Source organism: Erithacus rubecula (genome assembly GCF_903797595.1).
Source record: "Erithacus rubecula genome assembly, chromosome: 3".
Taxonomy (NCBI): Eukaryota; Metazoa; Chordata; class Aves; order Passeriformes; family Muscicapidae; genus Erithacus; species Erithacus rubecula.
This window is the reverse complement of record NC_136689.1, coordinates 69,396,951-69,541,129: the sequence shown is the minus strand read 5'-3', so window position 1 is coordinate 69,541,129 and position 144,179 is coordinate 69,396,951. Positions and strand designations below refer to the sequence as shown.

At 39.5% G+C, this 144,179-nt stretch overlaps 1 protein-coding gene across 3 annotated transcripts; it reads left to right on the top strand.

Moving 5' to 3' along the window:
* Positions 1 to 29,902: 29,902 nt before the first annotated feature.
* On the top strand, positions 29,903 to 132,194 carry CDH6 (cadherin 6). Of its 3 annotated transcripts, XR_013773591.1 has the most exons (13): positions 29,903 to 30,095; positions 81,295 to 81,650; positions 102,853 to 103,147; positions 104,461 to 104,580; positions 106,534 to 106,701; positions 108,228 to 108,415; positions 109,850 to 110,103; positions 115,812 to 115,948; positions 120,357 to 120,478; positions 121,274 to 121,391; positions 121,479 to 121,730; positions 125,035 to 127,831; positions 128,073 to 132,194. XR_013773591.1 is itself a non-coding variant. In XM_079300318.1 (12 exons), exons 2-12 carry the CDS (start codon positions 81,423 to 81,425, stop codon positions 125,523 to 125,525), a joined length of 2,373 nt encoding a protein of 790 aa, XP_079156444.1. In that variant the 5' UTR covers positions 29,903 to 30,095; positions 81,295 to 81,422; the 3' UTR covers positions 125,526 to 132,194. The 3 variants fall into 3 exon arrangements, 2 of the variants coding, with proteins under 2 accessions (XP_079156444.1, XP_079156445.1); XM_079300318.1 differs by having other exon boundaries at positions 125,035 to 132,194; XM_079300319.1 differs by lacking the exons at positions 121,274 to 121,391; positions 125,035 to 127,831; positions 128,073 to 132,194 and having other exon boundaries at positions 121,479 to 121,680.
* Positions 132,195 to 144,179: the final 11,985 nt, after the last annotated feature.

Here is a 144,179-nt window from a genome sequence, read left to right as displayed (position 1 = left end):
AGCAAGAAAGGAGTTTAATGTCCTGCCATAAAGATGATGATGTCATGCCTGACACAATGGCTAAAATATCCTGAGGGAATTTCAGAGCTCGGAAACTTTGAGCATCCTAAAACTGCTTTAGCACAGTCTAAACAAAAGGTTTCTAGCAAGTTCCTTTCTCCAAAAGAGTATCTTCAAAGCCATTTCAATGCTACAAAAATTTGTCCTCTTGTTAAAAGACAATAAATAGAAATCATTGCAATGTTCAGTCACTGTTGCTAAATGACAGACATGGGACAGGGTTGGTCAACCCTAAAATCAGCTAATGTCATCAAACACACACTCACTAAAAGCAACTGCAAATAGAGTTGTAGTGTGTAAGATAAACTGTACTGAAGTCAATATGAAAAACATTCAGCTAGTCTTTCAATTTAAATGCCCTTTGAATTTCCTAGGTCAAGGAGCTTGAAGCCCAGACATTTATGTATGGCTAATCCATTCAGTGAACTGCAATAGTTATTTACTTGGTGTGATTCATGTAATTCATATAATTTAGCTGACCAGTCATCATTTAGCATCATCATAAAGCTGCAAATAGCTGTATATTAAAAACATCAACAACAACAAAACAAACAAAAAAAAACCTCCTTCCATTCAAGGGCTGGATGTAGAACTGCAGCTGGAAAATTATAATCCTGCAACAAAAAAATCTTTTCACATAAGAAGAAAAAAAATCACTAAAAATGCAATTTCTTACAAATGAGCCACTCAGATCCATTATTAATTGGACTAACTTTGGCTATTTAGTGGTTTTGATTGCTTTTGATATTGTTTATTTTATGATGTTTTAATTATTGTTGTTTATTTATTACAGTAATTGCATTTTAATTGTCTTTGGAGCAGCACCCTGACTGTCTTGGCAGGGAGTCACTAAATAAATAAAAGCATTTTTATTATAAACATAATTGATGGTAATAGTTTTTCACTGTTATTGTTAGCAATGCATAAAGAAAAAAAAAATATATATAGCCTGTAAGAGAGAAACCATAATCAGAACCTCAAGGTTATATATCCAACTCTGCCACTGATTATATCTGTGACTTTGAAAAGTCACTTAGACTCCCTCTTATCTCAATTTATTCATCTGTGAAAGGATTATCATAACACTGTCGAATCTCCCAGGATTAGCGTAAGAATTAGCTAATGTCTTTAAAGGATTTTGATCTCCTCAAATGAAAAGTGAAAAAAAGCTTTAATCTTTAGATTATTAATGGTAGAACAGAAAAACTGGTATAATCTACTAAACTGGAAAGTTACTCTAGTATTAATATTTTTAATCTATAATTGGTGCATTTATATTTTCCATACATTTTTAAATAAATCATTCTACTACTAGTTACTGCTAACAAAGGCAAGAACACATTCCAGGAAGGAAAAAAAATGGCTTCCAAATTTTCCAAGCTGAGAAAAAAAGATGGAAGCAGTGCTTTGTGGTACATAGAATGTTTTCTCCTCCATGTTTCTACATCCAGACCCTTTCCATAAAATGTATTAAAAAATAAAAAACAGAAAAAAAACCCCCAAAAAACCAGCAATCCAAACCAAAGTACAGAATACTATTTTTCTTAGGATACCCAAAGACAAAAGTGGTGTTTATGTGGAGTAAGAAGCAGAATGGGGAAAAATAATAAGAAGACAAAAAGAGGACAAATGTTGCACACTGTAGTTCAGAGAACAAATCCAAGCATCAAAATCAGAATCACTTAGAAACTTACAGAAAAGAAAACTTTGAACAAGTCACACAGAAGAGGGAGATTTAAAGATATTATTGAATTTTTTAAAGTTTCAAATATTTGTATTTAATTTAAACTAAGTAACATTGTTCTAGGCTCTGAATCATTATGCTGGGCTTTCACTGAATTAACTGGCTTGGTTGTTTTTTATTCAAGTAGATTGTCAAAAAATGCTGGAATTAGTGAAAGTAGCAGAAATGTACATTTGACTACAATAGCTTATCCCCCCTTTACTGGGTCTCTCGCCTGTGGTGACTAATCTACTCCTCTTTCTCCATAGTCCCACCTAAATTCTCATATGCCTTCTTACTGTTGTAGTTAACAGAGGGTTCTGCAGAAATTCAGTAAAATCTCAAAACAAAATGTATTCACTTTTGCTGTGAAAAGGTTCACTTGACCTCACCAAGATTCATTTCTTTCTCACTGTGGAGGGCTATACCCTAACATGTGATTTGTCCATGAGGGGTTTTTTGGTCCAGAAAATGCTGTCCTGTCTCTCACAGATGCATGGTTCGTGTTATCCTCCCCACAACAATCTTTGCCTTGCTATGCTTCACTCACACACATCAATACTGATGCCTGTTGACAGTCAAATCCCTGTTCATACTCCTATTAATTAAAAATTTATACAGCTGATAATTTGTTAACATTGAGAATATTGCAGATATTATTAATGATATTTGGCTTGCCATCCTTTTCTCCCTCCAGTGCTATTTGCAGTGATATTGATGACTGCAACAGGACATCATTGAAACTCTTACCAAATGAAATTCTGTTTCCTAGTATGCTGTCTTACTTGTGGCAAAAAATTACCTAAAATTTGTAAGGAATAAATTCATGCTTAGACTGTGAATAAGAAATTAATACTTGACATGTATAGTAACTCCAATGCAAGGATTTAATGCTATTTATGTTTCATGTTGGGGAACCTGTGTTTGGCAGATATCACAATCACAATTGATTTTGTACAGAGAGTTTAGTCACTGTAAGATCATGACAGAATTTTTAGAGAAGGCTCAGAATACAACAGGTGAGCCAGATAAGCCTCATATGTCAGAAGTGCCAAGCCCTAGGTATCAGTCAGGGTCAATCAAAACTGCAGTACCAAAGCACCTGTGAAAGTCAGACCCCAGATTATTTGAGCTGGGTATTCTAAAACCCAGGGACCCAGAATTGATGACAGTTTTCAGCAACTTGCCTGAGGTAATGGAGCAAAATCCTGGCAGAGCTAGGAATGAATCTCAGTTCCCTGCTGCTCGAATTGCTGCTGCAGCTACTGTGGCATCTTCTCTCCTAATAAAAGCCATGCTTAATGTCTCAAGCTTGTCCACCAAACCCAGGGTCAGAACACACAGGCAGAGGGATCTTACCTCACCTGATCCTTGCATTTGACTACTACTAATTTTCAACAACAGCTTAAGTGTGTTAGAATTCAGGGCCAGCCCAGCTGCCCTGAGTCCAGTGATCATTTTGGTTTCTATCTGTCAGAATCCTTTCTGAATAGTATCCATGGACCCCTGGTTAACCTCTCATTGAAAGATGAATTGAATAACTCAGTTCTCCATGATCCTACAGCATCCACATCAGTTTTCTTAATGCTTTCATGATGAGAGTACATTTATTTTCCAGTTACTAGACAGTCTATAACCACATTTTGATATCTATAAGCTACTGAAACTTCACACCCTCAAAAAATGGGCCTCCCCATCACATAAGCAATCCCTTGACCAAACCCTCCTTCCATCCCAGCTGCTTACCTAAGTCTGCCCAGGTCTCTTCTCAGTCCACAGACACCTAAAGAGTTTTGCAGGGCAAGTTAAAGTATAAATTAACAGTACATTGACCTTCTTTCTCCACATTCTTAAACTTACGACTAATGCATTGTGTTTTATACTTTCTCTTCTTTCACAGGAGGATGAAATACCTCAAGTTACTTTACAATTACCATGGCACAAGTGTATACATGCAAAAATGTTACCATGGAGCTGCTGAAACACTGCAAATTCACAGCTTCACTTCCTCTTTAGAAACTTATTTGGGTGTCCCTACCCACAGCTTATTTGCACAAGTTCTCAGAGAGACCTGAGTCTGGCACTGAGAGAATCAAACCTCCCTGCTTATTATGGTGAATGGGAGTTGCATATGTTGGAGTCTGTGGGGCTCTTCTTGTCTGTGAATAGCTGCCATTAACATTTATGGGGGGTATGCATATTGAGGAAAAAAGAGAATGGGCACCCACTGAGAAGAGAGCAGACTCCAGCAATTCTATTCTTATCACATTGTGTGCTTTAGTCTTCACTAATCTCAGCAAAGTATCCTCATGCAAGTCTTCTGAAATGTTTTTTTTTTCTTTTTATCTCCATGGAAATTGTATTTTTTTAATAAGAAAGGTGACGAAGGGTTAGCTTATGCTCCAGTAAATCCACAGAGTGAAATTATCTCATTTAAATATCTATTCAACTCTCAAAACAAATATCAAAGTTCAGACTTTGCACATTCATTCTTTGCCAGAATAAGTAGCAAACTCTCCTTTATACCTGTTCAGGCTACTTCAGGGTCTGCTTATTCCCTCATAGATACACCTGTGTTCTCTTGTAAACATTTTAACCTGTCAAAAGAAGGTCTCTTCCTTTGTCACAGGGCCAAGAGACTTTCAGAATATGAGCTGTTTCTCGAAAACCTCTGCAGCAGTACAGCCAACAGCAGAGTTTCACCACAGGGAGGATAAGCACAGGCTAGGCAGTGACAGGATTTTTACTCTTGCCTGCTCTGAGCAAGATTAAAATGCCAGCAGCTAGTCCCAGTTAGCCCCTCTGACTGTTGTTATCACCAAGAGAGGTGAATCAGTGCTGTGCAAACGCTGGGAAATCTAATGAAAAATGTTAGTGCCAGCAGAAGCACAGAGACTTAACTGAAGTGCTGATAGAGAATACTTTGGACAGCAAGAACTGATAGCTGCGTACAGAGAGAAAAAGCCTTCAGAGCTTGTCTTTTCTTCTTCAAAAGCATGCAGGAAATTTTTCATTTAGCTAAGATTTAAATTAAGGTTTTGATTTTTAAAAGTTTTACTGTTCTTTCTAGTCTGCAACCAAGGAACGCTGGTGTGACTACATCAATATCAAATGAAAAAGCAAATAGTTTCTTCTGTCTACTTCACACTCACAAATGATGAAAAAAAGCCTGCCTGGACTAGAACAGACATTCTCCCCTTTAATTCAGAAATCCCATGTTCCTTCCCTATAATACCAACTATCAAATGGAAAAACATTTAGTGTCTCCTCAGATTTAGCTGACATTTGAATTCTTACAAACTTGGGAAACAAGTAAATGTGCAAGATTACTGTCTGCTAAAAATCATTCAGCTTCCTATGAGGTTACACCAGAAAGTCTCAGCACCACAGACTATATAGTGATTGACAAAGGACGAGCTTGGACTTCAGCCACTCTTCTTGTATGATTTTCCCCCAAAACTAGGAACTGAAAATGAGGTCCAGGGGCTTACGGAAAGGGACAGAGATCCAACCTGGCAGGACAGTATCACTTTCTCATTTGTCTGGCCCCTTGGAAGAAGCCTTCAGGAGAAGAGGCAGGAGAGCATTCCCTGCCAAAGAACAGCCCCATTGAGATAATTGTGGGCAATGAATTGCAACTCACACACAATTTGGTTAGGTGGCTTATTTAATGAGAAGACATCCAAGCACAGAGAAGTGCTTGTGATGATGCAGGTGCTGCAAGGTATTGAGGATTAAGTTAACTACACTTGTGCTATTGGGTCATTAAATCTTATTCATTCTTCAGAGATCTTTCCTGTTCCTGTTGGTGCTATGGAAATGAGAATAAAAAGCTCTTATGGCACAGCACTACCCTACTAGGTAGAACAGGTGATGATGCCTACAGCTATGACTGAGCAAAACAGAACTAAGTTTTGGAAGGAACATTTGATACAGTCTTCTCATTAGGAATATTTAGTCTCTTGAAAGAGTTGAGTGAAAAAAACTGTTTTCCTTTATTTTAGAGTGTTAATTGTATCACAAACCACAGAACTTTAGTGGTCCAGGTAAAAATTCACAACTACTAGTTCCCTGATGTGCTGTACCCTCTAGATGAGGAAAAGCCTAAAATGGGTCTTTGCATCCTGGTAATAGGAATATTGCAACCAATTAGGGATATAAAAAACTTGATCAAGCCACTTGCTCCAGCCTGTGATAAAAAAAATATTTTCTGTCACAATATGTGTTTTCTATTGTCCAGGCTCTATTGCCTGTTTCTCTTTTTATGAGTGCTGTCAATGGCTACTGCAGTCTTGCAAATCAACCAGGTGCCTATGCCAAATGACACCAATTTTCTTCCATGTGTCTCGTTTCCCTTCAAAATACAGCTTTCTCCCCAACCTACCACTGTCCTGATAGGTGGAGCTTTTCTTTATGGAGTTTCCATAGGGTTGTAGGTTACTGCATCTTCTTATTTCTGTACCATGCAGTTTAGCACACAGAGCAGTGCAAAACTGGCATGTCACTGTAACTGAGAACAGCTCCAGGACCTTTTTCTCTGCAACCAAGGCCTTAACCAGTAAGTGGCAAATAGAAGGTGCCATGCAGAAGGAACTGTAATTAGACCCAAACCAGACTGGTAACACCGACAGAGACAAATGACCTTGAGATGGATAGGTGATCAATAGATAGATAGTGTGATTCTCTTGTTTTTAAATCATTATTGATAGTACATCTAAAATTAATCCATCATTCTGTAAATCTTCAACTCTTTTAGAACAAAAGCATTCTGGAAGTTTAATTTATCTTTTTTTTTTTTTTTTTAACTAGCACATACTCTAAGCAGCAACTGAAAGGCAGGAAAAATCAAGTCCAGAGCAAACTAGTTGTACTCAAACGTTTGTAATTAAGCATGATAGCCAATTACAGAAATACCTGGAATAGCTCCTGATTCACTCTCATATCAGAGGTTTCCTAATCAATTTGAAATAACTAGACACTGCTACAGAAAATAAACAAGATCACAGCATTTGCTAATGAGTCTCAAAAACAGATTTCACTGCATGAAAATCTTCATTGTTAGGAGAAAGCCTGTGTTCCGTAAATCTTTAGGGTCATTTCCATTTGCATTTAACTGGAGAAAAGTCCTTTGTTCTTTTCTTCCTTCTCACATCCTCTACAACTCCATACTTTTTCCCCTCTTTTCCTCTGTGTATTGGTGTTTTGTACCAATGTGCTACACTAGCTGCTAAAAATATATCCTTTGTGCTGAAGTAGCTTAAATCCACTTCAATTTTTACCTAATTTCTCTATGTTGCTCTGATTACCATGAATATAAATTTGAAGATGTGTGATTTCTGTAAAATTATATGGCAGAAGATGCAACAGCGTAAGTATGAAGCACACACCATGGTAGTGTATTATGTTATGAATAATACCACTTAAATGTTTTTAAAACGTAAAGCTTTTCTGAGCTCTTCTCCTTCCTCTGAGACTTGAACTCTTGTTGAACAAGCCGTTCAAAGCTCATCACTCTGATAAAATCCTACCCCAACAAAAGAGTGACAGTGACTGTTTATTCATTATTTTTATTCTTAAATCACTGTTTCATGTTGCCAGTTGCTTGGTCTTCCTGCAACAAAAAAAAAAAACCCAACAGGTCTCCATTTGACCTACTTGTCCCTAACCCAACAATGTTTGGAGCAAGATGAAATCTGATGATAACGAACTTTTCTTGAAAAAGGAATTGCAAACTATGTCCCAGACCCTGCAATCAATTATTCATGTGAGCAACTTTGAACTCAGCAGGAGCACCCACAGGCATAAACCTTCTTACAGGGGAACAGTTGGCAGGATCAAGACCCACCTCAGGAGGAAGACACAACACAACATTTGAACCCTCTGTGACTCTTTTTATTTTATTATTTTTTCCCCTTTTTGTCCTTGTTCTTGTTCAATTTTATTTTCTAGTATATTTCCCACTTCCAGCTGCGAGTAGAAGTGAAAATGCCAAAATAAAAAGACAAAAGCTGCTGTTTTGCTCAGCTGGAAGATAAAGTCCTAGAAATCTCTCAAAAAAAATTAAAAATAGGCATAGAGATGTTCAGACTAATTTTTAACTCCCCAAGAGCACCATGATAGTTCAAAGAAATTTTGTAAAATTTGTAATGGAAAGCAAAGGAAGAAAGGCAAATTACTTGTGTGTTGCAATTCCCTCACCATACTCTTCCTCCATCAAGATGCTAACAGCCCATACCCAGATGATGCTGCAGAGCCCCCTAGATGCAGAAAGACCCAGGTCCACATGCTATGTGATCCTCAGGCCTACAACAACAAGAGAAAATATATCCCTTATGATCTTCCTCCCAAAGAAGAGGGGCTCAAACACCCCTGGGCAGAGAAGATTTCACCCTCTGAAAAACTGTCTGCTTTAAAGCAACAAGCACTTCCTTGTCTTTGAGCTCAACAAATTCAGGGAGTGAATGAAATGACTGGCTGTTGATAAAGCTTAAATGCATAAAAGCCATTTTTGTGCACCCAAATCTCTTATTCCCAAATGCAGGAACTTGGACTTAAAGAATAAATTACTTTACTTTAACGGACTTAAATAATAAATTAGTCAGAATAATTAATGTCTCAGGTTAAAGTTGGTAAAAGGAAAATTCCAAAGAAATGAAAACTTTTTAGGGCAAGGTTATTAAACAAATGAAGAGCAGGTAATGTTAGGATTGTTGGTGTTCCTGAGGAGTAGCAAGCATAAGACATCTCAAGCTTGAAGCTGTTGAAGTACACATTGCACTTAATGTCACAGAGGGGGAAACAGAAACGCACCTTGTACAAGGTGATTAATCTAGGATAAATCTTAGTAACATACTTAAGTGCATGACTGTACAAGAATTGCTCAGAAGAGCTGGAATATGTGGTAAACTAGAAAGGGAAGACATATTCCTGTACAGAGGTGTTTCAAGAGTGTTGGAAAACAAATACACACTATTCATGGCACTAGCCACACGTTTTTACAAGCCATGAAATGCCTCATGAAACACGTAAGTACTCTATTCAAGCTGTGTGATAGCCACTAACAGGTTCCACTATTCAGCTCTGTCAAAATCCTCTGCTAAACAAAATCCATTATTCATGCTGCTGTTGGGTAAATAAACAAGAGGATCCCAGCTGAGATTAATGTATAAGATATAGGTGTTTTGCATGGTGTGAGACCTGCTCAAATATCCACACTACAGGTGGATGACACTAAATTGACAAAGGCTATAAGAAGAGCTGCTTGGATGTTTGTATTCACTGAAACACATACCCCATAGTGACATGTCATAGCCTTATGACAAGGGGATACAGGTATGATTTGATCAAAAGCAGGGGAGAACTATATGAGTTCTCTTTATAAATGCCTCTTCATTATCTAAACTTAGCAAACAAAAACAGAAGTCAAAGTCTTAAAGTCTGAACTAGACAAAATTGAAGCTAGCCATAAGGCAGACTTTTTTAACAGCAAGAGTGTTAGAAATATTATAGAGTGGAATCTCCATCACTGGAAGCGTTTCAGAGCAAGGGGGGGATGTCTTTTTTTTTTCTGACAAGCTTAGATGATAAGTCAATTAGGAAATTCCTGTGGCCTGCATGATTACTGAGGTCAGAAGAAGAACACTGACAGTGTTTCTTCCGGCTGTGCATTTTGCATGCTGAATGCAAGAGAAAACTCCTTCTGCAAAAGTCCACAGTGTATGGCTGAATGCCATCTGCAACTCTGGGTTTGTTTTCCTTTCATCCATTGTTTTCCTTTCATCTGCTGAGCATGTCCTAAAGACTGCCAGTGCTTAGGCTTTATATGGTGCTTAACAGCAGTATTCCCACCATGTCCTAATTATCAGAGCTTTAGAAAATATGAAGGAGATCAGTCATTCCCACCAGCATACAGAACTTTTGAAAAGAAAAGTACGCATAACTGTACATTGTTCTCATTCTAGCTCTTATGCTGGATGAAAGTAAAAAGAAACACTCCACATCACTCTGCATCTTTGGTGCTGTGGTATCAACAGGTGTCTTTGGGATCACAAATTGTTCCTTCATCAGGGAGAAATTGACTCAAAAATTAGCTATAACTTTTATGAGTCTATACGAGCCAAATAGAACCATAGCCACTTCTGACAAGCAAAGCCTGTAGACACAAGGAGGCTTACACATTCCATAGCAGCAGGAAAACCTTTTCATTTGGGGGGCTAATTTCATCCTCTCAGAAGAGATTATCTTCTAACATATCACTAGTTACCTGAAATTGCAAACAATGCACCAATGAAGATAATTTCAAAACCAGACTGAGAACAATACTGTGACTATCTCTTATTTGGGAGATGTCTCTCAGGCAGTCAGGGAAGCTAAGAACCTGATGGTTGTGACCTTTGTGACTTTCAGCATTGATGGAGGGACTAAAGAAATAAATAGTTTTGCATCCCTGACAACTGTTGTATTCTAAGATATTGCAAATGCTTATATGACAGAAATATAGCATACTCTCCCGTAGCAGAAAAAAAAATCTTCATAAAGGCTAGTAAAAAGTTGGCATCTGTATGTGAAACATTTAAATTTATACCAAGATCATGCCAAAACAGTATGAAGAGAAAACCCTGAATCAAATTAAGTAATATCTTAGAAGAATAATAAATTTCTTTTCATTTTGCTTTGACCAAAAATTATAGAAAGCACAGAAAAGGAGATATATAAACTCTTAGTATATAGACTAAAACAAAAAAGACTTATGTACAGCTTTGGTTAAGTCCTTCATGGCTATCCATATAAAAAGCCTGGAAAGAACACCTGAGAGCATGACTACATTTCACAGAAATAGACCTAACTGTGAGAAAAATGGTAAGTCCCAAAGCAGCAATGGCTTTCCAGTGGAGTTTTATTTAAACTCTAACTAAATAACCCCCAGGCTCTCAGATGAGCTCAATGAGGCCAAAAGAGCAGTATCTCACCTCTGACCGAGCAAGAAGTAACAATATGTGTTTCTCAGGCTGGGGAAGAGATCCTGCTGACTCTGCATGCTGGAAGCCCATTTCATTGATAAATTATGACGTGATCATTCTTGCCAGAGCCTTAGTCGTCAGTTGGAAGAAGTTACGACTCCAATTATTCACGTAAATCAGGTCAGATTCATTTTATGTCAGGTTTGGACAGACCACCCCAGGCCATTCATTGAAACAAGTGCAGTTTCACAGCACTCACAAGAGCCTTTGGGAGCATTTTTTTCACATCCTTTTCTTAGATTTGGCTGGGATGTTCCCATAATTTCTTAATGGCATACAGTTTGGTGACCAGTGTTGATTAGAGTGGATTAGGCTGCTTCACACCCACTCCTCCTGCCTGTGTGCTTCCTTGCCTAGTTACAAAGGCAGGACCACTTCACCCCAACTGTCTGAGTCAGCACTGGTACCACTAAAATGAGAAGCTGTGGGGATTGGAAAGTGCAATGTAGAGGTAAAACTGGCCATATAAAATGACAGCAGCAACAGACTACTTATTTGGACCCAGCACAGACTCAATTCTTGAGCTCAGAAAGCTTAGTGCTCAAACTGTTGAACAGTTTGGCTTCTTTCCTGGATATGGGATTAAAAACAAGAAGACATTTGTAGGATTTCCAATAGCTGTTTGGACTGCCAGGTGAATTTATATATCTAGGAATTACGATTTCTGGAAATTTAAAACAAATGCTTCAGTTATCATACCAATCACAGATAAATGAGCTCTATCTCCATAAAATTTCATAAAATCCTGTTTAGTGAAATTGTTGCCCAGACAGATCACATGTTCAAGCAACTCCATTACTATGCTCCACAAACCACACAAACCAAAGCAGCTTTTTCTATTATCGCATGGTATTATTTTCAAATCTGTTTTCCAAAGTGCCACTGCTGTTTTTGTGGATATTCATCTCTCCAAGAGCTTATTCTTATCATGACTTTTGAACTCATTGGCCACATTTAGACAAGCTGAACAAAAGGGCAGAGGCTGTAATAGTCTTAAATTCCTGTGAGTTTGATGAAAAGAGTTGACAGGGTAAGAAGATCTTACTACTGAATGGATCACTGCAAGGCTGTGATCTATCCATAAAATACAATTCTCCAACCTCGAATCATCCACTTCAAAGAAAGAAGCTTTGCCTCCAGTGCTCATAGGCTACATTCTTTCTAGAGGGAAATGTCCATGTATCTGTTTTAAAGAGACTGTACCTGCCAACTGAGAATTGGTAGCTAAGGCTCCCAGATGTAAGGTAGCATTATGGTTCCTTTGTAACTGGTTCAAAACATAGCCTTCTGAATTACTCTTAATTAAACAAAAAATCCTAGAAAGCAAAAGCTTTGGAATTTTGTAGATGCCAAACATTATGGTGAGTGTTGGGCTCTGACAAGTACTTGTTCCACTGAAGTCCTTCCCATTGGCATTAGCAGATCTCCAGGCATGGCTTGACATTGTAGCTTTACCCATGGCTTCAGCACAGTATGGAGATACTTAACCAAGTTTCCACCCAATTAGTGTGAGTACCTGGCAAATTAAACTTAACACAACAACATGGAGGTCAGCGTGGGTTATTAATTCATCCACACTGAATTGACTCCAATCCACACTAATCCTTTCATGATAATTTTTCAGATGTAGTCAGTGCAGCAGAACCAGAAGACTACAAGTCCTGAATGAAGTCAGAATATAAATTCACATGCTTCTATTCTCTCTCTCTGTCATCCATTATCTCTAATCCCAGAGTTTGGCAATAGTGAGATGCAGTGCATGTAGCCCTGCCTGGGCCAACCTGCACATAATGAGCTAGCATAACCTAGAAACGCTTCAGCAAAGCATGCTTCCCACCTGTCTGGGATTGGAATACTCAGTTTATCTCAGGTGGCAACACTCTGTATTAAACATACCTGGAAACACTTAAAATATGCCCACCTGTAGCAGCATTGCAGAACACCAATGGTGCAGTGTCACTGTCAGACTGTCCACTGCATCCTTCTATCTCTGCCACCTGTCCTTTCTCCCTTTCAAATGCTAACTGCTTCTGTATTTGAAATCACTGGGAGCAATGAGAATCCAAGCACTGTATGAATACATTTTCTCTTTCTCCTTTCTAATGCATAATACTTTTGTACACAAAACATGCTTATTTTGCAGTACTTAACACAAGGAGAAAGCACAAAAGCAGAAAGGAAATTTCTCCTTAGCTGAAAGTCCAACAGTTTGTGAATCACTGCAAACTGACAGACGTATTGAAGTATCACAGTTTGCATGGAATAATTTCACAGAACCACATGAGTCAAGGTGGAAGGGACAGTGAGGTCATCTGGTCCAACCTCTCTGTTCAAGCAGGGTCATCCTAGACCACATGGCACAGAATTGTGTTATGAGGTTTCTTGAATATCTCCAGTAAGGGAGACACCAAAACCTCTTCGGGCAATCTGTTCAGTGCACGGTCACTGCACAGCAAAGAAGTTCTGCCTCATGTTGAGGTGAAACTTTCTGTGCGTCACTTTCTGCCCACTGACTCTTTGCCTTTTGCTTGGCACCACCGAGAAGAACCTGGACACCTTCCCTTACATAATGCTAGACATTGGTGAGATTTCCTCTCAGTTGTGTCTTCTCAGGACTGAACAGACTCAGCTCTCTCAGCCTTCCCTTGTAAGAGAGAGGATCCAGTCCCTAAACCACCTTGTTGCCCTCCTCTGGACCCAGACCCAGAGCTCCCTGTCTCTCTTGTGCTGAGGAGCCCAGAATTGGACACAACACCCCAAATGTGACCTCACCAAGACTGAGAAGAGAGGTAGGATCACCTCCCTCTACCTGCTAGCAACAATGCTCTTCCTAATGCAGGATACCTTTGTTTTTCTTGGCCCCAAGGACACACTGCTGGCTCACAGACAGCTCACTGTCCACCAGAACCCCCAGGTCCTTCTCTGCAGAGCTGCTCCCCAGCAGGTCAGATCACGCTGCTCCATGGGGTCATTCTCCTCCAGGGGCAGGACCCTGTCTTTGCTGAATTTCAGAAGGCTCCACTCTGTCCATCTCTCCAACATATTTAGGTCCTTCTAAAGGCCTGCACAGCTGTCTGGGGTATTGCCCACTCTTCCCAGATTTGTGTCATCAGTGAACTTGCTTATCCAGAAGCAGTTTCTCTCATTAGAGGAGGGCTCGTAAACTTGTACTGCACCTATGCAATTTCCTTCAATTTTTTTTCTTTTCTTCTGATTTTGTCCATACTACTCTAGTTCATGGAAGAGTTTGTTTTAAATATTTCTAGCCCGAAAAAATAGGAGGGAATCCATATGAGCAAGACATTCCAGGGTGCTCTACCTACCTCTTTAACTGAAGAATCCCTCTAAAATAAAAACACTCTGTAAACTTTGAACTTAATTTTGATTAGAACATAAATTAAGACAAATAACTTTCTAACATACTCATGTAAATTTGAACCTGTCAAGGGGCAGTTACCAAAATAAATAGTTCCATGGCAGAAGTGTTGCACACCTTCATTGAGCAGCACTTCAGAGCAGAACATGAACTTTTCTGATGAAGTTATAGTGAACTGAGAAAATTCATAATACCTCTAAAGTGCTCCAATATTATGATATTACCCATGCAAATAATTAAATAGATAGATTAATTTTCTTTTTCGCAATTGAGATCCCTGTTTAGTTCACAATTCTTTTTACTTCATTCAATAACTTTTAAACCATTTCAATTTTAGTAGTCTCTTATTCTTAAAATTTCCAATTAAATTTATGGTTGGAAATTATAGAACTGTATTTAAAAAAAAGAAATAAAAGAAAAAAAAGATTGTACTGTTCAGCTCACTCTATAGCATAATTCAACTGGAAGCCTACAGCCTGATTCTCCTGGACAGGAGAACAGGGGAAGTGTTTCTCTACTTTCTGTGAATAGGTAAAAGCAGAAAGGTAATGGCATCTGCTGGAGTACTGCACTCTTTGGGCAGATGTCACTCCTGCCACAGAGGCATTACTCATTCATTTTCCTACTGTGGAGCAGCACTGTCAGCTGGAAAGGGACCTGAGTAGCCACTCCACTGCTCAGCAGGAATATGTAAAACTGCATATTCTCGACAATAACTATTGCTGTTTAAATGTGCAACTTCACCCTTTGTTCATACACCTTGACTACTGCTAATGGTCTGAACTGGAACTAGTAAAGGCCCATGGAAGTGAAGAAGTCTTGACATTCATTTAAACCTTGTTGCACAGAAATGTCCTTGATATGAATGCAGTGGCAGGGCAGGAATGAAAAAGAGTTGTCCTGGCAAATGATGGAAACCTTTCTTGGGTATCTTTCAGGAACAATGTTTTGGAATAGGTTATTTTGCATAATTACAGATTGCTCATGCCTGGTCAAATAGGAGAATAACAAAATCAGAGAATGACAGAATGATAGAGTGGTTGAGGCCGGAAGGGACCTCTGGAGGTTATCTGCTCTATGTCTCCTGCTTAAGCAGGATCACTGGACACAGTTGTCCAGGGCCACATCCACAGTATTCATGGTGTGGCCTCACAAGTACTGAATAAAGGGAAAGGATCACATTCCTCTAAACACTGGCAATACTTTGCTGAATATAGCCCACGATATCATTAGCCTTCTTAGCTACTAGGGCATGTTGCTGGATCATGCTCAACTTGGTCTTCAGCAGAACCTTATTTTTCTGAAAAGCTGCCTGCCAGCTGGGTGGCACACAGTGTATATTGGTGCACGGGGTTGTCTCTCCCCAGCTCCAGGATTTTAAACTTCCCCTTGTTGAACTTTCTAAGATTTCTGTCAGCCCATTTCTCCAGCCTGTCAAGGTCCCTCTGGCTGGCAGCATGACCCCCTGACCTACCAGTCACTCTCACACTCAGTCATACCAATATCACAAAAACTTTGGCACACTTGAACTTTCTTCTAATTCATAGGTGGAAATGAAAAAAAGCAAAGCAAAATACTGTACAGATAGACTCTCATGAGATTAGAGTAGAGTCAAAGATAGGATTTGTAATAACTGATGCAAGTGATAATCTTTCAAACTATAATAAAAATTGCTAATAAAGGAAGTAGGGTGAGTATTTTACAAAGCAAGGTAGGGTTTGAGTTATGTTTTCTAGTTTGAATTTTTTTTTTTCTTTTAAAGATATCTATATAATATCAGTTGGAATTAATGGATACATAGCAGGGAGATGGATTTGCACCTTATTAGTGAGTCTGTTCCAGAGAATGGACATTATTTCTTCAAACAGCATGTGGTGAGGTAATATGGAAGGACAGACAGAAAAGCATTTTGTTCTTCACTACTAAGTAGTCACGACAAGCTTTTGTTTTCTGTGATTATAAAGGAGTAATAATAATGTGCCTTGCAGCCCAAGAACACCTTGGTGACAGCAATAGATCATGGGCATGGATAGGCAGCAATGTATCTACCACACACATAGTAACAGGGGACAAAGCTCTGAAAAGGAGAGATACAGAAAGTTTGTCTATTTCCCAACTTTCTAATCATCCAAATAAACAAGTAGAAAACATCACATTTGTGTTATTCAGCTTTTGTCTGCTCCACACCATATCTTTCATCCCACTTCTTGGATAACTCGGTGTTTGAAAATGAAGTCTAAAAACTCAATGAGTTTCTCCTGATTAAAGGACCATGAAGATCCAACTTCAAAGCTTCATGCAAACAAAATAAAAGGAGCCACTGTGTGAGGCAACTGCCACCATGCTGGGCTTATGATCCTGTCAGCTACTTTCAATATTAAGGAGCAGGAAACAGGATGACAGAGGCCTTTCTCTACATACCAGACAGATACTTCAAGCCTTTTGTTAACATTCAGAAGAGTTTCTCTGTGGTCTCAGAGGAGAGAACAAACAAGCATAGTATCATTTCTGTAGCAACTACATCACTTGATGATGATGACAGGGAAACAGGAAAGGAAGAGTGACCTTACCTCCTCTGCCTTCTGCTCATCAGAAGTACAAAGCTCTAGAAAGGCAGAGGGAAGTATAACATGAGAAATTCACATAATTACAGTCAGATATAAAGGAAAAAAAAGATGTCGTTTTAGTCTGTGACCCATCAGGCAAACTTTTATTAAGTACTATTCATATGCACTGTATCTGAATTGCAGTCTGCTAAAACACATCAGTAAGTATGAGTACATTTATTATTCCAATTAGTTTCTGTGGCTCCCCTGGAAGATATTAATTTGAGATCTAATGAAAAAATGGGATAAACAATTCTTTTGTTGAAAGGACAATGGTACAAAGTTGATTAAAATATGTAGAAATCACTGCTTTTTAATCTGGGATTTTGGCTAATTCAGTGGGACACTGAACACCCATTTAACAATCTTTTTAGCCCCAAGCAGGAGACATGAGAGACAAAATCCCCAGCAGGGGGTAATGTAATGTGACCTCATTGGGACATTCCTACAGAGATGATAACAGAAGGTTTTGATCATGAGAGGGCACCCTGCAAATGTACTGCTTAGCTAGGATTTGGCAAAAATTTCATGTGGGTGGCTTTTTTTGTTACAGAAGTGCCAATATTTTATGGAGTTGTTATTGCAATACTAGTGGGAGAATCATATATTTACTTGATCTCTATAATAAAAGAACCATTCACAAAATAGAAAGGGAAAAAAACCTGCCTGGAATCCTGTAATTAATTTTAAAGGAAGAAATAAGAATTTACCACCCAAATACCACTTAAAAATACAAGCAGTTGGGCATCTGAGCCTTAATGTTGGCTAAATCTTAGGCTAAATGTTTACATGCTCTTTTAATTGAAGAGAAACTGGAAGAGTCATAGATGAGCCTGAATCACAAATTAAATACCACAGGGATAATTTGCTCCATCTAGAGCTTTTGTTTTAGTGTAAACAAACATCTTTTAGCCTGCTCTATTTTAAGATGAAGGCTGCACAGTGAGAAGTGGCTATTCCTAAGACACTCATACCTCTGGGACCAGTGCAAAATATACACCATATTCTTCAACTCTGACACGGAGGGACTGCCAGAGAGCTCAGAGTGGTTGGTCAGCACAGTCACTGCTCTGTCTCTCACTTCTCACTGCAGCCTTACCCTTCCTGATGAGCCACAGCAACTGCTTATCTGACTGCTCTGTAAACCAGATCACTCAGATGCTTAGGGTTAAAAGTAACCCCGAGAAGTTACAGTGAAATAACTTCAGTGACCTAGCTCACTGGTTCAGCTCTCACCGAGCTGTGTCAGCAGAGATGGAGGAGCTGGGATGGTGAACTGCAATGCAGCCTTCAGCATTTCCCAAACATCCTTCCCAAGTGTAACATGTAATTACACCCTCCTCAGCCTCTGCAGCCCTAGGAGCTGGATGCCTCTTACCAAAAATCCCTAAAATAAGGCTGTGCTTTAGCAATACAGTACATTTGGCTTCAGAGTGCATCACAGATCGTGGATGCAATGTATTAATTCACTCTGCCAGTGGTGACAGGTGAATTTTTACCAGCTGGCTGTACCAGCAGTTGCCTGTTGCCCTATATCCAGCATGCAGCCCCTGTACCAACACATCATCATTCATTACCGTGAATCTATGCTCTGTTCAACGACCAAGGAAAAAGCAACTGTGAGTCAGTTCTTGATCCAGGCCAGATGCCTGTTTAGCCCACAGATCCACTGCTTGGGAGTGCAGAATTACAGCTGGGCAAGGCTGGAGTGAAGGCAGCCTCACTCCCAGCCTGTGCCTCACGCCTGGCTTGCTCCAGCTCCGTGCCAGCAGGATGTGCCCACGCAAGGAAGCCCAGCAGCTTTCACCTGATGCCACTTCAGCTCGGCCACAGGGGCTCTCAGTACTGCTGTGGCAACAGACAAACTGTCGTGCAAGCTTGGGAAATTATTTTCATCCAGCTCTAGCAGCTTTAAAGATTTGCCTGCTGTGCGAGGGAGTGAAGGCAGTGATGGATTGCTTTCCACCTGGCAGCTGGCTCAGTCAGTGAAGGCCAACTGGAAAGGCCTTCTTGAGGAGGGAGAGCTGTGGTGCCATTCCAAAAGTCCTGCTGGAAGGGGAGCTTTTCCATAAAAGGGAATGCTGCAGCTCGAAGATTTTGCAGGGAGATGTTGCAATGTGTCTGGGGCAGCTCCTGCGACAATCAGTGCCCGGTTCCAAACCTACCCTGGTAACAAGCACTGCTCGAGTTCAGATGACTGGTTCAGAAGTAACAGGACAACAAACCATCTCCTAAGCCCTTTGGTCATCTTGTGACACAAGCTGCACTTTGGTGAGATTAATTTGTGTTTTCAGAAGCAGTATTCACCTCCTCCACGGATATGGAGCCTTCGTACGTGTCACTTTTCATTTCAAGATTTTGGATTCCTGAATAAAGCTCACCTGTCCTTTCTCTATAATATTTCTTTTATTTGTTTTTGTTTTTGTTGACGATGCCCTTACTCCTTGCAGATTTCAGAGGCCCAGGTTTTCTTTTTCAAACTACACAAGAAAGGAAATGGAAGAATCTTGTAAATCCCAAACCAAGTTAGCATAAGCTAGTGAGTGCAAGGGACAGGAAGAACCATAATATTCTGGAGATGAAATGCAAGGGTAAGAAAGGATTCTCTGTGTGATTTTGCCTCCTTACATGCATTAGAGGCTCATTGCAGCCTTTAATTTCCAGTGCAGTTGGACAAAATAGAAGGGCTGAAGAAGAGAGCCAAGGAAAAAATAATGGAATCCTGACCAGTGACAGGAGCTGATTACTGTTGGCAGACTGTACAGGTTTCAAATTCATGCTGTGGCTTAGGAAATAAGTCCTGGTTGGGATGCATTTTTCTGGAATATCCCTAAGGAATATCTATCAGTGATTCATCTGAGCAGCCACTGGATATCATTACCACTCTACCAAAAATGAGGATAAAATAACAATCTGGAAGAAATGAAAGAAACAAGTGCCCCAGATTTTCTCTTCAGCTGTAGTAAAGAGATCACAAGGGTGGGCAAAGAAAGGAGGGGGAATGAGAAAAGGACTGAACTTTTCATCTGCATGTCCTCAGTTTGCCTTTAAGCTGTGCACATCTAGCTTACTCTTGTCAGAAGCCACCACCACCATACTTTGTAGCTCCCAAAGAAAGAGATAATTGCCTCTTTTCCCAGTCACATGCTTACTAATACAGAACTGTATTTCTTTTTCCCCAACTCTACACAGTAGGCCCTCCATCACTCAAAATAGCATAAGCTTTGCTAGAGATGTTAATGCACCATCCAGAGCAAATACAATGCACAGGCTTTGACAGGTTCACATTTTGAAGTCCCTTTTGAACTCACAGTTTCTCTCTTTTTTGTCAGATGAACAGTGGCCAATTATAAATTAATGCTCTTTCCTAAAGCCCCCATCCCAACAGCTCCTATGAGTTATGTTCCTACTGGGTGTGTGTTCTATGTCTCCAGACAGTTGTTGGGCCTTTTCCCTGCTGTGGTGGTTAGCTAATATATAACTAATCATATGGGAGAAAATAGAAGGCAAAATTAATTCTATTAAGACTATAAACTTACAAACTTTTTTTTTTTTTTTGGTCAAGAAAATGCCAGGAAACTTATTTTTATCCATAGCATCAGATACTCAGCTGGACCTTGAACAACAGTTCACTAATTTACATCAGATACTCCATAGGGTCTATTTGATTTGCAAGAGTAAGTAGAAGACTGTTATTGAAATCAGTGTTCTTATATATAAATATATATCTGATCCAAAGAGAATGTGAATATCTACCACAAACCAAATTCACCCTAGATTCTCTGAACCTTGCAGGAATTAACTGCAAGAATTACCCTTTGGAGCTTTTAAAACAAGAGATAATTGCCTCTTTTTTCTGTCATGGGTTTACTAATAGAGAACTCTAGATTTTCCCAAACCTCCACAGTGGGACTTCCATAAGTCAAAGTAATGTAAACTGTGTGAGAGATGCTAATGTTAAGCACTACAAAAATATTCAAATAGGCTATACAGTATTTCAAGTGTGAAACAAAGCCTGTGGGTTCAGGAAATATTTCCTCACTCAGTTCAAGGAGAGCTTGTAAACAGGAGTTTTTAACTCTTCACAGTCTGCAGTGGAGCTTTACTGTAGTGCTAATTCCCACAGTACTTTGAGCTCTTATTCAACAAAGATGTAAGGTGAACACTCCAGATTAGGGTGGACTACTCTGGTGCCCAAAGTTTAGTCTGTTTCCATTAAATTGCAGAGCTACAATCTAGGTCAATAAATTAGGATTTCCAATCAGAATCCCAAAGCAGCTACTGTCTTCCCCTACATTGTCATGGGTCATTTTTAGTAGACTTATTTTCATTCAACTACGAGATGGTCTTCTCCTACAAGACTCCACCTGCAACACTCTAATTCTTCCTAAATTTTTTCCTACCCTAACAGAAGGCCAGCATAATAAAATGTTAGAAGGAGGATCTAATAGAGGATGATCAGGTTTTTCCTTTTCAGTATAGTACCTATTAACAGGATCTAGGTGTATCCCACAGCGTTGCAGTTCCTGAAATAGCTACAGGAATAGGAGACAGTGAAATGCAGAAGGCAGTGCATTAATTCTCTTGTGAAATACTATCACAGAGTTTGGTACTAATTGAGAAAGTAAATAAAAAAGGTCCTGACAATATGTTCTTTCCTAGTGGGGACTATTCTCAATAAATGCAAAATAAAAGGCTGCTTCTTCTCTTTCTGACTGGAAATCTTTAACAGAGGCAAGAATACTTCTCTTCATTTAAGGAAAAATGACCCAAAATTATATTAATACCAGGCTGAGTAGCCAGCTGCATTATGCAGTTTCAATATTTCCTTTGCATTTCATAGCAACCATTAGTGAGCTGCCTCATCCTTAGGGACTTTACTTCTAATGTCACACATAGGGCAGTTGTGCAACTCCATTTGAAGGGACTCATTAAAAATTCTGCCAAGAGTTTGGCTCCTGGTTTCTACAAGTTTCTTCAAAGTGCCAGGGCTTGAGGATCCAGGATCCCGGATGACTGGGCAATCATGTAAGAAACCCTGGGAGATTAGGATGATGGGCTACAAGTTACCAGCATGGAAACAAATGAGGTGGAAATCTTTTAAATTTTGCAGCCTTCTAAGAAAAATATATGAATTTACAGATTCTGCATGGACATTTGTACATTTTCAGATGCAATCACACCTTCATTTGAAATTCAGATATCTACTTAAATTCAATATACCCCTGCCTTTTTACCATACTGAGATTAATGTCACTCTCTGACAGTAACAAGTGTCACAGTCACAAAACATAGGGGCAAAAGTTATGAAAATATCCTGGTCACTGCACTTCACAAACCGGAATCACAAAGTTTGTCTGGTGGCTTCAAGGAAAGGCATAAGGACCTGCAATTTCCACTCTTCAGATGAAGGCTCTTGTGACAAAGCAGATGAGAGGAATTCCAAAAAGAAGAAGAAGGAGAGAAAAAAGACCTTTAGTAGGGAAAAATAAAATAGCCCATGTGATATGTCATTTAAAAAAATTCACTAGGCTCCTGCCTTCAATCAAACATCAGGAACAGCAAATTATGTTCTTAGGTAAAGCAGATAGCATACAAAGAACCCACAAAGATGTGGTGCAAAGGGTGTTTGTTTCTTCTGGGATGACAATATCAGTTGTCAAGTAGAAAGGCATCAGCAGATTCTCCGATTAGCTCAAGTAAATGCTAATACAAAACTCTAGATCACTCCAAATTCTGTATATGGCTAGAGAATAATCTTTCACAAGTGTCCTGGGGATTTTTCATCATTTTTATTACTGTGCTACTATGCAACTTCTCCTGAAAAGGGAATGTATCTCTTAATATGTAGTATGACACTACATTTTTTCCAGTGCCACAGTCATTTAAGAAATTTCCCCCACCACCACTCTCCTGCACATACATAGAGGTGCAGTAGTTCATGATCCACTCAGATTTACCACTGCAATAGGCAATTCAAGTGGTCCAAAATACAAAACCAACTTTGTCAAGGATCATTTGTAACCATATTGATTTCTGTGACCAGGTTACAGAACATCCCATTGATGGTTTTGATGACAAATCTGGAGAGGTGAGTGGGGGCAGAGGCAGGAATGATGAGTCCACAGGTAGAGGAAGCAGAAGTTACTTAAACTGCTTTGTCAAGAAAAATGCAATGTGCATTTGCACCCTTAGTGTAAGAGGGGTTTGTGGGGGTGTGGGTGTATTGCAGGATTCAGTGCTGATGTAACTCCACAGGTCACTGCAGCCACACAAGGTACATACTTGGGACTATACGAATCAAAAAGTGGAGGAGATGGGGGAGAGTTCTTTTTAGAACACTACTCAAAAATTATCTACCATTCATTATGCAAATGACCTAGACTGACAGACAGAAAAGTGTGTGTATCAACATTGTCATCAGGAAAGATGAAGATTTGGACTAAATCCTAAACCTGAGAAGGAGGAACTGATCAGCCTGGGAGGAAAGAGTGACCTGTGGTTCTCAGCAATACTTATGTGAGAAATGAGAAAGATAGATGTGGATTGAAACCATTGGTAGGAACCAGCCATGACAGGCACTCTGAATAAAAGGATAAAATACTGGTTTGTGCAAGAGCAGAGTAGCAGCCAGGTTTGATTTTTATCCCCAGATCCAAACTGACCCACTGCATGAATCTTAACTCTCTTCATCTCTTTGTTTTCCTTTTTAGCATTTGCCTTTCATCTCTATTTAGGTGACAAATCCTTTGGGTCAAGAAATCTGCAAATGGATGTGTACATGTGTGCACTACTGACAAATACACTGTGATTTTGATGTATTAATTATTTGCATGACTGTTTTAGTGCTTTTTCTCCCATTGTACTAGGTACTGTGCAACCTGAGTTGAAAAGACAGTTATTTCTCCAGAAGTCATTAAAATACCAAGTATGTTCATGTCAGACTCACAAGCAAGTTATTACTGCACAGTGAGTAGCCTACATCAGATGAGGCACAGTACCTGCTCATAGAGGCACTCTTAGCCAGGAATAAATGGAAGATAATTCTTTTTGGCCAAGTCCACAGTGAAAAGGGATTGACAAAATCAAATTATATGGTGTTCTCTACCATCTGTGGGTACATACAGACAGTCACTGTGGCTCAGGCAGTGAGAAGTAACTGGTTAAACCATGGTAAATTACACAGAAACTCTGAGCCCTTAGAGAAGAGAGAATTGATGGGTACAAGCAGACAGGGGACAGGTAAGAATGTTAGTTTCACATATCAATAATGGGTTTCATGGCCAAAGTGGGACTTTGTGACAATAAATGCAATCATGTAGAAGAGTTCTGCAGGTTACACAATAAATTAAAGGGTATTTTCTACAGAAAATTAAGTATTTCTTGTAAAATGTTTATATGTATCTTGTAAAATATTCCCAAAGCATCCAAAACTTTAGCCAATATGAAAAGATGCATTACCTTCTAATTTTGCTACAATAACACTGCATGTGGAAAAGGATAGTACCTCCAGATTCTGACTAGGGCTATGACTAACAGCTCCTGCAACAGTGGCATCAGATTATCACTGATACCCTCTTGTATCAGTTCCAGGGAAGCTATCAAGATTCTGACAGCAGCTGGATTACGTAGAGGGGAATTTGGTCATGAACTGATTCTATTGCATAATGATTATTCAGCTAGAGGGATAGAATCTGATTTTTCATTTGCTGCCATCCCATGCATGCAGATGTGTGCTGGCTTCTCATTTATCCTAATGACGTAAGATTTCATTATTAAAGACCATACTGGCTTAGTTTAGTTGATCTCTATGGTGTTTTGCACGGAAGAAGTCTGTCCTTTCAGGCCTTTTCTATGGCAAGTTGAGGTTCTGGCTGCTTGTAGGAGTGCTGATTAGTGCAATTATAACTTCATGTACCTGTTGAGGCAATGAAACTCCCCAGGCATTAGCTGCTATTTACCCATCTTATTTGTTGCGCTGACATTTTTATGCTTCTGTCAGGAATGATCAATCTGACATATTGGGAATGCAAAAGGTGAAGGATGCTGTTACATTATTTTTAACAGCAGTTTCTTGGTTGGTTGCCATGAGTGAGGGTGAACCCTGAAATACAAAGGTGTGTTTCAGCTGAACCTGTTGAAACTACCTGTGTGTGAAACTTACCTGCCACCCTTCAGCTTGTTACTTTCACAACACAATTCTGTAATTACTGACTCCACAAGCAACATAACAACAGCTGTTCTTGTGATATTTTAATACCACTGGAATTAGGAGAGCTAAGAAATTCAGAGGTATATGACAGTTTTGAAAATATCTGTTTCAGAATGAGTTTAATCCAAAATGAAATTGTTTTTGCCATCCCTAGGCAAAAAAGGCATGGATTAAACACTGAAGGAAAAACTAGTGAGGGATCATAATGGTGAGGTTTATTCAACTCAGAAGTAAAGGTATATGCTAAAGAAAATCTGTGTTTGAAACAGTTTACATGTACCCAGAGAAGCAGAGGAATAGCTACCATGGTAGCTGACTGGAAAATCCAATTTCTAGAATAGTAATGAAAATAAATTTTCACCTTCAACCTAGACAAGAAGACTGAAGTTCCAGTTTGCTCAGAGGAACTTCACTATTAATGAATAAATACAACTACTTCAAGGATAAACCAAAAATGTTATTATTACTATTTTCTGATTCCCATCTTTCCCTGACTTTCACCACTGAAATAGGGAAAGACAGATACTCAAGAAACCATGAAACTGCAAGAATTTGCAGCATCAGGTTCCCTACTTGGGAGGCAGCTGAGAAGCTCAGAGAGCAAGCTAAGAAAAAACAGGCAGATTTCATAACGTTTCCACAAAATCAGCAAGCTCTGATTCACATTTTGCTTCTTTGTTCTTTTGCATCTCACAGTGGGAATCTTTTTCACCCTAAAATACCTATGGAATAGGCAGAAATGGAGTAGTTCCTCATGTGGTTTAAGAAGGAACATATCAAACCATCTGCTGCTTGTCTTCATCACTTCTAGAAGAGGCTAAAACATGTAACAAACTGAAATGAGAAGAGGCATTCAGATTAATTGGAATAATCTTCTACAGTTTTGGGGACTTCAGAACAAATATACTATACAGGGCTACATGAAATCACTGGGATCCATTGGGCAAACCATTAGTCTTCCAGTGGCCAAGTGGAGCAAGAGAAATTGACACAGAAGATGGGAAAGTGGTTTGTGCTACTCTGTTTCTTAGGTATTTGCAGCAGACTAGGACTAGGAAGACTCCAGGGCAGTTCCAGTGCTAAGAGAAGCACATCTTTCTCAAACAATGGTAAAATGTGACGTTATCTCAGCCCTCACAATTGCCTGGCTAATTCTTAATCACTGTGTATAGATCTACAGGACTTGGCTTACAACTTGAAAGATGTGCCATTCAAACTTAAGAAAGCAAGTCTCCCTGCCTCTAGGAAAAAAAAAAAAAAAAAAAAAAAAAAGTGAAGAGAAATCCTCTTAGACTGAGTTTTCCCCTTTATAAATTCAGAGTAAGGTCTCTCTTTATTTTTGGAAGAGGCTAGGCAAACTCTGAAGTGTGAAGTTACAAAGTGAGACATTCAGATTGTTACTGCAGCTTGCAGTGAACCATAAGTGGCTGTTTAGTCTTTAAATCTCACATACACATTTTCTATTGTTTGGAAATAGTATTTCACCTAAATAGCTTTGAGAATATTGCCATATACTCCTAGTTCACAATGTATTTTGTTTTTGTGCTGATGGCTGAGATTCATGGACATTGGGGTCATAGTCAGAAGGATTTGGGCAGAGACTCCACAGAGATTGCAGAGACTGCAGAGGCACAGGTTGCCACTTGGGAACTTCGTTCTGGCTAATTCCTGTGAGCCCATGGGCAGAAATGCTTGCTGAAGAGAAGAGCCACAGACAAAATAGGTGTTGAGGTAGTATGTTTCACCTTGAGCACCCATTCTGGTTCCCAAATACAAGATTGGTTCAAGAGCTGCAAAAAATGTTTGTCTCCTTTCCGGTCTTGGAGTCTTAGACTTGTGAACATTCAGCTCTTCTTTGGGCCTTCTTATATTCTCCACCTCATGGCAGAAAAGTTGTTTTCAGGCAATCTTGATCAATTCTCACAATCCTAGCTGAGCATTTCACTCAGCTAATGTATCAGGTATAAAGAACTCTTCATTGGTTAATGATGTGATCTAATCTGTTAATTCTATTATCATTATAGCTGTCAATAGGAGAGGGCTGAGGAAAAAAAGCATCATCCTGACAATATCTCTCAAAAATGAAAGAAGTCTTCTTCATACAGTCATGGACTTCAAATTGTGAACCACTAATTACTATAATTGATCAGAAGACAAATATCTTATGTACATTATGGAGAACACAACAGTTCCTGCACTAACTTTTCATTTTTAACAAAAATACAGAAGTCCTTCTTGGATATTATTAATTCCACTCTGTTTGAAATTAAAATTAAAATTTTAAAAATAAATAAAATAAAATAAAATAAGCAGCCTTACTAAAGCTAATCAGAGTATGATACATCTAGGAATGAATAACGCCCAAGGAGACCTCAGGGTCAGAGTGGGCAGTGAATCAACAATGCAATATGGCAGGGAACAAGAAAACCTGCAAATGTGGTCTGTCATAAAGAGAGATAGACTGTGTCCAGAAAGCTCCCGTGGGAATGCTCTGCAAATATCCACTGAGTTCCTGACCTGTCATTGCTGAAAAAAAAGAAAATAATGAGGGAACTAGGGGAAGTTCAAAGAAGAGCAACCAGAATGTTCTGCAGGCTGGGAAAACTCGGCTGTGGAAAGACTAAAATGGCCAGATAAGGGCAGTGGTACCTAAGTGGGTTTTCAGGGTGATTCGCTTGAGTTCACAAACATATGCAAAGCAGAATCCAGCTTCTTTACACTGCTTTGAATTTTGTAGTATTATACAGAGTCCTTAAAAGAAGAATTCTACCAACACAGTGGCTGTGGGAAATAGCTTGAAGGCTTTCTTAAGGAGCCTGTTGTCCACAAAAATATGGATTCATTACCTGGTATGCACCAAGCCAATAATTACACACTCATGAGAGACATTGATTATTTATTTATCAGTTGCACAAGCCTGGGTGCTTGATGGCATTCCACAAATCAAGCTCACCAGCTATCAAATTTTTACTATTTATACATTTCAGTAAATAAAGGAATTAGTGTTCATTGGAAACAAGTTACACAGTTCTCTATTAGTTAGTATCCTATCTTCTATTGGTTAATGATTCTCTTGTTTCTCATGCTAATTAATCTTTATGCTCAATCTTTCTCTTGAGTTGTTGGGTTTCTTGGGTCGATGGTCAGTGAATCGGCGTTCATGATGTCTCCCTGCCAGAAATACCTCTTACCTAGTTGGAGTAGATTTCAGCACAATTGCTGAGTTAGCTTTATTAATTTCTTCCTTACCTTGGGAGTTCTGCCAGTTGTCCTTGTGGCTCACAAATTCTGCATTCTTTGCATCCACTATCAATGAAACATCCTTCTTCCCAAGCTCTGGTAACCTCACCCTAGGTCTGAGATCACTGTAGCATGTCAGGCCCTAACCCTTAACAAGGCAATTCCTACCAAGTAATTTGTTTTCCTAACACCTGGACATCACTTAGAGCGTGCTTGTTAGCTGTTTCATGGGTTAAATCTCCCTTCTTGTTGACTATTGTTGAGAGTACACAAAGATCAAACATTAAAAAACATCCTTCCTTTAAAAAATTTTACATATTCCACATTTTACAACAAGCCCAGCACCAGCTTCAGCTATGCTGTGGACCTGGTGCTGCAGCACTGTAGAAATTACAGCACTAGCAGCAAGATTGCTACCTGAATTCCTGGTGCTCAGGGTATTTAAAGTATACTAAAAGCCTTGAGATAGTCCAGAAACAGGACACAAAGATGGCTTAGAGCCAGCACAAACCCATCCTTAAGACAATACAGCATGCAGAAAATATGAAAGGTGGATAGGAGGAAGGGAAGAAAAAATGAATAGAAAAAGAAAGAAAAACAAGATGACTTTAGATTTACTAGCAGGGAAAAAAACATAAAGGTCAAACCTAAGACTGTGGAGATGTGAGAGGCAAATGGCAGAAAGCTTCTCTTCTTGCAACATTTGCTATGAATCTTAAGGGGACACCATGCAGCTGAATTGGAGTGGACTCTTGACAGGTAAATAATAAACTGGTTGGCAATTTCCATCTTGTAATTTAATATATAGATTAGGAAAACATAAAGCCTTATTTCAGGCTGTATTTAGGCGGTTGGGGGGGAGGCGGGGGCAGAGGTTGTACAAAATGCATGTGTGCAGAGGGGCTCCAGGAGTCCCACAGCACAAGCTGAGATTTCAGTCCGTTCTGCATTGATTAGTCATAACCTCCTGAGTGGGGAGCCCTCCGGGAAGAGAGGGACCAAGCAAAAGCAGGTACCTGGAGAATCCCTCCGCTGCTTTCCATTCACATAGAAGCCGCCACATGCGACCACGAAGTGTCATTTCCATTAATAATTCACGGGAATATCTTGATTCATCAAGTCCAGGAACTTCCTGGGAAGTGTGGGAAAAGACCAGCGGGGCATCTCAGATGAGAGAAAAGGACTTAAGACCAGCTCGGAGGATGAGAAGCCGCACAGCACAAACACACAGTTCACAACAGAGCAGTGTGCCTCTGCCTCCTCTTTATCCCCCCTCCCCCGATTTTATTCCGCTTTAGCTATCGCTACCAAACGTCTGGGAAGAAGCTGGCTGCTCTCGGCGGGGAAGGGGGGCTCCCTGGCACAACCCTCCCCCTCTGCCCTCCCACCGCATTCAGTTGCAAATCCCTGCCCGCCGGAGGAATCGGCTCCGCGCCCGCTCCGCGCCCCGGCCCCGGTGCGGCAGCTCCGCGGCCCCGCAGCCGCAGCGCCGGCGCCAGGGGTGCGGGTGCGCGTATGTGCGGCTGTGTGTGCGCGCCTGCCAGGGAGCCAAGCCGAGAGGGAGGAGTTAGCCTTTTTTTTTTCCTCCCCCTCCTCCTTTCTTTTTTTTTTCCCTTTTTTTTTTTTTTTTTTTTTTTTTTTTTTTTTTTTTTTTTTATTAATCAGGAGCAGTGAATGGAAACCAATCAGATAGAGAGCCCCCTCGGCTCGGGCTGCCTGCATGCCGGAGTTAAAAAGTGCTGCTGGCCGAGCGGGAGCCCTAGTGCGAGGCGGGGAGGTTGAGCGACGGGAGAAGGGGCCGCGGAGCTGCGCTGCCTCCGACCCGGGCGAGGCTCGGCCGCTTCGTCCCTGCGTGCCGGTAAGGAGATAAGGAGATGCGACTCTGCACCTCTGGAGGGGCAAGTTGTGCCTCTCACCAGCCAGCCGCCTTCTGCTTTTTTTTTTAATTTTTTTATTTATTTTCTCCTCTTCCTTTCTTATTCTTTCTGCCGTGCTTATTGGGAATGCTGATTAAGGGGGGCGGGAGAAGGAGGAGGGGGACAGCACTTATTTGACAAAGTTGGCAGCTGTCTTGCGGAGGGCTCTGCCCCCGGCACCGCTCCGGGGTGACCTCCCCGGGGCTCCGCGCCCTGCCCGGCGCTCCGGGGCGTGCGGGCACCGCGGTTCCTGGCGTTGGAAGTCAGCAGAAGGGATGCGGCGTTTTCCTGGGGATTGTCATCGCCAGCAAGACACCTCGGGCCAGGAGAGGTGGTGAGAGTGGGAGAAGGGTCGTGTGTGCTTGGAAGAGGATAACAGTAATAATTAATAATAACAGCAGCAGAAGGATGAATAACTAGAAAATAATATTTTTTAAAGTCAGTCTCGATTTCTTGATATTGCCTGGTTGCTGTGATATGCATACAGGGCAAAACCCTTCGGCTCATGAGCGAAATCCGAGGCAAAGTGCAGAACTGAATGTAGAGCACAGTTGAAATGAGGCGCTTCCTCAGTGAAAAGAAGGGGGCAGAGTGAGCAGATCTGGGGACGTTACAGGAATTGACAAATGTGAAGTCTTTTATTTGATAAAAGAACGGGTTGGGGAGTGCTGGAAGAGGTGGAAGTAAGGGGGTAGGCGTATAGACATTTTTACAGGAAAGAAGTTGGGTAATTGCAGAAAGCAAGCACTCAATTTGGTGGTGTAGTAAATGTTTCTAAGGAGCTGGTAACATACTTTCTGTGTCAGCTAGGTTGAACTATTTATGTATTCATATATATGTAACACCTGCTTACACACACGGAGGGAAAACTGTTTGCATACTACATCTGTGTATTCTTATGCAAAAGGTTGAGAAGAGATAAGCAACAGCAGTAGAGGTCAGTGGCTGTGGAAAGGAGTCCTGTCACTGCTGCAATAAAATCCATATTTTACGGAGAGTTAAATGCAGCACTTTTAAAGTGCAAGTGGATGGTCACCTAAGTAATTCCTGATGACATTCAAGGTTGGAGAAGTTTAACGACTGAAATTACTCCCAGCACGATGGCACAGCTACTACTTTTATACAAATCAAGAAGATAGGGCACCTTTTTCCTTTTACTTGTGTGTGGTGTGGGATTTTAAAGTTCTGTTAGCAGTGCATGAGAGATTGAGTCGCACAAATTACTTACAGAGTGTAAGGTCAGTCCTTTCTCCAAATTTACTGTTCTTGCAAGGCTGGAATAGAGACTACAGTTCTTGTCTATTCAAGAATCTCTGAGGATGGAATGTTCATCCTACATGTGTACCTCATGCGCTCCATGCATGAACATTTGCACAAGGAGAACACTACAAGAACAAGGTTATTTCCATTCCCTTTTCTCACAGGACTGTGTGTAGTATCATTCTGGAAATGACATAATTCCAAGGGAATAAAATTGCTTGATCGTGCAGACCTCTTTGGTTTTAATCAAAATAGACATAGCTCTCCCAGTCAAGATAAAGGCTTATCTCCTGTATTTTCTGGGCTGAAATCTCTATTATGCAGACAGTTCTTTGCAAAAGTACTTGCATGTTACTTAAAACATTCCATAAAATTGATTAACATCTGTTCCTGAGCAATATAATGCTATGGGTAATGGTGCATCCCTATTCATTTCTTTTTTTCTAATTCCTGTTTAAAGGCAATAAGTTTGCATGTCACAGGAGAGTCGGGTAGGGCTTGGAGGCTTGTGTTCAAGATTAAGTAGATTCCTTTATCATGGATATATACAATTTTAAAGGCCTGGCAGCAATGACACAATTGGATAGCTCCTTTAAAGAGCCCAAACATGCTAATAAAGACTGCAAAGCTGAATCTCTTTTTACTCTCCATTCACATGTTATCTGACACAGCACCAGTAAATACATAATCTCATATGCTTCTGGCTTTCAGCTACACCATAATCTTTCTGGACATATTTCTACTGGTTTGCAGTTGACTTTTGAGCTGGGGGAGGGAAGAAGAAAGCAGCCAGTCTTTTCAGAACAACGTAATCGGAGCAGCAATACTTTTTTTTTTTTTTTTTTTTTTTTTCCCAGGGAAAATGGCATTGATTCAGTCCCGTTGTAGCTCTCTGCAATTATCCTTTGCAGCCATTTAAGTAACTGGGGTCCCCATAGGGACTTATTAGTCCCTCTAGGTATTTTAGTTTTCACACCAATTCACAGCTCTTGCATATCTCCATGCCAGCACACCAAAGATTACATTTATAGACACGGTTATCATTTTCTAACCAAGTTGTTCAACTAGAAATGTGCATCTTAACTTCTGACTCTTCTCTCTCTCTCTCTCTCCCTCTTTCCCTCCTCCCTTGCATAGCTCTTCCATGCAAACACTAACCTGCCTCTCAAAGCAACCTTCCCTTCAATAAAGTTTGCATTTTGCCATCTGCTGTTTCAATAATATTTAGTTGAGAGACTTCCTTCAAAGCAAAACATACACAGGTTAAAAAATGTGGGATATTTTTTCCCCCTGCTTTCTGCAGAAGATCTCAAAACTAATGTGAACTTCATAGAAGTTATGAATGTGCCTGTGCTCTCACCAGCTGAGATCCTCTTTAAATGAGCAACCCTCTTCTCAAGGGCATACTGGGTTCCTCTGAGCAGGAGCCTCCCTCCAGACCACTGTCCTCTCAATGTGCTACATCATTTTTACTTTGACTGGAAGCTTTCAGCATGCTGATATGCTGCTTATTAATAGAATCCTGCAGTATTTTGGGGGTTGGAAGGAATCACAGTTGGGTTTTCTGGTGGATGCCTGTGTGCTGTGTGGTGGCAAAGCAACATTTATCTGTTGTTAAATGAAATGGTGGTCTCTGTCTCGTGCCTTAACTGAACTTTTCAGTATGTCACCTGCCCTTTGTTGACTGCTTTTAAATTATGTTACCTTTCTAGCACTATCTTGCAGCATTATGGCTCAAGATGTGCAGGAAATTACTTATGGATCTCCTTTGAAATGGTGGCTAATTACTAAAATGAAAGGTAGCTGAAATCTATAAAAAAGAGTGGGCAGAATGCATTTGAAGCAGCAGGCCCCACTGTGATGGTGCCTCATCTTACATAATGGTTACAATTCCTCTAGTGGCTCTGCTGCAATTATACCAGAATGAAGTAGAATTGGTTTTCAGTATCTTTTGATTATCATAAGCATGTGGGAAAGGCTTTGCCTTGGAAGCTGGGTATTAGGGAAACTTCTTCATTAACCCCTTGAAGACCTAGTTAGCCACAGTAACTGCTCCTCTTGTCTTCAAAGGCTTTGCATCATTTGGGGTTTTACTTCTTTTCTCCTTTTTCTTTTTCCTATATAACTTATTGGGTTCATAGCTCTTAGAAACAGGGTTGATAAACTCAGCTGTGGTTATCCTGACTGCCATGGTGGGGCCAAATTCAGGATCTTTTCAATGTAAATCTTCAAAATGAGTCCCCCATCCTGTGCACAAAGTGAAGAGTTCTGTGGCACACAGAGCAAATCTCTTCTGCTGACTCTATGCAGAATTCAGTTTGCAGTATAAACACCGTTCTCAAGTTTAAATGTGTTCTGGTTGAGATAAAAATCCAGTAGCAGCTGGTTTGCTCATGCTGCATGCTTAGTCATGGCAGACCTTTCCAAGGGGTCTGAAAAAAACTGTGCTGTGTGAGGAGAAAGGTATGTCATCTTGCCTTGTTTCATTTGGGATGGGGAGAGATGGGATGTAGTGTGAACATTTAGTATTAAATGCAGCTTTTAGTTGTTTTTATTGCTTAGCAAAAGGTACAGGACAGATTATTAGTCGCTGTTTAACAACACCCTTGAAGAATGCATAATTAATACAAAACATCAGCAGAAAAAATCCTCTCTGTGTTGTGCTGTGAGTGTTGCTGCAGTGGATTTAGGTGGGGAAAGTGCTGAATAAAAGCATTTTTAAGTTTGAGTGTGAGTATTTCATATCCAGTCAGGCTTTCTGTGCTGTAATCTCCTCCTGAGTCGCTTTTTGGTTCTTCCTTAAGGACTAGCTGGGATGTGTTGAGAGTCCATCCAGGCTCAGGTTCCTAAGCTTCTCCAGGGAACTGCTGTGTGTCCGATCTAAGATCACCCATCAGCTACTTCCCTACCCAATTTCAGGCATGCTTATCCCTCTTTGTACCCGTGATCATCTCCCTATTCCAAGTAGAGCCAATTACCACCATTGTCTTCTACTTTATTTTCCTGGTTGTGCATTTGGCACTGAAAGACCCAAACAAAGACTGTAAATATTTGAGTTTATGCTTTTGTTTGTTTGTTAGCAGGAGCATTCCCAGAAGGAAATAGCATAACTGAATTTCGGGAGTGTTTATAGAATGGTGTGAATTAATGTTACTGGTTGGCACATCTGGTCTGCTCCTTGAGTATTTTTGTCTCTTAAAACAAACCAGAAAGAATAGTTTCCTCCAGAGCTGCAACCCTCTGAGGAGCAGTGAGGATCAATGCTGATGGGGAAGGGTGAGCCTGTGTGCCTTGTCAGGATGGAAAAGGCTCAACTGGCATGGTGTCCTTCCTCAGTTAGGATGTTGGACCTCCAAAAAGAATATTTAAGCAAAGGAGTGATTGCTTAACTGTGATGGTGCCAGAGCACTTGATAGCACCATGCTGAAACATCCAAGATAGAGTGATACTGCAATATCTTTCTCACACCCATCCACAAGACACCCTCTCCATACCCTCCTCTGCACCAGGCACATAGACAAAAAGTGCATACATATTTCCATCTGGTTTCATCTGAGAACACTGCCAGCCTTGCTGTGTTTTAAGTAACCTGTTCGATAATGGCTTTATTCTGGCATTGTGGGCAAATAGTTTGTGGGTTAATAAGCCTGTCTTGTCAAGATATGCATATATGTTTATATATTGTCAGCAAATGCTTAATTCTAGCAAGAATGTGACTATTAGATTTCATTTGCAACATAAATACCCATTGTAAGCCCTCAGCTCTTCCCTAGTGACACACCGCAATGCACAGAAGAGAGCACTTTATGAATGAGATCTGTCCTGTACTATCTGGGTACTGTAATTCCTCTCAGCTAAACTAATTTCATTATCATGCTGTAATGTTTACAGCTGCCTCTGAGATAATAGGTAGTGTATCTTTCCAGCATCCCCACTTCTGCATCTAATCGCAGACCCAGAGCAGGAGGACCTAGGAGAAGGGTCAGCAGGAATTGAAAATTAGCACAAAAATTAAACACTAGTCAAGTTTCCCCAGGTACTGCAGGTTCGTGCCTGTCTGGTGGAAAGCAGAGCAGCCTGTTCCCTCATTACAATTGGCTGCTAATAGCTTCTATATCACAAAGGCTGCTTAATCAACACGATCATTAGCATGTAGCTCTGCTTTGTTGTGAGGGTAACACCAAACTCAAAGAGAGTACTTGCCTCTGATGGTAACTCCACTTAGCATTGAAGGTGATGGTGATCCAGACTTGCATGAGAGGCTGTGGAGTGGTGGGAGAACCACTTGTGCCTGTGGCTCAGCTGGGATTCTGACACTGCGGCATTGGGCCAGCCTTCCTACTGACAGTCTCACTCCAGGGAAAACCCTCTCTCTTAGAAAGATGTGTCCTCCTCCCTCATCCTCTTAGATCCAATACCATAGCAAAAATAATTAAAAGCACAGTTGCTTTTAGTTTTGCCCTGAGGACTCAGGTGAAATCTGTTTTCCTCACTGAATTGATTTGCTTTGAGTGCCTGATGGTTCGTAACTTTAGGGTGTCATTAGTCTGCCAATCATTATTTGACAAAAGTATCTTCATGGACAAGAAGAAAATGATACAGCTTATAGTAGTCTTCACACCCCCCTTCAAGAACCCACAGATACTCTGTAGGCATTTGGGAGTCTCATTTCAAGTAAGGGACAAGGTGTTCATTGACATGAAGCCTTCCCCCAAAAGCTGTTCCAATATTCCACAATTCCACATCTTCACCTCATGGACCCACTGTGAGGCTGGCCTGTATAATTGGCTGTGTTTTACAGCAGGGGAAGCAAATCACCACGGAGGTGAGTGACTTGCCCAAGGTCACAGGAGGAGATCATAACACAGCAGGGATGCTTAACCAGGCTCTTCTAGCAAGTACAGCTTGCAGTCAACCTGCCTGCCTCTCTCTCCTGTCTTTAGTTGTTGTAGCTGATCAAAGAATAGATGGGGGGAAAGAGTCAGATTTGGGTCTCTTTTTTCATCCAAAAGAAAGCCAATTATTTTTCTCAAGGACTCCTTGAATCTGCTTTGACATTCTATCCCCAAAGGATTTTCTGGATGTTTTTGCTTGCTTGTTCAGCCATGTTTTCTGTGGTGGGGAAGGGAGAAGCTGGGTAGCTCCAGAGCTGAGACAAGACTGAGTATCTTATTCCCAAGAGAAAGTAATCTGAGTTGTCCCCAAGCAAGGTGGCAATGACCTTACTCTCTGCATTGACAAAGTTGGACTGGCCAGAGTTTCTTTACCATTCCCTGCCTCATACATTCCCACCTACTTATGCCTGTGAGAGAGAAGGGGATAAAAAAATAAATCTCATAGAAGTCTGCCTATTCTGCATGCTGTTCCCTGTGGTTTGGGGCAGCCAGAGGTCATACCACACTATCTCTTGTTCATGTCCATGCCTGCATGAATTCATTTCAAAGCACCCCTGCTTTGTAAACATCTAAGGAGTAGTATTCCTAGCACATAGATATGAAGGTAAGTCAAAGGGAAGTACTTGAATAAGGACATGATGTACACCAATACCCCTGACACAGGTATTGATCTTAGTGTAAATAAAATAGAGGGAGAAGTAGAAAAAGATACACATAAAAGACACACTAAATTTACAAGTTATGTGTCCAGTTTAGATTGAAGTAGTACCAGGTCCTGAGCTCTGTGCCACCTACTATGACCTAATGCTTTTTGGAGCTGGCCTGACAAACTGATCAAGCTCTAAAAGAATTCAAGAGAATCTATTTCCTCACTTTCATAGTGTGAAGAGTGCCCTGGCAGATCACAGAGCAGGAATATATAGAGGTAGAATCTCCTTCAGGGAGCAAATTTCTTTTGTGAAATTGGTGCTCAATTTAGCTGTCAGGGCTGAAAGGGAAAAGATGCAGAAGCAACTCTTAAGTCCACCAGCCACATCTCTTTAAGCAATTCATGCTGTGCCAACCAGTTTCATAAAACCCTGTATTTCATCTAAACTCCATTTAAATAATATGAATGCTCTGCTATGCTATTTCCCTTCTCACTGCTGATAATTACCAAGTTATTTCTGCCATAAACAATGCATGTTCTTCTCTCTGACTTATCATACCTGGTCCCAGAACAGTTTGATTTTAAAAGTATCAATAAACTGCACTGAAGTCCACAAGGCTGTTTGAATACTTAGGTGTCATTCTGGACCAAGATGTTAGGATTTGTAATGAAGTGTTTACAACTTTGCAATTATTTTCATGGTGACTACAATGTGATTGATAAATGTTTGTATATTTTTTATCCCCAAATAATAGACTAGGCATGGAAAGAAAAGCAGTGTAAGGAATAACCACCATTTTACATTGACACCCCTTCAACCCCTGGATCATCTGTACAGCATGGAGAAGGAGTCTTTGCTGTCTGTCAGCTCCCATCAGCAGTTGCTGAGGGGATAGAGAGGACTGGACAGAGATTTTCACTTCCTGGCCATTTCTGCTGGCATGTAATGGGAACATCCTTCCTTTGTGCAAGTGTCACTGTGCATTACATCTCTAAAACCAATTCTTAGCTCAGATTCTTCCTCTTGGTGTCTATGTCTTCAGGTCATCTGCACTTAAGAGGAAGCAGAGCATAAGCATCTGAAGAAAAAAGCTGGCCTAGTGTATCATATTTGTTAATATTTACAGCCATCAGCACAGTTCTGCAGACAATATAATCTCAAGCAGCTTTGAAATTCAGTGCTTTTCAGAGTGTTGTTTCCCATCAGAAACAGAAGTGTGCACTCTGCTTTATAGGAAGAATTTCTGTTACTCTTAGGAAAAAAACCCACAACAAAAAAACCAGGCTCCCACTTTTCTTGGCACATAATTTATATTGCTATTAAATGAAATGTATTACCATATTGTAACATGTAAGGATCTCTTTTGCAGGATTTCTGAAGCAGCTCCTCATTAATCCACTGTAATTCATTTGTCAGATATCTCAAAGCTACTTGATATCAGAGTTACTTTAAAGTATGACAGAGTTTTCCTTAGCAGCAGGTTGTAATTTCAGTCAGGCTGGTAAATGTGAGGTCAGAGGCTGGCTTCTGCAAATCTAGAAGGTTAAGATAAGCTGCACATCCTTCTTCCCTGTTGCAATAACATCCTGAGTGCTGGATGAAGAAAAGTAAATACTGGAATTATTCGGGAAATCAGCTTTCATCCTCTTGGAATGGTCATTTAATATTGTGTGTTTTGTGTCTATGACAAAAGTATTTCCATTTGCCAAGCTGGCATTAAAACCAGCCTTCATGTGATGCAGACACCTCAGGCTCAGATTTAGTTTCGAGCTCTGACCCGAGCAAGTATCTGTTACGTCTCGCCAGCCGTGGGTCTCTACGGACAGAGCTGGAGCCGTGGTGGTGCCTGGGGGGTTGCAGTGTCAACCAGAGGCTCCTGACATGGGCAGGCATCCCAGCACTAGGAGCAGCCAGAAAACTTACTCCTGAAGTCTGAACTGAGCAAGGCAAGTGCAGAGACTAGCATCTATGAGCAACTGCAGCTTCAGGGAATGTTTGACTGGGGCCAGCTTGGTGCAATCCAAAACCCCAGAGTTAGTGTGCTCTGCTGCTGGTGATAGAAAGTACCAGATTGTGGCAGTGGCAGCAGTTTCCAGCTCTGGGAATGGTGGGGTCAGCATAAGCAGGAGATATTTAACGAGATGGTGTTCCAGTCCTGTTCATCACTTCCTTCAAAGGTGACATGGTGGAATGTTTGATACTTTTTTTATACATACTACTGATGGTAGTGTAGGACTCATGCTTTATTTCCAGAATATGTTGCATAAAGGTTAATGAAGACATGTTTTCAGATACCACCCAACTTTCCACATTCTCCTTCCCTTACAGATTTCTCTTCTTCCATGGGAATGTTTCATACTCTTCTGTTATTTTATAAGATAATAATCCTTTGCTCAGCTCTGTGCATACTCTAATTGTAGAATGTTATAGGTTAGAAAAGACTGCTAAATCACCAAGTCCAAGAGTTAACCCAGCACTGTCAATTCCATCACTAAACCATGTCTCTATGTGCCATGTTGCCTGAGGAAGGAGAAGGCACACCAGGAAGCCAAAAGTTCAGAACATTTCAGTGTGTTGGAAGCAGGTGTTTGTCCTCACACAGTGGGTTCATCACAAAGCTGGATGAGCCTCATTCTTGCCATTGCTGTTTTACCACCATTGACTCCAAGCTACCCAAAACAAAGCACAGCAACCAAGCAGAATTCATCTGCAAACTGGGATAGGATGAATGATCACAGGACATTCTGAGTTGGAAGGGATCCATAAGGATCTTCAAGTCCAGCTCTTAAGTGAGTGGCCCTTACAGGGATTGAATCCACAACCTTGGAATTATTAACACCGTGCTCCAACCAAATAATTGAACTGAGCCATTAGAAATAAGTTGCTAATGTAAGCAAGATTAACTTGATGTGCTGCCTGAAATGAGATGTTAGAGATGATAGGGAAAAGAGAAAACTTTTCATTTAGATGGAAACAGGACTGATTAATTAAGCAGTAATGAACAGGGAACCTTGCCTTGAATTGATATGAGGCTTGCAGTGCTAATTTAACACAAAATACAGCTCCCAATTTGTTATTAAATTAAAATGGCTTTTAAAATAGTTTACTTTTTTCTTTTTTTTTTTCTTTTCTGTTTCTGTGTGGCAAAATGATTATTCTGGCTAGTTAGAGAAACCAATCAGAGCAGCAGAAAGTGTAGATTGAAAGAGGAAAGATTTTTCTGTTGTGTAATTAAGAAATATACACTAATATCCATGACATCATGAATAAGCACTTCAAAGTAGCAAGTATGCTCTGCATTGCATATTAAATGAAACAATTAGTATGCTAACAAGCTGCTCTGGACATACACTAAAAAGACATCACACTTCAGGAAATGAATGTTTCTTATTTTTTACTCTAGGGATCTGCTCACCTGACTGACAAATAGTATTAAGAAATCATGAGGAAGAAACATTCTTCCTTTTCATCCTTTCGTCTTTTCTTGCAATTTTCAAAGCAGTTTTAATTTCAGCGGCTTTGTGGTTACTCCATACAAAGGAACTTTTTTCTACCCTGATCAAATTATATGGTGGAAGTGTGAGAGATTGTGTGTGACAGACAAATCCTATGGAACAAGAGGGAAAACAACCTTGTAGCGACATTGCTTTTTTTAGTCTCAAACAAAATACACTCTTGACAAGAATGATTCCTTGTAATTTATTGTAGGATAGCTCAACAGTAGCAATTTGTCATGCGTGGTTATGTAATTTGATGGGTTCATTTCTTAAATGAATTATGGATTATGGATTACCTCTGTATATCAACAACAGAGCTGTATCTTTTATGTAAATATTCCCTCAACTTTTTCTTCCTCTTCCAATCCATTTTCCTTCATACAGAGATGACTTTTTTCCATCTAATCTTTCAACTAATAAGGTGTTTAATAATTTAGCAACCTAAAAATTGAGCATATTTCAAAGGAGTTAGTATCAATGGTAGTGTAAGAGCCTCAGGCTGTGAAAAAGTGGATGAGGTTACCAAAGTTTTAGAGTCAGGATCCCAACTGTCTTTCTGCTTCAGGCAGCTATTTTATTAAAGTTGGTATTAAACAACACTGCCTAAGGTCTGATTAACAATTTATGACTTCCTAAGAAGGATTAACAGAAGCCTATCATTTTTATATTTAAATCTTGATTTGCATGTAAGAGAAACCATACCCAGGTTTATATTTTCATTATTTATTATTTTTATTATTATTATTATTATTGCTGCCTTGAAATGTTGCTTATGTGAATATTGCAGGCATCAATTTGTTGTGCTGATCTGTTGGTACCTCATCCTCTCACATGTGTCAGAGGGACAACTTGCTTCTTGCATCCTGTGATGGGATTGATCCTGCAATGAGCTTTTGTCTCATGCTGGGCTCAGTTGCTCTTCACTGTCCCTGAAGTCCATTGGGACAGAAGGTGATCTGCAGTTGGCAGCTCAGGCTGAGATCTGCCAGAGCAGGAGCTGAATGTTGTCCAGCTAGCATTACTTTGGGGAGTAAGATCCAGAGGTACAGGACCAAGGCTCGCCTGACATACCTTCCCAGAGGGGAATTTTCCTGTTTGACATTTGCTTTGTGCAATCAGTAGCAACTCTGTCCCAGTGTCTCAGTTTTTTATAACCCTCCCAGTCCTGCTTATGAGGTTGCTTCTGGGCCACCTCTGCTAGGAGAGGGGCAGAGAGTGGTTCTGCTGTTATGTTCTGGGATGTAACAGAGCAGGAGCTATTTGCTTTTATGGAGGCAACCCAGAAAGAAGCATGCTACCAGGTGGGAAAAGGGTGAGGAGTAGATACCTAAATCTACTGGCCAAACTTTGTTCACTCTCCTGTACAAGGAATCAAGCCAAAGACATGCAGCTTAGTGGAACAGAGAGGAATTAATTCTACTTCTGGCAAAGATATTTTTGATTATTTTTGTTTTAATGTTCAAATAGAAAATAATAACAATAGCTTGTTCTGTTACCACTTTTCAGACTCTACTTAATTCCCCCATGGACTGTCTTTTTCAAATTCAGCTGCTGTAGAAAATTGTGTGGCTTTTTTTTTTCCCCTTGTGTATTTCTATTTCTGATACCCTTCAGTGAATTTAACACTCATTTCACTAAGGGCTGGATATGGTGGTCATAGCATGTAGAGCTAAGGGAAAAGATTGTCAGCTAGGGGCTATGAGCTCCACTGGCTCACAGCAAGGGAGACGTTATTTTGGCTTTCCTAAGCTTCTCTAGTCAGGAGAAAGACCTGAAGAAAAGTTGATATTTAAGGATTTTCATTACTTTTTTTGAGCACTCATCATGTCCATAGTTTTTCTTATAATCAATAGTATGGTTTTTGTCTTGGTCTTAAGGCCTTTTAAGTTTTAAAATACTAAAGCCATAATCTGAAAACTGCTGGTTCTTCAGAGCAAAAACAAGCATTACCACATTCAGAGAAAGATTTCTCATTTTTCTGGCTTTTCAGGATGTGCTAAACTGAATTTAAGTTTTAGGGCTGCATTCATATTTCAATAATCTGCTGTTAGAAAGAAATGCAGTCAGAATATTTCCTTATGACTCTTGCCTTCATCCTGTGCTTGTGGGTCATTATTGACAGAGGGATTTAAATAAATGCTCAAAAGATTGTGCTGAATCAGGGAACAGTACCTGTGAGGAATAAGCCCCTTAGATGCTGGATTAACAACACTCAAGAATTCTAGCTTATTCCTCAGTTCTAAAATTTTATCTAGTCATATTCTCAGTCAAAAGAGGACAAACGAATATTATTCCATTGGCTTCCGAGGAGCTGTAATGATAAATATGAGCTGAAAAACCAGACCAAGGAAGCAGAAGAAAATGCATGAATAAATTATCAATAGTGGACATGCCCAGGAACTTAGAGCAGTCAGCTCTCCCCACTTTCTCTTCTCTCTCAACTATTAAAAAATCCTCAGCCATGTTGCCAGAAAGCAGGAGCAATATCATGGGACTTCTGTGGCCAGAGACACAGAAATCAACAGTGCAAGTGGATAGTTCATATTAATCTGTGAAGTGAATTAGTTATCAAAACTATTCTACAGCAACACATATTTACTTGTATGACATTAATGTCCATGGGTCCTAATTGTGGGAAGGAGTGTTCTAACTTAATAGAGTCCCAGCTGGCAAATATGTTCAGAGAAATCAGTCTTTGCTGCAGAATTATTTGACCGAAATACGGCTTACTTCACAGGAAATCGTATTAGAAGAGTGGTTAAATGAGTTCTACCCTATAATAGATGTGTAAGTTAAACATGTCAGCTACACATTTGTCCAATTAAAGCATACTTATTAAAAAAGATAGCTGAGTACCTGCTGTATTGTGATTCATTCTGTAGCCACTGGGATGATTTTAAAGTCTTCTGTGCACTGAATTTGCAGGTGAGGTCAGTGCGATTTTTCACTCACAGAAATGGCTTCCTGGTTCCCTTAAATGAATCAGAAATAGACAAAAAAACAGGTCTGACCATAACACACAAGAATGTCTTATGTGTAGGAACAGCATGGTATCAGGCATAACACAGAATATCACAATTCTTTAAAGAAAATAGCAGAAAGAAGTAAGAAATAAAAAGTGATGTACAGAACATTTGCTGGGAGTCAAGGGAGACCATACTGTGTGACTTCAGTTGTCTTCAGGGTAAATTTTGCTCTGAGAACAATACATCTTTCCCCTATATTTGTGGGTAGGGCTGTTGCCAGGAAAATGACCTCTTCTTTGAGTTTTGATTTTCATTTTATTCCTATTCTGTGACTACACTGTCGGAACTACATAAGCTGTTCAACCTTGTTCAGTAGCTATTTTGTGGTTATTCCAGGCTGCTTTCTGCAGCAAGGTTAACAGAGTTTGGAAGGAAAAGTTGTCTGTGTCATCACAGTTTGCAGGTATGGATATGTTGTATCCGTCAAAAGAACTGCTAGATGAAAACAGTCTGTCAGCACCTGGTTTGTAAACATCTCTCAACATCTGCTTTTGGATGCTCATTACTAGCTGATTTCCCTCACACAACAGTGCTCTAAAATGCTCTTATGTAGCCATCCTTTCCAGGACAACATGTGGATATCAGCTTGCAGTGAAATGTCAGCTAGCCTGAATCCAAACATAAAGCCAAGTACCTTCCTGGTTTGAAAGTTTCGCAAACAGTCTCATCTTGACGTGACTGAATGAGGGAAATATATAAAGTTGTGATCTCTTAACATCTGCTCCTGCCCTATTTTCTGAATCTCAGAACGAGCAGACACACAACCCTGCATTCACCCACCCAGCTTTAAATGGGTTACTGGTATTCCACACTTTGCTGCTTGAGTTTTTCCGCGGCTTCAACCCAGCTCTGAAATGTGTCCCTCCAGGTTAGCTTGCATAAACATAAAGCCCCAAATTAGCATCACAAGCAACCATTGCCCTCAAAAGCCAATAGTTTTTCTGTGCTCAGTGCATATTTGCCATCTGCTAATGCATTAAAAAAGGAGAAAAAAAAAATCTCGGCCAAGTCCTTAATTTGGAGTAAATCCATGTCTAACCCGAGTAACTTTAAGGAACTGTCATTGCCTTTACCAGCTAATGAACAGGCCTCTGTGACTGCAAAGCAGAGGATGGTTTGGAGCATTTGGGCTATGTATTGTTTCTGCCTGCCTGAAAGGATGCCAGAAAGATGGAATGTGTTTTCATGGAGGCAGCCTTCTGGTTGTTGTCCACTGTGCAGAACGGGGCGTGTACCTACACACTGCAAGTCTTCTGTGCTGCTTGGCTCTGGGCACAGCTCACATACCTGTGTGATATAAATACTCAGCTTTGCTTTCTCAGCTCTAACCCTTCCCATGCAAAGTCAGAAGCGTGGACACTTTGCCAAAAATAGGATGCTGAATCCTAGTTCCTTGCAGAAATGATCTCTTTAAAAGCTGCCAGCAAAGAGGGAAAATTATCTGGAACCATCTCACACCATAAAGGAAATTTTGGTTGTCTAGTGGATTTTTTTCTTCTATGGGGAAAAAAAAGCCCCAAACACAATTAAAATATTAAAACTGTAACACCAGTTCTTGTAGACACAGGAATGAGCATTTTACCCAGAGTCCTTCTCAGGAGAAGTAGTGTATGACTATCTGGCTTGTGCTACACTACTATTATTCAGGCTACTAGCACTGGAAAAAAATACCAAATGTCAATACAAGGAATGTGGAAGAGTAAGAATTTGTACAGAACATGATTGTATTCTGTCTACTTTCAAAAAGAAATAGAGAGATTCCTAGGATTGTTTTTTTCCCCCCAGTATGGTGGATTGATAAATCACTTTGGGAGGGTGAAATTTTTGGACAGAATAAAATACTGTCCAAAAGTTTTTAAATAGTGCTAACTGGACAAGGTAGCTCAGTAAGTGTTTTAAAAGGCCTCACAAGAAATTATATATCTTTATTTCCAAGCTTGCCTTCACATTCCTGTCTCTTTCACCATTGAGAGTACCTGGCTTGCTGGCTGGTGTCACATATCTTTCAGTATGTTGATACCAATGTATGTTGTTAATCCTCAGGGGATTGGCAAGCACACGGGTGTTTGAAAGCCCTCTACCTTCAAGGCCCCTACTCGAACCCCATCTAGAGCAGATGCCAGCAGTCATAAGCACCATTAGTACCACCTAATGGCTCTTCACAGGACTGTGTAAGCAAAACAAGTGTTTTATTCCCTTTCATACAGAAAGAAGGATAAATAGTAGTGGGTTGTACCAATAGCATCATCTGTTGAGAACTTCAGTGGCACTGGCCCATGCACCAGAAGTGGCATGGAGGATGGCACTGCCAAATGATCTCTAGACTCCTTGGTGAGGTGGGCTGAATAAACTCTCATTGCTGATGTTTACTTATTATCTGTTCTATGGACAAGTAAACCTTGAGCCTCTGAAGCTGACAGTGTCTACACTGCAGAAACATTGCACCAGTAAAAGGATTCAAGAGGCAGGGGGAGGGTAGGGGGGAAAGCACATTCTAAGGTAGCTGATTTATAATGGGAAAATGTCCTGCACTTTTGGGCCCCTGAGTTGCTCAAAGAGCCTGTGGCCTATATTTTCTTATATTTGCAGAGAACTACAGGGAAGTCTCTAATCTCAGGGTGGAATTCACTTGTCTCACATTCAAGTCATACAGTGAAAGACCCGCAGAATATAAATATATACCTGCTGCATTTAGGCTACATTTTTAAATTGTAGAACTTTGACCTGTGATATCTTCTCTGATGGAGAAGGAACAGGAAAGGAGCACAAAAGATACAGTTTTGCAACCACCCATTAGAGACCACTTTTTAAAGAAAGAATTGGATAACTCGAGGTTTGAGTGTCAGTGCCCTTACTTTCATGAGTGATCTCATGCTGAGTTCAATTTTTTTTTTTCCCTAAAGTGCATTTTATCACTGCCTTTTAAGGTCTTTATACCCCAGAGCAGACCACTTGCAAATTTACAATGGAAAATTATTTCATGAAGCTGGTAATGACTCACTGGAATTGGTATTTGCAGACCTGGACACTGGGATTTGAAGATTGTCTGAGTCCACAAGCTTTTTAGATATGCACCCTAACAGAAGCACAGGCATGTAAAAAATGACAATTTTTTTGTAAGCAGAACTGATTCTTGTGCTCACACAAATAGATGTAAATGCACCTAGTTCATCCCATACAGACATTTTTTTCTTCCACTTAAATCCAAGTCAGATATAAAACTCAGCCTTAAGTTTCAGTTAATCAGACAAGCACATCAGTATTCTTCCAAGGAAAAAGCAAAGCCAAACCCAATGAAATTTATAAAAGGACATGATCCTGTTTCATGTCATTTAGATTGTCTGGCCAAATGACAGGACTTACAATCACTGTTAGTTAAATTGAATTGTTGGTCCTCCCTCTCTGCTGGAGATCCTGATGACATTTTCAGTGGACTTCTGTGAATTTGCAAGTTGAGATTTTATCTCATAGATTTTAAGGAAATTGTCAGCTTATGTGACTAATGAATATTTTATATTTTAGGGTTTTGGTGGTTTTTGTTTCTTCTGAAAATTTATTGTGTATGCCAATCTTTGTTGTCCACTCTTAGCACTGACTTCTTTAAAGCTCTGACCTGTTAAGGTAAGGATGTTAATATACATTAATTTTTTTTAAAAAGTTAAATCTCTAGCTCTTGCATGTGGAGAAGACCTTGAAAACATGTAGTCTACCAAAAGGAAAAAAACATAGAAGAACAATCTTAAGTTATTTTTAAGTCAGTCCAGCTTACTGTTAATTTGGGGTTGACAATACAGTACATTTAAGTGAAAACTTCTATAACTTCCTTGCTAACTACCAGCAAACTTATCTCTCACCTTTCTGGAGCAAGGCATATTTCAGAAGTCTGCTTTTCCATTCCTGTGGTCTCACTAGTTCACCCATGTGCAGCCTGGCCAAAGGCAGGAGGATGCCTTGGTCACAAGTAGCTAAATAAAACAGAAATGTATTAAATAAAGGTGAATGATAATGACTGTAACACTTAATACTTGCATGTTCCTCTGTATCCAAGTGCTTCACAAGCAGCAACTAATTACAATGCATTCAGTAATAATGGTATGTTCAAAGAGAAACTAAACTGGGCTCTTCTTGAAATACACTGCTGTGCTGGGAAAGGAAATCACTAGATTACAAAAGAGAAGGCAGTATCTTTTGGATAATCCCTCTGTAGCCTCGCCCACCCAGGCCCCTCCCATGAGATGGCACACATCCTCATTTCCCCACTAACACCTATGGGAGAGGTGCCTGCATTGCCTTTTCTTCAGCTTTGTTGGTTCAAAGGCTACAGGGCTACTGGAACTTCTGCCTTTGTCTATTTGTGATAGGACACAGAAAAACATTTTTTAATGGCCATGGCTTTAAAGAAAGCTGACTAACCCCTAAAGCATTTTCAGTTACATTTTGCAGAGCAAGACAAAAAAAAAAATTCTATTCTGCTCTGCTGTACTGCTGTAGCAGAGTCATCCTGTGTTTTCTCCTTGAAGTATGTGATGTCACCAAAAATTGATTACTTGGGCAAAAAGAAATGGGATTGCAGGGAAAAAACAGATTTGTTATATTAACCTGATTATAGCTTCAGGTAATAGATAACCTTATGCTTTATCTTGTGGGAAAAAAGATAGCTTTTTTAAACACTTTAAAAAATCCCATTTCTAATGAGATGTCTAGAAACATAGTAAAAAAGCATCAACCTATTTTTATTTCTTTTTTGCATTTGCTTACTTGTAAAAAACCTTCAAGGGACAATTCACATTTCAATATATTTTTTTTTAACTTTAGCCAATAACCCTTTCCAGGAACTGCATGGGAGAGGTGGTGGCAGATAACTAGGTAGAGGTAACTAAATTGTGCATGTTGTGCTTTCTCAGTACTGAACTCCAGGCTCTGTGCAGCTGCCCTGGAGCTGCTCCTTGGGGGTGCCAGGACATGGTGATGAAATTGCTATGGTCCCTCAGGGACCAAAGTCATCGTGGATAAGACGAACCTTACAAATTTTTAGGCATTAAATTAACTTTGGAAATGAACAGGAGTTTCTGCTGTCCTGGCCATGCTCCCAAGCTACATGTTCGTGGCATTTCTGAGCTTGCCCAGCATCCAGCACTGCAGGCACTTTTGCCTTTCCTTGTAAGGGATGGTGTGGAGATGAGCTTTGCTATCCATGGATGCTTCAGGCATGGATGTTCTTAAAAATACATACAGCCACTGAACAGCAGTGGTGGATATCTTAGTTACTGGAAATGTTCAGGGTTATAGAAGAACCCCCACCCCCAGCTTTAGTTTCTTGACATTAAAAATTGATCTTGAGATAGCAGCCCTGTAAAATTCATTGATCACTCCTTCTAATGCAAGAGATAAGGCATTCCTGAACCTCTTCAGTGTTTACAATATAGATTTAATGAAGGTGGATGTTGCAAGTTTCATAGGTGGTAACAGCTTGGGTTGTGTTCTTTCTGCTTCTTGTTCTTAAAGCAGCATTTGATGGCAGTTTCCCTAGGCTAAGATGCTGAATGTCTTTTTCTCCTCTCAGCTTTCTAAAAATTAAGTGTAATTCAACCCCTGTGAATGATAGCCTGCAGATAACAACCTAGCCAAAATTCCAACTGGAGCTCATTTAAAGAGGTCATTATTCCTTTTAATTAAATAAAAAACTAGGAAGTTGGTTCTTTCTTATTGGCGAGGAGTATGAATACTTTTCTCATCGATCTATGTTCAGTAAGTTCTATAACTTACATGAATTCTAAAAGCAATTTTTAAAGATATTACAGCAGAATTTTTCCACAAATAACATACATGCTGAAACCTTATCCCTTTTTTTTCTTTTTTTTTTTCCAAAACCTTCCTAAACCAGTATCCATTTGACCTAATCTTCCACAGTTATCAAAGCACTAAAACCATGGAAGTTATTAGATTATTGGCAGAGCTGGCATAGCTCATGATCTATTTAACTAGAAGTTAATTTTATAAAATGCTGATTTAAGAAAACAACAGCAAACAGAAGGTGTTTACACTCAGATGAGAGTAATACATTAAAAAGAAAAAAAAAAAACTAACAAAGCAGGGTCAAAAGCAAATAAACAAAAAAATCCCCAGCTACCCAAATAGACTGTGGAAAATGGAAATGATTAAAAAAAAAATCTCTGATCAAAAAAAACATCTGCATGCTAATCCTGGTGTTTTCAAGTGGAACAACAGAGTAAGAGGAAAAAACCCACACATTTAAAAAGAAATGTGAGAAGCAAACAAAAATATAATGATGAATGGAAAAATAAGACCAAGTCAGAAAAATTCAGAGAAAGAAACAGATTGAATCTGCGTGTTCTTTCACAATAGAGCTTCTGCTGGTGTGACTGCATATTCAGCAGCGTGAATATTATAATTAAAGAATGTCAGCTCAAGCAAAATGTTTTAAAACCTTCCTATTAATAAGCAGATAAACTCCTTAAAAATACTGATTACATTAGGAGAAAAGGGAAGTGTTTGGGTTTTATGTTTCCATTCCTTTCATCTGCTAGAATACATTTAAATAGCAGATGTCTCTCCCAGGGAGTGTTTGATAGCGGCAGTGTTTGATTTTGATGCCGAGGTGATAAGACCATCTCTGTGGAGGGGCTCGGTGCTGCGCTGCAGGTCCCGGCGCTGGCTGGTACCTGCTCGGGGCCAGGTCCGGCGCCAGGCAGGGATCCCAGAGGAGCAGCAGCACAGCCCATCAGCAGGATGGATGAGGTGCTGCTCCGGCGGGGCTGCTGCCAGCGCCGGGGAGCTCCCCGCAGCCCTGCGGGCTCGCCCTTAGGAGCGCTGCAGACAAAGAGCAGGCTCCCCGGGATGCAGGCAGCGCCTTGTCCCGGCCTGGGACCGGAGCAGGGATGCGTGACAGCGAGCTCCCGGCGCTGGGAGCTGTGGATGCGAGGGCAATGCAAATCTCTCCCATCTCGGGAGTCGAGTTCTTCTCTAACCGCGTTGCAATTCAAGTCGCTGCTTCTTTTTGTACTGGCAAGGCAATGCTGTGAAGATACCTGTCAAGTGCAAAAAACATTTGAGTTAAGCTAGAATGAGAATTAACTCTGGTGCCTGCAAGTTAGCCTAGATAAGCCAAATCTTGCAAATAGTTACATACATGGATAATTTTGGAGACACAGATAGTTGAAGCCCTTACATGTACCGCCAGCGGCTTATTCAGAAATTTTGGGAAGATCTAATCATTACATGCAATGGTCTCAAGAAAGATCATCATGACAATGTAGCTTAAACCCACACCTTTTTATGTCTCTTGAAGATATTGTTCCAACACAAATAATTCAAAGTTGGCTGAACTGTGGAAAAAAAATAGCAGTTGAAAAATAGTTGCTGATGTATATATTCATCCTAGACTCAAAGGAAAAACATTTGTCATTTGGAAAGTTGCTCTGAGCTTGCTTTTTTAGCACCCAAAAGTATCAGAGCATCTTAAGGTTTTTGTCAGGTTCTATGTGTGAGGCTGCAATGCACTCTTTTCCCCATTGTGGCCAAGCTCTCTGTTGTGAGCAAGACAGTTTACCTGAGGTGTCATTACAAAGCGTGAGAAAATTGTCATCATAAATCATCAATGTGAAAATAAAGACAGTCTCTGGGACTGCAGCAACTTCTTCCAAATTCTTCCCCTGGCTATGAGAACTGTAAGCTAGCACGGGGTTTCAGTCTTTTTTAGTTGCTGAAGTGCCGTTCTGCATTTCCAGGTTTCCAGAGAGTCGCCATGGCAGTTACACTGTTAACCCAACCTTGAAAAGCAAACAACAGCACCAGCAACAGCCTGGTTATGAGTCTGTAAACATTACCTCATCCATTTCAGAGAAATTTTAACTCTCTTCTCCATTCCAGACAATAACATACAAACTGCCCACTGCAGTGTCAACTGTTTAGAGAACAAAACTATTAAACTTTACAAAAAATAATTTTAAAAAATCCATGTAATGAAAATGCATGTCACAGCCTGGTGACACCCTGATTAGGCACTTTTGAGTCAAAGACAAAACTAAATACGTTTCTTGCTGTATACTGTATTTTGTAACTTTCTTCTGTATAGAAATCTCAACAGAAGTGACGGAAGTTTGGAGTTTGGCAGATGAGTAGAAAGGAGTGCATTCCACTACACATTTGTGTGGCAGAGCTATGGGATGCAATCTGATGCACGTCCAGATGAACAAAAGCTTCTCGTTTAACGGGCAGGATTTAGTGAGCAGGGTTTAGTAATGTCAGTTCTGAGCGTAATTTCTCTCCTCATTCTTTCATCCAGTTGTTTCCTTTCCATGCTGTAGTAGTTTTATGGTTTTGTATCAGAAATTTATTTACCTCATGTTCACAGCCAGTCTCCCTCCCTTCCACAGTTTGGTCGTCACTGTTTGGCCACTAGTTCTTGCTGTGTGCTATTCTGTTTTAGGCTGCCTAATTAGAAATGGTTAATTGGCCCCAGTGTCTTATGTCAGGGAAAACAGCAATCTTTTAACTGTAATTAAGTTCCCACAAATATTTCACTTCATGTTAATTTCTCTGCTTCCAGCTGAGGTGTTTAAAATGCTAAAATAAAAAAAGAAAAAAAAAAAAGAAGAAAAAACACAAAACCACCCTTTTTTGTCACAGGTAAATAGTTTACTAGGAATTGCTGTAAGGATTAGTTTAAAATGTGTATCAGGGAAGGAGATGGGGCGGTTATATTAGTTTGTTTTGGGGTGGGGTTTTTTTGTTTTGTTGGTTTTGTTTTGTTTTGTTTTGTTTTGTTTTGTTTTTTTTTTTAACACTGGCGATCCTGTCCATTTTACTCTTGAGTTATGAGCCGGTACCCCATCAGAGCACAGATTTAATTGCTTTTTTCCCCAATACCGGCTGGCCGAGCCTGAGGCCTGGTTGGTCCCGGGCCGCTGCCAGGCCTGGAGCTCCCCCGCGTGGCGGCCGGGCCGGAGCGGGGCCGGGAACGGGAATGGGAACGAGAATGGGATCGGGAACGGGACTGGGGCAAGGAGAGGGGGCAGAGAAGCGGGGCTGATAGCGGGGTCGGGAGCTGGGCCGATAGCGGGGACGGGAGCGGGTTCCGTGCCTCCCTCCCGCCTGGGAATGCTGCACCAGAATCCCAGCCCTGCCATCGAATGCGAAAATGTGCTGTTAGAAGCGCCCCGAAGCACCGCTTTTAATTTTTATTTTAATTCAAGAAACTTCTCTTTTCGTTGTTCCTGCAGTGGCTCGTTTTGCAGGGTTTTCTCCCAGGGCATGAGGAAGGGGAGCGTAGTGCGGTCACTCCTGGGAGGCCTGGGCATCCCTTGGGCTGTGCCTCCGGCCCCGCAGCCCGTAGGTGGGATCCTGGGAATGTCGGTGCCATGGCAATTGTAGGGTCACATCCCCCAACAGAGGGGGAGCCTCCATGCAGGGAGAGCTGACGGAGCAAGCACAGCGCAGGCAGGTAGCGAGGGGCTGAAAATGCTCCATTGTTCCATTGAGCGTGAGCCATGGCACAGGACAGCACCGTGGAACTGGTGGAAAAGGTTTTCAACACCAGCTTTATGTCACCACGCTGCTGCTACCAGCCAGTGTTAAGTTCGGTGCGTGGACAAACTCAAACTATTCTCCACTGACTTGTAAATGAAGTGTGCTTTGTGGCTCAGTGGCACCGGTGTGGATCTCTCTGTGTTCGAGTGTGGGGTCAAAGGCTTGTCCCTCTGAACTCCTGTAGCTGACCTGCTCAGAGCCCTGCAGAGATTTGGGTCAGCCTTGCACACCTCCTTGAGTAGTGAAGAGGGTGGGTTTGCCCTCCTTCATCACTTATATTAGCAATGTGCAAGCCATGGAAGACTTTTTTTTTTTTTTTTTTTTTTTTGGTCAAGTGCAAAGAACAAGTTAACAAACACAAGTAGTCACAAGAGCTGATACCATCAAACTTCATCGAGAGTTTTTCAGTGGTTTTTTTTTCAATACATATAATGAGGCAGCATACTTTTACCTGGACACATTGCTGTTTCTCGCAGCTTCAATTTACAGCTGTCTGGTGTCATTTCAAAATCCTGGCTTTTGAATCACACATAAAGCTCAGAGCCTAGAGATTTTCCCTCAAAAATCCCAGCTTTTCTTTGCTTTTTACTAGCCCCAGTGAGAGTACTGAAGGAGCACTATATCATGCTCAATACATTATGCCCATGTTCAGAGTCAAAGTGCAGTAATATGGACACAATTTTGCCTCTCCATTTCTATATGATGGTTCCTTTAACAGCTTGTTAAAGCACTGATGCAATTTAATTACATTAACAGGGACTGAAAATGGGTTAAGTTAACAGTTTAATGAATGAAAAAATCAAATACAAAAAAAAAAAAAAAAATGCCCAGCCTCCAGCCAGCTAGGTCTGAAATATCAATCTCTGGCTTTAAATGATTCTTCTATTGTTATTCTCTTTCCACATTCAGACCCTGTTTGCATTACTGTAGATTTGCACCATTCATCTAGTATAAATCTGCCCTCACTCAGCCCTGGAAGGCTTATCCCAAAATAGGTGAATTCTCAGACTGAGTAGAGCATTCCTAGCAATTTTTGTATTACCTCCCTGCAGAGAATGTAAGTCAGGACTTGGTCTAAAATGTCTTTTTATCACCCTGTTGAATCCCTGCTGTGTTTAGCAGCTGGCACAACTTAAAATAGCCTTCAGACTATGCTAAATATTGCTGAATTTCTAGAGTACTTTCCAGTGCTGTATTCCCATAACACTAGAAGAAATCATTTGGGACACTGAAGCTCTTCCATAGGCACTAGTCTCCACATAATACACATCTAGTTTGTGGCAGTGCACAGCACACTTCACCCTTCACTACATCCTGTAACCCACCGAGACCCGAAGTACAAGATGCAGAAGCAGTGTGAAAATGGCAGAAACATTGTAGTAAAGAAAAGGAAGTGATCAAGGGTATGAGCTGGCAGAAACTGACAGAGAGCTAGTAGTATATAAGGATGCCATAAAACCACCTTTAACCTTACCTTTGCTCCCCAAACTGCTCTTAAGCCACAATTTGGCATGAGTCAGGCTCCCCTATGCTGCTTTTGTGCAGTGCTAACTTTGTAATCTTTTCTAGAAGTCCGAGGCATTGACAAAAAGATTTGTGGGACTCATTTTAAAGCCAGAGTGCTTTGCAACCACGTAGGAGTTTGTACTGTGTGGTTTCTGCTGAATCATGTAATGGTGAGCTGAAAAATGCACGATAAAATAGGTTGGTTTGATACTGGCCGAAAGCAAGATCTTCCTCACCATGGTTATGTACTACCCAAGTCTTACATCCCTGTCAAAATACCCCCTTCTGAAATACATGAAATACATTTTTTTTAAATCTTTGACATGACAATAATGACTTAGGAGCACATTCCCTCAAACTGTACCCACACTTTTCCTACTTTCTTGCTACATTTCCACTTAAAAAAACCAAAAAAACACCATGGGCGTAGTTAATATCTGATTAATTTTTAGGGCCCACTGAGAAGGATTGTGATTCTTTCAGTCATTCTGGTTTCTTTTAATGAATAATTAAATATGTGAATGTGAAATAGATTCAGAAAATATTTTCAGGAGCTTGAATTTTACTTGCCAGCTTTTCTGTTGCTTATTAGCTCGATTGACAATGACATGTTATTGCTCACCCAATAAACTTCTATGCAATACTGACACAGTGGCAGTGTTTTTTTCATTTTTCATTTTTCCCAAGAAAGGAGCAGTGCAAAAGCAATAACAATTTATCTTCTTCAGAAGTCTAGTTGTTTGCAAAAGTCTGGAAAAGTTTATGTCCTTATTTAGCAGTATGCCTACAGCTTTGTGTTGCAGTGGAGCCAAAAGAGGCAAATGAAAAGACATGTTTAAGAGCACTAATAGGAACATGCCCAAAAAATAGTCTCATCAGGGCACATATAGCTGTTAGAATCAGTGATAACAAGGGAAGGATCTTGAAATTTTCTACTATATGAAATACAGCAACCAGAAGGTCTTAAGGAAAGACTGAAAAAAAAACCTGTTAGCAGTATCTGTAACATGCAGGAATCCTGCCTCCGCTTCCATTTGCTTCTCTCCCTCATGTGCTTGCAATATGTTGTAAGGGTGCAAGTGTGAAAAAAGAACACATGCAGAGTTACTTGTAGGCAGTGCAGAGACACTTGTGGTTTTTCTTGGTGTGTGTATTTATTTTTGATGGCCAAACATCACAATTTGGCCATTTTCATGAAGTGAATTGGGCAGTAGGGTTTGCATCTGACATGATTTTTTTTGCCCTGAAATCTTGCAAAGGTATTAGAATTTATGGTCTCACTTGAGGTGGATCGCTGGGACCAAATTTTCCCTGTAATCTCAGTATGCTTTACACTGAAAGCCCTCCTTATACACATATCAATATACCCATACACTGTCCCCATTCACTCAAAGAAAACCTTGTAAAAATTAGTTTTATATAGGAATGTGGATAATTTCCATATGAATATGGATTTTTTGAGTTTTAAAACAAAGCAAAAGGTCTTATACTGCTTTGTTTGCTGGACAGGGAGCAAGTAGTGTGGTAGGATTTTGTTTGTAGTGTTCTGACAAGTGCATATTGTTTCACAAGCTGTATGGGCTTGGCTTGTTTGTGCAACTGTGTGGGGTCAGCAGAGACAAGCATAGTTTGTCAGGTATCGGTGTTGCACTGGTTCTCGTTCACATTGCTGTTATAATTCCTGCTGCATTCTATTCTTACAGCTGCTTTGAAGATCTTTCCACTGCTCTAAGCTTTCTGGCCCCATCCCTAAATGTATAAATTCAGAGTGTAGGAAATGTAGGTTTTTTTCATCTAACAGGAATGTGTACGGCAGGAACCTCTGCTTAAGATAATACTGCTAAACCAAACTTTACTAGTGTTCAAAAAGGTGTGTGTGTGGACAAACCATAAACTGGGAATGAGAATTCCTCAGGGTCCCCATAACTGCTTTTGGAAAGTCCATAATAACTCAGATTTTTGGAGCTGAAGGAAGACTAGCTCTACCAGGTGAGGCCCCCCACGTGGAAATCAGATTATCTCCCTAAAAGCCTGTTGCTGGGATCTTAGACCATTCTTCTAAATGCAGATCATCCACCACTGCTGGCCACCTTCAGAGAAGAGACCCCAGACTCCATCTGCCCTGTACTCATTCTCACACTGCACAGCAGCTTTAGTCCTATATTCCATATGTATTCTTCAGTGCTTCAGGAGTTCAAATTCTGACTCAGGTTCAACTCTGCTGTAATAAAATAGCCATGGCCTGGAAGTGTTATGATAATCAATCTTTTAACCAACCAGGTAGAAGAGACAGAAGAGCACAGATGTAGCAAATGCCACTGCACAGTGTGCTCTCACGTTACCTGGGGGCGTTAGGCTGTACAGAAGCATAATGTCAGCAAGCACTTGGTTAATTCAGCTCCTCCTCATCCTCAGTACTACCTTGGTAAGAGGTATAATAGAGCTCTTATTCTGTTCTTTTCAGATTTTGTTGCTATGTGTTTTTGTAAAGTCAAACAAATAGGAAAATTAATGACAGCATGTGACTATGCCACAGAATAATGCTACTTAGGGACTGCTGTGCCCTTGTTGCCAATTAACCTTAGTGTTCATCATAGGTTGCAGCTGGCTGCATCTATCACAGTTGCTTGGGTTGGGGGAAAACATCCATCATTATTACAGCCACGCAGGTATATACCTTATTTTCCTAAAACATAATAATCCTCCACTTAACCAAAGAGGGCTTGGGATAGCTGGGAGGAAATGAAACTCAATTTTCCCTCACATCTGCTTCAGCCTTTGGTATAATCAGCACCACATGCGCTAGGCAAGGTCACAAACTTTGGCAATGCTCATCACAACGTGCAATTTCTCCATTCTAGTGCCATTAACTGCTCAGCAACCTCTCTTTCTCCATCCCACTGTTTTTAATCTGCTAGAGCACTTCAGAGCAGGAATGGGAGGACTCGCCTCGCAGACCTGTTTCCAAGATCACTGCCACAAACCACACTTTGAGAAAGAGTCAGCAGTGAACCATACCCCATTTGTTTCAGCGGAATAGGGAAAAGAACATCACAGTGGGATGCAATTTCAAATTTGCTGGCCAGCGCCTGAATCTCAGAAGAGATTCTGATGGCACCAGCATTACAGGCATTATAGTGTATCCTCTGAGTAACATCCTGATAGTTTGTAGGGACCTGTAGCTGACATGTAGAGACAGTGGAACCAAAAGCATCTTTTTTTCTTTTTATTTTTGAAAGGGTAGAGAGTAACTGTTTTTATTGTCCTCTGTTACAAAGCTGGTTATTTGCAGGGTGGTGTGGTCAATGATGCACTATTTCTGAGAGCCTCTTTGCTTAACCTGCATTATTTTAGCTGAGTCTTTGTTCAAAGCCTGTAGTTTGTTTGAAGCAGAAATGAATGCAAATGAATGCACTTGAGGGGTAGGAGGATTTTGTGAATCTTGCCTAATACTATTTCATATGGTGCTTTTTGTGCTGCAGTTGCTTCCTTCATAAAAGCAAATCTTTCCCAAGCTACCTCCCTGTAGATGTGATGGGTTAGATGCACTCCCGTTGGCTTTGCTGACTCCCCCTCTCTCTACCTCTCTCCCAGACATTCACTGCACTCTCCTCCCGTGGAGGGCCCCCTCCCCATCACACAAGGCAGCACCTCCACACCACACTGCCTCCCTGCCCCTGGGTAAAGGTTTGCTGTGCCCAAGGGTCAGAGCACCCAAACATCAGCCAAACATTGCTTTGAAGTTGCCCTTAGCTCAAACAAGGGGATGCAGAAGTGAGTGAAAGCATTATGAAATAGGCAAGATATGCCACAGGTGTACAGAAGCAAAAAGATAACCAAGTCCCTGTCTTCCAAGCAGCAACATCCGCTCTAAATAGCTCTCTCTGTATGTATCCAGCTGATGAGCTGACAGATACTTCACAGCCCTCTGGCTGAGGATTTGGTTCTTATGCAAACCTATGACTTCAGATTGCATTCATGCAAGAGGATCTGGGATTTTTATAGAACCAGATGCATCTTTTGGCAGGAGGTGTATAAGCGTGTGTGTGGAGGGGGGCACATTCAAATTCAAATTCTCCACTCCTTTCTCTGTAAGGGAAATTGTTAACCAGGGAAGACATTTATGTTCCCAGAACATTGTTTGCTTTTCCTAGTTTCAGAAATACTACTGTACTTAGCAAATGGTGTTCTGGTCTCCAGCACAGAGGATAAACAGATATCCTACTCCTTGTTTGCCAACATGTAAAACAAAATGTGTCACTGGAGAAAAACTAAGGCTGCTCTGAACTTGCAGGACAATCAGAAGAGTTCATTCACCTTTGTTCCTACCTGACTCAAAAGCCAAATGCCTGTTTGGAAAGAGTAAGTTAAATAAACTTGCTGGAAACATAAAACCATTTGTTTCAATGTGTGAGAGATAAGATGCAGAAATCCATTCCTCACCTGTAATCCCTACTGTTTTTATGTGCACTGAAAAAGTACTTCTATCAGCATGATGCCAGCCCATCATTTCTTAGATAAAGATCAACATTTTCTCTGTTATGCTCTCCTTTTTAGGCCCCAATTCAGCATAGCGTTCAGGTACATCTTTATCTTTAGGTCCTCTAGCAGCCTCCAGTAAAAGCATACAGTTTGAAAGTAAAGTGCTCTGCTAAATTGGTTCTTTCACAGAACTAAAGGGAAAGCTCACACAAGAGCAAAGCAGCTTTGCTTTCCTTCCAGTCACACTTGGTTTATTCACTTGCTCTTGCTGTGTACAGCTGTAGATTGCTGGCAGTGTGCTTGGATGGAATTTGCAGGATTCACAGCTTCAAAAATGAGATGTGCCAGCCTTTAGAACAAGCTTGTACAAACACAGGAAACCAAAGCCTCCATGTAAACAAAGGGAGGTAATACATATATTCACACCTGAGCAAACAGACACACTCGTACATGCAGCAGCAATGCTCCAGCAGGTTCTGCAGCATTCACTGTATTAGCAGACACAGCTCTCATTTCTGCTATTGCTTTTCTCTTGGCTTGGTGATCAGAGAAGCACTGGGGCCAAGCCTGCTAGTTTTGCAGCATACTGTAAAATGTATGAAGAGGTCTCAAAAGCTCTGACAGGGTCTCATCTGTACTGAGCTAGCTTTATAGTTGTGCTCAGGGAGTGCACTACGCTACATTGAATTCCTACTTTATTTTTTGTTGTCCATGTACTTTTTGTGTTTTCTTTTATTTTCGCCTGTAAGTGGGGATTTGCCAGCTGTCTTGCTGGCATCTTGGAGGGAAGGAGATGTTGTTTGATTTTTGAGGACACAATGAAATTTTAAAATATATTCTGTAATTAGAAGGATGGGGTTTAGAGACTAAACCACTAAGTGATGTGTAATCATAGAGACCAGAAGAAGAAAAACAGCTTAGCATCACAAATATTGAACATTTCTGAACTTGGGCACAAAAGACCTGCCAGGTATCTCAAGACTTCAGAAGAAGCAAGTTGCTTCATTGTAGTCTTCGTTGCCTCAGTGCCTTCCCTCCCCTGCCACTATCTACACCAAGGAGCAGCACTACCTTCATTGCTGGTGTAAGATGAGCTATACTGCACTTCCTGCTCCATTACAGAGTGGCATGTGCAAGTCACCCCAGAGGTGACTTAGTCTTTTCCCAGCCACCCAGAGCCACCCTCAGTATCAAGTAAATATTGGTCCTGAACACACAGTCAGAACACATGGAGTCTTTCATGTCTGAACACACTTGGCCAGCTAGTGTAGGAGGCTTCTGGATTACCCAGGCTCACTGTCATCTCCTTAGAGTTGGGTAGGCTGACCTCTGGTATAGCCACAAGTCTCATTTACTACAGTCAGAGGTAGAAACATCCAGCCATCATCACAGTTGGCTCAGACTTGACATAGTCTTCGGTATAAGATTTACAAAGATTGAATCTTACTTCAAGAGACTTAGAAAAGTCCCTGAGGGAGTTCATCCACAGGAGTTAGATTCCTTCATAGGATGCATTGAAGTCAGATGGGTACCTAATTCCCATTAAGTTAACTTGCACAAGTATTTTTATAAGTCCCTCTTGGCACTATTCCCTCTTGGCTTCCCTTCCCTCTTTTCCTTCCCCTTAAATCTTTTAAATAAAGATAGCACTTAGCATAAAGATGTGTGGCAAGGCTCTTCTCAGTGCCTATAAAGTGGTTTTAAACTCTGGCAGAAGTGCCTAAGTGTACAATGTTCAGTGAAACTGAAAACAGTGGGGATTTTTATGGAGATGTTGTGCAAGCTCTGTTCTATCTTATACATTCATCTCAAATTTCCCAGGTGTCAACGTCAGAAGGCTAAAAGATGCTGCTGATTCCCCAGGACTCTCCCTAGTTTTTGGCACTGCAATTAAATCCCCTAAGTCTGATTCCCATTTCATCCATTTCTGCATGACTGAAGCAGGAGTGGTGGTTTTAGCCTGCAACATAACAGGAGATATTTTAGCTAAAACTATGCAGCTAAGTCTTAGTTCTACTTTTTTTGTCTTCAAAGAAAAGACAGATAATATACGACCAACTGCATTACAAACAAAAAACACAGAAAGAAAGTAGGGAAGGGTGGAAGCAGGCAACTGACAAACCAGTAATTTCTTAACAGGGAGATGAAATGCAACAACAGATTTGTTTATCAGACCATTCTATTAACCTCTAATGGAACATTTCATCATTTATAATTAAGCTTTCCATTTTGTTATTAGATCTTAACAGCTAAATTGGCATCTTGCAGACTAGGCCAGGAAATACAGGCAAGCACAGGAGTTCAGGCACAATTCAGTCCCTTCATCAATTCTCCTCAGAAGCTAAATCAGCCCCCTTTTTTTTGATGCAGCTGATGTCTTGTTCCTATATCCTCTTCTGGCTATGCTGTGCTGGTGAAGCAGACCTCCTCACTCCTCCACCTGCAGGCCTCCTTCCCAGAACTGTTCACACAGACCCGTTCCTGGAAGCCCTCCCCACCTCCTTTGTGTTGACTGTAGAGGTTTGCTTTGAGATCTGCAAGCTACAATGAGTTTATTTCAATTGAGATTGGTTAAGGCATTGTGCATCTTAACAGCCTTCTCTCCTGGCAGGGTGTACAGATGGGCATTTGGTGACAAAAACTAAGCCAACACAGCTGCAGCTGAGAAAGAACATGTGGACAAGACTTTGCTTCTCCCTCTGAGCCCATTCAGTTGTGTAAGGTAGAGCTGCAGAGCTCTTTATTTCCATCCATTTAGGCAGGAGCAGGGAAAAGGAAAACAGATAGGAGACAGAACTTGAGCCAAAACTTTCCCTTTGCTACCAAGCCAAAGAAAGGCTGGAGAGGGGTCTCAGATGTGGTGGTTGTGCAGTCAGATGGGCAGCCTGGGTGCTATAAATATTAGAGTGTGGTACTCAGCTTTAGCACAACCCGGCTGGAAAGGATTTTGCTCTGAGGGCCCCACCAGATCACAGTGGCTGGAGGTGGGAAATGGACTTGCATGCCGTTCCAATTTGGTAGACACAGTTTGATGTTCCAGCTGAGGCTCCTGAGGGGAAATAGGAAGATGAGGGTCTAGCTTGTGAATCATGCCAAGTGTTAGCTGCCACATTGCCTGCCTGCATCAGATTTGCATAATTTTCCCCTTTCTCAATAGCAGAAGTGCACGCACCTGGAGGGCTTTGATGACAGAAGTACAAGTGCCTGGGGAATTCTGGCACCACCAGGGTCAGCTGGCAGCTGAGAAGAGGTTCAAAGGCTCTAAATACTGAGCCTCAGGGTCCAAATTGTCTGTCCAGGAACACGGATCATATTGGCTGTTTTATTTTAATGGTTGGACAAATATTACTTCCATAATCTTAAAAGTTGCTTTTGCACTTTGGGAAACCCGCTTTTTTTCCTCAAATGTCACTAATCCATTAAAAATCCCACATAATAGCCACTCTTACTCCATCCCTTTCCCATTATTCCTGATGTGCTCATCCTTTAAAAAAAAAAGAGAAATTCATAAAGCTTGTTCCTAAAACTCTGCCAATTATGTAAGTGGAGACTATTATCAGCCATGTTTGGAAGCAAAAAAGGCATCAAATTACCTAATGCCAGGGCAGATGCTGTGTAAAACTGGCATGTTTTAACCAATGAAGTCATTCCATGACTTTTTTCCATCGGTTTGTGGAAGTTTTTGTGAGGTAGGGAAGGAAGAAAGTACAATTTGCTAATTGGAAATGGATTCCATCCTACTCCTCTTGAAGTCCATGTAAGAAATCCTATGAATTTGAATAGACATAAGAAAAAGTCAAAATCCAATGAGTGATAAAATACTATTTTCTGGCCAGTAGGAGGCTTTTATTAAAATACTATTGTGTAGTAAAAAACAAACATGAAAGCTACAGAACTGTACTTGACATGAATTAATGTCTTCTTTAAAATAAACAGACATGTTTGATTATTTGTAATCCAGTATAATCCACTGTGTAATATTAAATATTTTAAGAGAATTTTTCTTCCATTTGTTCTCAGCATGGTTGGCCTGAAGCCAAAATCTTGTTATTTTTAAAAGCAACACTCCACTAAGAGTTTTGAATTTCTTTCATGTTGGCTCTTTTTATGGCATTTTGAAATTGATTGTGCGTAGCAAATTTATAAGACAAGAAAAAAACCCCACAAAACTCGCAAACAAGCTATGGCAGCATATTTTTCTCATGTAGGTAAACTCCGGGTTTTGTTCCCCAGGTTTTTGCAGCAGGAGAGACTCTACAAAGTAGTTGCTAGGAGAGAAACCTGTAAGTATGGAAGAATGGTTAAAATCCTGCTTCCATAAAACCAAAATATAACCAGTTCCTCCTTAAGCCACTACCAGAGAAGGAGAAGCAGGTGCATTTCTTAAAACCCTTCAGAGCTGAGAGTGCCAGTGGTGAAAGAAGTTGTCTGAGCCTCAGCCAGAGGTAGAGGTCTGGGGAGAATACAGCTTGTGTACAGACTAAAACCAGGACCTTCACTTCATACACTTTTGAATGCACTGTTTAGTGGCATTTTGGTGCCAAAAGATGGCATAAATCAGTCTCTGCAAGAAACTGGATTCTGCAGTAGAAGGTGACAGAGCAGTTTTCTCTGATAGCGTTTCACTCCCTGGCAGAAAGTGTGCTCTTGCTCTGTCCTGATGTATACCTGGCAGATCGAGTGTGCTACAACTGTTCTGGTCCTCCTGGTCACAACAGGTATTTTGCACCCCTACCACATCCTCCTTCCCATCAGCCTCTTCCATCTGCCATTCTCAATCTCAGCACAATTCAGGTCTTGAATTTAAACATCCAGTTTTAACCATGCCACGTTTGAAAGTCTAGGGTGCAGCCCTAGAGGTGTTTTGTCACAATGAAAACACATTGTACATTCAGATTAGTTTTCATTGCATTTGAATCCAGCTAGCAGGCTAGGACACAGGTTATATTTCCAAATATTGTTTGGCAAACATCAGACTAGAAACATGCTTTCCTAAAAGAAAATGGAATTTCTCCAATATTAACCCATCTCCAAGAGCTGGGACTTTAATTAAAATAACAATTACTGCAAGACGCGTATTGAAATTGCTAGTCTGATCATCTTGCATTCCTGCCCTAGTCAGGCTTCTAAGGTGACATCCCTTTCTTCCTAAAACTTCCTGCAATGTAAAAAACGACCTGCATGAGCAGCCCAATTCTCTTGTAAGATATTTGTATAGGCCTATAACCTCTTTTGGGGATTTCTTCTTAATTTGTATTCATTCGCAACCAGCAGAGAGAATGAAAAGTGTGGCAGGGAGAAACTCATTCCAGCAGTTCTGCAGCACCCTGCAGCTTAGCAGAGGTAATTTGTGTAGTTACAGCCCTGCTTTTATTGAACACATCTGCAGTAGTCATTGGATTGGGATGTTTCCTTTATGCCTCCTTGAGAGCATAAGTGTCCTGGGTGGGAGGCTGAATTTGAGAAATGTTCACATAGCCCGTGACCAGCTATGAGAATACAAAAATCAGATGACTTTGATCCTATTAAACCACAGAGATGCTGTAACACACACATATACACACACACACAAAGGAGAAACAATAGAAAGGACTCATGAGTAAACAGCTATTTATTTGTTATGATCTCACCCTAAAGATTTTCACGTTAAGGCTTAATGTGGTTTGCTACAGAGGTGAGCTGGGGTTGGAGATCAAGCCTGTAAATAACAGTAAATATAAAAAATACTTTAAAATTTTGTTCAGATCTTTTTTCCCTTGTCTAAAATAGAATTTATGGATTTTGCCCTTCTACTACTAGGATGAAAATAAAGTAGGATAAAACAGCCTTAAAGTGCAATTAGAAGCAATTCAGAGTAAAAAGGTAATCATGACTAAACAAGGGCAGCTGCAGGCAAAAGGCAGAAGAGGACTGACCCACAGCCACAAGGTTGATTTTACCCAGCCAAGTAGATGAGGAATAGGGTTAGATAGCTGGAGTGCTCATGGGGTACCATCCCCTCAGAGTGGGTGAAAGAGATGCAATGGAAGCATGCACTCCCTTTTAAACCGAGAAGGAAATTCTGTTTGACCTAACTAAAGTTGTCTGCCATCCCTTTCCCATCCCTCCCAGGCTCTGAAATGTTCAGAAGCAAAATAGTGGCCCATTCTACTTCTGATGTTCTTCCTTCAGTTTTGCATTTTAATATCGTTCCTGCTACACCTAGCACTACAAGTATTGTGTTCACATATACACAGGGAAAGAAAAAGACATTTAAAAAGTGCAGATTCCTCACTACACTACATAGAAATCTGTCAAACTTTTGCACAATAGACCAACTAACAATTAATCTTCCTTTCACCCCCAGCCACAAGCTGTGCTTACATCCCTCCATGTCAGAAAAAGCACATTCATCCATTATCTGCTTCTTTCTAGTCCCACTCACCAAACAGCTGTAATAAAAAATCCCACCTTATAAATTACTTCAGAACACAAAGGGAAATCTCTCCATTTTGTAACAACTTGGCTAATTTAAAATGGAATGAGGATTCTTTTTCCCTCATGTTTTATGCTAGTGTATACTTTCTAGGACATCATATCTTGTTATCAATTTACAGCAAGTATTCATCCAGATTTCTACAGGGTCCTCCAGCAAATGCAGAAACAAATTGACATTAAGAAGCCACACATTTTCTGTAGGGAGTCACCTTCTGCAAACCTTGCCTGCCCATAAGTATGCATAAAAATGCAGCTTCTGGGAAAAAAAAGATTGAATTCTTATCTTGGGGGAATGGAGCAGGGAAGTTGTATTATTAATAAATCCAAATGTTAGGCTTAAAAATTATGCAGTGTTTAAGCAGGGGTGGTATATTGTACTCCCCCATTTGAGAAGGAATGGCAAAGCAGTCCACACACTGCCATTTTTTCCTTGAAGACAACTCATTTTCTTTCATATGCTTATTCAGGACTCATGATTTGAGTGCTTTTTAAGTGGGAGTCCCCACAGGACCTGCATCCTGGCCCTTTCCCCACCATGTCAGTTCAATGGGTATGCAATTCCACTGAAGTGAAATGCTCTCTTTCCTTGTTTAGCTTTCAAGAGCATTGAGGCATGTTACTTTTTATTTTTTTATGATAGAAGAAACCAACATGTCTGTCACACCTTTTGCTGCAATTAGATATGAATAGGGACTGAGCCATCACTTCCAGATTCCCTGTATTTACCAGAGGGTCTGTTTAGGGAGCTGATAAAGGAACTTTAGAAGCCCCAGACACCATCAGGAAGGACACATTCCCTCGGACTTGATTGCACAGGAACTGAATTTCAGCAGCTCTGCTCACCTACTTTATCAGCCGTGAATCCAAGGATGGTCTTGAATTTGGAGGGGTGGAGCCTAAATTGCAAAACTCAGGCTGGTGTGGTGACTACAGAGCTTCTCAGGACTTGTCAGAAGCCACTTCAGGCCCCAGAACATGGCAGAAAGCAAGGCTGCCTAAAGTCACCCTCGTCTACATTTCCCTCAGGCCTGCACATGGACTGCACCTCTGAGATGTGGCTCCGAATTTCAGTCAGCCTTGACTAATGAATTGGCTCTGTCTGTTTTGGCATGGGGCTTGTCCCTGTGGTGCAAAACTGCTGAGAACAGGGGCTGCTTCGAGAGCAAAAATTATCTTGTGACCAAGGGAGCAATCACAGCCCTTATGACTGCACACAGTGTCCTTTCTTCAGTGCTGCTCCGAGAGGATGGCGCAGGGGAGGGACACCCACGCAAATAATTTGCTGGGCTGGAACCCAACTGCCGCATTGACGGGCTGCAAGTCAGAGTGCTGCTGGCATGAGATTAATGAAAATGCATGAAAAGGTACATCTGAGGGGTGTGCCCTGAGTCTTCCTTGCTGGCTGCATCCCAGGATCACAGCTGGATAACCAGCTGTGTCCCTGCTCTGAAGTACTGCCAAGCTGGAAGCCTCTTTGCTGCCACTCCTCTTTCTCCTTGCTGCTACTTATTATTTTCCCTTTTTCCACACATAAAAATTACCCATCTGACAAAGAGTATTACAGTCAAAATCTTGTTATGTGCACAGGAGGACACACCTTTTATGCAGAGCCGACAATTAGAGTTTATTGTTAGTCTAATTATTATTTCAACAGTAAAATCAGAATTAATTGAACAGTGATTCCAAGTCCAGTTACAATGATGCTAATATTTATAGTTTGTATTATCTAATTATTGCTAATTTCCATTAATACTATAACCTAGTTTGTAGCTCACAACCTTCCTGGTATCTACCTCTTTTTGTTGCATCACACTCACCTTTTTTATGAGTAGCAGCAGCAAATAATTAGCACCCTAAATTCTTCACTGGGAGGAATATCTTTAGCTATGTGGCTGCTTGAGCTTTTTACGCCGTCTGTTAATACCACTTTTTTAATTGGTGCCCAACTTCAGTTACCAGTTACTCACTTAAGAGGTGTTGGAACAATATGTATGCTGTAATTTTTTTAGGGTAAAACCATGAAATTTTAAAGAATGAATACCCAAAATAAGTTGGATATTAGTCATCTCTAGGGCAAATGCTGATTCAGCCAAAATAAGCTAATGTAAGCTCGACCAGGCAAAACCTAAAGTGCCCTTTGTTAAGGTAAAACAAAATCTGCAATTTTTTTGTAGCAATGGTAACATCTTATTTCCTAAGGTGCAGGGCTATAAAAGCTGTGCTCACACTGGTACTGCTGATGCAGTTTTGTACATGCCAATTACATCAGTGCTGATGTCAGTAAAACTCTTTTTACCTGTTCTTTTTCCAGCTACACCCAAATGAACTGCAGTCAAAGTGTTTCATGTTATTCCCCCAAACACCCGAGGTTTTCTTTCCTGCTGTTCACATGATACAGTCACACTTCCATTTCAAGGAACAGTGACTTGTGGTTTTAAGCCTTCATTATATTCTGTATACTGGATACAAATGATCATTTGAGCTATTCAGCAGTGAAATTAAAATTAATTGCCTATCAACAATAGTAGGATTAAAATAGTGATTATCAGTTTTGGTAGTAGTGTATAGCACACAGGTATGGGCCTAAATATATATATATTTAAGCATACATATACACACACACACACACACACACACACACACACACACACACACACATAAGCTCAACACTTGGAATATGGTACTAAGTGACAATGTGTCACATTCCTGACAAACATCAGCTTTTATTAACAGAAAGGAATGAACATCTAAAACCATAAATCTTAGACTGAAGCAGATTGAATTTTGTTTTTCCATAGACTGAATCTTGGATAATTTCTACTGCTTTACAAGTGCCCATACTTGGAAAACAGTCATATTTCCACCTACAGGCTAAAACAGCTTGCAGTAAATCAGTAAAAAGGGGTATTGGTTAGTGATTATGAGAAAGGAGAAGAGGCAGATAAGTCTGGGGAAGAATTCCCCTCACATTACTGTGTGTACCCAACACCTGTGTGGTGGCTAAATTGGAAGGGTTTTAAATAGGAGAACCTAATTTCTCGTTTAAAACAGAAAAACTATGGATTTGTTATGCAGCTGAAGAAACAACATTTTCTCACAAGACAATTCAATAGACAATGTGTAGATAGAGCTAATAAACTGCTGGTGTAACCTCAATTTTGTTTTTAAACTTGTCTTCATCCAGCAAGGAAGAAACATCATAAAACTGTAAATTACTTACAGCTTCTTTAAGAAGAGATCATTAAAAGCAAAGTTGTCAAGACTTATGTAGAAAAATCTTAAATCTTACAGGGTAATGAAAAAGAAAGATGTATGTATTTTTGAGTTTATCCATGTTCATTTTATAATAATTTCTCAGATTTTTTTGGTGTCCACATAGTCTTCTGTTTCTGCATTAGGTCTAAAATGTCAGAGTATAAGAGGCTTAAATGCCATTGACTTGATTGCAGTAAGGGTTAGGTTTTTAAATGTCTTTGAAGGTCTGGTCTTTACATTCACTTTCTGTGCTCAGGAATGATAGCTTTACAATTCTCACAGAACTACACTGAGAGTAAATACAGTAAAGATTATTAAGTGATCAAACTTCTTGGTAATTGAGACTATGTAGGTACCTTAGATGAATAAACGCTCATGTTTGCAGGACAATTTGACAATTTTCGGCTTACATCAATTTGCCCATAACTAGAGGTGAGAAGGAAACAGGAAAGCAGAAACTAGAAGGACTTTAGGATCAAAGCTAAAGCTTCTACCTTGACAGGAAGAAGCCTTTTATCTCTCCAGAAGGAAGCAGCCCAAGCTGATGACAGTCAAAATGCACTAGAAATGTATGTAATATTTAAGATACTGAAGTGGAACATATTATGAGTGCAAATAAGTCCAATTTTTATAAATGCTTGAGATTTAATTAATTGCATTCTTTGTTGCAAAAACATGGATTTCTCTGGATATGGTCAGCAAATATTTGGTCAATTCAAGTCATATTTAAGTTCCAGTCATTTAAGCTCTTGTCATGAAAATCAAGCTAACAGAAATTTTGCCAGCAAGAGTAACAAAAATTCAAAGAAGCAATAATAAAATTAAGAAACATTTTTAAAAAATCAGGAGTGACTTGCTGGCTCTACTGACACAAAATTCTTAACAGTTTCAACAAGACTGAAGCTGATTGCTTCTGTTCACTGCTTTCTGTGTGAGTATCAGAGTTTAGATTTGGCTCAAGAAAACACTTAAGATACATGGAGCCTTCCCATTAATGGAAGAACAGATGATTTATCTCTGTCTGATGTGAAGCATCAGAGATTGTAGTGGCACCTTAGGTGGTCACATTTCTTTTCTAACTGTATATTAATAATTTTCTTGAGCATTAACTGCTATGGGGAAGGCCTGGTGAAAAGGATTTCTGAACCAGAAGTGAGTCTCTCTTGTCCAGATTAGTATCTCCTTGTTTTTTCAAAACAGGGACATCTGTTTACAGGCATAAAAGCTCAAATTATAAAGAAATTATTTCTTTTAATTCTGCTGCTCCCTGACTACTTATCCAGTATTTTTGATCTTGCCTTTCAATCCTGGCAACTTCATGGAATTAATTCAGAATCAAAACCAAATAGTCTGGTGAGTATTTTGCTGTCTTCATTGGCTTGCACAGAGCAATGTTCTACTGAATCCTGGACTGAGAGCAACCACTTGAATCATACGTTCTGTATTTTTAGGATTAGCTGCTTTAATTGTCTAAAACATAATAGCAGAGCTGTCCTAGAAGCTTCTAATCCCCAATTTGCTGCATATGATGTTCACATAGTTATTTAGCATTAACAATATAGTTAAGAGCTGCAGGATGGCTCCAGTTCCCTTACTCAGAAAACAATAGAAAAGAGTCTGTCTGGAACAGATTTTAAAAATAAAGCACCATATTAAAGTCTCCATTACACAAGGGGAAGATTTTAGTAATTCCATTATAGACTCCACTTGCAAAAAACCCAAACTCTCTGTATCCCAAAGAGATTCCACATATAATTGCAAAGAATTTAGCATTACCAGAAACACCAATTGTTTTAAGTCAGATTGCAGTCTTTCCTGACTTCTGTTGATGTTGTTTTCTGGGGTTTTTTCCCATTCCTAAGAAGAAACATTTTTACAGGTATTTAATCACATACATTTTATTGGTTTCAATGCCCAGAGAAAAATCCTCACCAGAAGGAATATGGTTTAACAGTACAAGCAAAGGGGTTAGTCACCTGTATAGTATTTGATTTTCACAATGTATGTACACAGAGCTGTATGAACCAAGAAAAAAAAATAAAATTGGGCCATTCAAATTTCCACAGTATTTCTAATTAAGCAACTCATTAAGGTTTTTCAGACATAGTGACATAAGTGGCATTATGAAATCCTTCAGAAGCTATTCAGTCACAAGTAACATTATTCTTTTATACATTTTCATATTCCAAGAAACATAAAATTACTAGCAAAAATATATTAAAAGGCCCTTCTCAAAGAAGAAAGCCATCTCTCAGATTAGTAATTTGAAAAGCAAGTTTGCAGGTTTCCTATTCAAGAAACTTCAAGAGTTCAGAAACATCACTCACTGCTCACAAAACCGCAGTTAAACAATGAGTCATCACACTGAAGTGGTAAAGTTTATCGCCTCACCTGAAGTCACAGGTTGAGTGTAGCTGCTGCTGCCATGCACTTGAACAATGAATAAATATCATCCTTCTGGAAACAGACTGTCCTATTTGTCAAATTGCTAAAACATCCCTGCCAGCATGGCATGGTATTTATTCACCCCGAATGAACCACAAGCATGCCTTATTCCCATTTTAATACTCATTATTCAGTCCTAATAACTCTGAAGTCTCTCAGAAATGGTCAGTCCTTCTCGCTGCTGCAGCTGCTTCCTCATGCTAGTCTTCCTTGTGCCTATCTCAGCCCTCTGCCATCTGCCATCCCTGCTTGACAAGATCTCAAGATCTCCTAGATCCTTAACAGGATCACAAGTAGGATCAAAAGATTTAAGAATGGACACCAGCCCATCTTCATTAGCTCTCTTTTGCTACAGCTTCTTAGGCTGTGTATATAATAAGGGTATGTTAATAAGGGTAACATTAAGAAGCTTTTAGAGAATCTACAGTGTCGTAGTGTAGCCAGTTGCTATCATGATCAAAGAAATAACAGACCTTTTCATCAAAAAAGAGACATGACCTCCTAATCTACACTTCTTTTAATAGCACGTTCATAATGAAATCAGTCTTAATGGGCATCTCTGTATTTTCTAGTTGACTTCTCCCATTGGAGCATATTTGCACAAATGGAGCTCTTGCCCACAGTGAGCTGAGAGTTGCATGCATTTCTGATTTGGTAGCACTCTGCACCCATTTCACATTGGTAAATGGCCAAGAAAGTCTCTGAGATAAGAAAGTTCCTGACAATCAAATGCAGAGTCAAAGTTTCTGTAGTTATTTCTATCACGCCCAGGTTCCAGTACCTTATGTCTCACCTCGTTTGTTTTCACCTAACTTCAGAGTGGGAAATTAGCATATGTTTCTGTCAAGAAGTCAGGAAAAATGTACTGAGCACTGAGCCTCTAGCAGAGAGGAAGATGCAAGCAGCAGCTAGTGAATAGAAAACTGCTCAAGAAAGACAACTGCTTTGCTGTACCACAGGTGAAATGGGCACACTGGGATAGGGGTAGTGAGGAGAGTCACTGTAGCAGGGAACTGTGAAACATAAGCAAAAAATATATTAGGGTCACTAAAAGAAAAGAAATAAAGAAATAAATAAATAAGCCATCCAATTTGGTATTGTGGCTATCCTCTTGCTTCCTAATGTGAAGTTACAGACAGTTGTAAAGAAAAAATAGAAAAGAATAATCTCTTTTGTACAGAGGAAAAATGCATAAATTCTAACATGCCTAAATTAGAATTGTGGGAACTCTGCTTACCTGTTTGTCCTCACTTGCTAAAATGGTTCTGTTATTAGGGTATCTGGGTTTCTTCTGAAGGAAATAAATCAGGATTTTAGCAATTAATATCATATTTTACAGCAACATACACTCTGCCCAAAGCACATCCAAAACACCCCTGTCAAAGAATTTTCTTTTACTTGTGTCTGTTATTGAACTGCCTAATTGCTACTGTCAGAAATAGTCAGTCTTTGATGAGAAGATATGCCTGTGCCTTTGAAAAAGATGCCTTACCTCCTCCTTTTTTTTATTCCTGGCTATGCATGTGGCAGTATAGCTTCTGCCTTCATTATCACACTACAATACATGAGGGAGAGCAGCAATGCCACTAAAGCATCTGCAAGCCCAGATTTCTCTCCTGTGTTTGGAGAGTATCACTGACACTTTGGCTTTGAGTAATTGCTGATCAGCACTGAAAGGATCTGTTGCCTGTGGTTCTGTCTTATTTATGGGAGTTTGTGGATAATTTTCCTCAGATGGCATGAGGGTAGATACCTAATAAATTGTTGGCTGAGTGTGTGTGGAATAAAGCAAAACAGGGTATCTCCCCTAAAGTGAGGGAAACAGTTTTAAGGGAGATGCTGACCAGGTTTTTCTTTAATGTGTCCAAAGGTTTTTAACAGTTTTCTTATCAGATATTTTTGAGTGGCGGCATCCCATACCTTTCTCAGACTAGAGCCTTGTTTAAAATAGCATTATTTTTTGTACAATGAAAAGCCTGAAATGTGACTGATCACTTCTAAGAGCCTGTGTAGGAGGCTTCCAAATTCCAATGTCTAAACAGAAATAAAACAACAGGTATTCAGACCATGTAGCTTTTTCAGTGGGAGACAAAGCACTTTTAATTAGGCACTTGATGGTCACCTAAGAGTGTTTCTATTATCTGGATAGGAAGGCTAGGCTCCTTTTTGGACATCAAATTTTGATGCATAGTGTAGACTGAATTTCTTTGTGACAGCACACCTGTTTTGAAGAGCATGCTAGTTCTCTGCTGTCATGTACCTAAATAAATAAATAAAACGGGTTAGGGAAAACCACAACCTTATAATTTGTTAGTAGCTTATTGCGTGTTTGAGGAAAACAGTAACTTGCACAACACGATTGCAACACTGAAGACTTAAATCAAGTACTGCAACAAAAAATAAGATTTTCCTACAGCATTTTCATGGCTTCAGGGTGATTTTGGGTACTGCTGGAAACTCTGGCTGTAGTTCCATGCACATCTGCTACTCTCTGCCATTAAAGTATTCATCAGGAATAAAAAATATGCATATCAGATATGTATAGCAGTAGGAGTACTACTGATCTGTTCTTTTACTAAACATAGTTGATTGCTGGGCTGTTTTAGCCTTTTATCAAGGAAGAACTTAAATATGATTTACAGTATTAGTCTATACTATCTGCTAGTCACATCCCTGTCTCTGGTTTAGATTAGAACACAGCATTACCATCTTCCTGCTGCAGGGGACATTGAAATGCCTGACCCCGCATCACCTGCAAAAGGCAGAAGCAGCTGGAAGCAAGACCAGCTCCTGCTCAGTGTTAGTGCCACCCAGAGGTAGCTCACAAAGAGCACAGGATCAGCTAGGGCTCTGTCTGTCCCTGCTCTCCCCTATCACTCTTTGCAGAGGTGACCTGTGACACCTACATAAGGCTGCTGCTTTTGCCTTCACAGCCAGGGAATGTCAGATCCTCTTCCAGGTGCTCCAGCTGCAGTGTCCATATGCCCTCTGGCTCACACCAGTGTCCAGCACTGTGCAGCTAAGCTGCTCACGGTGCTCAATGCACAGGCAGGTAGGATGACTGGGACTTCCATCAGAAAGGAAGAGTAATAACCTGCTGATTACTGCTGTAATCCTCAAGAATCCAGGTCCAGGTTCCAGCCCTTCTACAGATATTCTTGAAAGACCACAGAAATGTCACTTAATGCAGCCATACAATAAAAACAAGATTTCCTTTTCTGTGCTATTCCTCTGTCTTGTGGGTTGAGACTGTTTTTGCACAGTGGATGAAAGATACATTCCCAGTGTGGCTAACTACAGAGAGTGAGAGTGGGCATCTCTGGAACAAGAAGACCCTAAGGCTTCTTTCAAATGCCAGGTGAAAAAAAAAGTCAAAATCTCTGGGAACAGACAAACACTATCATCAGTTCACTCACCAGCTATTGAATAAATTTGTACATCATCTTTTGCCATGGCCATTCATGAACTTAGGAAGGAGATGCACTTTTCACTTCTCCTCTTTTGTTAGTGTGGGCTTTTGTGAGGCCTGTTGCTCCCACGAGGTCCACTGGGATTAAATCAATTGTATTGTACAGAACTACCATGTTAATTGTTCCCAGTGCAGGATGGAGGTAGTAGTTACCTTAGTATTTCTGTTGCATTTAGTTATTTTTATAGTTCTCCACCTTTTTTCCTGCTGAGGGAACTGAATAAAAAAAAAATGACTTTGAAAGACATTATAATCAAAGGGTGCTGGCTGCAATTACATTGTGTACTTGATGTCTTCATAAAGCACCTCTAGTTTAAACCCACAAATCTTTCAGTTTGAATTCTCTCTTGGCTCTGTTCTGTTCTGTTATTTCAATGGTGTATTTGCAGAAATGAGTGCTAGAGTATATGGGTTTATATAACAACGATACAAAAAAAAAGTTATCAGAAGATTAAAATTTCATCAGCTATCTGTACACTGCAAAAGTAACATTTTGTTCCATTTTTGACTGGTATTTATAAAGGCAAGCCTTGTGGACAATAGAGGAAAAAAACATTTGAGTTTCAGTGATGTAAAAGCTTATTCACATTTGAGAAAATTATTAGATGAAGACTTTCAGATTTAAATGGTCATAAGAGAGACATAATTGTAAAGTAAGCTCAAACTTAGCAGCAGTGTTTTAAGTCCAAGTCAATTATGGACAAGTCTGCAGTGTTACAGATTCTGAGCACATGAAACTTAGCTATTACTGAAAATACCCAGCAAGAAATTCTTTGCTATATATGAAAATGCATTAATATGATTTATTAAAATATATTAATATGACACTGAAAATAAGTGAATATGATAAATTTAGAAGCTTCTATTTTTTGAAGTTAGCTGGATTACTTTTTTTTCTTTGTGCAACTAATGTCACTTTAACCTTTCCCCCTCCATGGTAAGAAAGTAATTTTTTTGCAGATTTTCCTTAAAGACTTAATCATTTCCTTGCAGTCTTGTCTCCAGGCTAGCAGAATCACAATCCTTACATTAAATAGGACAGCCCCAAGGACACCCTAGGGTCCTGGCTTCTCTGACTCATCCAGATTCTGCTAGGGACTTGAACATTGCTCCTTTTCTTGACTTTGCAGTATGGTAAAATCCAAGCAACAGATCACTAGATCCTTACCTAGAATGCCTCATTCCATTCCCCAAATTCTGACATCTGACACTGTAAATTCAGAAGTCACTATTTAAACATTTTGTTCCTCGCCCATTAGTGCTTTCTTCACCCTTGGTTCCTTGGGCTTTGACAACGAGTTGTTGATGTTTTCCCCTGTCACAGACCTGAGATTTAACACTTGCACATGATGTTTGAGACAGGGGAGAGTCCTTCCAGCAAGACTCCGTGAGTACAGAGAGTTCCTCTCGCTGCAGGGTCTCACTGGGACTCTTGCTGGGAGGTGACTCTCCTGCCCAGGGAAGCTGTGAATCCTGAGCCTGCAGTCCAAGTACTGTCCCTGCCAATTGGCTCTGTAGAATTGCTTGGGATTTAAGCAGACTCAGTTTTCCTGACAGACTTTATTGATGCTGGTTGGATAAGGATATAGAAAATTATGTCAGAATGTTTCTAATGTTTCCCACATCATCTACAAAATTAAATATAAATTAGAGCTTCCAGGGGTAGAACCCTCCTTTTCTTCCAAGCATACTGCTGATAAACACTTCATATGATGATGAAGTCAGGGAGTAGTTTGTATCCTCCTAGCAACAACTTAAATTCGACCTGATTTGGGGGCAGTAAAGGTGCATACACTTGTGCATTCACAGTGTAATCTGCAAGAATGTCTTTGTGTATATTTCTCTAAGAACTTAAACAAGCTCCTTAAGGATAGAGTCAATCTATTGTGTCACAGAAATAAATAAATAAATAAACAAACATGCCTCAAGCCCTAAAACATTTCTTATGCTCAGTTTCCTATATGCTATGCCAAAACTAAAACTAACTTTCACCTCCCCACTCTGTTTCTGTGTGTGAATAGCAGTACATTATCAGTTCTTCAAAACACAGTTATCTTCATTCCAGTGTACTAAAGGACCTTAATCCAAATATGCAAAGCTTTGTATGAAGCACTTGAACAATGAAACTATACCCTGATGACCAGGGAATAAAGGATCTATTAAACTGGCACTCCTGTTTGAATAAAGGTGGTATCAGAAACTTAGAGACAGTGACAATTTCTAGCCTATATAGAAGCTTTTTAAAATCTAATTATCAGCAGCCCTTAACATCCAGGATGTATAAATCCACACAGAAACATAATGGAATGCATGGGTTCAGAAAAGAAATTATCCTAAAGTCCAGACTCTAGTAAGCTTTAGAAAGCATATTCCTTTGAGAGTCTGCTGATGGAGTGAGTACTATGGGGCTGAACAGAAAGAAATGAGGAAAAGCTGTTTTCCCTCTCCTTGCTGATGCCTCTCATGGGAAGGGTCTTTGCTAGTCTAGTTTATTTAACCACCAGCTGGGAAGTCCATTACAGCCCACAGTGCTGAGCAGGAGCAGAGGTGGAACCTCTTTGGGGCTCCTCATGCCAAGAATCTGTACTTGATGCCTGTTACTGTGTCAGAAAGGCATCTCCAGGGCAGGACTCCCTGATTCATACTAGTAATTCCAATGGATGCATTTCCTTTTTGATTTATAGTTGAAATACTTGGATATTGCCCTGGAAGGATGTAAATTTGCACTGAGTTCTCACATTAAGACATTACATTAATGAAGTATTGGAGAGGGTGAATCGAAAGGCTGACTATGACTACTATCACCTGGGGAAATAATTTCGAAATTGATATTTATAGTGATTAAGCAATTGTCTGAGGTTTAAATCTTTCAAAGAGGCATGAACATAAACTTCAGATCTGCAACTTGTCCCACTGAAGAAAGTTCTGTGGCTGCAGGTGACATTGCTTTTATCTTAACAAAAACCTAGCTAAAATCCCAGTTAGACTGGGATTTTTTAAAGCCTGGATGTGCACATTCCTTTGTTTCTTGTAAAAAGCCCAGATTTGCTATATATTTGAGCTGGCAGAGCTAAGCCAGTTTTCTGAAGCTGTTGTACACTAAAATTGTTTTTCACTCCTGACAGTTGATTACACAGCAAGTTCCCTAGCCATCTGACCAGCTGATGATTGAGAGAAGTGCCGTGTTTAAAGTGCCTCTTTTTACCTGTCTCTGTGCAACGTGAAAAAAACAAATTTTAGCCCCCTTCCCCAGGTCCCATCAGTTATATTTGCACATCTGCACTTAAAGAAAATAAAATGTCCCAGGTGAATGACTTGTTTTCAGAATAAAGAGAGATTTCACAAGAAAAACTATTGCAGAGACCTCTCTGGAGCAAGAGACACTGGGACTGGAGCACAAACTGGCATTTAACAGCCACAAGAGCTCACTCTATGAAAGACTCAGCTCAGAGTGTAGTGCTCTGTCCCTTTTATTCACTCAACTGAATTTGTCACCATGACCCATGAAGGAGTAATCAGCACTGACAGGGCAGAGACGCCCTGGATGTAGTTGGTACTTACCCCAGCTGCACACTTAAACCAGGGTCTGTAAAGGTGTGTCTCCTCTCTTGCCACTCACAGGGAAGCTGCTGGGGCTGAGCTGCTCTGCTGCACCATGAAGGGTGTGCTGTCAAGAAGGACATTACGGGATCATGCCCTTATTTCAGCATTTTGGACACATCTCTGTGGGCAAGAGTAAAGGGCCGTATTTCACAGCTATGATATCATTCTTGTAAGCTATAATTCAGCATGAGCCACTATAAAACCTTTCCCATGACATCAGAGCTGTGAAATATTGCTGACTTCAAGTGCAGAAAATTCCCCCACAGGAATAATTGTTTCCTGGCAATTGGTGTTTGAAGGACTGATCCTTTAAAAGGCTGGCACAAATCCCATCTAGGTAATGCTGCTCCAGACAGCTCTTCTCAGGAAATGTTATGTGCAAGAGCAGAGGTATGGAGCCCCATCACAGGATCTGGCCATAGAAGTGGTGGGATGGATGAGCACTAGAGGATCCTGTCAGGTGATGAATTTCACTCCCTTATGCCTCAAAAATCCATGCAGACCTTGCTAATAGCAAGGTAGTAGGTTTGCTCATGTGCTGCACTCCCTGCCTCAGACCCTGCCTCCCCAGTCAGGGAATATACACATGCACAGCCAGAACCACTGTCTAATACACCTTTCCACATCTGCCCTTCAAACACAGATCATCCTGATGGTACATCCATCCTGATACATGGCAGCTCACCAGGTCTGCCCCTGCTTGGGGCAGTACTTAACTCACCTAGGCAGGTCCCAACTTCCCCCCACAGCAGCCTGGCAAGAAAATGGACATAAAAAATGTTGTGTGAGACACAATTTCCTTTTCCATATCACATGAAGGAAGATGTTCACTTGAATACAGTCCAGTGAGAGCCAGGATAGTAATCACTGTTGGCAGAGCCATAAAGGACAAGACCTTACACGGGTCAGAAGGGTACAGAAGGAGGAGAAAAGAGACCTATAGACATGGAGAGGGTTAAAGCCACCTCAGCTCTCCTTATCCTGGTGCCTGAATCTGCTGAATCTGCTGCCTGTGTCCTGCTCTAGCAACCTGCACACTAGCTTGCCACTGCTCCATCAGCTGCACTGAAAGCAATTGTTGAGCACGTTGAAAAGCTTAGTCATGCCAGCTTTTCCTGTTCTTTCCCTGGGAAAGTCTTGTTGTGAAGGCAGCTCTGTTCCTTCTGTGTGTATGGTTACATGTCTGTGTGAAAACATCCAAGGGTCTGTGTCTCCCTCACAAACTCTCAAAGCTGAGTGTTGACACATCTCCCATTCCTGCAGGACAGAGTTGCTTTTCCCTAGCTAATAAAAACTATCTACAACCCTTTCCTCTTCTCCAGACAAAAGTACACTGTGTCAGAATTAATTGTACTATTTACATTCTTCCTCTTAATGCTAAAAATCTTACTCCATCTAACACAGAAGCTACCTTTTAACAGTGTTTTATCTTTTGAAACAGTAAAATATTTTTGAATGGCTCTGTTCCCTTACCTAACATTCATATAAAAACTAAGTGGTATTTCTTTATAGAAAATTATTTACTTATAGGAACTTTAAGAGACTTGAAGTTACTTCATACAATTTGCTATCCAGAACAACGGCAGCTGGAAGAGTAGCTAAGCTGAGGCATTACAGGTGCTGTGTAGCATAGCTTCAGCATAGCTCAAAGGCTAAATTCTGTCTAATGCACACCTTTAAATAGACAAACACATATTATAGGAGAAAAAATGGCCTTTGATGTAGAATATGATCCAAGTAGTGTTTCATGAAACACAATGAAATGAACAAAACATTTTCTCTTCAGTTTCATAGAATGAGATTGCCATTCTACAGTCTTTATTTACAAATACTGAGAGATGCTGTATTGAATTTTGAGCTGGTTCAGAATGATTTATTGGGTTTTGATCAGAATACTGAAAAAAACCTCCAAACTTTTTTCTAAAAAAGCATCAGTGAGAAAGTAAATGAAAATTAATCAAATGATCCCTCTCTGAGGATATAGATTTGTTTGAACTAAAAATTTAGTGAAGTGTTTACAATAAAAATATATGATGTGAAATGTTTCTGTCAACTAATTCTGATTTCTTCACATTATAAAGTGTTCCAAAGTGTTCATTAGGCATTTTATATGATTGGTTACCTGAGACTCATAGTGTATTTTCTTCCTTTTGAATAGAAGAGCTGTCCACAGTACTCTGGGGTACAGTATCTGTGGCTTTTTGGATGTTAAAAATTATGTGGTATTCAGAGATAGAGATTGTATTTGTAATTACTTTGTAGGTTCATTGATATTTAGTATCAATAATAGTAGGAAGCAGTAGCTAGTAAAAACTCACAGGTAGCGATGAACTAGCTGTGGCTTGTTTTCTATTTTTAGAATTTATTAGAGAAAGAATTTACATATATAACTATGTATTTAAAGATTCAAAATTCTGGCAGTAGATAATGAGAAAACCTAAGTGTCCACTTCATTTTCTATGCAATAACAAGCAGGTCTATTATGTGTGAGATATTGACAGATACACACATTTATTTCACTAACCTGTTAAGCCAGGCCTTTCTAAATGGAGTCAAAGGCAAAACTCCTTAAATGTGAGGGAAAAATCCTGGAGTTAAGTCCAATCTCTTCAGTCCATAACGACAGCAACAAAATGCCTCCAGGGAAGACAGTGTGAAGTTTTGCTAGCACTTCTTTAATGTAATATGGTAATCTCATCAAGATCCCCAATCAGAAAGTGATCAGTTGCATCCCAAAATTTAGGCAGCAAAAAGAAAAATATCTGGCCTGCCTTTATCCATGAAGGGAAGCAAATGAGGTTGAAGGAGACCCATGCACACCCTAAATCCAAACATCAGGACTCCTTGCTCATACTCGACACAGATTCACTCAGATAATTTGAAGGACCATTTGCAACATTTTGAATCAGAAATAGCCCAGGTTTTCAACAATCATTATTACTCATCTTCTTTGTGGACTTACTTGCTGCAGTGATGACAGTAAAGTATCTTTGGAAATGCTAAAACAATTGTCATTTTTCTTTTCAGAGATCCTTTGAGCCTGCAAAGACTATTTAAAGAAGGAAGACGGCATGAGATTGGATTTAGTGCAGTAAAGTAGGTTAATTTCAGGACAAGACAAAAAATCATTATTTAGACCTTCTTGTGTTGCCGTGATGAGAACTTACCATTGCTTCTGGCTGCTGTTTTGGGCTGGCCAGCCCCACCAAAGCTTCTTAACTCCATTATCCAAAAGGACTAGTGGCTTTCCAGAAAAGGAAAAGGTTTTGGTGTTGTCTGGAAACAACAGGCAGGACCTCCATCGTTCCAAAAGGAGCTGGATGTGGAATCAGTTCTTTTTATTGGAGGAATACACAGGAACTGACTACCAATATGTTGGCAAGGTAAGTTTCTTTTGTATGCATCTATGTTTTGACCTTAGAAGCACTGGAAAGCTAGCAGTAGCAAATGGGGAGGAATAATGCCTGCTGCAACTTTTAGTTCATGTTCCTGTGTGCCCAGCTTCTGCTGAGGAGTAATTCAGTGGAAAGGTTAGTGTGCTTCAGCTTCAGATTGTCTTCATTTAACCAGGAAGTCCCATGGCTAATCATTGGCAATTCTGTTAAAGATTTTGCATTTTATTTTGTGTCTGAAAATAATGCAGCTTAATTATAGGCCAGATTTTTAGCTTTAAACTGGGATATGTGTTTTCCCTCCCTAATTTTGCTGCAGTTGAACTATATAAAGCAGAATAGGTTTAGATCTAAGTTAGGACTCATAGTACCAACATTTTTGGTGACGATTCTCTCTACCCAATAAAAGACATTTGTTTTCCTTTTTATTACCCACTGCACACAATAAAGCTGAGGTGATTTCCTGGTGCCATTGAGGGCTGTTTGACATGACCATCACACCACCAGCCATGCTACTACAAGGCTGAATGGTTGAAGCACACTGTGCATATATACTAAGAAGCAACAGGCAGCTGAAAATTTCTAATCTCAAAGCATGCAGTCATTTGGGAAAGGGTCAAAATTTTGTTTAAAATGAAAAGTCACACCTTAACTCTGAGAGCATCTGCCTCCCTGAGCAGCAGACCCCCATGTAGGTAACAAATTCTGTGTGAGCTGTAGAGTTAATGCATCTGTGTTAAGAGCCTAAAGAGAGTTGATACTGCCCGACATGCCACAGTCTATAGGAATATGTCTTGCAGAATGCAGAAATTATGCTACTGATGATGACATTCAAAGCAGAAACAATGCAGCAGCTTGGGTTTCCAAACTAAAATGGAGTTGTATCTGATCTAGTTTGATCTCTCAAGCCTCTTAACATAGGCTGCAGATCACAGTGGTTTGACATTTTATCTCCCTCTGCAAGCTTCTGAGCATTCCCATGAGAGATGGTGGCTGCTTTTCTTGCCTGCCAGTCAGCTGTCAGTCAAAGTTGGATGCGACACTCCTTTCCTGCTAAATGGCTGCAAGGCATGATTCAAATGAAGAGCTACTCAGCTGGTGTAATACTCACAGAACTCCAGACAGGATAATCAGCATTCATGAAAGGTACCATTGAGCCCAATCTACTGGTAAAGGCCAAAGGCAGAGAGTCCTCAGAGAGGAGAAGTAGAGAAGGAGGATAAGAGGGTAAGAAAAGATACCAAAACAGAAGAGAGTAAGAGGAATGAATTAGAAAGACAGACATGGAAGGAATGGAAGCTTTACAAAGAGGAATCGAGGGAAAGGAGGGGGAAATGGCATTAAATGGGGGTAGAGGGTGAGTTGGGAGAAAGTTTACGAAAAGAGAGCAAAAACAAAAACAGAAGATGAGACTGTGAAGGAAAAAAAAAACATGTATGAAACATGGAAGCAAGGATGAAGAAAAGGGCAACAAATTGAAAGACAGCAGTCCTCATACACTCTCACATACAGACTGCTGAGGGTGGTCAGGTTAATGGGGATCTTTTTATTTAAAGATAAAGCATATGGTCCTGAGGTGATCCTACAGCTTCTCATTGTGAATTTTAACATTAAACCTGATCAGTTCCCCTTTCTTTCTACTGCAGAATTAAAGCTATTGACTTCAGAGGGACTGATGGGGAAGTGAATATTCTTGCAGGATAAGTTTGCTGAGAGACAGATGGTCTAATTGGACCAGAAAACCAAGACAGTTTCAACAGAGAGAGAAAAATGTACTTATTTTTAAAGTTGTTCTTCCACCTATTTGCACTTTATTACACTTTCTGTTGTAAAGCATAGAAACAACACATAATGTATAAATGTCATTGATTCTGTGTTCCTAAGCCATTTACAAGTGGCCTTTCACACATCTTTCAAATGCCAGAACTGCTCACACTCTTGTAACTGAACAATTAGCCAAGAGGCATAGAATAGCTGCCTTTTATTATTAAAGTTGAGGATAGGTGTGGAGGGAAATGATAGAAACATCTAAATGTCTCTAAATTGAGGTAACCAGGCAATTTAACTAAGCAATTAAACTTGATTGATGTGGGCAAATGAGGATCATGAACATTTTTATGAGGCATGTTTTTTTTTTCTCAGAGGACAAAATGTTAACCTTAAATATGGACTAAAAAATAGTAGGAATATAAAGAAGAAATTTTAACAGCAAAATATTTTAAAACAATAGCAATATATGTATATAAAAGGGAATTGTGCGTATGCCTTCCTTACTATATAAACAGGTAGACATGAATCTTCTGGGGGTTTTTTTTTGTTTAGGGGTAAAAGCTGATGGGCCTTAATATCATAGCCATAAAAACAAAAAAAAACAACAAAAAAAAAGATTCTATATAAGCTAAAAAAACCCAAAACTTTTACTCACATGGTTTCACTTTTGCCTGATCAATTTTTTTTAATCCAAACATCTACATTAAAATTTGAGATGTAAGAAGTCTGTTGTGAAAGATTCTAAAAAACAGTATTATTTGTATAAGCTGCCCAAATTACAGTTGTAAAATCCTGTAACTGTTTAAACAACGAAAAACACATCAAAGTACTTTTGGAGAGTAGAGAAAGAACAGTGAAAGAGTGTGTATTCAGGTTTGGGATAATAAAAGAGAAAGGTAGTTTCTCTGAAGACAGAGCTCAAGGCAGTTCTGAAGACAATGCTGTAGCATCATCTGAGTCACAGACCAGAGCATTGTTATTGACTATACCTTGTATACTCTTTATTCATTGGACCCAGAGCTTTCCATCCTTTAGAACTTAATTGTCCAAGCACATATGAAACCTCTTTTTTTGGTAGCAATGGGTACTGTCAGTTATTAAAAAGTGCTCCCCAGATTTCTATGCACACTTCATTGTCAGCCCAATCATGCAGCTGTATCTCACTGGACAAGGATGTGCAGCTGCCAATGAGGCACTTGCAGTGTTGTAAACACAAACTGATGTTTGCCGTGACACTGGCACCAGATCCATCACTTTATTACCCATCCTTGTATTCCTGAATTTCATTCCTGTATATTTGTGAAATAAAATCTTTTTTTAAAAAGAGTTGGAATTCATGCCTCCAGTCACTCTAGTCTCAGACTTAATAATAGAGAACTTGAAGAAAAGTTCTAGACTGGAATTATTCATTGCACTGCTGAATAACTTGTGAACTATAGCTATGCATTGAAGTGTGACTGATGAGCACAGTGACATTTTAACCTGAAGACATCTTTTCTTCTGGTTCAGAAATTATAGCACTTGGCAGGGACTCAATCCAAAAATAAAATAAAATAATTATATGAGCATCAAAGTAGAGAAGTGTCTAGCACTACTACCTGGCCAAAATTTGCAACATCTGAGTTATATACAGTGCAACTGTATATAAAAATACACACTGTGTTTCCTAGAGATCTTCAGATATTCCAGGAAAAAAAAAAAAAAAAAAAAAAAAAAAGGAACATCTGACCCCTTCCAAGATCTTATACTCACAGGTACAGTTACTATTTGTATGCACTTGACAGCTTTGACATGGCAGTCCCACTGCCTACATAAAATACATGTACTGGCATCCATCACTGAGTTTAAAGTACAAACCTAGAATGACTGTTACATAAAGGGATAGGATTCCTCTTTCTTTAGGAATAAAGCAAGATCTGAACAAGTCTTAAATCTTATTCATTAACCCAGGAACAGCTTCTGGCAGTCTGCAATGGAAAGGACCAACTTGCTTTCCTGGTAACAACAGGCACAGCTGTGGAATGGTTTTGTAACACTCTGGCTGGCTGGCACTAACAAGAAACTTCCAGACATACTTTTCATTTTTGCTGTGTCTTATTGATGTTCATATAGTTCAAGCAGTATACTCGCCTGGAAGCTATCTGATGTTACTACCTGTACAACCCATCATAAACAATCAACCTCTGCTGACAACTCCATTTTTCAAGGAAGATAAAGTCAAACTCCTGCTGGTATGTGGCTTGGCAAAGCAAAAAGGAAACTGTATTACTGTAGGCAAACCCAGAATCTTTTTGTTTGGTGTTGAAAGAACCTCTTGGAAAGATGAATTCCCCTCTGTCAAGGAATGATTTAAGGTACTGTTGACCCTGCTTTTGAGAAGGGGATGAACTAAATTTTATCACAGTATAGTTTCAGCAGTGTTTTTCTTTCTTTTGTCTGATTTTACTTCTGGCTACAACTATTCTTAAGGCAAGCACAGCAGTGTATTTCAGCAGAAGCAAATGAAACAAAAGGCAGAATTTCTCCAAGCCACTGCAAGTAGAGCGACTAAGCAACAAACCGAGGCAAAATTATTTGTCTGTAAGCACACACAAGGGGCTACTTAAACAAAGAAAACTACTGTCATGTAATACAGTCCATGCCTTTTCAGCATTTTAGGAAGTAATGGGTAACATTACTCCAGTGGTTAAAAGGTGTCATATCTTAATTGGATGGTATGATAACTAGCAAGAGAAATCTTCACTTTCTCTCAGATTTTAGTGTGCTAGTGTTCTCTAAAAGTTTTGTTCCTCAAAAAAGCAAGATGTTAAAAATAACATTAAAATCACTCCCCCATCTTCACTCTGAACATCTTTTATGCAGCTTTATTGGCTCAGGATTTGTTTTCCTTGCCTTGTAACTTGCACTATAATGCATGCTTGATGCCTTCAGTTCCCTGTTCCAAGCACAGTGACTATTCACTATTTTTGCAATGCCTAAAGTTAAAAGTTGCCCTTGTAACTTCTATTTATTCAGAGAGTATCTCAGAGCAATTTCCCATTCATTTTTGATTATTAGAATAGCCTCTCTCAGGGTCTAGATTTGCATTCTGCATCCAGAAGAACTGTAAGCATTAAGATCAGCCTTTTGCATGTGACAAAACTGATGTACAGGGAGGTTACGTGGACTTCCACACAGCTAAATTCAGAAATTTCAGAACAGAGATTGGAAAAGAAAAAAACATCAGAGTTCTTAGCCCCTCCCTCCCACCTCTCCTCCCTCAGTTTCTATGATTAGGTCACCTGTCTCTCTCTTCTATAGGCTGACTATTTGTCATTCTCTTAAAAAGTAGAACAAATGCTGTGGCGCATCTGTGCTCCCATTATTCCTCATCCATCAGTCATATTTTATGTTCCACTACTTGACTTTCCCAAGTGCCCTTCATTTCTATATTGAATTGCGCACACACACACACACACACACTTGTCTTATATTCCTCTTTGAAAGATTTACTGGCTCTGATAGTTCTCTGTGCTGTTGGTCTCTGTGGAATAGAGATAACTCTGTAACGAGGGACAGCTGAGAGGTTAGAGGCCCAGGACGACAATCCAGAAACAGCTTGCAGGTTTTGAACCATCATACAGGGGCTAAGAAAGGAGATAATGAGCAAGGGGTGGGATGGGCAAGGATGCTATTCAGAAAATGAAAAGGCAGGAAATACAGCATGGTTAATGTTTACGATCATCATAATTGTGAATCTACTTGGCATCAACCTTGTATCCAAATTTATTACACAAAAAAGAGCCTTACAACCATCTGTTTCAAACAAACCACATTTCCTGCATTATGGCACATGATGGTACTTACAGTGTAACGATACAGAACCTCCTCCCCTTCTTCCCATTCCACCTACAGAAACAAGCAAATCCTGGGACCCTCAAGACAATATTTATGTTAATTCTTATTTTTCATTTTTGTGTCCCAAACAAAACAATTTTGTTTTCCACATGCTAATTACCCACTCATACCAGTGCTTACATTTTGGATCACATCTTTTCACAGATTATACTGTTCTACTCTTGTTAGCAGTCTGCACATAGTCCTGAATTGCATGTCCCTAGATTTCCAGCTTTTGAAAAACAGCTGAACATATTAATCTTCCTCTCTAGGGAGAGACTACATGTGAAGTTCATGCTTGATTATAGATTATTTAGATCTATGTTATGTGGATTATTTTCTCTTTTTTTTATAGCACAGTAGCATTATCACTATGAAGCTGCAACATCCTGAATATAAATTTTGAAGGCTAGGGATAGCTAAAAAATAAAATCCCTCTTTCAGGCCTAAGACAACCATTGTTACTCTACCACTTATTGTTTACAGTTGATTTACCAAATACAGTAAACCATAAAGCTTAGAGAAATCTCTTTATTAAATTAAACATATTGTCTGTGCTTCCCTTTTCTTTTGCTGCCATTTCCCTCACTGGTGAACATCGGTTCACAGTGGGCCAGCAGCAGGTTGAGAGCTGTGGCCAGTCAGTGTAACATTTCAAAGCACAGACTGGAAATGTGTTGTGATGTGAATGCCTACTGTTGATCCGTAGCGCTAATGCAGACTGTGGTTTGCTTTCACCATTAACGGGGTGGAAGAAACCTCAGCATGCACTTGCAAGCACTCCAGGATGCAGTGAAGCTTGTAGTTGTCATGAAAGTCTGAGGTGGCATATGAAGAAAGAATTGCCCTCTGGAAGGAAAAGAGAGGGGGGAAAATATCAGTCATTTCTCTCCCGTCTTCTAATTTCATTTAAAAAACACACCAAAACAGAAAAACAAAGGTTATAAAGAAATAAAATACTGGGCAAGCTGGGAGTTAAAAGCTTACATTAAAGGACAAGCGGGAAACATTAGCAAATGCTTATGTTAGAATTCTAATTCCCACTGTTTTCTTGACAGAATTGTTTATTTTGGAGTTGTATAGTTTGATGAAGACTGCAGTCCTTCTATCTCCAGCTTATGCCATGTGGTACAGGGCAGGGCTCCTGGAGAGCTCAGCCAAAATGGCCTCTCTTATTAGGAATATTGTCCCTCTGGCATTATTTCATACTTTGTCTCTTTGTGAAAAATCCAATGATGTGTCAATTAGATGTCTGGTGGAACAAAGGAGGTTTTAATGTGTTGCACAGGCTCTCATAATGATCATTTAGTCATCTTTAGCATATTGGTCACCTCTGCCCATTCTATATCTTCATGTTGGAAGGCAACATCAAGTTCAGTCAAGTCATTTGTATAACTTTTATGTCTAGCATCATGTTGTCATTAGTGGAAGGTCACGTTCTCCCAAAAGACAGAAATAAACAACTTATGTGCACCTTTGGCTCTTTAACATACTTCCTTGTACCTAACAGCCCTTGCAAACAAACTGATTGGGACACTGCCAGAGGATTTAAAGGACATGTGAACTGACGTGTCAGAGCATTTATTCAGAGTTCCTTTCCACTGTGTGTAGTTTTACACATTTCAGGTCAGTTGCTTAAAGCACAGTTAATGCTGTTTACTACAGCTAAAATTACTCAGAGAAAGGGAATAACATCATTCCCACCTCTTGGAAATAACAGCTGCCAAGGGGGTTGCAGGCAAAGAGTTAATGCCTGTGGAAGAAAACTCTTGCATGTATATTTGTGGTATTTATAAACTCAGGTAAGCTTGACCCTCATGCTCCTCAGGTAGATCCTGTCAGGATCTACACCATTCACCTTAAAAGTATTTGTTATTTTACCTACAGAAATATTTTATGAACAATTTCCTTTTGAATTTTTAGATTTATAGTATCACAGCAATTCTATGTGCTTCAGAGAGAATTCTTTCCTTTCATGAATACTAGATATTGTGTAATTAGGAGAGCATAGATACAAGTATTCTCACCAAAAGAATTCCAGGTTCTCCAATCAGAATTAATATGCATTCCTAGATAGTCTATGCTGGATCTTGAACCTGAATTGGTGTGACTTTCTCTATTTTCAGAATTTAGGCACCTTCCCCAATGACTATGGCTTTTCAGACATTATAGAAAGAAACATTTCATCACTGTCACCATCCTTAGATGCATCCAATTTTTTTTTATGGAACTGAGCGTGTCCAATTTACTTAAAAGGCTCCTGATTTATTGGTATTTCTCTGCTGTGGATAATGTTTCACTCTACCAGAATGTTCTGCCTGACTCAAGGCTCTTTGGGGCCAGTGGGCAAAGTGCTGTTCCATATCCCTGAGCAGTTCTGCTTTATTCATGATGAATGGGTCCAGCATAACACACCCTCTGGTCAGCTCATCAATCACCTGGGTGAAGAAGATGTCTTAGGACATTCTGCAGAAACCTGGGTTGCTTGCACACAGACTTATAGCCCTTCTAGCAAACATAAGAATGATTAAAATCCCCCAAGAGGACTATGACCTGCAATCACAGGATTTCCTCCATCTGTCTAAAGAAGGCTACACCTGCTTCATCTCTTTGAGCAGTCAGTCTGTGACAAATAGCTAATGTGATGTCTTGTGTTGGCTTGTCCTCTTATTCTCAAGATCTCGACTGATTTGTCACCTGTTCCAAAGCAAAGCTCCACCTACATGTGCTGATTATTTGCTAATCCACTTCCTTGCCTTCCTGACCTGGCCTCTGTAAGGGTCTACATTCTGCTGCTGCATTCAGGTCCTGTGAGTTATCCCTTCACAGCCTCAGTAATGGCACTTTAAAGGAATATTTATTTGAATGAAGAATCTACTCAGTGCCAGAGTAGCCGAACATAAACATAAAATAACATTAAATGTTTTCCATAAACATTTTTTCTAGTTGAAGAGTCATTGGTCCTGTTGAGAGATAGATGTGTGGCCTTTCATATTGCATCTAATGTCTCACAAACCCTTGATTATCTGGTTATATAACACAATTTTCCATTTAGAAACAAAGTTGGAGAACATGACAGAATGGAAATATTTCTCCTTTTCCCAGCTTCTGACCTATAGAACTAAATAACAGAGGCATGAAAACAGAGTAAAGACTCAATTAAACTTGTGGATATGAATTAGTATCCTTTTTGTCAAGTCTCCATTTAAATCTGGATGTGGGTTCTCATTTGGTTTAGCGTTTGTCGTATCCTCCCTTCTCCATCCCCCTTCTTCCTCCCTGACACACACACTTTTATACAGCATATAAAATTCATACACATATTTCAGGGTTTGATTGTCAGCATCAAGCACTCAGAATATCAAAGGGTCACCTTTGTCAGTAAGCAAAGGATGAGCATTTGCTTTCAAGCACATCCATCAGGGAGTAGTCAGAAGCTGTTACTTGCCAAAGAAGCCTGATGTTTTATTCAACTGTATCCCAGTAAAAACATTTCTGGATATTAGGCCAAGGGTTTTTTTATTTTTTTATTTTGTTTTGTTTTGCTGTTCATCTTTCAGATAGATTCTGCCCTACCTCCATGGGAGAATAGAAACTTTCACAGAATTAGAAATGTATGTGCTCATATACCTTAATTAAGGTGCTGCATTTGTTTACAATTTAATTATGAAGCATTTTTGAAAGTTTGTAATTCCAAAGAAAATATTTTGTCAGTGATTAAATAGATAATTCTGACCACTGATAAAGAGTAATCAACTGTCTCTGGGCAAATTCCCAGAGAAATCAAAATAAATAAAGCTACACATATAATACAGACCTATTTCACTAACTATACACATCACATAATTTAAAGATTAAGGCACATACACTAGAATTATTATTAAAGTTCATGTTTGCTGAATGCACTCTTCAAAAAAAATATTTTCTCCTATTCTCAACAGAATACCTGCTGCCATCTTCTACTATATGAATTCCCTTTCCTAATTGACTAATGCAGTACAGGACAGAAGTCCCATTATAGTCAGTGGAAGGATATCAGGATATTGGAATTAATTTCCTCTGACTTGAAAAAAGCTGTAAAGAACATTTGTGCTCTTGAATTGTAGGCACAGGTCTAATTGAAAAATAGGGTTTAGCATGCATCCCTTTATGAGCTCATTGTATTCCCATTGAATTTCATTACAAGTCAGACATTTTATTTCCTTTAACCTCTCATATGAAAGCACACATATTCCTTTTCAAGGAATTTTTAAGATACCTCAAAATGCAATCTTAGCTAATATAGCCGACCTTGGAATGCAGAAACCGCCCCCTACCTACTCATTCAAACCTTTGGTGACAGTAATCTTCAGCTGGGGGTAATAACAAAAACTTGAGAATAATTAGATTTTCTGCCATTGCACAGCTGCATTAAGGCAAAACCATCCACCCCACCCTCTAAATACAGCAAGCTGTGACAAAGCCTCTGGATTCCAGTTAAATGATACTCAGTCTTTATATAAACACAGAAGAAATTACAACCAAGGTTCTCAAATCATGTTATAATCATTACCTACAGAACTGGACATTGTTAACATTTTACTGCAGGGAGAATGTAGAAGCATCAAATAGTGATCTATCTAAGATCAGACAGAAAGACTGTGACAAAGGCCATATTAAAACTTGACAATGTGTTTGTGGCTACAATCCTGTCTTTCCCTTTCATAACCTGTGTTTTTGTCAGAAATACTCTTAAAGGTGCTTCACTCCTTGTTTGTATTTTTTGAATACCAAGATCATCAGTGATGTCTCAAACTAAGTCTCCCATTTAGTCTTTAAGACTCCACACTTGAAGCCAATGACTGACTATCCAGTTAATGTGGCAAATTTTCAGTGCTAGCAATGTCTGTCTCCTAAAATTACTCATACAGCTCTTTCAAGAATTCAGAGGCTTGAATTTTCATTCCTGATCACTGAATTGTATACACTAGATAAAATAATTTAAAATATCTATTTTAATATTGTGCTCAGCTATTTGAGAGAGTTTTCCTAGTACCTGAGCTAGGTTGTGAGAAGCCTGGAGTTGGCTAAGCCATTTATACTTTCTAGTAAGTTAATGCCCATGTCTCAACTAAAGCAAATCCTCATGTCTACCAGGTCCTGTTGCTACCCCACAGTTTGAAAATACTGGCAAGAAGAAATAATTCCTTCTTTTACAAAGAAATCCAGATGTTTAAATAGATGGACCAAAAGCATAATACAGGGGTTTTAAACTGCCTTGGCCTTCTCTGAGAGAAGAACAGGATCTTAGCACTTTTGTGAGGGTAATTGCAGAAATCTGTATAATGCACTATTGTAACCATCACTACTGTTTAGCGACTTTCACTGAAGAGAGCTCTTTGATCTTGCAAAGGCATAATGAAACCCAACTGCCCTAAGTAAAACTGGGAAAATTCAGTATATAACCATGGAATTTCAATTTTTTTTAGAGTAAGAGGTCAGTTATTACTCAGAGTCAGAATTGTTTTGAGTTCCTTAGAGTCTGAAAGGAAGACTGCTTCTTTCTAGTGTTACACAGTAATTCAAAGAAAAGCAAGAAGTTTGATAAAAGGACATGAAACTCAAGGGCCCATATGTATAGAGATCAGACTTGACACCATGGCCTCTTGTTCATAACAAATTAAAGACCTATTTGTCTTTGTAAGGGCAAACTTTGTGAATTCCTGCTGTAATTTGGCTTAGAGATGATAGGAAGAGGAACAAATAAAATGCATTACCACAGAAGTGCTAAGCAGCACTCAGCTCAAGACAACATGGAGATACCTTTACCTAGTTAGCAGCTTTGCCAGATATTCATTAAGATCTGAAAATCAGTTGCCCCTAGAGAGAAGGGCTGTCAGAATAAGGTACCTTACTAGTTTGGTGTACTGCAGCGCAGGACAAAAGCTCTTGTGCCACTGTCCCTGTTTAATCACAGTGTAGAGCAGAAGCAGCTGGGGAACCCAAGAGGGAGAAGACTTGAGAGGTCCCAGGCGATGCTGAAAGGATTGACATATTCCAGTTGATTTTTTTGCAAAGCTGATTAACTGTGGCTGCATGTTTGCACTTCAGGTTAGAAAAGCCATTTGGGATTTTGAAGGGTGTAATAAATGTGTGAGTCACCAGGGTATGGATGGTTATTCTTAGCTCCATACATTTCAAACAGAACAACAGGTTCTCAATTGCAAATTGGGCAGCCTGTTCCTTAAACCAAGGATCCCAACATCAGCCAAATTGTAGTCTCTGTCTCTCTCAGGCCATGTAGCCTCCCATTTGGCCCTCACAGAAAGAGACTTCCAGCCTGCCTGAAAGATGTGAGCCTGATGTTCCAAAGTGAGAGAACACATTTCATCTTGTCTCTGATCTGAGGACAAATTGTTATTCCATTGCCCTTTTTATTTTTTTTTTTTCCACTCCAGCACACTCTATTCTTATTATAGTGACTCTTCAGTGTTCTATTCATTTTGAAATCAAATGCCACCATCTTTTATATTCAGTTTGCCTTTTGAGTACCTGGTTGCTTCTCAATCTTGAAATATGCTTAGTGCTTTTTGATCTGTTTGTTTTCTGAATTTGTTCATCTCTACAAAACTGGTATTAGCCTCTCTTGGTGTCATTCATTCACAGGGAACAGATTGTCACTGCTACTTCTGCAAATGAATGAGAAAGTTCATGGACAATTTGATACTTGCAAGAAACAAAAAGCATCGCCATGATATTTTTTTTAATTCTATTTCAGTTCTTAATATCAGAACAATGTGTTTTGCAGAGGATAGTGCTGTTGCTGAATGCTTATAGCTTTTTTCTCTGTTAGCAGTGGGTGCAATTGTAGCTTTTTTATTGTTGTTGTTGAATGTCATGGCTGCTTTCTTTTTTGTTTTCTTTTAAAAAGCCAAGACTTAAGTTAAAGGTTACCCTTAGAGGATAGTTTTGTTATGCATTGAGGTGGTTATCTTAATAAAGCATTTGACTTATGTTTAATAGTTCAAGTATTGAATTCCTATATCCTTTACCATTTTCTATTATTATTATTTCAATATTTACTGAGTTTTTCTGATAATCTGCCCTGTTTGAATGCAACCAGGATCAATACGCTTTTTGTAAACAAGGTATCTTGAAGATTTCTTCTTTCTATAAAAACACAGTCTGCTATTTACTATTATATTAATAGGATTCCACAACTGAATAAGCCAATTTTTAAGGTATTCTTGGGTTTGCTATACTAACTCTTACGGATCAAAAATGGAAGCACACTCAAATAGACATAGTTTATTTTTCAAAAAAAAAGAAACCAATACACTAAAATGCAGGGACCTCCTATAACCTCAGTAATTCTTCAGTGCTCTATTTCATTAATATTTCTATAGATTGAATGTTTTCAATCAGGATTTGGACTACTCGATGATTCTGTTAAATGTCTTCCAACTCAACATATTCAGCAATTCTCTGATTTTTGATTTCAGTCTTGCCCTTTGTTCTGAGAACATACTACAGAACAAAAAGAGAGCTATTGAAAATTGAAGGAATAGAAACAGGAAAAAAAATGCAATGTTCATGAAATAGCAGTTATTAGGAAAAAATCTAATAGACAATACATGGTCATAAAATGGAAGGAGAAGGAACAAAAGAAGGGAAAAAAAATTGAGTGTTTTAGTCTGGAAGAATTAGTTTGATATAGCAATCAAAATTTGTACCCATTTCTAACGCTGACAGGAAAATATTAACATTGTTGTTCCAAGATCTATGCCCATTTGTACAGAAGGAAAGCCAATTGAAATGCAGCAATTACAGAAAACCAGCTAGGAGCATCAGCCCTTCATATTTGGCCTTTTCTTCACTGACTCTTTTTGGAATCCACTCGACTTGAAAACAAGATACTGAGGTTGTAAGCAGGTTTTCAGCTGAGGACTCAGAAGTGCCTATTTTACAAGCAAAGGCTGTATATAGGCAGAGAATCTGAGAAAAAAAAAAACCACAAAAGAAAGCAAGAGCATAAGGAATTATTATCTGTAAATGCAGGATGAGAAAGAATTTATGTATGTGGGAGGAGGCTCTTAAAAACATAATGCTGGCACAAGAACAGCACATCTAATTTGGGAAACAAGATCTTTTCTACTCTCCAGAGCAGCTATGTCTTTGAAAATAACTGTGAACTTGTTGCATCTTTTTCTTTGCTAGGTATGGTGAGAGCCAAGCAAGATAAAACTACATTAATAAACTTAAACACTCAGGAATCAGTCACATTGAACCATATTCAGGTTTACTGTATTAACTATGGTATAGGAACTGTATTTACCATGCTAAACCAAACGCTTACTGTAGTTAACCAGTTCAGTTACTCCATAAAATGTGGCATCTTTAAGGGCAAGAAAGTGATGAGAGATGAAGACTGCTGATGGCTTAGGACAGCAGATCTCAGGTTAGTAGGAGAGGAGATAGAGGAGATACAAAAGAGTGTGAATCTACTTTAAGAACCTATGGTAACAGTTTAAACACAGCCCCTGTGTGAAAGCATTGCTCCTGACAGCTGTACATCAGGCATCCTGGTGCTGTGATTTGCTAGCACAGGGTCTGTTTGCCTTTCTTTTAATCTTGCCAGGTTTTTTTGTTTTATTTTCTTTGAAAATGGCATTGTTTGAATCTTACTTCAAGTCTGTCTCTTGATTTTGGAGGCTGTAGAGTACAGATCTTATTATAATCTTCAAATTGCTTTATATAAGAATGGAAAGGAATCATCTCTTCCAAGATTTGGAATCACTGTAGCATCTTTCTCCCATTGTTTTCAAAATTATTTTTAAGCATCTGATAATCAGGTTCAGCAGTGTAGCCTCTACCTCTGCCCTTTGGCCTCCTGTACATAGCTCTATAGTCCATTAACTTATTTGAGTTCAATTTTATAGAGGAGTAAAGGTGTCCAAATCATTAATCTCATGTACAGGTTGAAAAACAGTAAGTACACCAGGCAAGTGAACCTGCATTTTGCCTTGACTGGCTGCCCAGGTGGCTGTTCTGTAGATACACAATATAAACCACCAACAGCTGTGGCCCATGGTGGTTCTTCTCCAGAAGTATGTAAGGAGCATGAGAAGTAGCACCATTCTAGAGGATTTAAGGACAAGGGTCAGAGCAGGAAGCATCCAGCACCATGCAGTGAGGTGAGTAATATGAGGAAGACAGGCCTGAGTTAGATACTTATGTATTAGCATGGCTGAGATTGAAAAAATATTGCACACACATCCATAGGAAATCTGACATTTCTGGTTGTGGTGGATCTCTTCATGGGCCTTCTGGAGTGTCTTCTGAGAGAAAGAAATAAAAAACAAAATAAAAAAATTAATAATAAAATAATTAATAAAATAAGTCTTGAAATAAATTATTTTTGTATATGTTTGCCCTGATGCTACATGATATATTTTGTGTATATGGAGGTATATGGAACTCCTGTGTAGTGTTTTGGGGTAATTTTTTTTGCATTAGAAAGAAGCATGTACTTATACTTCACCAAAACACATATAAATACTTATTACCTAATGTGCAAAGCTGGTGACATTTTCCTTTTAACACAAAGTCACCAAGTAGAGTGAAAAGTTTGGTGCTGATTATTTGATGGTATTAAGGAGTTAGTTATTATTGTAATTGAGGGGTTTTGTCAATGCTGTAGGGGTAAAGAGCACCAGGAAGAGTGCAAGGTTGTTATTACTTTTGCTATTACAGTATTAGCGCTCTCTTTTTGCATACTTTGTTTTTTCTAAATGCTTCAGTATTATACTGTGTAACTTTAAGTAAGACACGTAGTTGAATTTGTTCATTACTAGACAGTATTTTGGTGTTTGGTTATAGTAAATTTGGAGCGAAGTCACGTGCTATGAATATTCCCAGGAGTAAAACCATGATTCTCTTTATCAGCTAACTACCAACTGCTTGCTTGCTATTTTAATAGTTGGTCTCTGTATCATTAATGTGTTAGGAGACAAAAATGGGACCACATCAACCCCAGAACATCAAGTCACTCTTAAAAACACTAAAACAAAATAAGACACAACAGACAGCTGGTTTGTGCATAACTGTAGGTTGATGGTTCAGTGTGCACATCCCAAGGTCAATTGACTTTGATCTTTGCAGAGATTCAGTAACTGTTCTGAAATTCAACAATGAGCGTGTAATATTCACAAAAGAAAAAGGAACTTGGTCTGTAGGGTGAATAGAAAACCATTTTACCCACCGAATTGCCAGGTACCGTAACCAGCAATATGATATTAGCAAGAGCTACACTGCAATTTACAGCTGTCTCTCATAACCTAAAGCCACTTCATAAATGAGATTAACTATGCTGTTTAAATCAGTGTTACAGAATGAGGTAGAGGAGGGCTGTTATTTAACTCTGGAGAATAGTCACGGCCTACAATTTCAATTTTTTGGAATTTAATTACCACAGCTGTAAAAGTATATTTTCAGTACAACCTTGTTACAAGTATCCATGCTACAAAGCGGCTTCTCTCTGGTATATTCCATTTAAACACACAAAAAAGTTAGTGGTTAGTCTTAACCTATTAAAACATGTGGGATCTCACTTTGATTATTCAGTTTTGGTCCTGGTGTTTCATAAAGTTTCATATCAAGGTGCATTTAGCATGCTGAGTGAAGTGCCCTGAGCTCAGTGCCCAGGCCTGACCGTCCCTGTCCTCCTGCCCCGAGCCCAAGTCCCCTGGTCAGCCACATGGCCCTGCCCCAGAAACCCCACACATGGCCAGTCTCCAGCTCCTGACAGCCCTGCCCAGCCATCACCATTCCCAGGAGGTTCCCAGTACCCAGCACCAGGGCTGCCCTGCTCACCTGTAGCTGCCCTGCTCCTGCCTGGGGTGGTGGGACAGGGAAGGGCTGCCAGGTCCTGCCATTGCCCACCTAGGGAGATGCCATTCCCTGCACCACAGCAGTTTATGGTCTTACTGCAAAAGCATTTGGAAGATGCTCTTAATTCTTCCCGTGTGCTTTGCTGAAGGAAAATTCCTTCCTGAGTGTGTAAAATGGTTCCAACTTAATTCTTAAAATCCCCATAAAATTTTCCTGGAATATTATTTTAAACTGAAGCAATAATATCTGTTGGAGGTGAACACAAATGCTGTCAATATATTCAGTCCAGAAATAAATGAAAAAATAAAATATTTGTGTAAAAATACTTTGAGCAGAGATATCACTTCCCTTTTCTTTGGTGTTGTGCTGAGGACAGTCCATTGCCACTACCCTTGGTGATTTTTGAAGGCTCTGCCATAGATACTGGGGAAAGCAGGGCTACTCTGGATTGTGGCTAATTAAAAAAAAAAAAACAAAAAACAAACAGCTCACATTTTAAAGTAATTATGTATATGACAACAAGCAGAATGTCCAATTCAAGGAACTACTGCAGCAGTCCTGAGTGCACTTTAAACACCTCTTCCTTCAGGAGGAATGCAGCCTTCCCCATGTCCAGGCAGATGGATTTGAATGGTTTGGGCCAGGACATTTGGGAGGAGCAGAAGAAAGATAGAGGATGGAGTTTTTATCTGACTGTAAGTCATTAAAAGCAAACCAGATGGTTCACTTTACAGTGATATTAAAGTAAAATGAGTGAAAGCATGCCTAGGGCATAGTAAAATCTTTAATTTGTCGTTCATCCTCAGCCTTAGCCAGTGATTGATGGACAATGTCAGAAGAGTGTCCAGATTAGATTCTGAGTGAATCAATTTGTTATAATATTAATACAGTGCAATTGCTGATGCATTTACTTTTTATTGCATGGACTTAGTTCTTCACAATTTTGCTTACCTTTGGGGTATTGCTCAGTTCAGCCACCAACTGAAATGAATGCCAGTGAGTAACACTGGGAAGTAAAAAAATCTGTCCTAAAGTGGAGTACTTAAAAAATTTGCTGCACTAACTTTGTGTTGAGAAATGGTTGTGTGATACAACCCAGATTACTTGACAGCCCAGACATTTTATTCTATGCCATGACTATCTGACATGGTCCCTTGATTTAAAGTTTATGCAGAGGATAACAGATACCTTTTTGCAATATGGGTGACTAAACAGAGTGAATCTATAATATCTTGTATTGGCTAGCAACAGTCTTGCTAAAAGCATCTGCAGTATAATTTGTGCACATACTTCATTACAGTAAACTTTCTTTGCAATGAGGTGTCCGGGTAGTGAAAAATAACATCAAGTTAAAAGGAAAATGGGGTTCTTATTGCCATTAATTTCATCCCCATAACCTCACAGTGGTGTTAAGTTTTATACACAACCCATCAGCTGTATTATAAGTACACCTCATCTCCAGGCCTTTCTTCAGGACTCAATTTGCACTATTTTTTGTCCTCTAATTTTATTTGCAAAACCTGGTAATTTCAGTAGCAATTTCCCTCTTCATATAGGTCACACAAACAAAATATTATTTCCAAGATATTCTGACACTTAACAAAAAAAAAGAAAAAGAGAAGATTTTCTTTGCCTGGATAGAACTTTTCTATTAAGCAGTCAACTACAGATAAAGTAATTTAAAATATTTTTTTTTAATATTTTCCTTAGAGGAGAATGTTGCATATTTATCATCTGTGAGAAACTTCTCTAGACATCTGCTTGGCCTTTTTTTATTTTTTTTTTCTCTGAATAGAAGGGAATGAAATCCAAACTATTTTGGTAATATAGTTATTGTCTCAGCAATGATGGAGGTGGTGTGATACAGGTCTATCCCACATAAACCTTATGGCAAGAGTTATCCTCCTTTACTGAAATCAAATAGATTTCATTCATACATTTAGAGATGCTTTGTGACCCAGGTTGATGAGGCCACAGGTATATGTCCTACATTCACTGTTGGTTTGAAGAGCAAATATTCAGCCAGCCTTAGCTCTCTGTGATGCACATGTAGGACATGACCTCCCACTGGTGAGACTCTCACAGTAAATAACCCAAATACAGCCTGGCTACCTGAGCTCTTAGTCTGTTCTGTCATGTCTTAGGAAAGTTGTAAAACTAAAGATATTGAAGTTGGAAAGGATTTTGTCAGAGGGAGCATTTATTTTTCAAAAGACAGTGATTTAGATGGAGGTCTAAATATTGAACCATGGGTGAGGATCACCTCATTCTCAGTGTTGATGACATGAAGATGTGCTTTGTCTTGGTGTCCAACATATATTATTAGACAGGTGGGTTAATCTTGGAGGAGAACTGAAAAATAAATAAACAAATGACATGAAAAAATCATGTAAGGTTCCATTTTTAGTTCTTTAAGTAGTCTAAACTAGTTATAGAGTATTATGGAAAACTATTCCCAGTGCTTCCAACACCTTTTATATCTTGACCTTTTTTTGCTACTTTGTTCATGGAAACCAATTTTAATTAAAATGATGATAAAAATGAGCTTGGGAGTTCAGCCTTTACCAAGTCTCCAAACAGCACTATTCCATGACTCATCTGAATTAATGATAGTTTCTTACTGAGGGCTGTCTTTGTCCCATTCTGATACAGACAAAGTTAAACAGGCTTTCAAGGCAAGCAGAAGTTGAATTTTTGATGTGAGAAAATCATAAAAATACACAGTTCTAAAACAAAATTATTTTCATGCCTTTTCTGTTGCAGGTTGCCTTTGAGAAAAGTTCTATTCAAATAACCTATTGCAATTACCTCCAGCAGTAGACTTCTAGTCTGACTACTTAACAAGCTGGTCTGATAGATGTTTTTTAGAGTCTGAAGTTATGTCTATTAAATAATATAATTCCTCTAGGCCCCCTGGCCAAGGAAATTGGCCAGCTAAATAGGACTCAAGAGACCTAAATTCTATTCCAAATTTCAAGACTAGCCTTCTGGGAAACTTTGTTATCCAAAAAACAGAGCAAATGGTATTGACTGGTTTTGTGAAGGGATGTGAAATCTGCTTTATGAAAAATCCTGCACAGAATCTACTTGTTACTATTCTTATTATGAAGAGAAAGTGTTCCATGCAAAACCACACAGAATGCCCAATTTTCTCCCTGAAGGGGAAAATTAAGAAGAGTGTTTCAGCATGTCTGCTAATGATTAACCATGCCACAGTTACAATATTTTGTACTGTTGGACACTCTTGGAATGTGTGGTGACAGACAGTTTTCCCTTAAATGCAGACTTTTTTGCTGGGAACATGCTTTCTCTAGGGAGCATTGGCATATGCGCACACAGTAGAGCACTGTGCCACCAAGTGTGCTGTCTGTGGATTTCTGATTTGAGCAAAAAGTTGGAGGAATCCCAAAACATTGACCATATGGTCATGCTGGAGGCTTCCCTTCCAGCATGGTAGGGACATAGCCAAGCACAGCTGGAGTCTATGACAAGGTTCTTTAAATCTACAAATCTTACTGCCCTCTGTATGCTATCCAGAAATGCTAAGTGCTTTGCAAAACACTCAAATGGGCTTTTTTCCTAACTCTTAGTCAGGAAAAGATAAGCAAAGATCCGGTTCAGAAAATACAGCTCTCCTGACTTATAAACGTGCTTTCTCTATTAAAAAACCAATTTCCAGGAATCTGCTACTTAACAGATTTTTTTTTTCTCCATTAACTTCATTACTTATGCTCTCATGTTGGAAGCCATCTTAATGTTTCATTTTTTAAAATTTTTATTTTCTCTAACGTAACAATAAAATAAGTCATACTTGAGTATCCTGGATATTAAGGCCAGGGGAATAAATAAGGCTTTAGCAAGGAATGCCCATAAGGGTATGATTTAATCAGTTACACCTTTTGTGTCACTCAACAACATTCCAAGAGATGTGGAAATCATCTGGGAAATAAAAGATGATGGTTCAGGCAGCTCATGCTTTGTATGCTAATTGCCATCATTCTTTTCTTTCCCTTTCCCCCACCACATTTCAGCTTCATCCATGCCCCTTTGGATAAGGCAGCTGATCTCTCCACTTCCAGTGCTGTATTGGTGTGTTACACCTGCCTGCCTCTGCCCTTAGCTTTCCAGATCTGTGAATGCATGCATATATCTGTTGTTTGTGTATGTATTTGGTAGGTTATTTTATTGTGCACTATGTGATATATTACATAATGTCCATGAGGCATAAGAACCAAGCACCCAGAATTTAAACTGAAGAAGGGGCTTGACTGGCCACTTTTTAATTCTTTGCTTACTGCAATTCCCAAACCCACTGGTTTTTCACTGTAGGATATCATTGCCCTATATATTCCTAGGATTCCACCTGAGTCACTATTTTGGTTTGATTGATGTATATTTAGCTTGGGAAAGTGATCTGCAGCTTCAGTGCATGGTTATCCTCAGGCAATTTCTTATAATATTGCAGTCCATTTCAATTCTGACATCAAGACACAACTCAATCTATTCACTTCTCCTACTGTAGTATCAACTCATTTCCCAAAAGCAATGTACAGCCTTCTGGCTGATATTACTGATAGGAAAGCATATATCATGGCATCAGTTAAAGTATCTAGAACTGTTTCCCAAATATTTATTTCTTTTCTTTTTTTTTTTTTTTTTATTCCCATTTCACCACCAGCTGCATTCAGACCAGGATAAAGGAGATGGATCACTTAAATACATCCTTTCTGGAGATGGAGCAGGAGACCTCTTCATTATCAATGAAAACACTGGTGACATCCAGGCCACAAAGAGACTAGACAGGGAAGAAAAGCCTGTATACATACTCCGTGCCCAGGCTATAAACAGGAGGACTGGAAGACCAGTGGAACCAGAATCTGAGTTCATCATAAAGATCCATGATATCAATGACAATGAGCCAATGTTTACAAAGGATGTTTACAATGCCAGCATTCCCGAAATGTCAGATGTTGGTAGGTGCTAACTAATAACTGGTTTCAGTGTCTGGTCTGGCTATTTTCCGTGGAGTTATTGAAGGGCTCAGAGTTTACAGGTATTGAATAGAGACATCTGCTGTTTGAATCAGGTCTAAAAGCACCTGAGAAATTAAAAAAAAAAAAAAAAATCCAGGAAAATTGTGGCAACAGCTTGCTGGAATCAGAGGTGTCAGCTGATTGAAACATGCTCCCTCTGTTGTGCAACAAAAAAAAAATGCAAGTTAATATCATCTGGTTTAATGTCAATGAAAGTGAGTTGATCATTGTTACATGATACATTAATACATGTTACTATAAGGTGTTTTGTGGTCATCTGGGTCAATACCACTCCTAGATCTGTGCAGCAACCCTCATTTAGTTCAGGAAGGTAAACAAAATGGAAAAGGGGTTATACACACTTCTGTCACCCACTGGTTCTGAGATTTGCCATTAACCTCCTACAACCTTTGTTGTTTCCATGCAAAAGGAAAGAACCCCAAAGTCTCTTGAAGTCCACTGAAACCTTTCTATTGATTTAAAATATATTGAGCTGTTAAAAAAAAAAAAAAAAAGGTAAACAAAAATACAAACAACTTCTTTGGAAAATTATTTTGACATCTTTTCCTAAGAAGCTGACAGATTTTGATTCTTAGGGAGGTCATTTTGATTTTGATGCCAGAGAGCAACTGATGTTTGAATTCCAAGAAGCACATTTCTAATTTGAAATAATATCCAGGGAAAGAAGCATTAATTAATCATGATCAAGAATGAGATTAAAATAAAGCTCAAACAATATGAAAATAAAGACTTTGGGGCATACGCTCTCCCCTCATTCATGGCAGTTGTCACATAGATGAAAACTCATCTGGTGAAGTGAGAACCTAATATTCACATTTTAATATGCAAATACTTTATTCACAAATTAAATGCCAAAATCTAAGCTAATTTTTTTATGTTTCTTAACCCTTCGCCTAATATTCAACACCTTTTCTTTCTGTAGAAGACGTGAAGAACCATATTCACATTGCTATGTCAAATACCTTACATGTATGAGTAGATTTGCAAAAGTATATTCTTGACTGAGATTCAAATTCTGAATGCTTACAGTATCTGGAGAGGGGTGCATTTCTGTTTCCTTCATGAGACACATAAGAAAGGATCCACAACACTCAATTACAGTGTTTGAATTAGTTGAGAATAAGACAGGTATCATCTTGACTTTATTTGCTTCATGAACAAGAAAATTCTACAAAATATCTCAACCATGAAAAAATGTAATTTTTTTTCTTTTCTTTAATTTTTCATTGCAGGTACCTTTGTTGTGCAAGTCACCGCAACTGATGCTGATGATCCCACATATGGGAACAGTGCTAAAGTCGTCTACAGCATTCTGCAGGGACAACCATATTTCTCTGTCGAATCTGAGACAGGTCAGGGGACCTTATCTGTCATTCTGGGACAATGTCTGTAATTCAAAATGACATGCTAAGCCACTCTAGGATTTATTACTAAAAAAACTTCGAAGAGATTACATCTTACTCAGTGCAAAATCTGAGAAATTTAATAGTGATACATCTGTAAACCTGACACCTACATTATTTTAATCTTACCAGCAAAGTCTAATAAATACAATTAGTACTGGATGTGAACCAATTTTCAATCATTTTTAACAAGCAGTGGGTACAGAGACTGCAGAGGATGCTTAAATTAAACCAAATAGGTTGGCTTTTAGATGAGAGAGAGAGAAACAGGTGGGTGTGGAAAAAAAGTGCTTAGTCCTCATAGATCTTCATAATGGCTAAATTAAGACTGAGGGTTTGTTCAGGTGAGTTTTTTTCTCCGTCTGCTTCTTCAAAACTTGTTTAAAGTAATTATAATTTCTGTACATCTGCAACATATCACTTTAATGCTAATTTTGTGAAAGAAATCTTAATTAAGAGTAATGATAGAAGAGGTAAAATTGACTGTTGCGCTAAAGTAGAAGATCACAAATAGAATCCCAAAGTTCTGAGTTCTGTTTTTGGAAGATGTTTAAATTATACACAGTGACTGGAATTTTTAATGGTCTGGCAAACGGACAGCTTTGGAGCCTGTGCACGTACAACATATGTATTCTGTCTGACTGAACCTGCTGACTACCTGGCTACACAGATAGTCTCTCCCCAAGCTTTTGGACTTTATTTTCCAAAAAGAAACAAACTACCGCAAGAAACTACTTCAGTGGAAATATCTGCTGTGTTGCCTTGCGGGAAGCTAGGGAAATCATTCTCCTCAGCATCCTTACAGGAAAGAAATAGATTATCCCAGACAATTCATCAGGTTTAGGAATGTTTCTTACATAAATCTTAGACACTCAGGCAGGGAAAATGAAGGAGAGACTATATGTCTCAAAGTGAAACCTGAGTTGAAAGGGTACACACAATTCTGAAAAGAGGGAGAGCCAAGATCAAAGGGAGCTTCCCTTTAAGCATAAGATATTAGATAACAGAAGCCAGGATTTTTGCACTGAAGCACTCTTTCTGACTTGGGCAGTACAGTATGTGCTCTTCTAGAGTTATAATAAGGATAAAGCAGCTGGGAGTTCACCAGTAATAAACTTCTATCAAGAGGTTTGTGTGGGGGACAGGAAGCTAAGTAAACCACAGTCTTGATCTTCCTGCCATGGAAATCAATTGCAGAACTCCTAGAGTGAAAGATGTCTCTTTCAAAGCCTCTGTGAATTTTGCCATGGATTTCAGTACTTGAATTTCACCCCTTTTGCCTACAAAGGAGTCAGTTCTTACCTTCAGAGACCCAGTGAGAATGTAAACATTTTGTTTCATGGTAAATCTGAATGATCGAATTTCAGTAGTAGTTGGCCTTATGACTGATATTTGTGCCTTTGAAGAAGGAAGCAACTGGCAAATCATTTCAATCAATGTATAAATAAAGTATATATACTCAGGCATGTTTGGATTCTTGTAATTTTCTTAATTTCTCTTCTTCCATTTAATGTTGCTACACTCTTTAATGGTGTCTTGCTGAAGTTAACTTTTCTTTTTTTTTTTCCACATCTGTCAAAATAGTGAGCAAACAGCCTTTTTCCAGTTCAGTGAGGGATTTTAGAATGGAACTGAAAGAGGGTAAATAGTTATGTAAAATAATCTGGCTCACAAATAAGTAGAACATCTTTCTGTGGGTACCACTTATACTGTGTTTGTCACATAAGCTGGAGCCTGAGATGTGACATGACAAGTCTGTAATTTAATGAACCATCTCATAACAGTAAATATTTGTACTGGGCAAAGTTTACTTACTACACAGAGATTGTTTTGTTCTTTTAATACAAATTTCCATCAAAGTCACTACCTGTGAACTCCTCACTCTAATTATCGTGTTTGCAGGCATTATTAAAACTGCTTTACTGAACATGGACCGTGAAAACAGGGAGCAATACCAAGTGGTCATCCAGGCTAAAGACATGGGAGGCCAGATGGGAGGACTCTCAGGAACCACCACTGTGAACATCACGCTGACTGACGTCAACGACAACCCACCTCGCTTCCCCCAGAGTATGGAATATTTGCACTCTATGTTCTAACATTAAAATGGACAAAAATGGTCCTTGTTTTGTCTTCTGTTCACCTTAGATATTGTTTCTTCTCTTGTGAATTTACTGAGTAACAAACTTCCTTTAGGAAAGCAAAAGAGAATGCATAAACAAGCAATAGCATCATGCCAAGGTTAATTGCAATAACTGGGAAATTAATATTTAATATTTTTACTCAAGTTGCAGTTGACAGTCTGAGAGGTGACTTAATGTGAAGAAACAACTTCTGTTTTCCCTACCCATTAAATATCTGATCAACATAATCTGTATTTCATGTTCACTATTATTTCTTTCAGACTTTGTGATTGATTGCATTTTAAGGTATCTGTTGAAATCTAATATATATAAATTTTTAAACAAATTTATTTAAGCATGCAAAAATATCCCAAGAGCAATTCTAAAGAAATTAGTATTTCAAACCAGAAAGCATTTGCTACAGTGAACGTTCCTATATTCTTTGCATACAGAAACAAAAGCACATACATAAATATACCAGGTATTTCTGCCTATTTACTTTCCTTATCTCAAATCATTTTGTAGATATCTGTATGATGCTTATGGGAATCAATTACACAAGTTCTCTTAGAAAGTAATTTCTATTAATGACCATTCATTGCCGTAAGGGATTCAAAGTGATTCAGCTTTCATCCTCTTCTCTTTTCCTCTGTCTTTACTTTCTTCTTTCTCTCTCCATTTTTTTTTTCTTTTTACATTGTCTAACTACTTCTCTCTGTATGATGTGTGTGTATCACAGTGTCAGTGTGTGTCAAAGTCAAGAGCAGCTGTTACAGAAAATAATTGCAGATACTATCAGACAAATCAGTGAGCTTTGGCAGTTAAGTCATTGGGAAAGTTATTGGAAGCAACTTGTCATTTAGGTTCAAAGTCTGTTCTTAGCTGTGGGCAAAGAGTTTCCATTTAAATTAGAGCAACTTAAGAAGAAATATAACACTCTTCACCCAATGAGTTAATTATACATCTCTGGACATAAGTGTCTTCAATGCAAAAGCCAAAGATACAGTTTCATAATGCCAACACTCCAAAAGGAGAGGGGTTTTTTTTCTGACAAAAGTTCAATGTAGTACATTTTTAATAGGTATTTGAACTGGATTCAGCTTTAGTGTTACTAAGGTATGCTAGCTTCTGACAATTCTTAATATTTGCCCTTTGGCCTCAAGACATTTTTCATACATGTTCTGATATGGCCAACAGAGATCATGAGAACATTGAGCAAGGGGCACCTGTTGCTAAAGTTACATGTTTGTAGCAAAGCAAAATTCCCATCCTCTGTATGAGGAAACAGATAGAAAAATAAGCAACTTTTACCCAGGTGAAAGTACAGCAGAAGCTGAAGGCTTTTGTCCCAGGAGGGTGTGCAGTGCCAGTGACTCAGTAACTCACCTGCACACACCCAGCGAGGTCAGTGGACCAAGAGATGGTGTCCAAAGCACTTGAGGCTGACTCACCAGACTTCCCTCTCTGCTGCAGGCACATACCAGTTCAGGGCTCCCGAGTCTACGCCGCTGGATGCCCCGGTTGGCAGGATAAAAGCCAACGATGCTGACGTGGATGAAAATGCAGAGATTGAATACAGCATCACTGAGGGGGATGGATATGACATGTTTGGAATTACCACCGACAAGGAGACGCAGGAAGGGATTATAACTGTGAAAAAGGTACACATCTGAACACACTCAATCCCAGCCTCTGAAACACCAGTTAAACCTTTATCTAGCACATATATGCTTTTCATTTTTAGTGCAATCATTATGTTTTTGTTAATTTGAATTCGATCGGTTCGGTATCTCTACATACGTAAAGTTTCTTTTATGCAAGAAATTTATATCCTTCTTCTTATACCTCCTTTACTAAACCAATGCACAAACTTTGGAGGACCTGACAGAATGAACTATATAAGGAGTGGGATTGCAATTGAGAAAAATTTCTACAGCCTGAATATACTCACAGAAAAACTCAAGGAAGCTCCACCATCCAACTGTAATTTTCTCCCTATGGTGCTTACAGGTTTTTCTCATTTAATAGAATATACTGTATTAAGACAACAGAAATGATGAGTATCACATTGCCTATTTTTCATTATAAGAGAATTTTGATTCTGCAGCTGTAATATATTAAAGCACAAATTTCTTTTTATTCATATTTTGTAAAAATTTAGTCTATATCAGCATGCTTTTGCTTTAGAAAAAAATAAAAATCAGTGCCTTGCAAGATCATAGTGGACATCATTTACTAGGTTGCACATTGGTTGTCAGAAAAGGTTTGAGAAATATTGTTTACAGTGCGTTATCAGGCAAACTTGATAAGGTTACAGATATCATCCTTCATCAATCCAAGTTCAGTCAGCGCTAGATAGACATTGTGTAGATTTTCTGAACATGCACTTGCTTGTTGATATCAGTACGACACCTGTCATTACTTGTATTTTAGGAGATGCCTTCCAGGGTCTGATTATGATATCAGTCTAACTCCGTTTGCATTTCTGTCGGTTGCTGACAGAAGCTGTGAATTTTCTACGATGTAATGGAAAAACGGGGTGACTTGTCTGTCCCCACGTTTCTCCAAGTAGTAGCAAAGAGTCTCTAAATGCTGTTTCTTTGTAGTTTTAACAGCATGTGCTATGGTCATAGCCTATCACAAAATCGTGTTTTTGTGCTTTGTGGGTGGTCCTGAATATCAGACACTTGATGCCACAGTGTTTCATTTCAGTGATGGAATGCTGAACAGCAGCATCTAAGCAAGCAACACTTAGAAAATCTTCCCTCCTTTAGTGTATAGTGCTTATGGGCAAGAAATGCATAAGAAATCATCAGAATGCCGAAAATGACAGAATAGCAGGCATGAAGAGTTAAGGCTGTGTAAGAAAACTGCTTCGTGTTTAGGAGTTCCAGGTATTAAATTCCTTGTAAAAGTTGTTTTCTTCCTAATGTATTATCTGGGTATAGAGAACTTTCTCCTTTCTGTTGGCATTTTAATTCCCAGGCTCCTGTTATCTAGCACAAGCCTTCCCATGACTTCTCACCATTCATCCTGCTCGTCTGGCTGAGAATCACAGCCCCACAGACTTCTTAAACTTTATTTTTCCTTCCCAGGCCTTGGATTTCGAAAGTAAAAACTTGTATATTCTCAAAGTGGAAGCTACCAATACCCATGTGGACCCTCGATTCCTGTACTTGGGGCCATTCAAGGACTCAGCCACAGTCAGAATTCAGGTGGAGGATGTAGATGAACCCCCCATGTTCAGCAGACCAGCATACATAATGGAAGTGAAAGAAGATGTTCCATTAAACAGTGTAATAGGAGCAGTAACTGCTCAGGATCCAGATGCTGCCAGGAACCCTGTCAAGTAAGCATATACTACTTCAGCTTGCCTGTAAATTCTTTACAGCTTTGATTTTGCTTTTATCTTGTCAGCACACACAAAAAAATCCTCACTTGTAACAATGTGAATTGTAGGGCATGCTTGAATATGGAGTACTGTACATGGTAAATGATCTCTCATGCTTGAACATATTTAGGTATGTGTGAATGTGTTTGCATGGCCTTTGCATCTTGAATTATATCCTAATCTCTCAAGTAACTAATGTATGTGGTTATTTCTACCATGAAAAAATTGACTGCAAAAAGACCACTAAGAAAATTTTAGTGTTTTCTTTCCACCTTTAACATTTTTCCAGTGCAGCACAGGGCATCCTCTTGGCTATGTGACAGGGGAGTGATTCAGCAGCCTTTTCTTCTTCCATCTGTCCAGACCTGCTTAACAGAGGCCACATTCATCTTTTCTAAATCATAAGTAGAAATGCCTCAAAATCAGCTCATGTACACACCAGGCTCTAATCTCACCTGTATCAGTGCAAAGCTTCCAAGATGAGAGTCAGTCTCATGAGCTTCATAAATTAAACTTGCCATGAATCAATAAACTGCTCTTTGAGGAAGTGGAGAAAATGTTAAGGTTGGAGTAGTTATACCTAAGTCTTCTTTTTTTGTAAATTGTGTACTGTTTCAGTGCATATTGGTGTACTTAAGTCATACTGGATAGAGTATTCAAGAACTTTTAAATAGTTGTGTTCTTTAATTAAAGTTCATTGCTACTGACAAGGCAGCAAGAGGAGGAATTGAAAAGTGCAGCAATATTAAATCCAGGTCAATTTTCAGCATATTTCTGAGTTGGGCACCTTGGAAATTCAATAGTAGCCTTTGATCAATATAGAACTGTGCAGGTTTAATAAAAATCTAGTCCATCAATACTTTACACTTCTGCAAATAATTATCTTTCATCAAGATTTCTTACAGTAATGAGTAAATTTTAAGCTATTAGTTTGTGAGGGCAGTAAATAGTACAATTTTGTAATTTTAATTTCCTAGATGAACAAGCTAAATCTAAAATGTTTCTGGCAGAAACTATCTTCATCTTGCATTGCATGCCCTAGACATTAATTCTTGTTCAAGACTAAGCCTTCTAGCTTTAATTGAAGTTTTCTTACATTTTTATCATGACATGCAGCAATTCTTTGTCATTCTGGGCCAGCAGATCATAGACACTTAAATAGCATTATAAGGTTTTGCTGAGTTTGGTGAAGCCCCAGGACAGAATGAACATCTTTTGCAGCACATTTTCAAGCCCATGCTAGCATGAAGAGGAAAAATTGGTTGGGGTGACACTCAGGCTCCTTGCAGTCATTGTAGGAACCTGGTTTCTTGTATCTAATGCCACTGGAGAGTAAGGGGAGTGCTTCCCTCCTTCCCTGTGGTGATAACTACAACCATTTGCATTTCACACCAGCACCAGCTCCTAATTATAAGTGATTTACAGAGGATAGGGACTAGGCTGCTCATTGTTGAGTACTGCCTACCGGCTCTTTGCTATTAATTGAATGTGTGTGCTAAAACTTACCTAACTTTCAAAGGGCAGTTCTTTAATACCATATAAGTACTTTGCATATTTTAGTATCAGATAGTTATTGTGCAAAATTTAGTAGAAGTGCCAAAACTGATGCAGTGCAGCAGAAATCTTGTCTACTTTTTACCTTAATAGCGTGCAACAGCCAAGTGCAAGGAGAAGAAAAATAAAAATCGAAAAGAGATTTGAGTAATAGAAATAAACATAGCAATAAAAAACGGGAAAATCAGTAAGAGAGAAAGGAAATCAGCAGAGAGCAGTAGCCTGAGAGATGTTAACTTGCAATAAATGTAATTTTATGGTGCTAATATCTTGGGTATCTGCTAGAATTTAGGGGCATGGGTTGAGTCTGCATCTTTTTGACAGGGTAATTTTTTTTTTTCTATCATGCAATAGAGATGCTAAATCCAATTTTCACTCTGAGCTTTGGGGAAGATGCAATTAGACTGTATATATATGACTTGTCACTTGCTTGTCAATTTTTCTTGACGGTTAAAAATAAATTCTTTAGACACTTGATATTACAATGAAAACCTTCCATTTTCTCCTCTCCTCAAGTGAAGATTTCTCCTCTTAAACAAACTGAGCCCTAACTCTATTAGATGAAAGTCCCTTTGATCTTCCATTAAAGGAAACCTTCACAATATCATTATGAAAATGCATTATGAAAAATTCACACACACATCCCTTCCTGACCCACAAATCTTCCTGACTCGTGGTTGCATTAGACAGCAAGCTGCTGAGCATCACAAGACCATGAAGCAATAGCAAAATATCTGCAGATATCTGCCCTGGTCGTAAGGCTGCCATTTGTGACCTGTGTATTGGTAGAGCTAAATTTTGTCAGTCTAAGTCTCATAAGCAGATTTTGCTCTGATATGATGTTGAGAAAATACAAAAATACACTAATACATGTTTGGCTATATTTGAGTGTGTCCAAGTGTAGTAATATTAAGATGCTCCCCAGTAGCACTTTACAGTCCAGGGGTGTTATAAAAAAAAAGTTTTGCATTCTGTTTGTGTTTGATCTACACAGAAATAATATGAACCTCTGCATACTGATAAAAAACAAACAATGCTGAAACTGGCGCTGCTGTATTGTACATCAGATCTTTTTAAATTGCTAGCTGAGTTTTTTTGCTATAGTAACTCCTCAGAGACATAATGAAGTTCATCAGTCACTGGAACTGTCTTCCTGCTGTGATTTGATTTACTAAAGTACCCCAGATGAAAATGATCTGCAAACAAATGTAAGGGTAAATTTTGTTTGTGTATTTTACTGACAACATATTTGCATGTGTTAGATTCTCTCTTTTACCCTTCCCTTCTTCCTGTTATGTACAAGGAGAGACTGGAGTATACATAGATACCTTTTAACTTCCTAGCTTGTCAATTCCTCAAAGCTTGAAAGAGATGAAGTCCTGAAGTGTGACAAACACACACCCGTAATTTCATTAAATAAATGTAAAAATTAGTTTGATGTTGTCTACTTAATTCTCACTAGGTTGTGATCCAGAAGTCAGAATCAGCACCAATTCAACATAATTAAAAATCCTTGATCAAAAGAGACTGGATTATGCAAACTGAGAACAGAAGTGACAGTCTAGCTTATTAAAGTCATCCTTCTAGACCAGATTTAATGGTATAATTGGAATATACTTTAAATGCACTGACCTTGTATGTATTTTCTTTGGGATATGAAGAAATAAAATTAACATTCCATTAAGAAACTGTCTCTGCTGGTTTTATTTTTATGAGTTTGAGTTTCCACTTTACAAATGACTGAATATACATATGGCTTTACATATACTTGTACTTTAATATCCTTAATACCTTGAAGAAGAAGGTCTCCATGTTACAGCCCTGGTAATCTTAGAAAAAGCCCAGAACCTTTTTTTACTTTTTTTTTCTTCCAGTTACTGTGCAGATTGAATTTTGGAACTCTAACAAAGATAGTGATTGCAATATACCAAGGCATTAAAATGTGCTAAGACAGTAAGATATTTAAAGTCCATTCAAAATATGAAGCTGGAGTGAAAGAAAATTGAAGGGAAAAAACCCCCAACGAACAGACAGCTCATGCCTAAAGCTAGTTGCTTATTTAAATATCTTGCTGAATAAGAGTCTGAAACATAGCATTACAATTAGCTGGAACAGCTAATCTATAGAAAATCCTGATATTTCATTTCAAAGAACACAGAATCCAGATTTAACTGCAAAATGGAAATAACAAAGTATTTCAGCTGAAAGGTGTGGAAATGAGCTACAGAGTATCTGAAAATAATTGAATTCACAAGATACCAACATAATATCATGTAAAAGCCCAAATGAATGAAAGTTAAAATAAAATGTTTACCATATCAAATACTTACTTTGTCAAAATATAAGAGTCAGACCAGTTTGTATAAACTTATTCCTGTTAAGCATTTCAGCGAAGTCAACGATTTCACACGTGCTGTTTAGATTTGGACAAAGCAGCACTTTTCAAGCTGATGTTAATGTCAGTGCTGTATAAAGGAACTAACTAAGTGACACCACAGCTGACTTCCTGCAGCCAAAATTTCAGTACTCACAGAGAAGTGACAGCACTTAATAAAAACTAAATCTGAACTCCTGAAAAATTAGCAAAGGGTGCCCATCCAAGTCCTACCAAAATATGTTAGTTTATTGTCCTACTACCTTTGAATGTCATTTGGGTGCTTCCCTAGGAATTCAGTTTAGTGTAAATAATTAATATTTACCATTGTTTTGTTTTTTTTTTTTTTTTTTGAAAGGCAGGCATGACTTAAATTCTTATTTTGGAATAAGACCTAATAAGTCTAATTTGCCGTAGGCATTATATCCCACCTTTTATTTGCAAAGAAGAAAAACAAATCAGTTACAAGATAATTAGCAGGTTAGCTCATTTTAAAATTTTGCCAGAGCCACATTTTGACTAGTTTCTTCTATTCCTTCCTTCTTTCATAAAAGGTCTTTCTCAGAATTTAAGAGACATTGCACAGGCATAGGAAATTGTGCAGAATAGAGGACGTGTCTTGCAGCTGCTTCAGGGCAGAGCAGGGGAGAGATATTTCTCTTCAGCCTCTGCATTCCCCTGGATTCTGTGGTGGCAGTGAACCCTGCCAGTCATTCTCCTGGCCCAGTTTTCACCTGACTGCTTACCAGCTCAGCTGCTATCTCTGCCCTTGTCTGGACACAAGGGACAGCAGCAGCTGCAAGGAGGCCAAGGGAGCACACTGGGCTTCCTCAGGATCTGTCCTGCACTGCACATGAGCACACAGCTGGGCTTGACACAAGAACAGAATAATGCAATTGCATTCTTGCTTTTGGCAACGTCAGAGGCATGCTTTTGTCAAAAACCTCCATAATTTATGCAAGAATTTTCACTTCAGGAGAGATGAAACCAAGTCACAGCATTTGGATCAAGGTGGTAGCACTCTCTCCCGGGAATTAGAGAGTTCTACTTTTAAACTTGGATTTAGTTCAGCTGAAAAAGCAAAAGATCAGATTGAAAATTTGAATCTGTATTTAGACTCTGAGCTCATCCAGAGCTTGTTAGCATTCCTTTTCACATATAGATACCATCAAGCAGGGCTGAGAATGTTAGTTTTAATGAGTTACAACAAACCTTTGTGTGATATGTACCGTGGAATAATGAATCTCTGTACCTTGCTGACTTGGTTTGGGCGGGCAGCCTTTTTAAATGCTGGGAACTGAAAGGTACAAATGCACCCCAGCTGTCAAATGTTGTACCAGAAATTATTTGGAACAGTTGAGATATCAAACCATAAAAAGAAAGTTTTATAAAGGAAAAGCCAACTCAGCCTTAAAATAAACTTCATATCTTTCAGGACACAGACTTCACATTTTTCACTAAAAACAAAGCTTTGATGATTCTCAGAGGTATGTAAATTCTGTAGCAATTCATTTATTCAGTGACAATACTCCACCTTCTAAATCAAACCTCCAATGTGTCATTATCCAGTAGCTCAGAACTAGCTCTTTGTGTGAATACATAAAGACTCCGAAGCCTGTGTTGAAAACAAAAGGAAACCCCATTTACTAGCTGTTTGATGTCTAGCCTTAGAAAATGGTTTCAGAACATAGAAATTAGAAGGAAAGCATTCCTCTAACCCCTGTGTCTGTATTTGCAGGTACTCTGTGGATCGTCACACTGATATGGACAGAGTATTCAACATCAATTCAGGAAATGGTTCGATATTCACTTCAAAGCCCCTTGACCGGGAAGCACTGCTGTGGCACAACATTACAGTAATAGCAGCAGAGATCAGTAAGTTAAACCTAAACACGACTCCTGTCCCTGATGTAATGAATTTAGCCTTCTAGCTGAGTGTGTGGAAAGCACAGCTGGGCACGTGTCAGGTTTATGGATAGCCCACTCAACAGTAATGAAGAAGCAGTAACTCTGCAAGAGGTCATCTGCAGTTCTGTGTTTATGAGGGACACAGTTCAGGAAGAGGTAACTTAGCAGGGAGGAAAGGTGACGGTTCTGTGTTCTCTGATCAGTTATAGCCACTTTAAATTTTGAACATGGTTGTTGAATTCTGAAACTGGCATGCAGCAAAACAGATGATTTAAAGCCAAACTGCATTCCTTGGCTGAGTTCAGTCTCATTCAGACTGGATGTTTTCAAATAAGTCTAAAGTGGCTGGTCTGATCTGGGTGCCCAGATCTTAGTCAGTTTTTATGCATCTTCACTTTTAACTTTGTTTGCATCCTTTGAAATTACAAGCTGCAGCTCCAAATCAGTCTGACACTCAGTTTAGGATTGTTCCAAAGTATTAATCTTGTGATAATACTAGACATACTGATTTTAGAAGTTGAAAGATAAGGACGTGTTTGAGATGGCATTAATAAACAATCTGCTTTGTTATAATACATTATCTATAAGTACATCACATGCTCAAATATCAGGGAATGCAATTCTATTCGCTTTTGCAGAGTCACAGTGCCTGTATTTAGGGTGGAATGGTAGATAAGTTTAATATAAACATCAGTTCTGTGGCTGTCACAGTGTCTCTCTGCACCTCAGAGGTTAAAAAGCTTTTGATTTTTCTGAGACAATGTAAGCTTTACATTCTTTGTCTGTATGTGTGTATGGCTCGATTACTTCTTTAACAGTGGGAAGAGAATGAAAAGCTCAAGACTACTTGACTCAACTTTCTTTATTGTGTAAGTCTTCTTTAAAACTGAAAACCAGTGTAAAAACAATGCTACTGAGGAAAGCAAATGGGGTTATATGAAAGAGTAGTGGGTATGAGCGGACAGGAATGACACAATTGAATAGTTTTCTCCCTCTCGTGAAAGTTTACACCTTTTAATGCTAGGTATGGGATTTCAGCACACCAAACACTGAATGTTAATCATGAGGCTGTGTTTCTATTAAATTCTTGAAGGTGGGTTCTAGGGTCAAAAATTATACACTATAGGCAGCTCCTGAGTAGAGTGGAAAGGAAAAATAAATGCTTGAAAAGGAAAGAATTCCAAGAACATTTAGCATTGACAATAGCAAGAACACTTGCATTGGCCCCAGCTGGGTTGAAATAACATGCAGTATAGAAATCTGTCTGAAAGCTGTCTTAGAACCTACAGGAAGTACTCATTTGGTTTTTTGCTTTCTCCCTAGCACAGACCTTCTACTGCACCAAACCCTCTCAACCTCTTGTGTCTGACACAGGATTCTGCCTTAATTACTATTGCTCTTTAGTCTGAATCCTTTCAGGCTGCAACAAATTGCTTCCCAGGTGTGCTTTACTTAGCCTAGACCAAATTTGGAATAACTAGGATACATGTCATCCAAAGGCAAATTTTTTAGGTTGAAATGTGCTTTTCTGATCCAGAACACTTCACTAATTTTAGTCTCAAGAGATAGACTGGACTAGACTGGACTGCTTATTATTTCTGACAAACCCAGAAATTTCTAGCAAGGCTACTTAAAGTCCCATTCCACTAAATTCCACAGAATCACTTATTACTCTCAGTGACATTATCTCATCAAGCTCCATGCATATTTCACTGAGGTAATCAAAAAAATCCCAGTCAGGTTACAGGCAGGATGCGCCTTCAAATGGGTGGGTGCTCCCTTTGATATAGAGAAAAAATAAAAATTATAAAGTTATAAAGAGAAACAACTTTCAGTGATGACTGCTCTTGATTTTGTTTTACAGTAAAAAAAAAAAAAAAAAAAAGGATACAGAGGTTGTTTTGCCTTTGTCTAGAATTGTCATAAGTGTAGATTGCTCCATTTCTAAATGTTCTCGTTTTTCACCAGTATGAGCTGCAATTGCTCAGCAGCCCAGAGAATCAATCATGCTGTGACTACTGCACATAAATAGCTGGTGAAGCACCAGGTCAGTACATCTGCCACAGTCAGACAGCAAACTGGCATTAAAACACGGGACACAGGTCTGGTGAGTCACAGCTGCAGAATTACAGCTGATTTACCAAAGACAATTCCCAGAGTGTTTTTAAATATTTGTTGCTTAACACTTATGGGTAAGTCAAACCTCGGCAGGACTGTGAGGCTGTATTCTGGAAAAAAAAACCCACCACTTTGACAGTTTTGTTGCTGGCTCAGCAGAAAAGATATCCCCATACAGAGAAATAGATTTAAGCAGTTTGTTGAGTCTATGGAGATGCAGCCCAGCAGTAATTAAAGGATAATGCGAACAAATGAACCTACATGAATTAATTTGCACAAATCATTTGAAAGATGATGACACAGAATATAAAAATATAAAAAGATACTTTAAATGTATATTAATTTCCATTAAATCAAAGATGCCTAGAGCATCCTGCTTAGAGTTTATATGAAGCTTCTGTTTATTATAGTATGATTTTAAATTGTGAGAACCTTAAGCATCTAGAAGTAAAATGAAAATATGTAAGTTTCAGTTTAAAAAGTAGGAAATAAAACAATTCTCCTTCTTCAGAGGAGAAGAAGCATGTTTGCCAATATATTTGAATGTATTTGTTAGCAAAGTATGCCCTACAAAATAGTCTTGCCAATAGTCCTGTGACTTCAAATGAAAGTCTTTGATTTCTGCCTGTTATAAAAATTCAACTCTTTTATTGATGTATTTTAGAAAAGAATTCAGCCTAGTCCATATTATACATAAACTGTTATTTTATACATCAAATTAATTTAGCCCAATGGCTGATATTAGAAAGAGGTTTATGCCTAATGGAATCATATTAACTTCAATGGGACTGTGGAGCCTTAAAGCACAATATTTTGTCCAAATGACTGAGCTCTGCTATACAAATAAGCAGTCAGTTTTGGAGAAGGCATTTTCACATTTACAAAATGATGATTAAACACATTAATAGGACTTTTATTAAAGTCAACAAGCCACTATAATGAATAAATATAATAATAAAACCAACAAGCTACTATAATGAATGCTTGTAGAAGAATATAGAGTCTGAGATCTGCTATATTTTATTGCACTATTTTTTCACTTGAATGATAGGTTAAAATGCATTGATAAAGTATATTAATATGGGTAGGAAATCAACATGGGAAAATTCAGTGTCAGCCCTCTTGTAGGAGAGGGGAAGGTATTTATTTTAAATGAAACTTATCTCAGTCACTCTCTTTCCCTCAGATTTTTGTCTCTCACATCCCCATACCCATGTACTCCTAGGTGGATATTGTGTGATATGGAACACAAAAGAGACAGATCAACAGCAGTGTCTCTGGGTTTCTTTTGATTAGTGATGACAGATTTCTTTGGGACCAGATCTTGTACATTTTAGTAGCCAGTGGTTGTTATGGTGTGACTTTTTGCCTCAGAATCTTGCCTATTTCACTGTGCATGGCTCTAGGCAAGGTTACTGCAACTGCTTTTCTTCCTTATTCTGTGTATCATTTTGACCAAAGTCTGCCTCCTCCCAAGAGGAAAAGGAATGGTCTATATGGTATGCTGCACTTCCAGATGTTTGTTTGGTTTTTTATGCAGAAAGATGACAGTATTTTCATTATTATTATATGCTTAGGAATATCTTTGTTAATTTCCATCTTTTGGCATTATGTAGCCCTTACAGAAAAAAAGAAAAAGATTGTTAGCATGAGGGGGTCTGATGTTCTATTTAGTGTTTATGTTTATCAGCTTATACACTTCAGTATTTAATCTAGAACATCAGACAAAACAATTCACAACAGGTTAGAAAGCATCTGTGATCACAGCTGCAGTTACTATTTCTGTAAAATAATGATAATCATGGTAGCTTAAGGAACTGGGCCACAAGATTTGTAGGGCACAGAATATTATATTTAACAAGTGAAGAAGAAAAAACCCACTCAGCCTCATCCTCATGACTCTTCCTGTTAGACAGCTAAGGAAGGGAATACATTCACTGCCACCAAATAATATCTGCCAGGCTAATAAATGTATTTAATTGAGTTCCAATATTATATTTACGTATATCACACATACATTCATAATCAAATTGGACTGATGAATTTGTAAATCCTGGACTCCTACTCCGTCTTAATACCATAGTTTACACAGAATTAGACTGATGGTACTACATTCACCAGAAATCAACAGAAAGTAAGTGAAGTGCTCTGAGTGAGAAAAATTAAGGCAATGAGCCTCGAAGTCTGTCCTTTTATTCCACTGCATTGATCAGTGACTGGACTAAATAAAATCTCCCTTCTGATTTTGTCATTTCAGACAACCCAAAGCAAAGCAGCCGTGTCCCAGTGTTCATTAAAGTTTTGGATGTAAATGACAACGCTCCAGAGTTCGCCATGTTTTACGAGACCTTCGTCTGTGAAAACGCAAAGGCAGAACAGGTGTGTTGTCTGCTCACATAACAAAATATTCCAAATTAAATGAGTTTTGCTACTACTCTTGCATTACCTCATCAAGCAGTGTACTTTGCATTGCATCAAACTTAATTGCAAAATTAAACAGTGGCTGCACAGTATCTGATTTCACTCAGTATTCTTCCATCTGACACGACGGTATGTTTTTGAATGTTCTGTACTGCACCTTGTTACCCCTGATTCATTTTCATTCTTTCATCCTTTGCTTTATTTAGGCACCTCCACTCTTTCCTTCAAAAACAATTTCATGTCTGTAAATGTTACAGGTCCTTTCTGTGATACAACTATATCCTGCTAGATGACTTTCAGTCTACCATTCCTGTTGTGAGGTAGTTCAAAGTTGCTGATGCTTTGGAAGATACAGCCAATTAATTTTTGTGACATGAGATTGGGGTAGATAAATATGAATGCAGCTTGGACTGTCTCACCTTTCATCTCTATTCCTTGTCACATGCAAAGGTTTGCTACCCATCTGCAGTGGCATTAACCCAAGCCTTCTGGTGAAATCAACGTGATTTTCCTGCCAACTTTCAAATTCATTATGTTGCTCCCTGATGGTATAGGATATAATAGTATAGTGACCCTTAAACAGCATCAGCAGCATGTGGATGACTTTTCTTAAGCTCACCATAGCAACATCATCTGCCTTGAAGCAGCAGAAAAAAATTAATACAAAAGATTGCTTTTCACAGTTTTTTTAGAGTACATAAATAAACATAAAGTTCACTGACTTAGGAGATAATTTTGTTCTTATTGTTTCAGCTGATACAAACATTAAGTGCTGTTGATAAAGATGACTCTTACAATGGACATCAGTTTTCATTCTCCTTAGCTCCCGAGGCAGCCGGCAGCTCAAACTTTACACTACAGGACAACAGAGGTGAATTTCTAGGAAGACTTTTCTTTATTATTTTATCCTTGCTTTCAGTCTTCAGATGAAGATTTAATGCATGCTTTGTGTTTCCAGACAACACAGCGGGGATTTTTACTCGAAAAACCAGATATAACCGGCATGAAACAAGTACCTACTTCTTGCCAGTGGTAATATCAGACAATGATTACCCCATCCAGAGCAGCACTGAAACTGTGACTATTCGAGTGTGTGCTTGTGACCATCGAGGAAAGATGCTGTCCTGTAATGCAGAAGCCTTGATTCATCCTACTGGTCTCAGCACTGGGGCTCTTATTGCCATTCTTCTCTGCATCATTATATTACTTGGTAAGTAGCTATGCAGGTGTCCATCCCTTTCTGTCAATTATAGAAAGAGGGCAGATAACTTGGTTTTGAAGAATTAACTTCCCATTTCTAAACTGAGGAGGAACCAGTCTCAGTGCTTTTTCTCTGTTGGAAAAGGATGCTGAATGATACTGAGGGACTCTCAAAGGCTGCAGGGTCCTCCATTTCAGCCACCTGTGATTAGAAAGAGGTTGGATCCTGAGTGTAGAGGATGTGCAGAGCTCTGGCTATGGCACTTACAGGTGGTCAACTTTTATTTATATATTTATAAATAAGGAAAGCTTGCAACATCTCTCCCATACCTGTCAGGTTCCACACCTCTTGTACTGCAAACAGGTTCAGTTGGTCACTCGGCCATTATCTGTACTTGTTTATTTGGGAACAACTGTAAAATACAACATAGGGGATGTTATTAGGATGTTGGGAGAAAAGAAGGGAGTCAGACCAATTTTACAGCAGTAGGGTCAGGCAGGGGAGAAAATGTTTCCTTCATGATTCTACTTCTTTTTACCATACTATCTTCCTTGGACATACCTATCACTGCTGCAGAATAGTCCTGATCTTTACTTTTAACAAAATTTCCCTCTCCAGTAATGAGTCGAAGATGAGGTTGTGGTTCTCAGACTCTAACAATATAGTCATGGCTTGCTCAAATAAGCTCCATCCCTTTTTCAGAAAAGATTCCCACAATAACAATCTGATCTTTAACTCACCATAAAATTCATTTTTCAAAACATGGTGTCATTGCCCCTAAGGGCTGAGCTCACTTTGTATTAAGTTCCTTACCAGAAAAAGTAATGTAATGCTGCTGGTAGTCTTGCACTTGTTAGTACAACTGCGCTCATTAATATCAATCTGACATTAAACGATTTCCTGTTTTATGTCAATCGAAAATAATTGATTCTGTGTGCTAAGCAGCACTTTATGTCAATTACTGCTCATGCCACCATGCACCATAAGCAGATTTTCAATTAACTCAGCTATATAATTTTCTATTTTCAGGTTGGTTGCAGGGTTTGAATGTGCAGCCACTACTGAGTGAAAAACAATACTCTGGGCAGACCTGAACCACAACTCAAAGTTTAGCAGCAACAAAAAGTGGCTGTAAATTGTTAGGTTTATATGCAGTTTGAATAAGTTTAGCATCTTATCAGGAGGTTTCAGATACTGCTGAACACAGACATGCAAATAAAGGAGATGTACTTCAACACATAGCTTATGATGGGCTCTTTATCCTTCAAGTTCAGCACAAAGCAGTAAAATCCACATATCAGACGTGATGTATTTATTGAAGTCTCATCCTTGCATGTTCTGTGAAACTCTGTTTTTGTAAGGAGATACTTCAGCAATTCTTTGATGTGAAATCTGTCATTTCTATGCTTTCTCAGACCATTCTACTGTCATTGTTCCAGAAGTCCATTTCAAATTGACATTGTGCTTTTCAAGCTCTCCAAAACGTTCTCCAGCCATCTCTCCTGTTTCATACACACCTTTCACCAGTCCTTCACACAGTGCCACAGCTGTTGCTCTTGAGGAAGACAATTCTCTCTAACTGCATTTTTGCACAGCAGCATGAAGAGGCATCACTCAAACTAGGACCCTTCTGTGGCACCATAAGTAAATGCTCATCATTAGGCTGAGATCCTAATGCAACCTGAGCCACTCTCTTAATCCTTCAAATTTACCACCATTTCCTTTCAACTCATATTGACAGATGTTCACAGTATTCCTGTGGTAAGACACAGCATTTTCCTACCTTATCCTGTCCTTTTGGTGACCTTCCATGGTCAATCTACAAGATGCTCAGGCACACCTGCAGACAATATTTTCCTCTAAGAAATCCTGCAGGGAAACTCAAACAAAAACAACCAATCAAATTTAAAAAACAACAAACAAGCAAAAATAAGCAAAAAACAACCACCTCCCCTGACCAAAAAAAAAACAAAAAAAAAAAAAAAAAAAAAACCAAAAAAAAAAACCAAACCAGAATTTGTCTGTCAAAGGAAACTAAGAATTATAAGGTTCAATAGAATAAAGTTTTGGGTTGGGGACCCTTAGTCCTTGATGTTGACCTTAAAAGGTTACAACTGAGGAAAGGACTGGAAAAAAAAAAATTTAAAAGTTACTGTGCTTGACTCATGCCATTTTAGATGTGAAGCTGACATGAAGAATCATTGCAATCCACCTTATCATCTCACATTAATGACTTTAGGCATTTCTGCTTTGCTCTGCTTTGCTTTGCTATGAAAAAACTGTAAAGACAGCAAGATGTGTCCTTCCTTTGAGTTTGCACAGCAAAGCTGGAATGCTGGACACTGCAGACCTCAGACTACTAAAGCAACACTGAAAGCAGAAATACATCCCTGCTCCTTGCTACTATTCATTTGCCAATATTCAGCCATTAACATCTTAATGTAGAATTTAGCTAAGAAATCTGAAACTGGCTTCTATAGGAAAGTGTTGACCATATCCCTTTCCATGCTCTCTGTCCACTTCTCCATCACTACTGAAAATCGTTACTGAGTAAAAGTATTAAAATTTGCTTCAGGATCATGGAAGGCATTCCTTCCCTCCCATAAATGAAAAATATGTGCATGCAAACACACACTTTAAAATGAAGGAAAAAAAAATATTCTAGAAATCTGCCTTTGTCAGATTAAAAAGTACCTTTATTATATCTCACCAGTCCATTATTTAATTTGTGTACTTTTCAAGGTGATGTACATTGTGAAATCATTCCAGGAAAGTTAATAAAACCCAGACTTTGTGCTGGCTGAAAATCCACTCCATATTCCAAGTTTTTTTCCCAGAGGAGAATAGATTTGCTTATCTTGAAACTCAGCTTTGCTAAGGTCAGAAGATAGTGTCCTTGTCCAAAGCAGAAGTTCCATATTGTCCGAGGGGTTCTACATAAATACCATCTGATGTTACTTATTCTGGAGAAAGTGTTTCTTCCTTCCTTCTCATGAAACTACTTCTGCTCTCAAGATGACAAAATTAGTATATGGCTCTAGGTAACGAAGTGCCTGCCAGCAAAAAGTCACTCTGCTTGGCTTCCTGCAAGCTTGACATCTCCTTTCTTCTGTGTATCCATGCCATTTCATCTCCCAGGGAACTCACAGGCAGAGCAAGCGTAGCCGGAAAATCTGATGTGCTCATTTTCAGTTTTTCAAAACATCCACTCAAACTTCAAACTTAAGCAGAGGCGCTGCATTTCTTCTGGGCTTCAATGGAGTTGGGATTAACCTTCTTTCCCTTTCTCTTTCGCTGTTGTTTTTGTTTGCAGTTACCGTGGTGCTGTTTGCAGCGCTGAGGCGGCAGCGGAAAAAAGAGCCTTTGATAATTTCCAAAGAGGACATCAGAGACAACATCGTCAGTTACAACGATGAGGGTGGTGGAGAGGAAGACACCCAGGCGTTTGATATCGGCACGCTGAGGAATCCCGAAGCCATAGATGACAACAAACTACGCAGGGACATTGTGCCAGAAACACTTTTCATGCCGCGGAGGACTGCAACAGCGCGGGACAACACGGATGTCAGAGATTTCATTAACCAAAGGTTAAAGGAAAACGACACAGACCCAGCAGCACCCCCGTATGACTCGTTAGCAACCTACGCCTACGAAGGTAATGGCTCCGTGGCCGAGTCCCTGAGCTCCCTGGAGTCGGTGACCACTGACGGAGACCAGGACTACGATTACCTCAGTGACTGGGGACCGCGGTTTAAAAAGCTGGCAGATATGTATGGCCCAATGGACAGTGACAAAGACTCTTAATATGTTGTCCTCTTTTTTTTTTTTTTTCTCTCTCTTTTTTCTCTTCCTCATTCCCAGAAAGAGAATTGGGATATGTGAAGTGGCTATTTTTTTCTGTTTCTCCACAGCTGAAAGGGTTCTCTGTTCTACCCATTTGAATTGTCTAATGACTGCAGTCTGTGTGGGTTAGCCATCAGAAAACTTTCTCTGGTATCATTTTCTGAGCTTCCAAGAGGCAAAATTCTTATTTTTTGAGTGCATCCAGTTTACCAATCTTACAGGCACAGCAGTAGTGGAGGGGGAAAAAAGGATCAGATGGGGAGCAATATTTTTAGTTGTTCTGCTTATATTGTAAATTGGAGTATATTACTATTTAACCTCACTTGCTTTTTACTTGTATTCAGACTATTCAGCTCAGACAACTGCTCTGTCGATTGTGTATTGCACATCCCAATGTAATGAGGTATCCTAGTTTACCCTATGTATTATAGTCAAAAGTAGTGGTGATGGAATGAAGGTTTATTATACAAGTAGAGTAAGCTGAGAAAAGAACATCAAACATGCATTTTACTCATGAGGAGGGTAGAGAGGCTTAATGGTCATTTAAACCTGAGCGTATCTCTAGAACTCACCATTGCCCCATTGCACTGAATCATACTAACACACACATATATATAGTTCATTGACTGCTCTGTATATATTCTTTGGACCTAGCATTGCTGGAGAGATGTGTGTGTGCACGTGTGTGTGGTCAGTACCCCAATATCTAATTCTTAGATGGTTTCCCCGTTCTAACCCAGGCTCGCTTTGCGATACAGGGAAAGGCATCAAATCCAGCTCCAGATTAGGTCATGACCTGGAGGAAGGAACAGATCATAACTGTGCTTTCATTTTTTGGACTTCCTCAGTCAGCCTCCATCTGCACATCAGTCCAGTGATGGTGACTGTCCTGGGCTCGTTGGAGTCAGGATGTTCATGTCCAGCTGCTCCTGCCTGTTCTCATGTGCAGGTGGGGAGGAGTGACCTCAAGGTGACTGCCATCCTCTGGGGCAAAAGGAGCAACTCCAGAGGAGGAAAGTGCTTTTTTTGTCCTGACCTTCTCTGCCTGGATGTCTCCAGAGTGGATTCCTGACTGACTGTCTGCCCAGTTTTGCTATCTGTAAAATGTGGAAATAATGCCTACCTCATCAGGATGTTGCAAGAACTATGGAAGACATTTGGAAAATACTTTAGAAATGGAAAACACTGGCATTCTACCAGGAGTACGTTTTCATGCTTTTGGATAGTTGTTTCCTTTCTTTTTCTTCCTGACTCAAGCCCTAAATGAATAAGTGAAAATTAATGGTCATTCCAGTGGCCTGAAAGGGGGGTTTGTAATTATAACTCATTTTTTTTTAAAAATTAACTACTCAGCTAGGGTTGTTAAAGACATGACCAAAAGGTAAACTTTTAACTACAAGTTTCTCTGTGTGTATTTATCTGCTTTGCCAAGCTAAGTAATTTTTGTCCAGGTGTGGGGTGGAGGAAGTTGCCATAATCTTGGGCCAAAACAGTTTTCTTTATAGCTTACACACCACTCAGTACTTCAGCTGGTTTTTGAAAGATGTAGTGGCTGCTCTTCAAATCCAGCCATCTAGGAGAGGCTCTCTGGAGAAAACCCTAAGGGGCTGCCATGGGGCACATCTAATTCCAGGAGTTAAATGCTGCCCTGTGTCCCAAAGTAGGGAACCAGCCCATGGCACTGTGCCAAGGAAAGAACAAATTGCTATTTTTAAAATACCTCAGATGCAACTATTCTCATTTATTTCATGAAACAGAATTACAGGATTAGATCTATTTTCCTCCTCTGAATTTTAAGTGAATCATTTTGAAAATTAAACAGCTCCAATTTACTCCAGAAATAAAGTGAGATGAGAAAAAAAAAAATAAACAGAAAACTAAAAGCAATTAAAAATTAATCTGTAGAATTCATTACTCTTTTTGAGTTAAAGAGAGCAGTAAGAGTCCCAAGTATTAGACTTTTACTATGAAAAAATTTAGGTTTTGTGGACAGGGGGCAGAGGATGAGCCAGCCATGGTGCAGCCCTGGCTGGGCAGGGAAGGACTCGTTGAGCACTGCAGATCTGTAGGTGTAGGGCAGATGCCCAGCACTATAGATTGGATGCTTTCAGAGAAGAAGAGCCCAGAGTTTCCAGGGATCCAGAGCCCCCAGCCTGCCTGGGGAAGGCGTCTCAGAGTGTTTAAGTCCAACAGAGTGTGGTTCCAAATTCCATCACTTAGCTGTTGCACCCATCATAATGGCAATGGCACGGCCAGAGCCTTATTATGTAGTCTTCAGGGCCCCTAAATAATTTAAGATGCTAAAAGCCTGGCTCTTCCTTCTATGGCTTCCTTGAAAGTGGAACTTCTGGGAAGCAATCTGTCCAAAAGCTGGCCCTGGCAGACAGGAGAGACCATCTGGATTTTGGATATGTGCAGGAGCAGCAGCTGCTCAGCACCACCTGCTGCAGGTGCCTCCCTTCAGGCTGCTGCCCTCACACAGTCAGTGGGGCCAGCACATCCCTACAGGGGCTCTCCCCAGCAGCTTCCTGACACTTCCCTCTCTCACCCCTCACTCTGGGGGTGCCTCCAGCCAATACCCCAAGCTCAGAATGCAGCTGGATGCCCCAAGTGAGCCAGTGAGCTGTCCCTTCCCTTCCTTAAGGCTCAAGGAAGCAGGCTGGTGTGTGGAGGGGATCCAGATGTGGCTGGGAAGCCACACAGGTGTTCAGCCCTGCAAGCCACCTCCAGCTCACTGGGAGGAGGGAGTGGATGGTGCTTGGCTGAAGAGAGCCCTGTTGCCCTGAAGGGGCTGGGCCACCCTGGAAATCAGCCTGCATTAATCACTTCTTGGGTGGGATAACGAGGCAGGAGGATCAGTGAACTCCTTGTAACTATTTTCCTATGTTTGTACAGTGATTTTGTCTGATTTAGTGATTGTTAGTAGCAGTCCAAGCGCAACTTTTGAGTTGGTTTGAGGTTTTATTCCTTTTAATTCAAAGTTGGTTTTATCTTGTCCATTGAGTGACACAGTAAATAATAGAGAGTTGCTACTCGTGTCTGTTATGTAAATATATTATATATATATAAAATTATGTTATGTCACCACAAATATGGTGCCTGAATATCAAATGCATTCTTATAAGAAAATTTGAGGCAAACTTGCATCCAAATTATTATTTATGCATCTAGGTTTTAAGGTCTATTTCTTTCCTGCAAATGAAACAGATTTAGCATCTCTCACACAGCAAGGAGAGTTCAATTCTTTCTTTTCTTCTTGCTTGGCAGTACCACAAAGTGCAATTTATAAAATCAGTACTGCATTCTAAATATTGAAAGTGCCATATTGCAGTGAATACAAACCTTTGCAGTAGTATTTCTTTGCACTTTGTTGCATGGTGGTGTGCTAGATGATAGAAATGAGTATTTAACAAAGCTTTCACACAGTGCTACAATTGTCATTTGTAGATAACCAGTTGTTGGACTATGAGCTATGAAGTGGTTTTCAAGGCTGTTTTAAGCCTGCTCTTCTTACAACCACACCTATTTTAGAAGAAGAAATATTATTAAGCAGTTTATCTAAGGCAGGTAGAGAGATAAAAATGCAGTAGGCTTTTAATTTGAAAAAAGCATCTGACCTAACAACAGGAACCTATGAAAAGATGCCAAGGAATTCAGTGGAGTCAACAGGAAGCAGGGAACTTGGAGTATATTCCAGCCATGTTACTGCAGAAAATAACTTCTCTGCACTTGAATGAGAATAAGGTTTCTTTAGTAACTACTTCATCTCAACTCCCAAGAGAGTCACTTTACCCCAGAAAACTGGTGGTGGGGAGTTGTTTTTGTTTTGTGTTTGCTGGTTTGTTTGGTTGGGTTTTTTTAACCCAGGAGAATTACTTCAGGTTAATCCCAGTTCTGTCCCACAGCAGCACCAGTGTGGGGAGGCAGGGCAGCCCATGTCCCCAGTGCAGCTGTGCCAGGACATCTCTCTGTGCAGGCAAGTGCTTGGAAAAGAGCTGAGGCAAAGATTTGCAGAGAGCTCTGCACAAGGCTCTACCAGCACTATCACAGGACTGAGATGTGTTCCCAAACCTGACATAGATAGAGCTGTGTCTAACCATGAGAAAATCAAATTGTCTGTATTTTTCAGTTATTTCTGTTAAAAAAGTGCTGGAAAAGGTAGGTAGTAGAAAAACATGTCACCTGTACCAACAGAAATATTTTCTAAATTTTTTCCTAAGAAACAGATATATTCTTCTGGTCTTACTTCATTCTATGGACAGGTGTTTCTTCACCGTTAAATGTGAATGGAAGAGGCAACCTTCAAATAATCCACTTTAGGAAATAGCAGTCTAGATTACAAGTTACAACTTTTCCATTTCTCTGTTATGAAAACAAAAAAAATTATCCCACAAAAATAAAATTAACATCTGCAGTACCATACAAAACCAGAAGTCATAGAGAAGTATAGCAGAGAGAAATGGCTTTAGAAATGTGTATCTACACATGGACAGTTTCAAAACCAGAATTATCCATGTTGAGCAGATCCAGCAGTGGACTCCTAATGCTTTCAGATTTACTGACACACCAGAGGGACATCTGCATGGACAGGGAGAAAGACCTCTTTTTTAAACCAGGCAACTTAAATTCAGGCCATTTCCATGTAGATCTCTTGGAAAGGCACATGTTAAATTTCTGCAGCAGAGCTATCTTGTTGGTCTCCTGCAGGGTGAATTCCTGACAGTGGTTCTGTCAGCGCAGGTAACTCTGCAACCACCCCTGTGTTAGCTCTACCTGCCACCACCTGTTAGAGAGGTCTCTCCATGTTTCCTTTGGCTGTGAGTAGTATTGAAGCGTTTCAGAAGCCATTGTCCCAAATGGATGCTACCATCCCCTGCCCATCTGCATTTCAATTAACCCTGCAGTCTGAGCTTCCTCATCAAATGAGAACTGACAAAGTTAAAGTCATTATGCTGTTTCAGTGAGTATGAATTGTGTCATAAACTGTGAAAGGCAGGATTTTTCCAACCCATCTACACCTGTGAAACAGCAGCCTCATCCAATAAATGTCAAAGCCACAATATCTTTTGCTTTCAGTTCAGCCTTTAGCAAGAGTTCTTTTCTCAGAGATTGGTTCTGTACTTAAAGAGGAACAAAAGCATATTTCATGTCGACAGACTCCTGCCTTGCTCCAGAAGGAGAAAAACACAGAACTCTAACACAATGCTTTAATACCAGTCTCTGCCCTCAGCAGTTTTATTTAAGCCAGCAGCAACAATCTTCATCCTGCCCATCGTTTTGCAATATTACACTTTTGAGCCCAGACTTGTGTTTGTCATACACTAAAACAGTTTCCTGCACAGTTCATAAAATTCAGTGGTAGGTATCCAAAAGCTAGGGTTAAAAGAAGTACAAGTGTCAGAGAACTGAGTATTTCAGGAAGAAGAACAGGAGGTGGAATTGTGTGGGGATGAGGGCAGGTAGTCAGTCATATGCAAGGCAGGCCCATGGCACTAAAAAGCCACAAAGCTACCATCTTGTGTGTAGAGTTGCTGGATTTCAAAGGAGTTCTTACAGAACCTGCCCTTACCCTTTTTTCTTCATGTATCCTTTGCTTTCTTTAAAAATAAATAAATAAAAAAAATTAAAAAAAAAAAAAAAATAAAAGGAGCTGCTATATTTAAATTTCTCCTACCACGATGTTGATTTGACAAACAAGGAATAAATCCAGCAATTCTTTCCATTCCCATGAGCTTTTAACTTTTCCTATGAGACTGCACTATTTATGTAAATATACTTGGAGACACTTTCTATAAGCTTTTAGTTTTCTATGATCTATTACTTTAGTGTTTATTAAAGTTACAAACTTATAGAACTATTAAGCATTCAGGTGAACACAGCAAAGAAGGAACACTGCAAAATTGTTCTGGATTTTGACACAAAAGACTCTTCAGAATCACTGTACTGTTTTAATTCTGTGATTACTTTCATTGCTTTGAAAAAATTAAACTTAAAAGAAAGGCCTTATAATAAATGCTATGTGCATCTTAACTGTGTTACAGAGCGAAATCAATCTGGCTAATTCCTATTGCGATTTGTGGTTTTTTTAAAGCCTTTAAAATAAATGCTTTTTGGTATTGATTTTTTTTTTTTTTTAATTAAAAATACTTCCAAACATAAATTGAAAATGATGCCTCCACGTGAGAAGATTTACTTGCTGGCATGCTCCAGCCTCACAGTCTCTCATGATGTCATCCTCTGGTTGTGCCAAGGGGGCCTCAGCAATGGGTGGATCTGGTCATTGCTCAGCAGGGAGGGACATTTGTGAGTGGCAGTTTTGTCACCCAAGAGGTTTTCACCTAGAACTTCCCTGTGTTGCAAAGGGACCCATGCTGGAATCTTTTCCTCAGCGTGGATGGGCAATTTGTTTTTGTCAGATGGAAGGTGTGCACTCTCTCCCTGATATTTCCTGTTCACTGTACTGGCTTCTGTTTTTGGGGTTGGGGGGCAGGGGGAAATGAAATTTAAGGATTTGATGAGAAACCAATTTGAACAACAATTTCTCACAGACAGAGTGAATTTGCCTTTTTGCAAATTGATTTTTGTAACAAGTTATTTATATGATATTACTTAATAAATTGTTTTTTCTAACTTGTTTTTTTTTTTCCTAATTCTCTCAATCTATGTTATGTATTTACAACACTATCATAAAGATAAACCTTTGGAAAGATTCATCAATCATGATAAGACAAAGGGCTAAATTGACTCAGTCTTTGAAATTCCATTCTTAAGTGTCTGGCTTGTACCATGCTATAAAAGCAGCAGGATCACCATTCTGTGATCATTGAGGCCTCCCAAGAGTGGTGTAATTCCAGAAGGCATCATTTAGTGATGCTTACTACAAGGAGGATATTAGTCTGTGATCACAAGCCTAATTTTGACTAGGCAAGGCTTGCCAGGCAGGCTGCAGAAGCCTTGTCAAGGTAAGGCAAGCAGAATGCCTTTATTTAAGCATATAAAGATCACATAATTTATAATAGCACCATTCAGTTATTTGTCTTTCATCATATGACATTTAAAAAAAAAAATTAGTCTCATTGCACTTATGGAGAGTCCAAATGTCATTTGCAGTATATTTTTACATAAGAACAACCTCCAGAGAAAATTCTTCATTTTAATACTCCCTTCGTAAAAGAGCTGTCTATATCTCCAGAAATTCCATCATATTTAAAGGACAAGGACAAAGAAAAGAGTGGGAAAGGTCACAGCAAAGTAGTACTTCATTAAAAGCATTAAAATGAAGCACAAAGCCAAACAGTTTAGCACTGAAACCCACATGGGGTTTATGAAAGGACTAAGTTCTGCAACTGATGAGAAATTAGCCCAAATATCCACCTGCAATCTGTGGTGGACCTCTAGAAGAAAACCTCTGTAAAAACCTCCAGCTTTCAAAAACAGTGGGGGATCACAAGGATGTCAATACAGAAGTCTACAGTTTTTATTTACCACATTATCTGAACACCAAGCCAGGGAAACTGAGCATGGCACTGTGCAGGAGGGTGCATCTGCTGCTCACCCACACCCTTCAGCAGGGGCACTCAGACAGACAGACAGGCAGACAGACACACAGACACACAGAAACACAGACAGACAGACACACAGGTGCAAGCACCTGAGAGTGGCTGCAGGGACTCCATCTCTCAGCTCTGTTACTTTGTGCATCATAGAAGCCCTGCAGGACTCACAAAACTTCAGCTTGGGCTTTTCATCTTCTAAATAATGGCTGTAGCAGCAGAAGGCATCCTGGTTGTCCACATACTGAAAGGTGGGACAGACTCTGCAACCCTCCACATGTGCAGAACCACTTTTATTTACCTGATAGAGGAATCTGTCCTATTTCTTGTCTTCTTATTTGATTTACTTTATCAAAGAGCACTTCAGTCATAAAGAAAATTCAACTAAAGGAGCATTTCAGCCATAAAAATGTATTTGGTTTTCCAACACTAATTTACTAGGTTTATCTATGTAAAATTACTCCTTCCACAACAAGCAACACACCAACAACAATCCCCTGCAAATATTCATCTTTCATTAATACTACCAAAGTCATCACATTGATAAGTCAGCCAGACAAGCCATTAAAGCCAATTACTTCTTTAAAGTTCTTGTGGTATTTGTCTCCTTCTCTGCCTCTCTTGTGACACCCCACATGGAGTGCTGCATGCAGCTCTGGGATCCCCATCAAAGGAAGGATGTAGACCTGTTGGAGTGAGTTCAGAGAAGGGACACCAAGATGACCAGGGGCATGGACTTCCTCTCCTGAGAGGAAAGGCTGAGAAAATTGGAATTGTTCAGCCTGGAGCAGAGAAGATTTAATTGCTACTTTCCAGTACCTAAGGGAGCTGGAGGGACAAGAAAGATAGAATTTGGCATGAGGAGGTGGTGACAGGACAAGGGGAAATGGCTTCAAACTGAAGAAAACAGGTTTAGGTTAGATGTTAGGAAGACATTATTTACTGTTAAGGGGGTGAGGCACTGGCACAGGTGTCCCAGAGAAGCTGTGGTGCCCCATTCCTGAAAGTGTTCAAGGCCAGGCTGAATGGAGCTCTGAGAACTGTGTCTAGTGGAAGATGTTCCCCTGCCCATGGCAAGGGGGATGGAACTAGATTATCTTTAAGATCCCTTCCAATCCAAGCTATTCTGTGATTCTATGAATTTCAAGGACAGCTCGAACAAGAGAGCCAAAGAAAAGCTCAAACATTTAAGATGCAATAATCCTTGCATAAAAATTGCAGGAATGATCACTTAAATGAGCAGCCAAGTAAATTCAGTGTTGATTCTTCCAAACTTACTCTCATATAACATTCCTTCCAATGCTGTAATTGAAATTTGAAGTTGTTGGATTACACACAAATTTAAAAAATAATCCCAACACATTCTTATCCAAAATCTTTGAAGCTTTTCCTCTTTCTTACCAACACTAGTACATCTTTCCCTGATTGCAGTACAGTTATTAGTAAATACCCCCTCTCTGCATTTTTCTCCAAACTGATTGCTACAATTAAGAGTTTTTCAGCAGCTGCCTATCTCCACATCAGATCCTCAAGCACCTCTGTCCCTCCAATCAGAAAGGCTGATTCCACTTCCCTTATTCCTCACACAGAAGCAAACATGAACATCATCAGAAGTCCTCAGTCACTCAGTATTTCTAATTGCTCAAATACTCATTACACATTTTTTGACCTTGGTAAACCACAGAGTGCACAAAACCATTTATATTTTTATTAGTTGTGGAGACACTCATGGCCTGATAGGACCTTATCATTTATTTAAGCAAGAGAAACAAAGTGATCAAGAGAGCAGAGTCAGGAAGACTGTATGCAAGGGGACATGCTAATCTGAAAATTCTAAAAAACTCTGGGGCTGTTCCTCCTTTACAGAAGGAAAAAGGAAACAAATAAACAAAAATATAAAACCAAAAAGAAAACCTCAAGCCTACACTCCCCCTCCCCCAATCAAACAGAAAAACCCTAAAAACTAAGAATCTCCTAAATACAGCTTTTCTTGTACTCCTTGCTGGAATTTTGCCTTTCTTAACTTAGAACTTCAGCTGGCTGGCTGCTCATGCATGCATCTTAATTAATAACCAAATGTATAAATCCCCTCCTGATTGCTTTTACATGTTTTTCTAAACATCTGCTTCTACCTTCATTGTTAGACTCTTCTACAGCTCAGCTGGGGAACTTATTTCTCTCTCTCTCAGAGAGCAATTGGGTATTTCATGTCAATTATCTTAATTGGAAGCAAGCTTAACCCATTTCCCAATTACAACTCCAGCTTATTAGAACAAACAAACTCTCAAACCTCCTCTAATAAAATAAACCCAAAAATGCCCCCAAAGAACAAACCTAAACTTTGGTAACAAGACATTAAAAAGAGGACTGAATAGAAGAGCTGGTAAGTGAAAAGTGAGTGAGCTGTAGTAGTGAAATGTGAGCATAGGAATGTGAGGAGATGGTGTGGGTCTGACTGGCTTGGTCTCCAACACAGCATTCCCTAAGTCTGTTCTCTGGGAGCTCACTGAGGGAGCACTCCTCAGCCTGGCACTGCCTCATGTACTTTTATGCCCCACATCCCAAGGTGCAGCTGTCAGAACAAAATAAAGAGGCAGGTGCATCTTTGTTTTGCCTCTGCTGGGCAGTGTGGTTGGTGTAGCTTTTTTCAGCTGTTTGAGTACAGAGCCAGGTTCTCTCTGCCTCTTCCTCCTCACACACTGCTCCCAGACTTTATCACTGGTGGTGAAACAGACATCCACTTAACCACTGCTGCCAAAGACAAAAAGCCTAAAGAGAAAAGTCATCCAGAGACAAGAGGGCCAAGCCACCTGTTCCTGCTATGTTATGGCTTGGTTAGCCCTGGCTCTTCACATGGCCTTCACTCTCTTTCTTGCCCATTTCTGTATTCCAGTGTCACATTCACACCATATGTATCCTTTATTACACATCTGTGAAGACAACAGATTAAAGCCTTTATATTTGGCTTGGGATGTCATCACCATTTTGAGTGGCACCCAACTTTGATTCACACACTGGATACTAGTCTAACAACCTATGTGTAGAAATTATTCCACATGCTATACTACCTATTTGCACAGGATAAATGGGCCAAACACTTAGGCCATGAAGTTGTAATATTCTTGTCCACCTGCAGCATCTGACAGGTACGGATCCAATGAAGTGTCTTTCCCCCTTGCCAAGATTGCATGTTCAGAGATATTGATTATGATGTTATTTTTACTTTGTTGTTTTCTAGTATTGTCAACATTTCTCTAAATAATTTCTACAGTTCTTTTTGAGAAACAAAGAAAAGTCAAAAATATACTTTTGAGATTCACCACTCTAATATCTTCGTATTTAATCAACCTGTAATATAATATTGATTACACATACCATGGAGACAAGATATTGGTGCTTGTCTTTAGAGCAAGTACTTCGTGTAGCTCTTTATTGCAAAAAAAGCCTTTCAAATGTTTTGCCACCAAATATCCATCTGGCCCATGGGCTCTCTCACTTTCACAGTCAAAATTCTATCATTGATCCTGGCAGAAGGGAGATGGGACTCCTGAAAGGCAATGCAGATTAACTGTGTGATGACCAGCATGAAGTGCAGCAGAGGACAAAAATGGATTCAGATCATACATGTTGCTTCTGAGGACTGTGAAATAAAAGAAACACATGTGAACAAAGATGTCTGGCAGGAAGGTCATGACACATAAAACATTGTGCCAAACACTCAGCATTCCCTGTTATAGCCCATTAACCATTAGCTTACAAAAGCAAAACAAAACCCTCATTGTATGTCAGCTGAGACATCATCAAATTCTGTCAGCTCTCTGCTTTCTCTCTCTCAATTCCTCTCCACTGGAAGGTCATGACTTCCCTGCAGGCAGTGCTTGCTTTGTGCCAGCTCTGTTCACCCCTCCTGCATCCCCAGCCTCCAGACCAGTTGGACCAAAGCTGAGCTACACTTTTATTTGACTAAGCTCTTGTTCTTGTATCTCCTTTTATCCTCTATGTAACCTACATAGTTCATAAACATTTATACCATATAATTTATACCATATATTAACTGTTTACTTATTTATTTATTTATTCATTATAAAGTTGTTATGCTAATCGTTGCACAGTCTTACTTAATCTTGTCTTTTGAAACCCTGACAGGTACTTTGCCCAAGATCTGATTTACCCCTGCAAGTGTGAATAGACTATTCACATTCCATTGATGCAGATAGTTCTGGGCACTCACTAGGTACCTTTTCATAACTGGTAAACTCCAATAGCCCTTTTCTATATGTCCAGTGCTGTCAGCACGAGTTACTCCTGTCATTGCTGGAGTGAGAAAATGCAAACTCTGGAAGATATTTTGATTATTCAAGGGAAAACACTTCCCCATTTAGGCTGCCTTCCCACTGCCCAGTCTCTCTGGGACAGAAGTGAGTTAGAGGGCACCAGAACACTTTCTGTGCTCCTTGGCAAATAAGGCACACGTTTTTGTTTGGTGTAAGGGGTGTTGAGTTTAGGAAAGAAAGACACAAATATTGTTCCTCCAACACTGAAAGGAAGACCCAAAAGTAGCTTTAGTAGCTTTTTCTTATGCACACAGTGGCCAGCTAGTGTTCTCTCCCTACCCTTCCATTCCCTTACAGTCAGCCATGGAGGAGGAAGCCAAGAGTCTGTGTTTGTCTCACCAAATACAAAGAGGGTTGCTACTGAAGGAAGTATAAAGGAGTGTTGAGGGGCAGCTAGAGAAACATTGTTCCTGGCAGAAAAATAACTTTGACTGTCATAAAGTGTTGGTGGCCATATTTACATCTCTCCCATAAACCTGAACTAATAGTATCGAGGGCTGGGGGGATCAGAGGGAGTTCAGAGCTCCAAATAAAAATTGTTTTGGAGGGTCAGAAACTGACTTTGAATTTCTTTGTATATGATGATTATTTAGTCTTTCTGTTCAGGAAAACTAAAGGTACTGATCCTGGTGCATAAAGTAAGAAATGTACATCAGTCTGGGCAAGGTTCATGCACTGTTTTCTTCAAGTCTGGATTCAAACTCTAATCAGTCTGAACTGTCACTTTAAAAAACACTTCCACTGGTGAAGATATGCTGATATGCTTCAGGTGTGAGAGTTGTACTTGTGACAAAATGCAGACTTGTAACAAATGTAGTTAGGTACTGCTGGTTTCAGCCCTCAGAAACCCTGCTGCTTTACTGTATCACACTTCTCATCTGTTTGCAGTAGCAATTTAAATAATTTACTATAAAGTCACAATATTAATACCTACAGCAAGAAGGTTTGAGAGAACTCACAAATGTGAATATCTCTAGGACATAATAGGAAATCAGGTGGAACATGATTTTGTAATTTATTTCAGAGGGTACACCCTTATACTTTTGTACGAAGCCAATTTCAGTGTAATGAGTACAGTAGCTGTCCCCTCCCAAATGGAGCAAGTTTGTAGATATGGCATTAATTGCTATTATTGTCCTGGATTAAGGCAGTATCCCCCTTTGCTGCCAATGGTTGTGCATTTGTAGGAGGGTGCTTGTCTAATCAGGTGTTGCTTGCCATGTCATGGCTTTATGAAGTTAACTTTGTTCTGATGCACAGTAATTATATATAAGTTGCACTAGACTGCACAGTTTAAATGAATAAATGGCACTTTGGCACATCCTGGCTGTAAAAGGTCTTGGAGTTAGTTTATTTAGAGGAAAAGTGAAGAAGGAAATTAAGTCTTCAGTCTCCTATTACAGTATGTGCACAGATCACTGCATCTGTGCAGAACAACAGAGCAAGCCAAGGAATAATTTACCATGCTATCAAAGAGGAAAAAAATGTTGATGCTACCAAATATTTAGTGTTAATGAAACATTTATGGCCTTTTCATGCAATCTATTCTGTACCTGAACAGCCTGAAAATTTACACACATGGAGGTGTTCAGGTTCTGTCTGTGTTACAGGTAGTTCAAACTCATGAGTGACTTGTTCAAAAATATGGTTTAAAAAAAGGTCAAACTTCTTGTGTTTTCTTATATTTCCTTCTATGTTTGCTAGAAGAAATGAGTCTGCCAGGCATAAAGACACACTTTATGTCTCAGATATGTTTATAATTCTACTCAGACTTAGTGTGAATTTATGTTTTGAGCTTTGCTAGCTCTGGCTGAGTTGAGAGACTTGATCCTTAATTTAAAGTAGTCATTTTTTTTTTTTAATCATTTTAGTCACTCTAAAGAAAACTTCCATAAGGAAAGCACAATCAGTCTTTTTAACTAAAGTGGAACAAATAGTATTTTTTAATGTGGTGCCTACTGTACTTAAGGCTTGAGCTACAATAAGCACAAGCACAATGCTCTTTCCAATTCCCCATCTAATAGAAAGGTGATTATCTTTATTCAAACCTCTCAACCCAAGAAAGAAAGGAAGAAGAGAAAAATACTGCTCTTTGTAGTACTGCTTCGAAGTAAAGGTTAATCATAAAGTGCAGAGCTGTTTTTAGATGTTTCAAAATGTAAAACAGATGAATTCGCACCCTCCTCATAACTGGACCGTTCTAGTTAAAACAGTGAGAAATGAATTCCTGGCTCTGCTTCTTTTTACAGAGAAAAATAACATAGTGGCCTTCTGGGGCAAGATCTTTAAAGATTTTCGATGAGATGTATGTGGCAGAAAGAGCTCTCAGAGACAAATCGATATAACTAAGTGCAGCGCTCTCGTACAATCACGCTGATCAGGAAAACTGGCTGCCTCGTCACAGGGCTGTCATTTTCTCACTTGCACTCTGTGAGATTGCCCAAGGTTTCTCACAACATTGAAATCAAACCCTCCAGTTGACAGCAGCCTGTGACAGCAGGGGTTCAGGGCAAAGGAACTGTATCTTCTTGAGCTTGTGCCTTGCTAAACACAATTCTTTTTCTGACAGACTCTAGATTCCCATTCCTTGGCACTATATTACCTGCACAAACACATTCTCAGGTTGCTTCTCTCTGTCTGCTAGATAATTTTTATAAACAAATGTGAAGCCAAAGATTTCAAGGAAAAAATTACATTCTTACACTTCTTATACATCCAACACTTTATTTGTGGTATTATTATATTTGTGGTATTATTAATGAGTCTGTTTGCATGGAAAGAAAGACAGTGCCTCATCCTGAAGTGCTAAGATATTCCCGATCCTCATTTTCTCCCTCCCTCATCAAATGAACCAGTTTTGTGGTGTGTTTTCACCTGGCTCCTTCTACTTCATGCCAATTCCCACTGCATGTACCCTGGGCACTCCTCCGGTTTTGTTTTGCTGCTTTAGGCACTGTCATGTTGCTGCTGCTGAGGAACTGGCTACAGCAGGGCTCTGCTGGTCTCAGCACTGCATGGAGAAAATGGGAGTTTCCACCCCAGAAATCCATAGGTAGCAATCATCTGAAGGAATTCAGGTGTAAACCAGTAAAATCAGGAAATGAGAAGCTCAGCCTGCCCAGTCACTTCTGAAAATCCTGTTGGACATCCACATGCAGGTCTTACATACACTCACATGCTGTAAGTATGTGAACCTGTGAACCTGATTTGGCATCCCAGAAGCATCTGAAGGAGGACATGCCTGCTGAATGCCATTCCAGTCTTTCCTACCTGAGCACAGACTCTGCTTGTTCAATGCACACTGGTCTCATGCATGAACACAAGTTATGCAGAGCCTGTGCAGGTCTGGGCACTTTGAATATAAGATATGCACCAATGAGCTATTAAAGAAATGGGAATATAAAGTCCTACTTGCAAAAAATTAAGGCTAAAATTATTTATCTGTGTATGTGCGTAGCTGTGGCTTACCAACACAAGCTTGCTGCTGATGGATATTAAAAGCATGAAGCAGTGTGAAAAAGAGATACTATCCAGTATATTTTATGGAAATGCCCCTCACATATTTTTAAGGTCAGTTCTGCTACTAAGCTATTAATCTTAAATACATGAGAAAAAAAATTGCATGAAAAATTAGTCAAAATGTTAGCTGTACTGGTAATAAGAGCTGGTGAGCATATAAATTAGGGAGAGAGAAGGAAAAAGAAAGGAACTGAAAGGATCGACACAGGGGAAAAGAGAAACCTCAGGAAGAAAATGAACATTCCCTGTAAATATCTTCAAGGTAACAATGTAAATGAAGGAAGGAAATTACACCAAGTCTCAGAAGAAAACAGAAAAAGAAGTAATGGCCATAAGCAAAGAAAGAAAAAGTTCAGCCTAAACATGAGCAAAACTCTGAGTAATTAGGCTAGTAAAAAATTCAGAGGTAGCTGAGGTGCAATTAATGAATATATTCAAGAACACTGGACTAAAAATAAAAAGATGAAGAGAACACATCCATTAAAGTTGAGAGGAAACAAATATAAACAGGTTTTGAAAGGAAACAAAGAAAGTGTTCTCTGGCACCCTGTTGGTGATTTTTCTCCACAATAACCTGGTAAACTTCAGTTTGGCATAGTGATTAAATTGTGTTGCTTGTAACATACATGTTTTTCCATGGCACTTGCTTGTTCATATATATATATATATATATGTATATATATTTTGTGACAGCTGACATCAGTGTTATTCTTTTTTTGCCCTTATTTGACTTCTTATCAATTTTAATTCAGCCATGGTATGTCCTCCTCTCATCATTTTGTTCCCTTTCCATCCAGCTCCTTCAATCATTCTATAGATACAGATGCTGCTTTTGCAGTGAACACGAATTTGACAGCATTCTCCTTCAGTTGCACTTGCCACAAACATTTTGAATTCTGCCTTGTTCTGAGAGAGCCTGTAGCTGTGCAAAAGGATGACCCTAGTTCAACATGGGTCTGGCTTGTAATTGGCATTTTTCTTCTAGAGACATCTGTGTTTCACCAAGTGCATTATGATTTAGTACATAGCATAGATGCTGTTTCATCAACAGTATCGCCTTCATGTTTTGACAAACTGTAAATTCATGCTTTTAAAATCTCAGTTACCTGGATGCCAAGGCTTTATTTCAAGGTTTGACTTTCAGCTCGGTAGAGATGCTCATTAAAGTCAAGGGAAGGACCCTACTGACTCAGATGAGTTCAGAGACCTTATACTTCTATTCAAGCTTAAGCAACCCTGAACATAAATTTGCCATTTGGATCCTTTGCTGTGCAGTCAGTGCAACTGCTGTCACAGATGGTATTCCAATTCCACAGCCTGTTTTAATTCTTCAGACAACTCTCCATACCTTTGTATGCAAGTGTTCAAAATTCCATAACAGACTTACCCTTCCAATTCCAAAAGTCAAGAAGTGCTTCTTTCTGCCTTTCCAGATGAGTGATAGACTATCATCTAAAAAAGGGGTTGGGCAGCTACATAACTTTGATGACCTGTGCCAAAAGAACTTTGTGGTGAGCTAGTAGCTCTTTGGTTTTTCCTGGAAAAAGCACTTGAACCAGTTTCTTGGAGTGTGACTGTAACAATGACAAAGAAAGATAGAGCTGTAGCCCTGCTATGGAGGCAAGGGCAGGTTGGCTCAGCAGTAAGGAGCTTGTGCCTGCCCAGGGACAATGACAGGAGACAAAGGGGAGAGAAAGGAAAGACAAAGTTCATAGTCCTTTAACAATTTTCTCCTCATTTTGCCATTCTAAAGTTGCCCTTGCTGGGGTTAATTAACAACTGTGAATGCCAGTGCTACAGGAACAAAGTAGATTGCAGTTTTTACCCCTCTTCCAGATTTTCCATAGCTGAGACTGGACCTCAGGATGTGACCTCTGTAAATGCTCTCTCATTACTTTCCTACTAATTAGTCTCATTTCATTTATGAGTTATATTAGCTGGGGATTTTATATGGTTTAACACATTAAAAAATAAAGCTTCTTGACATTTGAAAATACTCTCACTTTGGAGAAACTGTCAGTCCTCTTCACATCTGCACATAAGGGGATGGTTGAAGGAGTCATCTGGGGATAAAGAAGCGTTCTCCTCACAGCAATGGCTATGCAAAGTGTTAGGGAGGCCATGCCATGCTGGCTTAATGTGAGTACTTGTGTCTTATAGCTATATGCCACAAATGTTTAAAGCCTAGATTCAACTCCTGTAACTATGGGCGCTAGACTGTTCAGAAAGATAAAAGAGGTGTCACCCTTTGCTTCTCAGACAAGAGGGGGTGATTCATCCTGCCCAAGCCATGAACTAGTCTCTGGAGATGTGCCTTTCTCTCTCCACTTATCACAGCAGGGGCCTGGGGGGGGGCATAGCTATGACTTCAGTGTCTGCTGCTTGGTGGGATGTGATTCAGCCTTATAGTTTAGTATAATAAAAGAACTTGCTAGAAGTTCTTGATTCCAGGGTATTCTGTTTTTTTCTATAGGTGCAACTGACTGCAGGTTTCAACTTCAAACATGTCCTGAAACAGCTGGTTGTGCTCTCCACCACTCTGTGTGTATACATGCCTGTAAACTGAAGGAAAATGTCACTGAAAATTCATCCTGGAGCAGCAGAAGCCAAATCAGCACATTTCCTCCCCTGTGTTGGCTAAAGCACTTAAAAACCAGAGGCCATTCTGCAGAGCCAGGTACTCTCACAGCTTGCTGGTATTCACCTTTAGCAGAATAAGAGCCTTTCATTTGTTCTCCACTCTCACCTCCTTGGAAATGTGACTGGGATTAAGAAGGATTAAACTTCTGATAGTGCCATGCCAGATGTCAAAAGAGAAGCTTCTTTATCTCTGTTCACTGGAACACCTTCTGAAGGGGTGTCTCCTCCAAACTTGCCTTCTTTACACATGCCTCCTTGTATGGAAAAATTGCTGAACAAAAGAAACTGAGTTAAGGTGAGCAACTTCAGTTGTATTACAAGTTTTAAGACATAAGGATGTGATCTATTCTGAAAGTCCCTAATGATTTATTTAGTGGGCATATTTTTACATTGTTTCCTTTAACATCAGAGAAAATGTGCCTTTGCAGAGGCATAGCTTTTATCTCATCCCTTTTAAAATCACACCACAGATCTCAAAAGAAAGGCTATGCCATGTCAGAATTTAAAACATTCACCTTATGGCTGTCACCCAAAGTAGATGAAATGTATGCCATTGAGTTTTAAATGAC

What these genes read in the sequence shown, in the direction of transcription:
- CDH6 (XM_079300318.1), top strand. Translation starts at nt 81,423, where the DNA reads ATGAGAACTTACCATTGCTTCTGGCTGCTGTTTTGGGCTGGCCAGCCC. An exon ending in ACTACCAATATGTTGGCAAG is followed by an intron (nt 81,651 to 102,852) that starts GTAAGTTTCTTT and finishes TTTCACCACCAG; the next exon opens with CTGCATTCAGACCAGGATAA. An exon ending in CCCACCTCGCTTCCCCCAGA is followed by an intron (nt 106,702 to 108,227) that starts GTATGGAATATT and finishes TCTCTGCTGCAG; the next exon opens with GCACATACCAGTTCAGGGCT.